Below are 120,499 nucleotides of genomic sequence, written 5' to 3' on the forward strand. Positions count from 1 at the left end.
GATTTTTAAGGTCACAAAGTGTTTACTGTGGTCAGCAACATATATCCCAAGATTACTATGTTGTTACCTATGCCCAGGAAAAGAAATATAAAACAGAATAGGCAGACAGGGACTTAAGGTCAAGTCTCAGGCTCACCTAGGCAAGCATATATTCTCACTGCCATTGTATTTAGCCACCATTGCTGCTCCTCAGGATAGAGAAGTCTCCCACATCTCACTTACCTGAGTGGAATTCTGAAGGAGAGCAAATATGGCCATGTTCCAACCAAGTGATCAGCTCAAAAAAGAGACAAGATTTTTTCTTCACTTCCTTGTCTAGTTTATAGAGGAGTCCTTCCTCCTGGCTTTGGAGACTAATTGTCTGATATAGCATCCCTCCATGGACTAGGGGACCAAACAGGAGACTCTGGTCATACATGGCTTTTAACAAGGTGCTAGGAAGTGCTCAAATTCAATTTCTTGCTACACATTTGAATCATATGATATTTTATTCAAGTCTAGCGAAGAAGAATTTTCAGGAATTCAAGCTCAATTCAATGAACAATGAACTCCTCTAACTTATGGGAATGAAGCTAGGGTAGAGACTTCTAAGTGTGGCAATCCCTGCCCATATCATACATGTGTTGATAAATAGTTTTCAAAGAACAAGAATAGCATAAAATACACTTAAAATAACAACTTATTTAACTAAATCTAATTGAAACTCCAGTCCACGAACTCATTTATCTAGTATTTTCCTCAAGCCTATTCCTCCTCTAAATTTCCCAATTTGTTGATAACCCAACCACCTCTTCAGTCATCTAGGTTCACATCCTTTGAGTCATTCTTGCTTTCCCCTTTTCCTCAAATCCCATATCCAACAGTCAAATCTTGTCTACTATACTGCTAGATTGTGAGATTGTACCCCATTTCCAGAATGTACTCCTTCCTTACCTCAGCTTTATAGAATTCCAGCTTCCTTCAAAGCATAACCCAGTTATCAATTCCCACATGAGGCCTTTCCCGATCTTAGTTCTTTCCTTTGTGAAATTATTTTGTATTACTTTAGGGTCTGAGCAATATTTAGTGCACTTCCCAAAGCTCAGGGGAGTTTGATTTTTCAGTTTTTATTTGTCCTCAGATTTAATTTTAATCAAGTGAAGATGTACTGAACTGGAAGAGACTCAGAAGACTTAACTGAAACTCAGATATGACAATTACCAGCTGTATAATCTTTTCAAATCACTTTTGTTTCTTCATCTATACAAGTAGAGGATTGGATTACACGATCTTTACAGTCCTGTAATATTCTCAGGCTTTGTTACTTGGTTACTTGGTTACCAAACCACCCATTTGTTTCACCTTGTGTTCTTTGTATAATTTTGCCTTTTTTTTTTAATCATCTTAAACTCCACGAGGACATTCATCTTTAGATATTTTCCAGATCTAGGAAAGTTCTACACTCCACCTTCCGGAGACAGATACTGCAAATTGCTCCAGGATGTTGACTAGTGTTCGTACTTTTTTGGTACTTAGTACCCAACCCCATCCCCTTCCTCGTTTCCGGAGGAAATATCTCAAAATTTGCAATTTTAATGTAAATTTAATGTTTTGATGCCAAAGTTAAAGATCACAGGAGGCGCAAATGTTTCTTCAAAGTTAGGAGAAAGTAGTACATTGTTAGATATCTAAGAAAAGACCCAATAATTCTCTAAAAATGCATTCCTCTTGAGGCTGCACCCTTCTACGAGAGCCTCTACGAGGCGGCAGGGTTTTGGAGGAGCAGGTCCTAGAGGTGGGGGTGGGTGGGGTAAAATTGTCTGCCTTCTATTGGCTGTAGCGAGAGGGGCGGTGCGGGCGGTGTTAACCAATTCGAGACTGCATCTGTGGCCACGTGTCTTGTGTCTTGTAGTGGGGTGGATCTTGTACCAGGCTGTGGGTAGGCCGGGGACCTCCCTTTCCTCGCTGTTTTGCAGCGATGTTGTCCGCCGTGAGGTCCGGTGTCCGGGTGTTGCTCCCTAGCCGTTTTGCCCCGAGTTCACGCCCCTACCATGGGGATGCAGTGGCCACGCTGGGCTCCCAACTCGACAAGGGCTCCGCGCTCTACCAGGTAGGCCGGGCGGGGCGAGGGCCGACCCGGGCTGTACAGCTGCGCCCCGGGGGCCCTGGCGGCCTCTCCTTTTCTCCCGTCTCAGGCCTACTGGGGAGCCAACTGTGAGCAGATGTGACCCGGCTCTCTGGGTTTCTCAGCCTCATTCACTGTGTGGGATTCCCAGCCTCGGTTCAGAGATCCACATCTTCAGGTCCCCTTGTGGGCTGATTTGAGATTTTATCAGTGAACCTTAGACAAATGAATGAACAATAAAAACCCAGCCCTACACTTCTAGAGATGGGATCTCAGGTCACCTACTTTCTATAGATCAGGACGACGAACACTTTGCCTCATTGCAGTCCTCCTCCCCCTTCTTAATCTGTCTCAAATACGGAATGTTACAGCTGGAAGGGTCCTTTGGAGGTTATTCTTCTCTCCCCTTTCCCTTCCCTTCTCCCTCCTCTTTCACTTGCTCTCTCTTTTTCTCTTCATTTCATATATTTTTTCTTTATATTTCTCTCAATCTCTTTAAATCAAAGAAATAGGCCAAGAAGTGAATTGCCTGTCCTCACATTGAATCCAAGACTTTCTATCCATATAGAATACCACGGATTAATTTCAGAGATAAGGTTTATATGCTCCTATAATTGTTATGTATTCATTTGCATCTTTTATAATGCTTAGTACACTGATTTGTATAGGTAATACATACTAGCTCTTATTTATAAAGTCCCTTTTTGATGGGATCTGTGATTTCACAATCAACAGGTAATAATAGTTAATATAATGATGATAATAGCCCTTATATAGCACTTTAAAGTTTGCAAAGCACTTTATAAATATCTCATTTTTTTATCCCCACAATAGTCCTGAGAAGTAGGTGCTATTGTTAAAGCAGCTGTTCTGTAACTATAGCCTCTTTTTTCCTTCCTGTTTTGATAATTATTATTTATTTCTTAAACCCTCACCTTCTGTTTTAGAATTGATACAGAGTATGGGTTCCAGAGCAGAAGAGCAGTAAGGGCTAGGCAGATGGGATTAAGTGATTTGCCCAGGGTCACAAAACTATCTGAGGTCACATTTGAAACCTCCTGCCTCTAGACCTGAGGTTCTATCCACTGAGCCACCTAGCTGCCCCTTAAATCCTCATATTCTTGACTCAGAGGCCAACTCTAATTTATTGTTGCATATTACTTCTCACATAGCACTTTAAGGTTACAAATCCAATTTGACAAACGTTTATTATTAAATACTCCCTATATGGCAAGGTGAGAGCCAGTGTGGTATCATGGATAGAAAGCCTGTCTTAGTCAGGAAAAATTAGGTTACAGTCTTGTCTCTGACATATACATGAACTTTGTGACTCCAACAAATTATGTGACTTTTGAGTGCTGCAGACAACTTTCAAAGACCAAATTATGAGCAGTTACCTGTTTGCATTGACTGAAGGAGATTTCTTCACTAGGAATTCCCTAAACCAGTGAAATCATAGGCATGGACAAAAATGGCAATGTATAGACACTAGAGGTACAAAGAGAAAAAGAAATCAGCCCCTTCCATTAGGGAGTTTACATTCTACTTGTCCTCATTTTCTTATCTTTAATATGAGAATACTAATAACCATTTGTATTGTAGGGTTTTGAGGGTCAAATTAGAATATTTATTAAATTATTGTAACTACTAAATACTATATTAATGTGAACTATTTCCTCTGCAAATTAGTGTGCCAGTTTTCATAATATATATAAAAATGAATATAATCAGTTAGAATTGTAGACTCTACCTGAAAGCAACCTGCGATGTAATGGAAAGAATCCAGGATTTAGAGTTGGAAAACATAGGCAAAGATACTCTGTCAGTAGCTGATCACTAATACAAAGTTAAGAGTCTAATAGGTGGTAGGATGTATGCATAGATAAATGCAATTTTGGTCACTGGGTTTTAGAGCTACAAGTGATCTTAAAGATCTTCTAGCACCATGATGGCAAACCTATGGCATATGCACCAAATCCAGCACACAGATCACTCTGTGGACACACATGCCACCCTTCCTCCCACTCCTCTCCCCCCCCCCCCCCCCAGAGTTTGTTACTAGAAAGGCAGAGGGACTTGGGCAGAGCTGCTCTCCTACCCCTCTCCACTCCACCTGATGATATTTTTTCACATCACCCACCCCTCTACCCAGCAGCCCAATGGGAGTGCACACTCCCATTTCCCCTCTCCATTTGCACTGAGAACTTCCCTCACTTTGTCTGCCCCTTTTCCCAGCACCCCAATAGGAGAGCTTCCTGCCTCCCCTGTCTGGGGTAAGGTGGGGGTAGTGGGAGTGCTCACAGGCTGCAGAGCTGGAAGGGAGTAGAGTGTTCAGGCCACTCCCTCCCCCTCTCTACACTCACTGAGTACATTCCTCATGTCACCCACCCCTCTGTCCAGTAGCCCAATGGGAGGAACCTGAGGGGTCAGGGGGGCATCAACACCTTCCCAAAACTTAAAAACTATTTATTTGCTTAATAGTAGGTAATAATCAACTTACTGAGAGCTGGTAATCAACTTACTTTACCTTATATTTACATGTTATATGGTTTATATGGTGGAATAGATCTTTCTCTCTTTTTTTTTTTGGTAGCCTCACTGCCCAGAATTCCTAGTCAAGGATATTTGGTAGCCCCATGAAAATAAACACATTCTCTTAGAATGAACCATTGCCCCAACTGCATTTGACTTTCTGAGATCTCTTCTACCCAGAGTTAGAGCACTAGCAACGACAGGATTAGACTTCCTTGGATTCTTTTCATGGGGCTTGCACTACTCTTGGCTGGGAATTTTGGACATTGAAGAAGCAAAAAGATTGATTCAACCTGTATTATGTAAATATACTGTGGAGTAAAAAGGAGGTTAGGTGGTGCATCCGGTAGAGCACCAGGCCTAGAATCAGGAAGGCTTGAGTTCAAATGTGACCTCAGACATTTACTAGTTATGTGTACTAGCCGTGCAACCCTGGACAAGTTGTTTAACTGTGTTAGACTCAATTTCATCATCTGTAAAATGAACTAGAGAAAGAAATGGCAAACCATTGTAGTATCTTTCCTAAGAAAACCCCCAAAGCCAGCCCATCATCAGCATGTGGAATTCACAACTCCTTAGGGTACTAATGTGTATGGTAGATAGTCTGTGTGTCCTGGGCAGTGAACACCATCTGAAAAGCAAATAAGATGTTTCTGAAAGTTGCTTTCAAAGAGTGAAATTTTAAATCTGCCTTCTAATGAAGAATAAAGAATAAAGAAAAAAATTGTACATTAGACTCAAAATGACAGAAAACAAAACCTTGACTATAGAATGAAAAGCTTCAAGTAAATTTCTTTGTAGGAACTAGGTTGCTATAAATCACAAGTCTAGATGAAGAAATATTGAGGCTTATTTTACAGGTTAAATCCTAGTACTTGTCTACTTTTTTTTAGTTTATTTTTTTATTCAAAGATATTTTATTTTCCCAATTACATGTAATAATAATTTTCAACATGCTTTCCAAAATGATAAGATCCAAACCACCTCCATTCCTCCTATTCCTCATCTTACTTGGAGATGGTATGTAATTTGATCTGGGTCATACATGCATTATCATGCAAAACACACTTCCATATTAGCTATTATTGTAAGAGACCATTCTTCAAGACCAAAATCTCAAAATAAAACTATACATAAACTGATGTGAAAACTAGTATGCTTTGATCTGCATCTGAGTCCAACAGTTCTTTCTTTGGAGGTACATAGCATGCCTCATCATAAGTCCTGTAGAATTGTCCCAAATGATTGCATTGCTGGGACTAGCTAAGTCTGTCATAGGTGATCATCATAAAATATTGCTAGTATTGTATATAATATTCTCCCAATTCTGCTTATTTACTCTGCATCAGTTCATGTAGATCTTACCAGCTTTTTCTTTTTTTTTTTAAACCCTTATCTTCCATCTTGGAATCAATATTGGTTCCAAGGCAGAGGAGTGGGTAGGGCTAGTCAATGGGGGTTAAGTGACTTGCTCAGGGTCACATACCTAGGAAGTGTCTGAGGTCAGATTTGAACCTAGAACCTCCCATCTCCAGGCCTGGCTTTTAATCCATTGAGCTATCCAGCTCTACCTACTGAGGACCACTGGAGCCATGAATGGGACTGGATCTCGGCCGATGGCCTGATGGCTCCCAGCATGGGTTGGAACAGTTTATAAGGGATTGCTGTAATACTTTTGTATCGTTGATTATCCCTGCTTCCTTGTTTTCTTTGGTGAATTTGCCTTACTGGCTAGAGTAGAATAGACAGCAAGTAGACTGTTATGACTCTTAGCCTGGGGTATTGAGAAGAGAATATTTAGGATAGCTACTATTATACTGGGCAGCAAGGTGGTACAGTGGATAGAGTGCTAGGCCCTGGAGGCAGGTAAACCTGCCTCAAATGTGATCTCAGATACTAACTTTGTGACACTGGGTAAGTAGCTTATCTATGTTTAACTGAATTTCCTCATCTGTAAAGTGAGCTGGAGAAGGAAATGGCAAACCATTCCAGTATTGTTGCCAATAAAACCCCAAATGGAGTCATGAAGAGTTGGATATGACTGGAAAGACTGAACAGCAATGTGGGGTAAGACTGAGTCCCAGTTTCTCAGTCACTTTATTTCAATCAATACTATGATTTGGTTCCAAGGCAGAAAAGTGGTAAGGGCTAGGCAATGAGGGTCAAGTGACTTGCCCAGGGTCACACAGCTGGGAAGTGTCTGAGGCCAGATTTGAACCCAGGACCTCCCGTCTCTAGGCCTGGCTCTCAGTCCATTGGGTTTCCCAGCTGCCCCCTTAGTCACTTGAAATGAAAGAATGATCTTGAGTTTTGGGTAGATCTGATTGCTCCCTGATTTAAAAGCTTCTGTTCCTAGGTAGATGATCCTTATATGCAAATTTATCAGTTTGGAATTAAGATAGTAAATTCAAGGTAGTTTGTGAATATTGGATGCTTTATCATCAAATATAGTCACTCAGTAAAAAAAACAAAACAGATGATACAGTAGAAATGTAAGCATATGTAAGTTTTGTTCTTTCTGTTCTTACTGTAGAAAACAGAAATGAATGAATGAGCATGCTTTTATTAAGTGTTTTTACTATGTGCAAAGCATATAGTAAAGGCTACATATAACTGTTAGATCCTCTGAAATATTCACAAAAAAGAACGTACTGATTCTGCAGATACAGTGGTAGCCAACAGAGACCTTTTTTGAAAACTTTTCCCAAGGAAGGCATAGTGGAAAGAGAATTGAATTTATATAAAGAGTTAAAAAATATTGACCAAGTCCCAAGCTTGCTTTTGTTTTGTTTTTTCAATTTCTCAAAGTTTTCTTGCTGGAAATTCTTCCCTTCCTCTAGCCACACGTGGATCATATGCTATTCTCTAAAATATTTGAAAATCTTTGGAAATGTGTTAACATATTCTTTACCTGTTGGGCTGTTTTGAATGTGCAAATTAGGAGTAACTTTCTAATTTTTATATGCCAGGTTTTAAAGTTAGCTGCAATTATTTCAGAATTTATTGAATTCCTATTATGTGTAAAGTACAGAAGTTCTGTCATTCAATACATGTGTCAGTGTGTGAAATATAACGTCTATCTTCAAGGAACTTACATTTCTTTCTTTTTTTAAATCCTTACTTTCTGTCTTAGTAACAACTCTAAGACAGAAAGGCAAAGGCTAGGCAAAGTTAAGTGACTTGTCTAGGGTCACACAGCTATAAAGTGTCTGACACCAGATTTGGACCCAGGTTCTCCTAACTCCAGGCCTGGACTTGTGCCATCTAGCTGCTCCTAAGGAACTTAATTTTCCAAAGAACATAACATATCAAGATTTTTTGGTATTTTTTAATAGTAAATGTTTATTTTCTAGGTATTCAGTGCTTTTATCTCAGATTAGTACCTATTTAATATGTATATTAATTTCCCCCCCAGATTATATGTAGTACAATTTCAAATAATCATTTTCTTTTTTTTTCACCTTAGGGAAATATTTTATTGTGTAGCATTGATGTCTTAACCAATAAAGAACATGAGGCTATTTCTTCTGAGAATATTGTTTCTCAGTGGGGGAAAAGAGAATTCCTATAAGCAACAAATGTGTCTAATTCATACCAGAAAAGAATGTGCCTTGCCTCTTGCTTATGAAGGGAGTTATATCCTGTTACTCTTTAGCCTGACAGGTCAACCTTAGGATATCCCCTGAGTTCCTATTAGTTGATATTTCCAGACACAAGGTGGACTTGGAGACCTCAGATTCTCCCTTATTTCTTCATCCAAGGGGTTGAACTTTGGCTCAGACCCAGGAATCAGCCAACTGCATCATGAGCTTGAGTTCTTGGATAGAATGGACTTAACATTAAGGATCAGGTCCCTTATCCTTTCCACATCTTCCCTATGCATTGTTATTTTGTTTGGTCAGATCTATATGTGCCAATAAACAAAAAAGAACAGGAAAGAAGTGAGTGCCAATTAACTGGGGAATGGCAAAAAAAACCTGTAACAGATGAATGCCTTCAGTTAGAGAGGTAGAATGAGAAGCATTCTTTATCAAAGTCTTTATCAAGACTTTATTATTATAGGGGGCAGCTGGGTGGCTCAGTGGATTGAGAGTCAGGCCTAGAGACAGAAGGTCCTAGGTTCAAATCTGGCCTCAGACACTTCCCAGCTGTGTGACCCTGGGCAAGTCACTTGACCCCCATTGCCTAGCCCTTACCACTCTTCTGCCTTGGAACCAATACACAGTATTGGCTCCAAGACAGAAGGTAAGGGTTTAAAAAAAAAGACTTTATCATTATAGCATTTTATGCACAGTATGAAATCTGGGGTGTTTAAGGTTGCTTCTCTGTGGGACAATCTAGGAAGTCTGTGCTACAGCATAAGGCCTCTCCTACTGAATTGGAGACACTGAATCTTATCTCTATGTGTCCATTGTTTAGTTAAGCATTAGCTCAAGACTGAAGCCCTTCTTGTAATCATTACTTATATGTATTATATTTATATTTATAATTAATCATTCCAGAAATTATATTGTTCTTACAACTTTTCTCCTCCATCATTTCAGTTTATTTTTTGACAAAAATTATGTATGAAAACAATATCCAATATTTAAAAAAAATTTTGAGTCTTGGATTTTCACCCCATGGCCAAAAGAAGTTAAGCTATCTTATATAGATTTTGCATATGTAACCCAGTAATACGTTTTCCTATATTGATCCTTTTGTGGAACTTAAACTCAAACAATAAAGCAAAAATTTTTAAAGTTAAAAAATTTTTCTTTGGTCTGGATTCAGACTCCATCAATTCTTTTCTCAAAACTGAATTTTTTTCTTATCAGTCCTTTGGGATTGTTTTGGATCAGCATATTATTGACAATAGTTCAATTCACATTTGTTCTACATACCATATTGTCACAATGTGCAGTGTTCTGGTTCTGCTAAATTCAGTCTGCATAAGTTCTCAAGACTTTCTGGGTTTCTTTGAGCTTCTCCCTATCTTCATTAATGATCAAACAACAGTATTCCATTACAATCCTTTGCCACAATTTACTTAGCCATTTCCCAATTGAAGAATTTTCTCTTACTTTCTAATTCTTTGGTCACCCCCAAAAGAGCAGCTTTAAGTATTTTGTTTTGTCTTTTAAATATACTTCCTTTCCTTTTTGTTTTTTTTTTTTAATGCCGTTAGGATATAGTTCAAAATTGCTCTCTCCAGAATGGTTGAATCATTTCACAACTCCACTAGAGTTCATCAATATCTCAATTTCCCCACATCTCCTTCAACTTTTGTCACTTTCTTTTTATGTACAATAGACAATCTAATATCAATGCGTTGTGTTCCCTCACATTTATTATTTGCATTTCTCTAAATAATAGTGTTCACTCTCCTCTTCAGAAAACACAAAGAAATTGAGCACATTAATTAAGTTTTTATGCACTAGGAATCCTCTCATTTCCCCATATTGAACTTATTAATGTCTTCCTTCATTTAGGACAGTAATAAGATTGCTATCCAAAAGGAAACTCCACTTGGGTATAAGACATCAAATAATCATTTTCTGACATTTTTTAAGTTTGTTTTCTCTGCCTCCCATCTGAGATGGCAGTTAATATGATATAGATTTTACATGTGTTATACAATACATATTTCCATGATCATCATGTTGTGAAAGACACATAACACACTAAAGAAAAATTCATGGAGGAAATAAAGTGAAGCATGGCATGCTTCAATCTGCATTCAGACTCTGTCAGTTCTTTCTTTAGAAGTGGGTAGCTGTTTTTGTGTGAATAAGCCTATTTAATATTGGTGTTGAAGGTTGGATAATGGTTTAAAAAAAGGCTAGACAGTCTTTGATTTGCTATTTAAATTAAAAATACAAATTGCAGATGAGTTGTAAGTGTGGGAAGCATTCCAGAATTTTTAGGAGATATTAACCAATCTCCTTCTTGCTTCTTTTACAATTTTATTGAGCCTGGCAAGAGTGAGTGGGAGATGTTTTACATCACCAATGACTAGACCTGCAGCTTTGAGAACTCACTGTACATGGAATTTTTGAAAATTTACTTCTTACCGCAAGCTTATCCTTGTTTAAAGTAGAAGAAAGAAAAGTTATTCCTAACTCAGTAATAATAATATGTTAACCCTTCTTGTCAGATTTCCTTTGACTTAAAATACCTCAGTACTGGTAAAGTAAAAACTGACTACAAAAAATTAGTAGCATACAATTTTAAAAAATAGTAGTGACAGTTTGGCATAGTGGATAGGAAGCTGACCTTGCAGTCAAGAAAACTCTGATCTATATTGAACATGTGATCCTGGGTTAAGTCCTTTAACCTCTAAGAAATTGACTTGATTTGGTGGAATGATTTTCTTTATCAGGAAATTCCCTACATCAGTGATGCTTTTAAAAAAATTCTTGACCAGTATCACACAAAGGGTATATGCTATGTCTGTAGTATATCTTGGTTCATGAAATTAAGGGAAAAAAAAACATTCTCTTCAAGTCAGAAGCATTCATCTCTGAATCAGACAAGACTTGGATAGAAGCATGTCTGTGAGCATTATTTTTGCTGGAGCTGGGATGACACCCCAAATAGTTGATATTTTGGAATCCTTTTTGAAGCAGGACCCCAGTCAACCAATCAGCTTTTATTGGACACAAGATTTTTGTCTAGAACCAGGCTAAGTAGTGCAAAATTACAAAATAAGATACAGTCACTGTCCATAAAAAATTTTATAATGTTGCACAGTATGGGCTCTGCAGTAGCTCTTGGCTTAATTTTGTAGGGATTTAAAATGGAGAGGAGCCTAAAATCATCTAGGCACAGAATAGGCAGAATCACCTGTCTAGGATTTAAAACTAGTAAGTGGTAGAGCCAGGCTTTTAATTAAAAAAAATTTTTAACTCTTCAGTGCTCTTTTCCACTTTATCTTCCTTGGAGAAAGTTTTCAAAAAAAAGGTCTCTGTTGACTACAACTCTGTCTGCAGAATCAGTACATTCTTTTTTTGTGAGTATCTCTGAGTGTCAAAAGTTATGTAGAGCCCTTACTATATATTTTGCACATTGTAAGCACTTAATAAAAGCACATTCATTCATTCATTCATTCTTGTTTTCTACAGTAGGAATTCTTTCACATGTGTGCCCAATTCACTCTGATTCAAAATGTCAGAGACGGAGAAGATGTTAAGTAGATTGCTACAGAATTTACATATTGGTTTTACATGTTGTTTTAAAAATATTTTAGCATTATTTTTATTTTTTAAGTGTAAAATATTTTATTTTTTTCAGTTACATGTAAAAACAATTTTTAGCATTTGTTTTAAAAATTTTGAGTTTCAAATTCTCTCTTTCCTGCTAGTCCCTCTCCCACCCATTGAGAAAGCAGTTAATATGATATAATTTATACAGATGCCAGGTATGTTTCTGTATTAGCCATATTACAAAAAGAAAGAAAGAAAGAAAGAAAGAAAGAAAGAAAGAAAGAAAAAAAAAGAAAGAAAGAAAGAAAGAAAAAAAAAGAAAAAAGAAAGAAAGAAAGAAAGAAATAGAAAGGAAGTGAAAGAAACATCTTCAGTCTTCACTCAGAACATTTCTTTCTCTGGAGGTAGAACTTTTTTTTTATCATGAGTCCTTTGCAACTGCTTTAGATCACTGTACTGATCAGAGTAGCTAAATCCTTGTTAAAATATTGCTGTTGTGTACAGTGTTCTTCTGGTTCTGATCACTTCACTTTATATCAGTTCAGATAGTTTTCCCATGTTTTTCTGAAAACAATCCTGCTTAATATTTCTTACAGTACTACAGTATTTTATCACATATATCACATTTATCACATATACCACAACTTGTTCAGCTAATTGATTGGCATCCTTTCAATTTCTAATTCTTTGCTATCACAAAGAAGAATTTCTATAAGTATTTTTTTTGACATATGGGTCTTTTTCCTTTTTCTTTAATCTCTTTGCAATACAGACTTGGTAATGACACAGATGAATCATAGAGTATGAACAATTTTAAAGCCCTTTGGACATAATTCCAAATTGTTCTCTGGAATGGTTTATAACTTCACCAACAGTGCATTAGTGTCCCAATTTTTCCATATTTCTTCCAGCATTTGTTGTTTTCCTTTTCTGTCATATTAGTCAAACAAATAGGTGTCAGGTAAAAACTTGAGTGGTGTAATGGAGGGGGAGAAATGGAGTTGCCCACTATTTAGTTTAGGGCTAGAGTGTGGTGGAGATGGAATGGTTTCTCTCCTCTCTTTCCCTAGTAAAACCCACACTAGTTGTCTTCAGAGTCACAAACTATATTTCTTCAGCGACTGGGTTGAAATAAAGTCCAGGACTGCACTGCTTCTCCCTCCCTGAGAAGGTATTGCTTTCGTCCCCAAGCTTTAGGTCTCTCCTAGATATTATTAAAGCAGGCACTTGATCTGATAAAACAGCTATTTATTCTAAAGGAACACACATAAGGTAGGGTAAGTAAGATTGTGGGATAAGGTAATGCAAAAGTGGGAGTAGGAAGTCCCTAAAGGCTAACAACTGAACCCCTTCTCCCCAAATCCTGTAGGGTCAGGCTGAGTGCCTGAACCCCACTGGGTCAGGTGTGAGAGCTGTTCTCACTTTTATCTGTCCTAATTATGATATGAAGTTCAAAGACTGCTTTAGAGGGATGTAGAGGAAATCTTCCTGGGGTGGATAGCTTTATGACTAAGTTCTATCCACTCCTGTTGTCTTCCACTGGATTCAGGGGGTCTGGATTCACAGAAGGATGATCAAAACTCAGAGGTTCTCTCAGACCAACCTCTCTGGAGGGCTCCCCAAAGAGAAGTGAGTTAACTGCTTGGATTTTCTCAGCTCTTCAGTTCCTTCTCTGGAATTCTCTGCCTTTCTTGCCCTTCTCCCACTTGATTTGTTCTTCTGGCTGATTGAGCCCGGGTTTCCTCTCTTACAGTGGTTTTAACTTGTATTTCTCTAATCAGTAGTCATTTAGAACATTTTTTTTCATATGACTATCGTTAGCTTTGATTTCTTCATCTGAAAATTACTTGTTCATATCCTTTGAACGTTTATTTATATTTGAGAAATGAAGCCTTTATGAGAGAAACTTTCTATAAATTTTCCCCTGAATTACATGTTGACCTCAATAATGATGTGAGGGGAAACAACTTTGAAAGACCTAACCAAAGCATGGCTTCAAAAGATTGATGATGATAAATAGTTCCCACCTCTTGGCTTTGTACATAATAGTTATTCACAGTTTTTAATGTGAGCTTCTTTCCTGATCTTTGATATTTTGAAATGTTTGTGTTTGCCAATGATTGTTAAGCATACAACAAAATAGAAATTTTAAAAAAAGTTTCCAGCTTTCCCAGATTCCTCTCAGGATTGGGAGGAATTGGTCAAGATGCTTTGTCACAGCCTACCAGGCCAAGTAGCAGATATTTTGATCAACTTGAAGAGAATAGGAGTGAGGGAAAGTTCTAAGATCAATATTCAATAATGGCTAGGTTTGACAACTCAGGTTGCAGAGGGTAAGAAATAAAGCTCAAAAAACCCCTGCAACAACCTTATCTTCTGTCTTAAGGCAGAAGAGTGGTAAGACTTAGGCAATTGAGGTTAAGTGACTGGCCTAGGTAGGAAATTCTGAGGTCAAATTTGAACCGAGGGCCTCCTGTCTCCAGGTCTGTTCACCGAATCCCTAGTTGTTCCAAACAGGGCTTCTTACTCATTGTTAGAAAAGTGATTTATGGGCCCCAGGCAAACCAATCTTCTGGTAGTTTAGGTCTGACAGTGGAACATAATTAGATGTTCACAAGTCATTCAACAGTTAATTTAGCCACATCAGGAGGAAGGATATTCAACAAAAATAAGCATTGAGAATACCACTGGAGGAGAAAAAGCAAAACCAGAAAATAGCAAAAATAAAATAAAAGACAAGTAGTATAATAGCTCCTCAAAAGATGACTAAATGTGTGAGAATAACAATAAATCTTAGACTTTGCTTTCCTTATTCAGAATGATTGAACCTTGGGTCTAAATGATTTGGTTCATGGGATGGGTAATACTAAATCTTTGTAGCTCCAAGTAGGTGTTCTGCTAAATAGAGGTTACTGTGTGTCAGAGAAAAACCAGGAATATAGAACTACAGAGAAGACAGTGGCACTTCCTGTACAATCACTGATCCTAATTAGGGATCATGCCTGTCCAATGAACATTTATTAAGTACCAGTAGTAATGTGCCAGTGCATGGTGCTAAGCATTAGGGGTATAATTAATAAAAAGAATGACCATCTTTGCCCTCAAGGAGCTTACCATCTAAAAGAGGAGAAAACACACAAAAAGATGCAGGAACATGGGTGTGGGGTAGGAAACACTAGGAGGGCTCTTATTCTGGGGAGTAAATACCAGATACAAGTGGATCAGGATCATTATATCTTTTTTTTTTTTTTAAACCCTTACCTTCCATCTTGGAATCAATACTGTATATTGGTTCCAAGGCAGAAGAGTGGTAAGGGCTAGCTAGGCAATGGGGGTTAAGTGACTTGTCCAAGGTCACACAGCTGGGAAGTGTGTGAGGCCAGATTTGAACCTAGGACCTCCTGTCTCTAGATCTGGCTCTCAATCCACTGAGCCACCCAGCTGCCCCTCATCATACCTTCTTCTATGTACCCTGTACAAATGCCAGCATCTATGGTAAGAATTGCTTCGTATTACCATCCCTACCCCACCAGAATACTTTCCTCTTTTTGGAAGCCCCATAGTTAGAAATGCCAAATATGTCCCCATTAGAGGTTTCTCTGAAGCTGCTTCCCTGGACCAAACAGCAGTATTCAAATTTGTAGCAATACTAGTTAGACCCCAGCAGCTGTAATACCTGTAGCAATGCTCTTAGTCCAGAGCCCTTGGTCCTATAAACTCTTCCTGGAGAGGAATTGTCTAGTGACTACTGGGTACTGTATTAGCAGCCATGTAGCAGGGCCAGTCAGTTGTAGATTAAACCAAAGGCTGCACTGGAATTGCTTTTGCAAACACTGCCCATGCCAGTCCCTATTTTGTTGGGGCCCATTATGTCTATACCCACTCAATTGCTGGGCTCTTGCTGAAACCCACTACCACTGCTACTGGGTCCTGTCATGCTTCCTGCCACCACTTCTGGGACTTGTGCTGAAGACCCACACCCTTCCCTGCTCTTGCTTTTGGTGTTCATATCATCCCCTACTTCTACTAGGGCGAACCCTTAAGGCACAGTGCTTGGTACATGGTAGGTACTTGTTGACTGTCTTGACTAGGGCTCTAAATGCTGCAGTGCTCTTCTTGTCAGTGTTTATTCTCTCCTTTGCATAAAATTCTTCCTGATGTCGATCAGCTGCAATTCTGGAACCCTGGAATTCATAGGCTGCTGCCAAGCTAGGAATGCCCAGCTCATGATCACTCATTTGCATTCAGGGAAAGAGACAAGAGAGATTCCTCTAGGCCAATACATTTTTTGGTCTACCATGTATAAGAAATCACTATTTCTGCCAGGGTCCAGGATTTTTTTAAAATCACGATTTTCAGGGAGTTCAATGATTCTTAAATTATCTCTTCTTGATATTTTTTCATGTTAGTAGTTATTGATATGATCTCTGAAATTTTCTCATTTTATGCTAGAATTTCTTTATATCTAACAAAATCATTGACTTATATTTGATCTCTTCTAGTTTTCAGGGATTCCATTACTTAGGAAATGCTTAACACTTTTTCTTTTAATCTATTTCTTCTTCTTTTTTTAAAACCTACCTTCTGTGTTAGAATTGATTCTAAGTATCTGTTCCAAGGCAGAAGAGTGGTATGGGCTGGGCAATTGGGATTAAGTGGCTTGCTCAGGATCAAAAAGGGGTGAGATTCAAACCCAGGGCCTCATAATAATTAGAGTTGGAATGAACCTAAGAAATCATCAAATTACAATCTTCTCATTTTATTAATATCTCCTAGAGAGTAAATGATTGGCCTGAGATCAGGTTTCTTAAGAATCAAAGTATCTCCTTGAGTGTAAGAAATTGTTTTATCATGGTAGAAGCATTATAGACAGGGTCCCAGTCTTCCCCTTTCTTGAAAAGGGTAAAATGAGCACATGTAACAAATAGGTACTTCTTCCCCAGTATTTCCCTTGCATATCAATCCTGCCTTAGTAGAAGAGCAAATTTTTTGGTTAGGTCTTATTTGGGGCTATTAAATGGATAATGGAAATATACTGTTTATCTATGCCCTTGATTCATACTTTTGACCATCTGGGCTTGTACTCAATCAAGAACAGGTTTATTTAATATGTAATTGGAACATACTTCCCACCCTTCAACCTTCTGACCTCCTGTCCACTTCAGATTGCTCTCTAGTTTCTGATGACTATTTTTTGACTCTGAATTTCACCTCTTAGGAACTGATTTTTGCCTTTTTATGCCCTTGGAAAAATACTTCTGACTTTTTCTTCCACCGCTCTACATCAGTCTTCTTACCTATCCTTTTGGAGCCTTTCAAGAGACACTGTGGTATGATGTCAAGAGTGATATCAGGAGTTCTAATTTAAGTGCTGCCTCTGATATTTATTAATTATTACTAGTTAATGACCCTGGCAAGATTGTTTAGCCTTTTAGTACCTGTTTGTTATATGTAAAGTGCGGGCAATATACTAGTTACCTCACAGTGTATATATGAGAAACATGTCTTATTAACCTTAAAGCACTATATAACTCTAAATTGTTTTGTTTTGCACACTTGGTCCTTCCAAGTCCTTGATTAAGATTCACTTCACACACACTTTCACCTTGTAAACTGCAGCATCTTTAACAAAGCCTTTTATCCATATGACTAAATGATAACTTATCTTAGTGCAGTAGTAAGAGAATGAAAGGGAATATTTCAGGGAGAAAGAAAAATGATATGGTTCTTTTGGTTTGTATTTCACCTATTATTAGTCATTTGGAGCATTCTTTCATAAGGTGGTTGTATTGTAGTTTGTAATTCTTTTAATGACTTTCTTTAGGTGTGTGGTGCAATGAAGACAGCAGCAAATTTGGAGTCAGGGAGACCTGGGTTCAAATCTTGCCTTCCTGGTTGTTTGAACTTGGTCAGATCATTTAAGCTCCAGATTCCTCATCTGTAAACTGGCATAATAATAGCACTTATCTCAGAGGGTTGTTATAAAGATCAAATGAGTTAACATGTTAAGGATTTTGTAAACTTAAAAATCATAAAGCTATATGAATGCTATGATGATGACAACTACTACTATTACTTAGAATTATATTCTTTGACCATTTTTCTATTTCCCCATAACTTTTAAATTCTTTTCCCCCCCTGTTCTAGGAAAACTATGAACGAATGAAAGCTCTAGTAACTGAACTTCATGAGCGAACAGAGCATATCAGACTAGGTAAATATAGCAATACTTATTTTATTTTAAAATTTAATTTCCTGACTTTTTAATTCATCCTCTGAAGGCTTGTCAAAGCGATGTTCCTGAAGCACAAATCTGACCATGATTCTCCCCTGCCCAAAAGTTGAAGTCACTTCCTGTTGTTCCTAGGATCAGATTTCTCTCTTTGGTATTTCAAACACTTCATAATTTCTGCTTAGACTTTATTTCCAAGTTTATTTTATCATATCCCCCTTCACATTCTTTGTGTATCAACCTAATTGGTCTCTTTGTTCTTCTACACTGAAAATGCACTGTCTTCCTTCTCTGTGCCTTTGCCCTGGCTTTGGTGTGCTCCCTCCTAACTCCTGACTCAGCTTCCTTAAAAGCTCAGATAAAGTGCTACTAGTCCTATATAAGGCCATTCTTAATTTCCCTCAGTTTCTAATATTTCTCTTCTCCCCCAAAATAGTTTATACTTTTTACATGTTTTGCATTTATTCATATGCTCATGTATTATTTCCCTCAATAGAATGTAAGCTTTTTGTGGGCAGGAACAGTTCTTGATTTTCCTTTTTTGTATATCCAAGTGTCTAGCACACTATATCTGTGAGTTAATCAACAAGCATTTAAGTGCCTACTATGGTACTATGCAAGGTGCTGGGGATACAAAAATAATTAATGAAACAATCTCTATTCAAAGAGAACTCATTTTGTAACATGTAATTGATAAATGTTCATTAAGGCTGACTTGTTCCTAGGTAGAGTCAGAGGCACCTTCATGATATAATTTGAAGAGGTATCCATCTGCCTCTTTAGTTTGCCAGATTATTGAATTAGCACCTTATAAACAATGCCTTGTCCTAGAAAGACTGCTATTGGAGTTGTAGGAACTGGAGTCAATTACTTGTGTTACCATTCCTCTGTGAGTTTCTGTTCTCTCCTATGTAAAGTGAATATTAGACCGGGTGACCTCCAAGAAGCCTTCTAGCTCAAACGCTATGCCTTTATAACCTCTTCATAGGAATAAATCATGGTCTCCAAATGAACAAACAAAAAACCCTGCTAATTTTAAATACAGTATATTTCTTAGGATGGGTTATTAACCAATTAACCTGTCCATAGTTTTGCCTTATTATTTGGTCTTTTGGACAGGAACATGAAACACTTGTGGGGAGAGCAGACCCAGACATGACAAAATTAGGTGAAGAATTCTGCAAAACTAGATATGAATGGCACTGGTTGCTTGCTAGGTGGACACCAAAAGAGGGAAGAAGGATGATCTGATATGAAGTGGGAGAGATACATTTTACCCACTTATGATTTTCCTTATTGCTGGTACAGTTAATGGCCTTTAAATAGTTGTAATTTATCAAAATTTTTTTGAGGGGGGTTGAGAGGGTTGCGAGGTTTCCATTACATTTCTAGTATTTTGTATTTTACTTTGTAAACACATTTAGAATGAGAGATGAAAGTGTAATTTATTTAGCCTTTCCTCCTTTTTTCTATCACCTCAAGACATGTGCTTTCTAATTTCAAAATAAAACTTTCCCTATTAACTTTTTTAAAAGGAATTATAAATATGAAAGTTTCAAGGTGCTACCTAAGAATAAAGAACTAAAACGTTTCTGTTGATAGGAAGTTTTGTTAAATGGAAAGTATTGTGAAGAATAGCTAACTTTTCCTCACCTTTTGTTCTCTTCTTCTTTCCCCCCCTTACTTTTCCTCCCCCAGTTTTGTCATTTTTGTCTTTCAGCTTTCCTTTTAAATTTATAGTATCTTGTGTTTCAGCCTATAGTTTTGCTTTTTGAAGATTTACTTAGGGGGAAGCTGGGTAGCTCAGTGCATTGAGAGACAGGCCTAGAGATGGGAGGTCCTAGGTTCAAATCTGGACTCAGACACTTCTCAGCTATGTGACCCTGGGCAAGTCACTTAACCCCCAATCCCTAGCCCTTACCATTCTTATGCCTTGGAACCAATACACAGTATTGATTGGTTCCAAGATGAAAGGTAAGGGTTTTTATTAAAAAAAAAAAACAACAACTTATTTGGGAAGAGTAAGGAACTATTTATAACTTTATTATTAATAAAGCCTTATTAAGCCCTAGAGCTAAGCATTTTATTTAATTTCATTTACTGAGATGCTAAATATATAATATTAATGTTTGTTGCTTGCTGAATTACCATTTTATATGTCAGCATTTTGGTTATAGGGAGACCAAAAAAATTCTGGTTATCTCTTGAAAGAATATTTTTTAGTGGACTTTATCTAAACTACTATATATTTTGACCTTTATGAAGTTCACAATTTAAGAAGGTTAGTGGTCTTTTAGATCTGCTACCTGATTCCACTGAGGAAAGCTTAGGCTTAAAAGGGGCACTTTCGTCCAGCCAATCAGTCAACAAATATTTATTAGCAGTACCTATGTACATTGTCTCATCACAATACCTTACCAAGGTATGAAGTGACCTGGGGTTCTCAGAGACTATGCCAGCAGAGTACAGATTCTGGCATTTTCTACCAAGCTACTAAGGCTTTGAGTATAATCCTAACAACAAAATGTGGCTGTTTTCTGAGGACCAGTCTAAATATGGAGTCTTTTCACTTGTAGCTTTTTTTTTTAATTAAAAATTTTCAAAATTTTAAAATATTTTTCAATGGATACATGATTCATGTTCTCTCCCTTCCCCTTTCCCTCCCCCCTCTAGGAGCTGTGTAAGGGTTAAAATTAAGGGTTTGACTAAAATATATGATTCAAAGTATTATTGCTCAAAGTCAAAGTGACCTTTAATAGTTTATTTACAAAAGAGGTGGAAAGAGTGAAAGTAGAGAAATACAAAAGGGTAGAGAAGACCTACTCAGCTGGGACTTGACCTTCAAGCAGAATTAAACTCTCTCCAGAAGACAGGAAGGAAAAGCCAGCTATCCACTCACCCAACTTCCCTCCAAGGAGGCAGATCAAGAGTATGACTTGAGTTGAAGGTGACTCCAGAGGCCAACTTTCTTCCTTGAACCAACCTTCTTCCTTAAGCTGACTTCTTGAAGCCAACTTCCTTCTTGGAAGCAACTTCCCTAGCTTCAGAAATTCAGGGCCTTTTATGGTGGCTTATTGTCCCTTCCCCCTTTTCACAAGGACCAATCACAGTTTCCAAAATTGTCTAGCACTACCCAGGGGCAGTGTCTGTGGGATTGACTTCTCACCTTATGAAGGAACCTTTCTCATCAGAAAGGTTTACAGTTTCCTGATTGAATAGTTCCTGAGGTTGTGAACTCTTGTGTGAACTTTTAAAAGAATTCCCAAGTTTCTGACTGATTGAGTGAGTTATCATCCACTTTAGCAAATGACTTGCCAACACTCCTACTTAGTGTTGAGTTCTGGAGTTATCACTCATTTTAACAAGTGACTTGCCAACTTCCTTACTTAGTGTTCACACTTCACAGCTGACAAGCAATTCCACTGGGTTATACAAATATTATCACTTGATACCTATTTCCACATTATTCATTTTTGTAATAGAGTAATCTTAAAACCAAAACCTCAAATCATATACCCACATAAACATCACTTACAGTTTGGCTCCTTAATGATGAATTCTTTGATCAAAAAGAAAATTTGTTCATACAGCAAGCATTTATTAAAAGTGTCTACTATGTGCAAGGCTTAAGGAGCTTACATTCTTTTAGAGAGAAACATTGTTTATATAGATCAATCAATACAATATGTACAAATGAATAGGGAAGTGGTTATTAGAAAATGTGAAGGAATCAGGAAAGGCACTTGTGTTGGAGGCAGCACTTGAGCTGAAAGCTTCAAGTGAATCTAAAAGTTTTTGGAGGCAGGGATGAGCAGGGAAAGGTTTCAGAAACAGAGTATAGACTTGTATTCTAATGGCATAAATATGAGAGATGAAGTGTCAAGTACTGGCAATAGAAAGTAGGCCAGGTGGACTAGAGTTGTATAGTGTGTGGCCAGTTGCACTGTGTGGAATAATGGGCAATAAACCTGAAAAGATAGGCTAGAAACCTTTTATGAAGGATCTCTAATGTTAGGCAGAGGGATTCATATTTGATTTTATAGGAACTAGAAAACCACTGAAACTTATTGAATTATAGAGTGGCATAGATCTGTGCATTAGGAATATTGCTTTGTTAGTTGAATAGAGAAGGGGAGAGATGTGAGGCAGGGAGAGATTGTAGTCCAGATGAGAGGTGATTATGAATCTGAAATGGTAATATCTGTGAGCAGAAAAAAGGGGATAAATATAAGCGATGTTATGGTGGAGGAGTCAACAAGACTTAAAAAATGATCAGATATAGAGGTGAGGGTGAAGGAAGAGTTTCTGAATTTGTGCAGCTTAGTGTTTGAAAGGATGACAGTGTCCTTTTCAGAAATAGGAAGAGGTAAAGGTTTTGAGAGAGAGATCATGAGTTACATTGACCTGGAGATATATCCAGCTGGAAACATCCAATAGGCAGTTGGTGCCGCTGAGAGACTGAGAAAATAGGGATGGATGTATAGGTGTATAGAATCATCTGCATAGAGATGATTAATGAACTCATGAAAGTTTATGAGATTTCCAAGAGGAGATATAAAGAGATAAAAGATCAAAAGTCATAGATGGAGAATTGGAGGAGATTCCTTAGATACACCTTGGCCAGTTTTCTCATTTTAGAGATGAAGTCTTTTGAGTCCTGGAGAGGTTCAGTGATTTGTCCAAGATCACACGGCCAATTAATGGCAGAGCTGAGGTTGGAACATAGGTTCTCTGACTGCAGTTCAACCTCTAGCACACTTGCTACTCTACTGCTCTACCTCTCAGGACAGAACCTTCCTGGGCATTCACTTAGTGGGGGAGATGTACATGATGAATCAGCAAAGAGATTGAAGAGGGCCAGACAGGTGAGGGGAGAACCCAGAGAGTGTAAGGTTACCAAAGCCCTGGGAGGATGAGAGGGTGGTTAGCAGTATCTGATACTACTGAGAAATCAAGGAAAATTAGACCTGAGAAAAGGCCCTTCAATTTAGCCACTATTGGTATCTTTGGAGAGAGAGATGTCAATTTGGTAGATTGTAAATCAAATATTTGAGAAGTAAGAGGAGACGAAGCAAAGGCAATAAGTATAGTCATTTTTTTTTCTAGGATTTTGACTTAAAGAGAGAAGAAATATAGGCCCATATTTTGAGAAGTTATTAGCTTCATGTGAATGTAAAATGGACCTCTGTTTGTACAGTTTCCTTTTGTTTCTGTAAGGATGTGGTAGAAAAGAGAAACATGTGCTAACAGTTGTATGATTTTTAGACCTTGCAGAAGCTTTAACTTAACTTTTAGTACTTCAAAAGTAAGATCCTTCTCAAGAGACCAGCAACTCAGCAACTAGAGGACCCGAATCATATCAATCTTTATATTCTTGGCATAAGTGAAATCAGAAGGCAAAAGGAAGTTAGAGTGGAGGGATAGCTTACAGGCTGTCCTTAGGCTGGAGAAGTTAATGCAGTTGTTTTATTATACATCCAAAAACTTAGAAGAAACATTTTTTCATGTCCTGAGTGTTCATGATAATATTGGCAAAAGAACCATCAAAAAAGTAATTGTAGATTATCTATCAACATCAGTTCTAAGAGGACAAGGAGATAAAGTAAGTCTTTGAAAAACTTACCCTCCAAATGAAATCACCATTTTACACACACACACACACACACACACACACACACACACACACACACATATTCACATATACAAATATCTCAAATATCTGTGCAAAAAACATATATATGTGAAATATTACTCTCTGATTTCAATGCAAAGGTATCACAGGGGAAGAAGGCAAAAATATGTTGGAAAATTTGGTTTTCCATGAGGTGGATAAATTATAATTAACTTCAGAAGCCAGTGGTTTATAAGCAAAAGAAGTAATTGCCAGTATAAATCATCTCCTTATGAGATATCTTAACCTTTAAACAAGAACCATTAGGTTTTTATCTAAAATATTAACCTCTTTATTTAATACTACATTACATATAGACAGTAACCTGAAGGATCTGCTCTGTTGTGGGGAGAGGCAGTATAAAAGCAGAGGGGGTACAATGCTGGACTTGACGTCAGGAAGATTTGGGTTCCTTTTCCACCTCTGACACTGGGTGCATGATCAGGTGCAAGTCACTTAAAATGTTTAAGCCTTACTTCATCTTTCTCATGTGTAAAAAAAAGAGGATTTTGCTTGTTTTACCTATTTTATAGAGGAGTCAGTTGTGAGGATAAAATGAAAATAGATTTTGAATGTTTTGCATGCAGTAAAGAACCATATAAATGGCACTTATTATAATGCTAATGACTGATTTAATTTTCATTAGGTGGTGGAGAGAAAGCTCGGAAACTTCACTTATCAAGAGGAAAACTGTTACCTAGAGAAAGAATCAACAGACTCTTAGATCCAGGGTTAGTATATTTTTAAGTGTCTCTTAAGTTATATTGTTATTAGAAATGGTTGGCTTTGTGGTATAATTGAGAACAGGGACTGATTTTTTCCATTCTTTGTATCCCTACATTTTGCACATTTCCTAGCAGGTGTTTAATACATGTTTACTAATTGCCTAATTTTAGTGGGGTTTCATTTCTATTATAATTGATTTTTTAACCAATAAATTATAAATCTTACTTTCATTTGGAAATTTTTTAAAGTTTTATTCTTATTGCTATGCAAAACATACTTCCATATTGGTCATTGTGGTAAGAACAAACTCATATATAACCAAAACCCCAAAATAAAACCATAAATACCCTGATGTCAAAAGATGAATCCAACAGTTCTTTCTCTGGTGGTGGATAGCATTCCCTGGCATAAGTCTTTCAGGACTGTCCCAGATCATTGCATTGCTGAGAATAGCCAGTTTTTCACAGATAATCATTGTCCAATGTTGCTATTATTGTGTACAATGTTCTCCCAGTTCTACTTATTTAGCTCTGCATCAGTTCCTGCAGATCTGTCCAGCTTTTTATGAAATCATCTTGCTTATTTCTTATAGCACAATGGTATTCCATCACCAACATATATTGCAATTTGTTCAGCCATTCCCCAATTGATGGACATGCCTTCAATTTCCAGTTCTTTGCCGTCACAAAAAGAACTGCCATAAATACTTTTGTACAAGTAGGTCCTTTCCTCTTTTTTTATTATCTTTTCAGGATACAGACCCAGGACTGGCATTACCAGATCAAGGGCATGCCCAGTTTTATAGCCTTTTGGGCATAGTTCCAGACCTCCAGAATGGTTGGATCAGTTCATGACTCCACCAACAATTTACCCCAATACAGCATTTACCACTTTCCTTTACTGCTATATTGGCCAATCTGCTAAGTATGAGGTGGTACCTCAGTGTTGTTTTAATTTGCATTTTTCTAATTAAGAGTAATTTAGAACATTTTTTCATATAATTAATTGATAGCTTTTATTTCTTCATCTGAAAATTGCTTATTCATATCCTTCGTCATTTGGGGAATAGCTTGTATTCTTATAAATCTGACTTATACAATCCTCTATAAATTTGAGAAATGAGACCTTTATCAGAGATATTTGTTATGTTTTTTTCCCCCCCAGTTTGTTGTTTCCCTTCTAATCTTGGTTACATTAGTGGTTTTTTTTTTTTTTAAATAAACCCTTACCTTCCATCTTGTGTATTGATTCCAAGGCAGAAGAGTGGTAAGGGCTAGGCAAAGGGGGTTAAGTGACTTGCCCAGGGTCACACAGCTGGGAAGTGTCTGAGGTCAGATTTGAACCTAGGACCTTCATCTCTAGACCTGGCTCTTAATCCACTGAGCTACCCAGCTGCCCTCAGTTACATTAGTTTTGTTTGTACAAAAGCCTTTTAATTTAAGTTCAAAATTATTCATTTTATATATTATACTCTCTCTTGATTGGTCATAAATTTCTTCCCCTCTCCAAAGATTTGCCAGGTAAGCAATTCTTTATTCCCCTAATTTACTTATGGTATTACTCTTGATATCTAAATCATATTTCCATTTTTATCTTATCTTGGTATAGGGTGTGAGATATTGGTCTATACTTAGCGTCTGCCATACTGTTTTCCAATTTTTCCAGCAGTTTTTGTTAAATAGTTCTTATTCCAAAAGCTGAGATCTATGAAATTTCTTTATAATATATTAAAGGCATATATTTGAAGAGTAGCAATTAAAAATGCCTTTTACATTAGACATTTTTTTAATATGTTACCCTTGTTTAGTGACAGTAATTGATGTTACATCTCTTTCTTCCCTACAGATCTCCATTCTTGGAATTTTCTCAGTTTGCAGGTTACCAGTTATATGGTAAAGAAGAAGTCCCAGCAGCTGGAATTATTACAGGCATTGGCCGAGTTTCAGGGTAAGGGCACTGTGGTTTCTTCTGTACAGCTCCTCATGAAAAAGAATTTTCAAGGAGCCAAGATATCTAGGACTTTGCTTTCAATAGATTTGTGGAATTTATGTCAGAGATTCTTTCAAAACAAAGGGTGTTTGTGTCTCAAAATTCCTCTTTCCTTTCTATCTAGTGTAACAAGCAAAAGATGAAATGACTGAGGAAAGAAAGGTTTGATCTTCTGAGCATATACATTTATTAAGCTTTGAATGCCAATTGCCCAACAAATTGGGACCAAAGTTCTTTCTCAAATTAGGACTGGACCCCAAATACAAAGGGAGATAGACTATTATACATTAAAACAATTAATCAAATATGACCAATTAATTAAAGGAAACAATGTAATATTAGGTAATCTGATTTCTAATTGGATGAAAGATGAGAGACTTTCCATGTTAGGAGACAGAGAGCAAGTGCAATTCCCTGAATTCAGGAAAAGAGATTTCTCACTTCTCCCCAAGTATATGTAAACAATCAAAGGTACATAGAAACAGTAACTGATTGATCAATATGGGGACAGTTTTTAGATAAGACATGGGGTTTTCTTGAGATGTACAGTTATGAGAAAGCTCCTTATATCAATCTGAGTATCTGACTGCCTTTCTGGTCAACATAACCTAGGTTCTTGGTTAAGGGTCTCTAAACAGCAGGCCTGGATGGTCCAGTTTCCTAGCCATGCATGGCTGGCTTCAAACAATGCACTAAGGTTTTCTCCCCGTTCCCACAACTGAATAAAGTTTTCTCACAGGCCAGAATTTGACTAGGCTCATAACTGAATAGAAAAGGATCTAAGCCTGAATTAAGTCACAAGACGGAGTCAGTGTGGTTCACTAAGTTTCCACTATTAACTAATCTGAATTAGCAGTGGAAGACCAGATATATGCCCTGCAATTTTTCATTCAATCTCTCCCCTCCAGTCCATCTTCCACAGCTGCCAAATTACTCTTCCTAAAAGTACAGGACTGACCAGGCAAATTTCCTACTCAGGAATCTTCAGTGGCTTCTTGTTACCTTTAGGATAAAACACAAGACACCAAACTGACTGTCTCCATCCTTTAGTTCCAGGATGATTGTACATTATTCCTGTTCAAATTTCCACATTTGAGATAAATTGGCCCGTTTGTTGTTCCCCATATATGATATTTTGTCATCTGCTACCACCATGCCTGGAATGCTCTCATTTTTTCACCTCTACTGTATGGAATCTCTGACTCTGGTAAAGTGCCACTTTATTAAAGAAGACACTCCCAAGTCCCTCTAGTTATTCATCTCTACCACAATATAATCACTCCAAATTTTGTATATATGTATTTATATAGCTGCAAATAGGTTGTACCTCTCAATAGAATGTAAACTCCTCAAGGGCATCAACTGTCTTACTTTGGAATTTGTATCCCCAGCACTTAGTACAGTGCCCTAACACATAGTAGCCATCTAATAAATGCTTGTTGATTGATTGATGCACCTTTTATCTTATCTTTTTGGCTTGTCTCTTTCTTCCTATTATCTTTATTCTCTTCTCATCTGCTGACTACTTCCCTAGTACCTACAACTACACCCCAAATTTCCTCCATCCTTAACCTCTTAGATCTCTCTTCCCTTTCATAGCCAAATTTTGGGGAAAAGCTATCTACCTTCATTGCTTTCACTTTATCTTCTCTCACTCCCTTCTCTGACTTGCAGTCTGGCTTCCAACTCCATCATTAATTAGAAACTGCTTCCTCCAATGTTACCAATAATCTCTTGATTGCTACATCTGTTGGTTGATCCGATTTTAGTTTTTCTTTACCTCACTGCAACATTTAATACTTTTCATTACTTTCTCTTCTTGGGTATTCCTCTTTAAATATTTGTGGCACTCTTCTTTCTTGATTCTCTTCCTAACTGCCTAAGGGTTCCTTCTCAAGACTTCTTTGCTATTTCATCATCCATGTTAACGCTGCATCCTCCTGACCCTAGGTGAACTCAAGTCTCTACATTTTGCTCTCTTCTCTTTATACTATTTTTACTTGGTAACCTTGTCAGCTTCTATGAATTTCATGATCATTTATATGAAGATAACTCCAAAATCTGTGTCTGTTCAGCATTAATCTCTCCTAAACTCTAATCTCATATAATAAACTACCTGTTGGACTCTAATTGAATATTCCATAAGTCTCTCAAACTCAGCATATTCACAATAAAACTCTTCTCTCAAATTCTCTCCTCTTGCATACTTAACTCTTTCTTTTTGGGGGGCAGCACCATTCTTCCAGTCACCCAAGTTTATAACCCCAGCATTTTTCTTTGGCTCCTCATTCTCCTTCACCCTACATCTATAATTGGTTGCCAATATTATCTTTCTCAACAATATCTCTCAACAATATCTCCTTTGTTCCCATCACATAGCTATCCCTCTAATATGGGCTCTATCACCTCTCACCTAGAGTGTTTCAGTAGTCTCTTAGCTGGGCTTCTAACATCAGTCCCTCCATATTCCAGTCTTTCCTCTACAATTCTATCAGAGTGATTTTTCTAATACCCAGTCTGACCTTGTTATTCCCTTACTCAATAAGCTCCATTGCTCTCCTTTTCCCCAAGGATCATGTATAAGCTCCTCTATTTGGATTTTAAATCCCTTTATAATCTAGTCCCAATCTACCATATTATTACATTTTACATTAATCTCCTACTTCTACTCTGGTTCAGCCAAAATGACTTTCTTGCCCTGTGTACTCCCTGTACCTTGGCAAGCTGTGTGACCCTGGGCATGCCTTTTTTTTTTTTTTAGTTAAAACCCTTACTTTCCATCTTGGAGTCAATACTGTGTATTGGCTCCAAGGCAGAAGAGTGGTAAGGGTAAGGCAATGGGGGTCAAGTGACTTGCCCAGGGTCACACAGCTGGGAAGTGTCTGAGGTCAGATTTGAACCTAGGACCTCCTGTCTCTAGGTCTGACTCTCAATCCACTGAGCCACCCAGCTGCCCCCCATGCCTTTTAATTATGCTTAATCTCAGTTTCCTCATCTGTAGAATGAAGATACAATAGCAGCAACCTGATGAGATTTTTGTCAGAATTAAATGGGATTACTTATGTAAAAGTCTTTACAAATCTAAAATGTTATATAGATATGAAATATTATTGCTGTTTTAATTATATTGTTGTCCTCTCCTTCCAGTAAGTTCCTTTGAGAGCATGGACTTTAAAATTTTTTTCTTTTTAACCTTTACTCTTATCATATCTTGCATATAATAGGCACATTTTTCAGTTAGTCAACAAACATTAATTAAGTACTTATACTATGCTAGGTACTGGTGATACACTTATAGAGAAGGATGAAGTCTCTTTTGTCAAGGAGGTTCTCTTCTCCAGGGGAAGACAGAATAGAAGAGAATACATTTGCTGTTCCAGGTCTAAGGGAGGGTCTGGGCAGAGGCCCTTAATACAAAGTTGTTGAATTGAAATGGATAGCAGTGATGGGATAACTTGTGATGATAAAGTGAAATTGGCATTTAATTTTACAGAAATCTTTCATGTTCTGTTGACATTGTGCCTTTCAGAGTGGAGTGCCTAATTGTTGCCAATGATGCCACTGTCAAAGGTGGAACCTACTATCCGGTGACAGTGAAAAAACACTTACGTGCCCAAGAAATTGCCTTGGAAAATAAGCTTCCCTGCTTGTACTTAGGTAAGTCAGGAACAGTAAGATCACTTAAATAATATTTAGAAATGTAAATGAAAGAAAAATTCAGATTAAAGAGTCCACATACCTAGGTTAATGTCAATGGGGATTTCTGAAACAGTGGCCCCTGTCAGTGTGGGACATTCTGAATCTGCTCCTCCACAAAGACTTTTCTGATTCCTTCTTTCTTTCATACCCAACTTTACTCTATCATAGCACTGGTACTTCCCTTTAGTTCACTTTCATATTATTTTACAGTTATTTGTGAGCATTTCTTATTTTCTATCTGAGACTTTTAGCTCCATGAAGGCAGAGAATTTGGGCCATATTTTTCATGTTATTTCCAACAACATCCAGCACAGTGCCATGCACATAGTAGATACTCAGTCAATGATTGTTGAGTGAATGAATGAAGTCATTAACTCTCAAATTGCTGATAGTCTTAAAGCCTGATGAGACTTAAAAAAAAATTTATTTTTAAAATATTTTTCCATGGTTACATGATTCATGTTCTCTCCCTCCCCTTTTCCCTCCCCCTTCCTGGAGGCAGTTCCACTGGGTTATATATGTATTATTACTCAATGCCCATTTCCATATTATTCATTTTTGTAATAGAATAATCTTTTAAAACCAAAGTAATAGATCATATGTTTTTCTTCAGCATTTCTACTCCCACAGTTATTTCTCTAGAAGTGGATAGCATTCTTTCTCAGAAGTCCCTTGGGATTATCCTGGATCAATGACTATTAGTAGTAAATTTTAATCATCCCACAATGTTTCAGTTACTGTGTATATTGTTCTTCTGGTTCTGCTCATTTTACTCTGTATCAGTGTATGGAGGTCCTAGTTCTTATAGAAATCAAGTGATTCACCATTCATTATGGCCCAACAGTATTCATTTGTCATCATATACCACCATGTGTTCAGTCATTCCCCAATCAAGGGCCATCCCCTCATTTTCCAATCTGATGAGACTTGTTCCTCAGATTATTGAATATGTACACTGTTAAGCTCCAAATCAGGGATTCGGTGGATTTCTTTTCAGAATATTATTTTTAAATAAATAAAATAAAATACAAAAGACTACAAAGGAAACCAATTATACTAAAATATGATATTTCTGTTGTGTCTAACTCTTCATGACCCCATTTGGGGTTTTCTTGGAAAAGATACTGGAGTGGTTCACCATTTCCTACTCCAACTCATTTGACAAATTAGGAAACTGAGGGTTTAAGTGACTTGCCTATGGTCATACATCTAGTAAGTTTCTGAGGTTGGATTCAAATTCATGAAGATGAATCTTCCTGACTCCAGGTCTGGCACTCTATCCAGATTAAAAAACTCCTCATCTGAATGCTTGACCAACCCAAGATTTTAGTATTAAAAACCGATTAAGAAATATGTTTAGTTTGGCCATATCATTTATTTCATCACTAGCAAGTATTTGTATAATACTCTTATTCCTTTTATTTTAATTGTTTTTTTTTCAAACAAAGATCTGCCTTCTTTTCCTCTCACTTCCTTCCTCATATCTTTTCATCTCTCCTCATTGAATAAGCAAGAAAAATCAAAATCTCTGTTATAAATATATCACCAAACAAAACAAATTTCTGTATTGGCCATGTCCTAGAAAAATTTGCCTTAATCTGCACTCTGTGTCCATCACCTATCTTTGATAATCCCATTTTTGAATATTGATTTTTAATAAGGTACTAGAAAGAACTTTGGAAATAAGAATTTCAATGGTAGGCAATAAATGTTTTAAGGAAACTACATTTGCTGATGGGAAGAAGGAAAAGAAGCATTTATTTATTGTCTGCTATATGTCAAGTCCTTTACAAATATGACATCATTTGATCTTCACAATAGCCCTGGGAGGTAGTTGCTACTTTTTCTGTTGTTTTTTTTCAGTTGTGTCTGACTCTTCTTGTTCCCATTTGGAGTTTTCTTGGCAAAGATACTAGATGGTTTGCCATTTCCTTCTTTAGCTTATTTTGCAGTTGAGAAAACTGCAGCAAACAGAATTAAAATGCTGAAAGAAGCCATTTATTAAACATTATCTCTCTTCAATAAAGCACAAATTTGAAATTCCATTCCTTTTCTCTGCTATAGATTTTGTTTCCACATCAGTATTTTTGTAAATAGTCTAGTTTTTTTATATCTTAAAATCAACATGTTTGTTTGAGTAAGTAAATATACATTGAGCAGATTTGTGGGTCAGAAATCATTCTGTAAACCTCTCAGTGTCCATTACCTGTCTTGTAAACATTTTATAAATAACTTTCTAAAAATATAGTTTATTGAAAATTTTTATTTTTTGTCATAGTCATTTTCTTCAACAAAACTTCTTCCAATATCTAAAGTGAACCCTTCCTTGTGAAAGAAAAAACAAAGCAAAATATCTGCTACAGTGACTGCATCTGACATCTTATACATAATTCTATTCTAGAAGTTCCCCACTTTTTTGCTATGAGGAGAGAGTTGTATCATTTTACCTGTACTCAGGCAACTTTTTTAGTGGTCGGTCTCTTTACATTGTGGTTGTTATTATTGTATATTAAACTTATTTCTTTGTATATTAAACTTATTTCTTAAATAAGGAACTTGTCTGTTACTTGCTCTTGTAGATGTAAAGAACTTTTAAAAATGACTGCCATGTTACTGTAGCCTTTGTAAATTCTGGTAACTTAGTCAAGGGATCTTTTCCTTCTACTCCTCATCCTCATGCTGGCAAACATAGTACTGATACTATTTTGAGTAGACTTTCTCAGTTTTTTAATGACTGGCATCTTCTTTCTTTCTTTTTTTTCCCTTTTAAACATTATTTTATTTGGTCATTTTCAAACATTATTCATCAGAAAAAAAGGATAATTTTCTTTTCCTTCCCCCCCCCCCCCACTCCTTCCATATCTGACGCGCAATTCCACTGGGTATCACATGTGTCCTTGATCCGAATCCATTTCCATGTTGTTGGTATTTGCATTAGGGTGTTCATTTAGAGTCTCTCCTCAATCATATCCCCTCAACCCTGTAGTCAAGCAGTTGCCTTTCCTCCGTGTTTTTACTCCCACAGTTTGTCCTCTGTTTGTGGATAGTGTTTTTTTCTCCTAGATCCCTGCAGATTGTTCAGGGACATTGCATTGATACTAATGGAGAAGTCCATTACGTACGATTGTACCACAGTGTATCAGTATCTGTGTACAATGTTTTCCTGGTTCTGCTCCTCTCACTCTGCATCAATTCCTGGAGGTTGTTCTAGTCCCCATGGAATTCCTCCACTTTATTATTCCTTTGAGCACAATAGTATTCCATCACCAACATATACCACAATTTGTTCAGACATTCCCCAATTGAAGGGCATCCCCTCATTTTCCAATTTTTTGCTACCACAAAGAACGCAGCTATGAATATTCTTGTACAAGCCTTTTTCATTATTATCTCTTTGGGGTATAAGCCCAGCAGTGCTATGGCTGGATCAAAGGGCAGACAGTCTTTTATCGCCCTTTGGGCATAGTTCCAAATTGCCCTCCAGAATGGTTGGATCACAGCTCCACCAGCAATGAATTATTGTCCCTACTTTGCCACATCCCCTCCAGCATTCATCACTTTCCTTTGCTGTCATGTTAGCCAATCTGTTAGGTGTGAGGTGATACCTCAGAGTTGTTTTGATTTGCATCTCTCTGATTATAAGAGATTTAGAACACTTTTTCTTGTGCTTATTAATAGTTTTGATTTCTTTAACTGAAAACTGCCTATTCATGTACGTAGCCCATTTATCAATTGGAGAATGGCTTGATTTTTTTTGTACAATTGATTTAGCTCTTTGGAAATTTGAGTAATTAAACCTTTATCAGAGGTTTTTGTTATGAAGATTGTTTCCCAATTTGTTGCTTCCCTTCTGATTTTAGTTACATTGGTTTTGTTTGTACAAAAACTTTTTAATTTGATGTAGTCAAAATTATTTATTTTACATTTTGTGACTCTTTCTAAGTCTTGCTTGGTTTTAAAATCTTTCCCTTCTCAAAAGTCTGACATGTATACTCTTCTGTGTTCACCTAATTTACTTATAGTTTCCTTCTTTATGTTCAAGTCATTCACCCATTCTGAGTTTGTAGGGTGTGAGGTATTGATCCAAACCTAATCTCTCCCACATTGTCTTCCAATTTTCCCAGCAGTTTTTATCAAATAGTGGATTTTTGTCCCCAAAGCTGGGGTCTTTGGGTTTGTCATAGACTGTCTTGCTGAGGTCACTTACCCCAAGTCTATTCCACTGATCCTCCTTTCTGTCTCTTAGCCAATACCAAATTGTTTTGATGACCACTGCTTTATAATAAAGTTTGAGATCTGTGACTGCAAGGCCACCTTCCTTTGTATTTTTTTTTTCATTATTTCCCTGGATATCCTTGATCCTTTGTCCTTCCAAATGAACTTTGTTATGGTTTTTTCTAATTAAGTAAAAAGTTTTTTGGGAGTTCAATGGGTATGGCACTAAATAGATAGATAAGTTTGGGTAGAATGGTCATTTTTATTATATTAGCTCATCCTACCCTTGAGCAGTTAATGTTTTTCCAATTGCTCAAGTCTAGTTTTAGTTGTGTGGAGAGTGTTTTGTAGTTGTGTTCATATAGTTCCTGTATTTGTCTCGGGAGATAGATTCCTAGATATTTTATTTTGTCTAAGGTGATTTTGAATGGGATTTCTCTTTCTAATTCTTGCTGCTGAGATGTGTTGGAGATATATAGAAATGCTGATGACTTATGTGGGTTTATTTTGTATCCTGCTACTTTGCTAAAGTTGTGGATTATTTCCACTAGCTTTTTTGTTGATTCTCTAGGATTTTTTAATTAGACCATCATATCATCTGCAAAGAGTGACAGCTTGGTCTCCTTATTGCCAATTTTAATACCTTCAATTTCTTTTTCTTTTCTAATTGCTACTGCTAGTGTTTCTAGTACAATTTTAGATAATAGAGGTGATAATGGTCATACTTGTTTCACTCCTGATCTTATTGGGAATGCATCTATTTTATCCCCATTGCAGATGTGGCATCTTATTTCTTGAAAAGAATTAATTTGCCTTTAGTAGGTATGCATTTACTCACAGATATTGCTCATTATCATAAAGCTAAGTGATCATCTTGTAGGCAAGAACATTTTAATTTTCCCCATTGAGAAGCTTTTGGTGAGTACCTGTGTATATGTATAAACAAAAATAAACATATACACACATAAAAAAAAAAAGACTAGTCTAGATCCTTGGCATTTGGGTTATCTTCTAGGATAATGACTCAATTGGGTAAAATTCATTGTCTAATTATTTCCATACTTCAACACCCTGAAGTTTCTTCCAGTGTGAACAAAGGTAGAGAGGTGGGAGATAGCAGGGCAGTCAGGCCATTGGACCATAGATTTTAGTGCTGAAAGAGCCTCTAGGAACTATTTGGTCCAGCCAGATTATGTGTTCTGTATATTATCCACAAACGGGAGCATTACCTATAGAGAATCCCTTTATAATTTGGATTCTGCTGGATATCTTTCACTTCTCTGCTCTGCTTAGGGCAATCTCTGGCATTATACTTGGTTTGGCAGACCACAGTTTAGGAAGGCATTGATAAACTAGAGAAGGTACAGTTAGGCAGCCAAGGTGGCAAAAGACCTCTAGTCTGGGCCATTTGAAGGTCAGTTGATAGAACTGGGATTGTTTAGCCTGGAAGAGAGGAGCCTTGGGAATATCTTCAAGTTTTTGAAGAATTATAATGCAGAAGAGGGATTAGATTTGTTTTGTTTGGCCTTTAAGAGCAGGATGAGGCATAACTGGCAGCAATGAGAAGTTGAAAAGTAGAAGATTTAGACTGGATGTCAAAGAAATTTCTTCATTTAGGGTTATCTCAAAATAGAATAAGGGCAGCTAGGTAGCACAGTGCATAGAATGCCAGGCCTGAAGTCAGGAAGACTCATCTTCCTGAGTTCAAATCTGGCCTCAGACGTATGCTTACTAGCTAGCTGACTGTAGGCAAGTCACTTAACCCTGTTTGCCCGTTTCCTCAGGTAAAATGACCTAGAGAAGGAAATGGCAAACTACTCCAGTATCTCTGCCAAGAAAATCCCAAATGGGGTCAAAGAATTGGATATGACTGAAATGACTTTTCAGCAAAGAAAAAATGTAAAATGAGCAGGTTTGAAAGTAGTGAATTCTTTCTCAACAGAAATCTAGAAACAGAAGGATGAGGACGGCTATCTTGTAGTAAAGATTTTGTTTTGTACATGACTAAATGGCCACTATGTTTTTTTTTCTGATTCTGAAATTCTCTGCTTCTTTGTAATATCTTGGTTGAGCACACATCTCCCTGTTTTATGCCTTATGCCAACTTGAACATGTTGAACAAAGTTAACTTTATTATATCTTTACTCATTTACATAGGTGGTTTGTATGTATAGTTACATAGATATTAATTTGAAATTTTTCCTCTATAAAATGTAATTTATTATTATCCTGTTCCCATTAATTTTTTTCTCCCTACAAATTGAAACACCAAAATAAATCAATCAATACTAAGCCCCTATGTGCTGGATAATATAGGAAACTACAAAGACTTGTAAACTATAGACTCAGCCTTCTTAGAACTTTCAGTGAAACTGGACAAAGATATAGATTCATAAAAAGTAAAATAAAAACTACTTAGTAATTTATAACATAGTTAAAGAGGTCACAAATCAAACAATTATCAAACAATTAGCTTAGAAGAGGAAGAGATCACTTTGATATGGAGTGTTTAGGATAATGTAGCAATTGTGATTTGTGCTGGAATATGAAGGATGGATGTGTAATAGTGAAGGAAATGCATTCTAGGTGGGACTGGTATGAGCAAAAATCCAGTGGTGTGAACAAGCAGTAGGGAGGAGAGTTTGGGAAGATCAATAGTTGCAGTTTGTTGAAAGGTAGAGTAGGTCCAAACTTGAGTGCCAGTGACAAATAGTGTTAATGTCTTAAACAGTTTCCTGTATATATAATTATTTTCTTGATGGAGGGGCACTTCTCTCATTTCTTTTGCTCTTTAGGGGGCAGCTGGGTAGCTCAGTGGATTGAGAGCCAGGCCTAGAGACAGGAGGTCCTAGGCTCAACTCTGGCCTCAGACACTTCCCAGCTGTGTGACCCTGGGCAAGTCACTTGACCCCCATTGCCTTACCCTTACCACTCTTCTGCCTTGGAGCCAATACACTGTATTGACTCCAAGATGGAAGGTAAGGGTTTAAAAAAAAAATTAAAAAATTTCTTTTGCTCTTTACTATCTTTAGTTGATTCTGGAGGTGCAAACTTACCTCGACAAGCAGAAGTTTTTCCAGATCGAGATCACTTTGGTCGTATATTCTATAATCAAGCAATGATGTCTTCTAAAAATATTTCACAGGTAATTTTCTTGTTTTTATTATGAGCTTAGTCATCACAAAAATAAACTTTTCAATATGCAATGGAGAGTGAGGAAGGGTAGAAATTTTCAACATAAGTGCTTATTGGATATAATTGGCATTAATAAATATTTGTTGAATTGAATAAATCATTGTGGGTTTTTTTCCTCCTCCTGTATTCCTGGTCTAGTATAAAACCCCATTGTGATTTAGATAAATATGTGATTAACATATTGGTGAATATGTAATATAATTTCATCTTTTGAATGTGTAAATAGTTATAACATTATAGATATACTTAGAATTTTTTCTTGAAATGTTTCTAAACAGAGCTTGTTCCTTGTCCTCTCTAAGAGCATTTGGGTATACATTTTTATTAAGTTGTTTAGTTTACATCAGTTATGCAGTGACATTTCATTTCTCTTGTCTCCGTTTGAGCAATGGAGTATTTTTGTTTTGTCTGGTGTCAAAACAAAAGAAATTCCTTTGACTTTATAGACATAAACACTTTAGGATTATGGGGATTAGAGAAGAAAATGTATCTTGCAGGCATTTGATGTAGCCTTAGGTCTGTGGTTTAATATATGTTGAAATATATATTCTAGTAATCTGTTCATGTTTCATTTGTGTGACTTTTCTATTATATGGCAGATCTTACAAGTTTTTCTCTGAGAAAGCATTTAGCTTCTTCTTTTTCCTTTTCAGTCTTATTCTTCTTTGTTAAATTATTCCACTCTTGTTTTTCTCTTACTTTTGAAAATCTGCTGACAGTTTTTTTCCTTCTTGCCATTTGTCACTTAGCTGTGCTTTGTGTGCTTAGTTCTGTTCCTTGTTTTTTCATACATCATTCCCTTTTAACCTCTTGCTGCATTAGGGTAACTCTTCTCCAAATTTATCAAATTTTCCTTCTTTTGAGTAATGGGATGTTTTGAACTGAACCTGGTGTTCTGGTATGGAGAACAGGTTAATTGCATGAAATTTTGTACTTTAATTCTACTGACTTTTATTTTTTTCCTTAACTGAAGTATCTTGACAGGTAGTAAGGTACATTTCAACATGAAATTTTCTTTTGTACACATTAGAATAAATTGGAGAGGTCTCTTTACTCTCATTTATGATAACTTTTCTCATGTGGGGTTAAAAAAGCTTCCTGTTGACTTTTTCCACTTAAAATAAATAATGCTAATTTTTTACTTTTCCTGTCTGGAATAATATCACCATTGTGGTTTTCCTTTTGTGATCTTTCTTCAGCAGATATTTGCATGCCCCTAAGGAAAAATAATGGGCATAATAACAAAAAATTCTTTATCATTTTTTTATAACCGTGGTTAGGTGATTCATTGTATTATTAATTTCTCCCTCTTGCTTATCAGTTAGTCAACCATTAATTTATTCTTTATACTATACTATATGAAATAAGAAGTTTTATATAGTAACAGGTTTTATTTATATAATAACAATTTTGTATTCAGAGAAATATGAAACTTTTTTTTTTAAACTCTTACCTTCCGTCTTGGAGTCAATACTGTGTATTGGCTCCAAGGCAGAAGAGTGGTAAGGGCTAGGCAATGGGGGTCAAGTGACTTGCCCAGGGTCACATAGCTGGGAAGTATCTGCAGTCAGATTTGAACCTAGGACCTCCCATCTCTAGGCCTGGCTCTCAATCCACTGAGCACCCAGCTGCCCCCTGGAATATGAAACTTTTGCAAACCTCATTTTGTTAGTCTGTCCAGTAAACCTGCTTTGCTACCAGAACTTCTGCCACCAGTTTTAATTTGCTTTTAAGATAACTAGACTATTTGAGACATAGTTGAGGGATGTTTATTCATATGAGAGAAATTCCTCAAGGGGAAAATAGCATCTTTAGAAAAACTGTTCTTTAAAAAAATAACAACTGACAATCCCCCACCCCAAACATTCAAACTAGACCCCTTTGAAAATATATTCCCTAAAAAAACAACTAGTTTGTTAGAAGCAGGGTCATTTTTAAAAATTTTGACAATATGGTACAGTCAACTATAGTTTGCCAAATGTTTGTTGCCCTCCATGTTGACTTTACTGATATTTTGTTTATTATTATTTTGGCTCTATTTTCTTCACTCTATAATAATCCACTCACATTTTAACATATTTCTCAGAAATCTTCATATTTATTATTAACTAGTCAAAGCATTTGGCCCCAAAGAACTTCTTTGAATGGACAGTTTAATTTAAATATTGCCCATCCCAAGCCTTTCATTAACATACATGCTCATTAGCATGTCATACCTTTTTCTCCAGCCCAGAACCATCTCTTCTGCATAGTATATAACTTACTTGCTGCAGAATGGGGACCTACATTTCAGATTTCCTTCCTCCTCAGCCCTCTCAGTCCTCCCTATGGATTACTTTAGTTAAATATGTATCTTAGTTCTTTATGAGAAAAGTTCCTAGCACCTATCCTAGATTACTATCTTTCCTTTAATAATATCACTTCAAGGTGATCACATCTCTTTGCTACTATCATATCCTCATAGGTAAGTAATGAAAATACCTACATTTTAAAATTGAGGTATAGACCCTAATCAGCTTGTTTTGGTTGTAGCAACAAATGTGGGATTAGAATTAGGGCCTTTATATTATCAATCCTGATGACACCATTCTGCCTTTTGATTTACCTTTCAGGCTTATTATTTTGATTCTACAACTTGTCTTTTGTGTGTGTTTGGATTTCAGATAGCAGTAGTAATGGGATCCTGTACAGCAGGAGGAGCCTATGTCCCTGCAATGGCTGATGAAAGTATTATTGTTAAGAAGCAGGGTACCATTTTCCTGGGAGGACCTCCCTTGGTAAGTGAACAGTTATTTGTAATCACCTGATTAAGAGAGTCCCACATTTTTGTGTCAGAGGAAAAAACCACAGAGTCTGCTAGATTGAAAGCTTTCAAGTGTAATTACCTAGCACCATATTGGCGAACTAAATGGAACATGTGCTGGAAGGGATTGCTCCCCTCCCCTTCTCCACTGTGGCTGAGAACATTTCTCCCATCACCCACCCCTCTGCCCAGCAGCCCAATGGGAGTGCTTCCTCCCTCCCCTATCTGGAGTTAGGGAGTGGCTCACAATGCAGGTAAGGGTGCAGTTTGGGCATTTGTTCTCTAAAATGGTCATCATCACTGAGTCCTAGCACTATACTCTGTATTTTGTTGAATTGAAGACTTGGAAGCTTTGTGTTTGTTTAGTACAAATACATTTGTAACACTTTCTTCAAGGAAATAGGATTCCTGGTTTTTAGAAGAGTTGGTGGGAGATAAAAATAATAGTGGCTTACATTTTCATTAGCCATCTCTCTTTGTGAAAAGATAAAAGAAAAGGAATTCATTAATTCTTGGCTTTTGTATGAAGTAGAAACTCATTATCCAGAACTAGGAAAGTTCAGTTATGATTGAAATCCAATACCCAATTTACCTCATAGGACTGAAATAATTGTGAGTTCTTAAGGCATTTGAAACTGTGTTATTTGGCATTGTGAAAGTAAATATGTGGACTCAGTGGGTAGAGAGCCAGGACTAGAGTCAGGAGGACATGGGTCCAGATTTGGCCTCAGATACTTCCCAGCTGTGTGACCCTGGACAAATCCCTTAATCTCAGTTACCTAGTTCTTACTGCTGTTTTTCTACCTTGGAACTGATACTTAAAAGAAAGAAAGTAAATATGACCCAAATGCACCAGGGCAGATATTTCTTGTTGATTTGTTCTTAAGACTGATAAGGAAGTTTTACAGCAGTTTTTATTTATCTTTTACATATTATTAATTTATTTCTTTTTGCTTATTTAACATTCTAGAATCTTCCCAGAGTGTTGGTTTATTTTCATTTGAAATGTAGTTAATTAAAATAAAATTCATTGTCATTGTGCTTACATTTGTTTATGTGAAGTGTGTGTGGGTCTTTATGACAATAAGTCTGGAAAATTGATGAACATACTTTGGTAACATACTTTGGCCTTATGCGAGGCCAAAGAGCAGCCCTGTAAAAGGATATAGATTTAGTTATATGAAAAAATGACACAAATCACTATTAATTAGAAAAATGCAAATTAAAACAACTCTGAGGTATTTCCTCATACCTAATTAGAAATATTAATGTGACAACAAAGGAAAATGATAAATGTTGGATGGGATATGGGAAAATTTGAAAACTAATATACTGTTGGTGGAGTTGTGAACTGAGGTAATCATTCTGGAGCACAATTGGGAACCCTACCCAAAGGGCCATAACACTGTGCATACCTTTCGACTCAGAAATACCACTACAAGGTCTATATCCAAAAGAGATCAGAGATAGGGGAAAAGGACCTATTTGTACAAAGATATTCATAGCAGTTCTTTTTGTGATGGCAAAGAATTGGAAACTAAAAGGATGTCCATCAATTAGGGACTGGCTGATCAAGTTGTGGTTTATGGTTATAATGGAATACAGTTGTGCCATAAGAAATGCTAAATAAGATGATCACACAACACCTGGAAATACTTATATGAAGTGATGCAAAGTGAAGTAAGCAGAACCAGGAGAATGTTATACACAGTAACTGTAATAATGTATAATGATCAACTGTGAATGGCTTAACTGTTAAGCAGCATTGGGAGGATCCAAGATAACTCCAAGTAACTCATGAAAAAAGCTGTCCACTGCTATAGAAGGAACAGATGGAGTCTGAATGCCAATTGAAGCATACCATTTTTCACTTCAGTTCCTTCATGAATTTTTTTCTTAAGTGATGTGTCTTCTTTTACAACATGACTGACATAGAAATATGTATTGTGTGATAGCATATGTGTAACTTTTATTACATGCCACCTCAAGGAGGAAGAAGGAAAGGGTGGGAGAGAGAGAGCATGGATTGCAAAATATCAGAAAATTATTATTAAAGTTTGTACCAACAGGTAATCTGAAAAAAAATTAAAAAAGGCATAAAGTGAAAATTTGCAAGAAATTTATTGAAGTTAAAGAGAAAGGGGCCATGTATGAGAATTTAGATGTGTGAGGGGACAGATGGATTAGAGAGATCTCCTTTGAAGTTTTGTAAAGGTGAGAAGCATCATATACTAGTGACAAGAGTCCTACAGTTCTAGTCTGTGCTTGTCACCAACTAGCTGGGTACCTTTATATGGAAGATCCTTAATCATTCTATGCCCGTCTTTTCTTATCTCTAAAATGAATGGAATTAGATTGAAAAATTCTTTTAAGATGCTGCATGCTGCATCTTAACATGCTGCAATGTTTACAGACAACAAACATTTAATGAGGGCCTACTACATGTTAAGTAATATGGTTGGGGCTGGGGATACAAAGCCAAAAGTATAACAGTCCCTATCCTCAAGTAGCTTACATTCTCTCTGGGATATACAAAATAAAGGCAAGGTATTTGGGAGGAGGGGATGGAGTCTTTTGAAAAAGTCTTTTGTCAACTTCAAGAACCCTCACTATTCCTTATGCTAGGCTTTCTTTGTAAGGGGCTTAGTAGCTGACAGCTCAGGGAAGATTTGGATTGATTGTCTGGGCTTTACAGCTCCCTAGTGAAGTGTGTCCTTTGCAACTTTCTTTTAGTATAATCTGAGACTTTCATTTGGCAGTGTGTAAAAGTTCCTAGCTGAAAAGTCTTTGGGGAAAAAGAGACAGAGAATTAAGAAGTAGGAGGAAGAAAAATGCTGTGGCTTGCCATAACCTGCTAGGTTTGGGGGTTTGGAGATTTCCTCTTGCCTCATGCTGGTATTGATGCACTGCCAGAAGGTTTCATCATTCTTGCTAATGCCTGGCTTGGAGTCTGTGCTTTTCTATACCCTGGGATGACTGCCACTCCTGTGATAGAGGCAACATTTCTTGGCAAGATGCAGTGTCCTCTACATCCTGAGGACACAGTGCTCCTTTGAGAATGGGCAAGTTATTATCTCAGTGGTTCCAGATTCTCTAGATAGGCCTGGAAACCTGGGACAGGCCTGTTCTGGATTTTCCACCTTCAATCATCACTGGCAAGGTAAGAGGAGGCTGCAAAATAATTTGTTTGATGTGGCACAGGTGTTAGGAATGCTTGCTAATAGATATTCTTGTTATCACATTAAATTGTTCTTGTTTTCATGCAATTGATAGTGAAGTAGTTTGGTCTTTTAAAGTAAAAGTCTTTGGGATTGGAGGGTCTTGACAATTAAAGGAGTTTGGCCTACATTTTTATAGCATGGTGTAAGAGGAAGCAAAAAAAACTTGAAGTCAAGGAAGGCCTCTGACATATGTGACCCCCAGCAAATCATTTAACTGTTCAGTACCCCAGGTAGCTCTTGAGTTTCTTAAATTGCATAACATTTGCCATTCTGTATTGGTAGAAGTTTCTTCACTGGAAGTAAGATTAGGCTAAAGCAGTAATCGGAGAAATATTACCTGAAGTCCTTTCAGGGGTGGATCTTGGTGGCAGTTAAAAGAAAGACTCAAACAAACTTAAAAGCTGTTGGTTTAAAAAAAATGTTATATGTCATCCCTACCCTGATGAATCACAGTTCTGGACAAAAAAAAAACAAAATAAAACTGCGAATAGTCATTGGGGAAGGTGGGAAAAATAGAGACAAATGCACGTTTACAGCACAAACTTGATAATTTTTAGTATGTCTAATTGATTTCCATTTAATGACATGTTAGAACTTGGAAACATCTAGGATAAAAGTCATATGATATTTTAATATGTTAAAATAACTCTACTAATCAAGGTTAATAAAAAAAGAAGTTGGTTGTACTAGTATGATAGTTATTTGATATGCATTTTAATGGATTTGCCTTTAGCAATTTACATTAGAGGGAGGTGTCAGGGAGATGGGACAACTTGAGTAATTTATATCTGTAGGAGACAATTTTAAGAAAAACCTTTGTATGTTTTACTTTGATCTTCCTGAGAGTTGGTTGAGAAGAAACCTAGCCCATCTCTGCAATTGTGTCAGCAGGTGTCAAAAGGCCAGCAAGGTACAGGATAATCCAAACAGAAGCTAGGATGTGGAGAAAAAGCAGTCAAACGCCACAGGGAAAAAGCTAATCTCCTCAGGTCCATCCAGAGAAAGAAAAGCCACAGCCCAGTTCTTTGCCACCACAAAGAGGGCAGCTATAATATTTTGGAATATATAGGTTCTTTTCATATACACTTTGATTTTTTAATTCATAAACTGTTCGTATATTTTGCTCATTTATCAGTTGGTGGATGGCTCTTATTCCCATAAATTTGACAAAGTGTTTTTACTTAAAAAAAAGATCTGCATTAAGTTTATTAAGGTAGTCACAAAATTGTTCAACTTATATCCCCTTTTGTGATTTTTTTCTAATGTGCATTCACTACCCTGAACCTTTCATTTAGTATGATGAATTATTTGATTTGAATTTTTTTAGCTTTCTTCCACTTAGCACACAGCAATCTAGCACATGTTCAATTAAAACTAATGCTTGATGATAAAATCGTATGATTTTTAGTTTTAAATATTCACTGTAATCAGATCTTCCTAAATAAAAAATCCTCATAAAACCCCAATATTACAGTGTATCTGATTGTGTTTATTCCTTTATGTAGCCTTAAAAAAATTCAAAATTAGCATGTGGACTGAATGTTGCTTAACAGAGAAAAACATTGTTTCTAATTTCCTTGGAAAAAGATGACTAAGAACACACTTCTGGAAGTACATAATTACATCTTTCCAATTGAATTAATGCTTCATTAAAAAGCTTTTGATGTAGGGATTATTGGGAAGTAATTTCTGTGCGAGTATTTAGATTAATGCTACATTATAATAAAAGCTTCCCCTGTTTAAAGAGAAAAGCAGAGTATTCAACTGAAAGAAGGACTAATCAATACCAGTTCCTAAATGACAGAATTTAGCATTTAGAACTAAATGACTTTTCTGTCTCATTCCTATCAGGATTTCTCAGACACTAATTAAGTCACTTTAAATTTGTCAATCAAACTTTATTTTTTTTATTGCTTTGTTCCAATTGTCAGAGGAATGGAGAGTTGGATTGGTGAAAGTTCATTGATTTCTGTGTAAACTTGGGCATTTTCTTAAACTGAGAGTATTGCACAGTTTGGTTCTCTTTGAATATGTCAATGTAAAGGAAAGTGGTGTTTTGCTTTGTTTGTTTTGTTTTGTTTTTAATTTAATGAGGAGATGAAAAGCAGTCAGCATTATGACCCTATGTAGAAATTTAGTGTGGTTAAATTTAAGTTTGTTTAATCTTCCAATTTTTTCATCTGCAGAAAAAGTTTTATTCAAATAAAGGGAATTGAGATTGTGGTTTTAGATTAATTTGTTTGTTTTTCAGGTAAATCTTAGATTAAATGAAGTATTTCACATTGGTTAACAGTTTTAGGATCATATAAGAATGGATCTTGGGTCAAAAAAAAAACCCAGCCAAATGTTATTTGTGGGACATTTTTAGTTCAGAGAACTTGGGATACCTCTTTATTCTTTTTACTTTTCCCTAAAAGGATGTGATGAACATAAAGAAACAACACAGATATGTGGTAGACCATGTCAAGGTATATACCTCTTTTTCAGTATAAACATCTGAAACTGATTATGTGGATTTCTGAACCTGATTCATGTTGAGAGAGAACTACTACAGTCTTATAGGCAGAATTGTCTTTAAATGCCTTTGATTAGCTAGGTGTTTATTCTATGTTAGCACCTCTTCAGAGGAGAAAATCTACAACTTCTACCACCTTATAACCTTTTCCATTTTCCAAAGATTCATCTTTTTTCAGAATTGACATATATAATTTGGGATTCTTGAGCCCAGTAGGAAGGAGGTTAATAGCTGTATTTAGGTTAGAATACAGTCATCTTGGGGGAACATTGTATATACTCTTTTATGGGCAAAATCTTCCATTGAAGATGAAATCTCATGTACTAATAATATACTAATCCTTTGCTCTCTTAGGTTAAAGCAGCAACTGGTGAAGAGGTATCAGCTGAGGACCTTGGAGGTGCTGACTTGCATTGCAGGTGAAACTTAGAACTTGTTAAAAAAATGATTCCAACTAAGTGCCAGCCATTCTTCCATAACAGATGGGTGTACATCTGCCTTCTGATTGTGTTTAAAGCCAAATTCTGATGCTATTAGATCTGCATCCTCAAGGAGATCAACCTGCCTATTGTATGTAGCCAGAGGGGAAAGAATTCTCTTACCATTGATCGAGCATAACATCAGGCTCTCTGACAGGTCCACTAAACCCTCTTCTTTCCCTAATATACTTGTTCTGTAGGACTTGCAGCTCTTTTAAGAGGAAAGGGAATAAAAGATGTAGCAAAAAAAAACCAAACAAGTGATAGCTTTATCTAGATGATAGCATTTGGATAGTCTCATTCTACTCTGGACTGTTCTCCACTCAGGTGTCAAATAAATATTCCCAAAATGCTGATCTGATGTTATGCCCCTATTCAGTAATTTCCATTGGTTCCCTATCATTTCTAGATCAAATATAAAATCCTGTGGTTGGTGTTCAAGGCCCTTTATAACTTGGCCCCATCTTGCCTTTCTAGTTTTCTTATACCTGACATACCCTCCATGTATTCTTAGATCCAATATCATGGGCCTCCTTTCTGTTTCTTATACAAAGTCAATCTCCTTTCTTCAGATATTTTTATTAACTTCATGCCTGCAATTCTCTTCTTCCTTATATCTGCATCCTTATTTCCCTGACATCTTGAATGTCCCAGCTAAGATCTCACTTTCTGTAAGAAGCCTTTCCTGATCCCCTGTAATGCTAGTGCCTTTTCTCTATTGATTATTTCCAATTTAACACACACACACACACATCTTTCTGTATATATATTCTGTTTGCACATAGTTGTTTGCTCTCTCCATTATTAGACTGTGAGCTCCTTGAGAAGGTTTGACATTTGCAAATATAATAGGGAATAATGGTGAGGTGATTTTTTTCAGTGGAGTATTTAATGAGACTGCTTAGAGGAAGTGGTGGTGAACTTGAGTCTAGAAGAAAAGTTTGGAATAGATGCTTAGTTAGAGTCATTTATAAGTGTGAAAGGATTGGCATAAAGCAGTGAGGGCCAAATTGAGATTATGTAACATCAATTTTTAGTGAACTCAATTAGCACAAATATATGAATCCCTCCATTGGTGGATGGAAGGAGCAATCTAGAGTTGAGATTTGGCAAGAGATGAGGGGCAATAGGATGGAAAGGGCCAGAAATTCAAAGGGTAAAGTGACAAGACAAATGGCAAAGTTTAGGAGTCCTCAGGGTACATCAGCAAGACATCTGACAGTTATCCAGTGTTTGGAGGGCACTGAGGGAGATGACATGATAAAGCTCATGTGCATTAGTGCAGTGGCAGAGAGATGGTATTTCCTAGTGGCCCTTTCTCTCATTGTATGAACTAGAATTGGTGACTCCCAAGCTCATCCAAATGGTGAGAGCATCTATTCTTCTGCTTGGCTGCCTCATGGAGTTTGGGCTGCCTGTGGTTTGGAAAGAGGGTAGAAGAAAGAGAAAGGGAAAGAATGTTCCACTGGTCACCTAGTTTGTTGGACCAGGTTACTTTTCTGAGTCATAGAGATTTTAAAAAATTATTTTATTTTTATTTAGAATATTTTTCCATGGTTATTTGATTCATGTTCTCTCTCCTCTTCTCTCCCGCCTCCTGGAGCTGACAAGCAATTCCACTGGTTTATACATGTATTACTGTCTAAAACCCATTTCCATATTATTCATATTTATAAAAGTTATCTTTTAGAATCCATAACCCCAAATCATATAAGTGATAACCAAGTGATGAATCATATGTTTTTCTTCTGCATTTCTACTCCCACAGTTCTTTCTCTAGCTCTGGATATCATTTTTTTTTTCATAAGTTCCACAGGATTGCTCTTGATCATTGCATTGCTATTAGTAGCAGAGTCTATTACATTTGATCATCCCACAGTGTTTCACTTTCTGTGTACAATGGTTCTGCTCATTTTACTCCACATCAGTTTATGGAGGTCTTTCTAGTTCATATAGAAATCAAGCAGTTCATCATTCCTTATAGCACAATAGTATTCCATCACCATCATATACCACAATTTGTTCAGCCATTCCACAATTGAGGGACATCCCCTTGTTTTCCAATCTTTTGCCATGTAAGGGATGAATGGGGTTATTTTTTAAAGGGTTAGACTTGATTATTTAAGAGTTTGGTCACCAGGAATCTAATTAATTCCAAAGAGATTTTATTTACAATTTTATTACAAAATGTAGAGTGAAGTAAGAAATCAGAGAGAGGATAAGGTAAGATATTTAGCTGTTAAAAACTGTAAATGCCAAACTGTAAAGGTTTGGGCCAAACTGTAAAGATAATTTTTAGTGTTTTGACTTAAAATCCAAAAAGAGTGGTCGCCATGGGAAATTCCCAAAATATGAAAAATATCCAAGTCAGCTGGGGATTTATGGAGATTTTAATTAATATAAATGAAGGAATTAAGGGAAGGAGAGAAAGAGAAAGAGAGGAGAGAGAGAGAGAGAGAGAGAGAGAGAGAGAGAGAGAAAGAAAGAGAGAGTTAGTTAGTTAGTTAGTTAATTAATTGCTCTGGCTCAGGCTGAGCCAAGCAGTAGAAAAACAGCCTAGGCCAAATTGGCCTAGGCCTGAGCCTAAGGGAGAGCAAGTCAGTCTTTATCACTCACCACAAGATCATCTCCAAGCTGGGTTCTTTCCCTCCGAACTGAAATCCTCTCCAAACTGAATTCAATTGCCAACTCCATTCAAATGTCCCTCACTTCAACTCTGAACTCCAACTACTAAATTACCTTTTACCCCTTCCTTTTAAAGAAATTTTCTCTTATGTCACCTCCCTTAAAATTTCACATCTACCAATCACAGTAGACACTTTTTCCCAGGACTGCCCATTCTTAGTTCTCATCTTCTTTGGTTCTCACCTTTTCTGGTTAGATTAAATTCTCTGAGTACTTCACACTTCTTTTGTTAAGCTTGCCTTTTGTAAGTTGCTTGACCTTTTAGGTACTAATTTAACCTTTATAGGTACTTAGCACTCGTTTGTATTAAATTTAAAAATAGACCTAGCTTAAGGTTTTGGCTTTACTATAAGGTGTGAGTTGGGGACTTTCATTGTTCAATCAGGAGTTTATAACTTTATCTTCCCCTAAGGCACTGTCTGAGTAGGGTGGAGTAATTTTAAAAGTTCCCAATACATTCCTGATCAAGTATCTTCATTGTTAAAAATGGGGAATAGCTTAATCAAATCTTCTAAAGTAGAATCTGAGTAGTTTTAAGATTCACATAGCCTAAACACTAAGTAATTTATTTCCAGCCCCTGGCTCAAAACCAGGACAAGGAGAGTTGATTCTTAGCTGGCCTCAGCAAAGCCTAGGACCTGGGGAAGTCTCTCCTGAGGCTAGTCTCTTCATAAAATATTCAGGAAAGAGCCAGCTTTTTTACTCACCACGTGTCAGTCTAGTCAGCAGATCTTTCTGCCCTTCTTCACCAGCCTCAATTCAAAGCATGAAGAATTCCTCTTGTCTCCACTTCCAAAAATGAAGAATTGTCTCTCACAGGAAGTGACAGCCCTTTTAAAGACATTTTCTCTTGTGTCACTTCCTGTGTCTTCCCCTAATTTTATATCTACCAATCACAACTGATGCTCTGCGCTTGGACTGCCCAGAAAGCAGTTAGTCATCTGATTCATTACCCACTATCGCACACGTGAGTCACAGACCTCCTACTTCATGATTAAGTGGGATATTTGCACTTTTGGTGATTAGATCTAAATAGGCAGATTTTCATACTTAACTTTTAAGTATCATATTTGTACTTTTTGTGATTGAATCTAAAAATAGGCAGGTCTCCATACTTAACTTTTTAAGTAGGGTGTTTACACTTATGGGAATTAAAATCTAAAAATAGACATGAGTTACAATTTAAATCTTCACACTCAGGGAAGAGCTAAGTACCTTCATTGTTACAATCAGGGGAGAGCCAAATCCAATAGTCACACAAAGCACAGCTATAAATATTTTTGTAATTTTTTTTTATCTCTTTGGGGTACAAACTAGATCAAAGGGCATGTAATCTTTTAAAGCCCATTGGGCATAATTCCATATTGGCCTCCATAATGGTTGGAATCAGTTCCTTTACTGTCATATTGGCCAATCTGCTAGGTGTGAGTTGTTTTGATTTGTATTTCTCTCATCAGGAGGGATTTAGAACACTTTTTCATGTGATTACTTATAGTTTGATTTCTTCATCTGAAATGAATCATAGAGATTTTTAGTGGAGTAGGACTCCGTTGTCACATCCTTTGCAGTAGAAATAATACTGCTGATTTGTCATTCTGTGAACAAGAGATGCAAGAATGGTACCAGGGTAGACGCAAAGGCATATACTATTCACTAGTTCTGCCTGATAGTCAAAGATGCATTAATCAAATAAAAGGAGTTCTTGTGGTCTCAGTACTCATCCTCTTGTCATCATTCAAGTTAGCAACTTTAGGGTCCAATGGAATATGGAGTATGTTATCCCAGGTCCCATAATACCTCTTCTGTTCTCCACAGTTTTCATAAGATCATTGATGATGCCTCAGCAATTTCATTTGCCTGCTTTTCCCCTGCAATATTCTGTGATAAAATTTGTCTGAGTCTGGTGACTTGAATTCTTCAAGAGTAACTAGGTATTATCTTTCATTTTCTGCACGTTTTGGGTTTTGGTTCTAAATTTGCTGTTTTTGTCTTTCTAGTCCAAATTTTTTTTATTGGCAGATAAAATAGGACCAAAATAACATTTGAGTAGTTTTTCCTTCCTTCTCTCATTTCTCTCTTATGATCATCTTATCTACTTTGAGCAGTGTTCCTGTTTTTTTTTATCCTCCCATTCCAAGTATAGTTGAAATAACATTTTGCTGTTTTCAAAGAATCAGTGAAAAAGCATTAGCTCATTTACTCTGTGCCCTATGCTAGGAATAGAGACAAAAGTGAAATAATCTGCTCATGGAACTTACAGTTTAGCCAGGAAAGGCAAGTGCATACATAGATATCCAAAATAGGTCCAAGATCATTTTTAGGGGGAGGAAGGCACTAGCAGCTGGAGGATCAGGAAGAGCTTCATGTGGTAATTGAGCTAAACCTTGAAGGAAACTAGAGCTTCCAGATGGAGGTGAGGAAAGAAGTTCATTCCAAGCATTGGGGAGCAGCTAATCCAAGGCATGAAAATGATGGAGGAAGTGCTATGTGTGAGCCAGAGTAAGAAGGCCAGTTTGGCTTCTCACACATAAGGGGAATAATGTGTAATAAGGTTGGAAACATAGGAAAGGTAGGTTGCCAGGGGATATAATAAATGCTAAATGCAATAGTTTATATTTAATACTAGAGTAATAGGAAACTACTGGAATTTACTGAGTAAAGGTGAGTAATATAGTCAGCTCAGCCTTTAAGGGAAATTATCTTGCCAAATGTGTGGAGTTTGTACTGGAGTTGGGAGACCATTTAGAAGACCATTGAAATAGTTGAGATTGTGAAAGCCTGAATGAGGGTGATAGCTGTTTGAGTAGCAGGAAGCAAATGTTGGTGAGAGAGAGAGAGAGGCAGAAATGACAGTATTTAGTGACTGATTGGATATATGGGTTAGTGAGAGTGAGGAGTGAAGGATGCCATTAAGGTTGAACCTAGATGATTGGAAGGATGATGGGACTTTGACAGGGAATAGGAAAGTATAATTCCTCAGCAATCTCAGCTCATTTTGAGCTTTAATGATCCTAACACTGTTCTTATAGGACCATGCCATCCTTAGTTACTTGCCCTTTCCTCCATCTTCTGTACTTGTCTCTTTTTTTTGGTATTGTATTCTTGTTTATTTTAATAAGCATTTTCTGAACATTTTAATCCGAATGGGGAAGCCCTTTAGGAGTTTTGCAAACTACTCTTGGCAAGTTTAGTATATCTGCTGTTGGACTTCCTATTTTAGATACTCTCTCTCCTCTAGCTTTCCTGACACTTTCCTCTCCTGATTTTCTGAATCCTATGTTTCCTTTCAGGCCCCTTTTGTTGGACCACCATCCATGTCCTATCTGCTTTGCACAGGTTTCTTTCTTGAACCCTCCTCTCTCTCCCTTATGAGCTCATCAGTTTCTTTTTTTTTATTGCAAAGACATTTTATTTTCCCAGTTACATATAATAATAATGTTCAACATAGATTTTCTAAAATTATAAAATACAAACTGTCTCCTTCCCTCTTTTCCCTCCCCCTACTCAGAGATGGTAAGCAATTTGATCTGGGCCCTGTACGTGTCTTAAAAATCTAAATTGATCATTGAATTCCCTGTTTATCCACATTGGTCTCTAAATAATTCTTCCCTTTGAGTATAAATGTAGAAGAAAAACATATGACATCACTTATCACATGTATTTATGAGTATATGATTTGACTTTAAAAGATTACTCTATACCCAAAACAAATAATATGGAAATAGGTATCAAGTGATAACATTTGTACAACCCAGTGGAATTGCTTGTCGGTTCTGGGAGGGGAGAAAAAAGAGGGGAAGGAAAGAAAATGAATCATGTAAACATGGAAAAATATTTAAAAATAAAAATTAATTAAAAAAAGAATGTAGATACACTAGGAAGAAAGTTTTGTTTTTAAGAGTGGTGTCAGTACAGTTAAATAAATATAGGAGGAATTTTAAAAAAATTCTTCCCTTTCCTCCTCATTGAAATTATTTTTATCTTTAAAATCTCATTCTTGAGTCTGGTTTTGGTGGTCCTTGCTGGTGGGGTGGTGGGGGCTGGTGGATCACTTGGACTGAGTTGCATTAGGACTTAAAGCCCATCAGGTGTCTAGCACCAGTATGGCAAGTACCTTGGAGTGGAGGGGCACTAGGTTCCCCTAAGGTGGTCTGAAACAGTCCAGGTTGGAAAAGTGGAGCAACTTAGCATTGGAATGAAGCCCATGAGTAGCTGCTGTACTTCCAGCTTGTATAAAATACAGAGAGACCCATTCTCTTTCTTCTCTCTCACTCCCCCCAGAAACAAAATCATTTCTGAGAACTTTCAAGCTATCTAGGAGTAACTTTCTCTATGGAATTTTAGGTCATGAGATCTGAACCTGTCTTGTCTTTAATCCCTTAGTATCTATTCTCCAGAAATATAGGGTGTTTGCCAGACTATGTCTCAGTTTTTTCTCCTTTGATAATTATTTAAATGAATTAATAATTTCTCTTTCAAGATTCATATAATTTGTGTATCTACATAATAAACAAAATAAAAATTTAAAAAGCAGAGTTCTTTGGTGAGAAAGATCCTAAATAGCAATTTCCCTTGTTAATTCCTTCACTTTTTGAAAGATAATAAAAGTTAGATATGGTAGCTAGTTTAGATATGAGAGGCTTAGATTCTTCTTTACTAGTCTAGCCTTCATATAGATGCCAAAGTGACATTCATTCCTCATGTTCAAATATTTCCAGGTCATTTTCTTGCTTAAGGAGTTCAGTGGCTCTCATTTGCCTCCAGGAAAAATGTCGACTTGTCATTTTTTTGACATTTAGATAAACCATTTAGAACCTGGCCCAAACCTATCTTTCCTGCCTTCTTGTATATTTCTTTCTTTTACACAGTGTTTGATTTAAAGGGAAAAATAGATGGTAAAACTGCAATAGTTGGAGCATTCCATGTTCTTCTTTCAGACTTAGACAAATTAAAAAAAATAAGGAAAGCATTGAAGACCTTTATAAAATGTTACAAAATTTTATTTGATAGATTTCTGGTGATCACATGTACAGCATCTTTACAAAAGATCATATATTAGGGCATAATAGCTTTACAAACAAATGCAGAAAAGAAGTATTAAAATGGGTTGTTTATTGACCATAATGCAATAAAAATAGTATTAAGTAAAGGATTTTTGAAGACAAAATTTCTCACTTTATTAACCCATTTACTATCCTCATACTGGAAAATTCATCTCCTGGTTCCATACCTTTGCACCGGTGTCCCCAATACTTGGAATGTACTTCTTCATCTCTAATTACTAGAATCCTTGACTATCTTGAAAACTCAACTTTGTATCATTTGTATCAGCTTGTGTGAGGCCTATTTTGATTCTCCAGTTATACTTTTCTCTCCATGAAAAGTGTTTGCCTTTATTTTGTATATCAATTTGTCTTTACTTACCTTTCTTCATATTGTTTTCTTCAGTGGAATTTTTCATACTGTTTTTCTTCAATGCTCCTTCAGAGCTGAGACTGTTTTTGTATTTTCTATGCTTATCATAGTGGTAGGTGCTTACTAAATGTTTATGGAATGAATGTATTTGATCTGAGAGGCAACATGGGTATTATTTTAGGTTCTTGAGCAGGGAAGAGATAGTATGAAAATGATGTTGGGATTCTGGCTGTGTTCTCTATTTTCCTCATCTGTATGGTGTGATAGTGCTTGTTACTTCAATGTTTTTTTGAGATAATAATTGAGATTTTGGGAAAGCTTTTTATAAGTGTTACTATTTTTTTAACATAAAATAATAAACTATGACTACTACAGTCCCCATCACCTCTTCTATTGCTCTTACTCCCTTCTGTTAAAGGGGTTCCAGATCCTAGGGAGATGGGCATTTTGGTACGTTTGAGTGAGATGCTTCTGAATTGGAGAAGGGTTATCTTTTAAAAATGACAAACTGATTTTGGCAGACTTCAACACTTTGAGCATTGTGTTGTTTATATTTCTGCTTTTGAGCTACATATTTCTGCTTGCCTGTCAGTCACCACCCACAAAAAGGGTGACTGAATGGCTTGGGTGAAAATTCAGAATAGAATATTTCAGTCTTTCCAAGTCTTTCTTCCTCCATAAAGCACTGATAAATAGTAAGGAAACTTTGCAAACATGTATTTGACACTTTGATTTGAAAGTGATTTCTTTGTACATCTGTAGTGATTCAATAATCATAGGCTATTTGTGTAACAGTTTTGCAGGCATGTGTTGTAAAAAAGCATGTTAGAGCAGCCTACTTACGGATTAATTGTTATCAGGATTTAAACTTCTGATAATATGATGGTGCTCATAGTATGCAAAAAAGAATTAAGTATGCCTTTTTGATATATTTTTTTCAACTACACAGAGAGAATCTTTTTTTTGGGGGGGGAGACTTTACTACATCAGTCTTGAGGATGGATGAGGTACCAATGAGTCTGAAATTACAAACTATTAAAACAGGAACTTAAATAAATAGTCTGAAAATACTACAGTTTCTGTAGCATACCAGGCATGTTAGCATCTGGGAAGTATGATTGATATATTGCATATATATTCATTTACCAAACACATGGTCAGATTATGTGATGTTCATTGTATGGAAAGGGACAGTCCGAAGCACTAGCATAGGACGGGCAAATTCATGGGCTGGGCCTTGACAGCCACCTGCCTTGGCTTGGAGTACATTCATTTGCAAAGCAGGGGTTGGATTAATCTCCACCTCTTTGATCTCCTCATTGTCAATTCAATCAATGTTAAGACCTATGCCATGTTACTGTATTGGTTGATCTCCTCCCAATCCACATTCCTAAAACCTCCAATAAATACTGGGGAACAAGTGCTAATCTCTCTCTTACTTCCCTGGATCTTCAGAATCTCACCGTCTTAACCTTTTTCCTGCTGATATTTAGCTTTCCTTGCGATGCTCTCGCCCCATGCCTCCTATTAATGCTCAGACTCTCTCATCTATAGGAGGCATCAAGGAGTTCTTACTCCCCACATGTTTTCTTATTTCTCAGGTTTCCCTTTAATTAATAATCCAAGGGAAAACATTAAGGAGATAGTGCCTCTCCCCATTCTTTTTAACCTTTTGTCTTGGAGTCATTATTATTCACCTATTTCCTTCAGTCTCCCTTCTCCTTCTCAAGTTATCACCCACAGGTTAAAATTATATAACAACCGCAGGACAGATTGTTATAGTTTCCCATTGATGTTGACTCTTTCAGCTATTCTTTTAAGGCAAAAAAGATATCTTAATTGCAATGGAATATCTTAGGAAGGGTTCTCCTATAGTCTCTTGGAAGGCACAGATTCCTCTTGGTATATTTTACTAGAATTTTTCTTAGTCCCAAATATATTTTATTGTTATTTCCTAAATAATGGTGATATATCTTCTGTAACTGGAATTTTAAACAATAAGCCTCAGTAAAGCAAATCCAGATTTATGTTTGAGGCACCTAGGATGATTAGGTTTTTTAAGGAAACAAATAAAATCTTGTTACCTTTTGTTGTTATATCAAATTTGTCTCTTAATGTATTCATTCATTCCTAATCTATTCATCCCCTCCCCTAATAAGCAAGCCATGGGTTGATCAGTTTTTAAAGGCCCCTAAATGTAAAGCTGTATATCATATTGCACAAGATCCTACAGAGAAAACTTGGATGCTACTCCCTAATCTGTCATTTCCTATATAATCTTAAATAACTTTTGTCTTAGTTTTCCCATTGGTTAAGAGGGGATCTGCTACTGTGTCTACTTCATAAGAATATTAGAGTAATAACATAACACTTTTACTTTCATATACATTATTCTATGTAAATTAGAGAAGGTAGTATTTTTAAGGTAAGATAGCCCTCCAACCAGTATTCCAATTATCTGTCACTTCAACCAGTTAACCAACAAGTATTTATTAAGCATTTAATATATGCCATGCACTTTGCTAGGTGCTGTATAATAGACAAAAATGAAACAATCCCCTTTCCCCATGTAACTTACATTCTATCTCTTAAATAGTTTGAGTCATGAGAAAGGTACTACAGTCAATCTTCAACTTTTGCTGGGGAAACATTCCTAGAAAACAGTGCAAAAGTAAAAAAATACGTGAATATGGATTCACTGAACCTATGGGAAATAGGGGTTAGGTTCCCATGACCACCAAAAATTGTAATCTTTTGCTAGAGTTCACTGAAAATACACATGAAATTAGAGTAATTATGTAACAGTGTTTCTGCATACAATACATTGTAACAAAACATTACTTTTGATAATATGTACCATTCCAAACACAATACAACCACAAAATAACCCATAAAATGCAGTACACAAAATAAATTTTTTTCTTACTAGCAACTTTTTAGAATTCTCTGATCTTTTGGGCTAATGTAACAATTGAAAAACCAGTGACTTCATATAACATTCACTTTTCATAACACAAGAAATTTATAGTACCACATATATGGCATAGCAAATAAAATTCTTTTTTTTTACTTTCCATTTTTACCTTATTTTAATAACAAATTTCCACCCCTCCCTTCTTCTTTCTCTCTTCCTGGAGCTGGCAAGCAATTCAATCTGGGTTATACATGTATTATCACGCAAAACATGAGCAAATAAAATTCTTAAAATGAAAACTTTTTAACTGAATCTTACCTTTCACTTTCAGATGGCAGTGTGAGAGTGTTATACTGCATAATATATTGCTGTAAGCCTTTCTGCATTTGCCAACCTCCAAAAATCAAGGGAGAGGTTTCTGGGACTTTAGTCACTGCTATTGGAAGATGCCCCAATTTTAACATCACCAGAGAGTCCAAATGACTTATACTATGCTGTGGGGGCATAATTACAACACAAAAAGTTGAGTTTTAAAACAATGAAAATATGCGATGAATTCACAGGGAGCTCTTTACAAGAGTAGGGTGAACAAAAGCAGTAAAGTATTTAATAAGATGCCAGTTACTCCATAGATTTCAATCTTCTAATCTTTTTCTCTAATGTGTAAAGCTGTGAATGTGCTTGGTTACCAATGTGAAAGTGAAAATGAGGATATTAATAAAATTGCAAAAATGCCCTTGAAGTTGTAAAAGTTAGATGTATGAATATTAATTGTATATTGTATGCCAAAGTTATGTATTCTTTTCTTTTTTTAATAAAAACCCTTACCTTCCATCTTGGAATCAATACTGTGTGTTGGTTCCAAGGCAGAAGAGTGGTAAGGGCTTGGCCATGGGGGTCAAGTGACTTGCCCAGGATCACAGAGCTGGGAAGTGTCTGAGGTCAGATTTGAATTTAGGACCTCTCATCTCTAGGCCTGGCTCTCAATCCACTGAGCTACTCAGTTGCCCCCTCTTATGTATTCTTTATTGCTCATGTGGGCACCACAGCTACAGGAATCAGAACTGTCTCACTAACACAACCTGATCCAACACAATTGACTTTTTATTCCAACTAACTGCCCCTCTCATTACTCATTCTCTACCCAAAAGATCCAAGGTAACCCTAACCCATAATAGTATTATCTCATTACATACATTCCATTATGTATTTCAGTATCAGTCCATGATAATTCACTTTTGTTTTGGTGGGGTAGCTGTAATAGGAGCTGAACAAGTTTGGGCAAATGTAGTAGACCAGGGTTCCTTAAGGACCCAGACTTGGCAATTTTGACCAAATTGGCTGGCTTTGATTCTGAGTACAATGACTGGAGTTTAGCTTCTTAGAGCCAGACTTGCATTACAGATCTCTAGCTCAGGGAGTCATCATTCTATACCTTTCAAGTATTCCAGTTCCTCCAGGAACTCTAAACACATTATAAAATTAGTCATATCTAAAAAATCCCTCTAATAACTCTTATTTCATTTATTCCTATTCAAGTATTCATTATCCTTAATTTTGACACTTTACTTTAGATGGGGAAAGATGTGCCATGGTAAAATGTTTAATTCTTTTTTTCTTTCCTATTGTCATTTTATTCTGTAGGAAATCTGGAGTAACTGATCACTATGCTTTGGATGATAGTCATGCACTTCACTTGGCAAGGAAAATTGTGAGGAGTCTAAACTATAATAAGAAATTAGAAGTGAGTATATGATTTTTTATTTTAAAAATGAGTTTTATTGATGCCTTTTGTTTCTACAGTCATCCCATCTGGATATTATCCCTGAATTTCCACTCTCAAACAGTGAACTTTCCCTTGTTACAAAAGGTAGGAAATTCAGATGATACAGTGGCTGTATCTGAAAGTATATGTAACATTTTGCTATCATAGTCTTCCTCTCTACTGAAAGGAAATTTGGACCAACATTGTTTATTACATTGATTCAAAGTTTGACTTTCTTTTGTTATTCCTTTCATTTACATTGTTGTAGTATGTGGGTACAGCTACCTTAAGCTTTCTGAATACAAACTACATTTTAACCAGAAAATATTTTATTGTCCTCTTTAGGCTGTTAGGTTGATGGCAACATCAATCAAAAGTGTCTGTTTTCCTTATGTTCTTTCAAAGTATAGTTCAGGTATCACTTACTAAGGAAACCTCTCTTCATCCTTCCATTTAGCACTCTCTCCTCCTTAAAATTATTTTGTATTACTCTATATTTCATTACTTGTGTACATATTGCATTCTCCTAGTAGAATATAAGCTTCTTGTAGGCAGGGATTTAAAAATTTTTTGTCTTTGTATCTCTAGAACCTAGCATGATTCCTTGTACTCTTGGTATGGTATGGTATAATATAGTGGTTATGTCCTGTTAGTGCCTAACAGATATTTGTTGAATTTAATTAAATTGAGTTTTAGTTAATACAACTCTACTAAATTATTGTAGGTGACAGTAGAACCTTCTGAAGAGCCTTTATTTCCTATAGATGAGTTATATGGAATAGTTGGAGATAACCTCAAGAGGAACTTTGATATCCGAGAGGTATGGCTTTTTCTTTTTGATCACCTTATCTTGCTTGGGCTAGAAGCACTCATAGATACAAACCCACAATTGATTGTCATGGAATGATCTACTCCATTTATAATATGCTCTCTGATTCTCCCCTCCTTAAGGAGGCTGACATCCTCCTCCCTCTGAAGAACTCATCTTCTTGGTGCTTGGACTTAGTGTGGGCACCCAGTAGACTTGAGCCTGACTGCAGCTCAGAACTCCTGGATTTGTGTCCCATTAGCCTTAGGCATCACAGGCATCTGCATTCCTGACTTAGATATGGGTTTAGATTGAAGCATAAACTATAATATAACCTATCTAAATGAACAAAAAAAAGTAAATTCTTGTAAGAGAAATAATAGCATTTTAAAATATAGTTATACATCTGAAGGCAGAAAAGAAGGAAAATGTTTTTAAACTTTTGGGCTATTGTTTGGCAGGTACTTGGGAGGCTGGGGCTGGGGACAAGAATAGCTTGGTGTATTCCTACGTAGATCTTTAGTTTTCAATTGTTATTAGAGATAATACAACAGTTATAGTTTTCAAAAGTTTGTTTTTTCTTTCCTTGAGTGTTGCTGTTTTGGCAAATGGTAGGAAATGTCTCTGTGTCATTAAAAGAGGTTATATTTTAAACTATATTTCAGATGTTGCCAAAGCTACAGGTCAGTATCTAAATTTTCTGTAATATAGATCGACTTTTTCAATCTGTACATATATCATATAATATTTAGTGTCATACTTTATTTTTATAACTAATTTCTCTCATAACAACATTATTACAAAGATTCAAGATAGATTCATCTTAAAAATAAATAGAAGTAGGATTTTCTATAATCTATCCTAAGGACTTTTATGGACTTTAAATGAGAACAATAGCTGATAGCACTTATATTCCCATAAATTTAGGAAGAGCTGAGTTTAGGTCCTAGTGTAGTTACCCCCAAAATGTATATTCCTTAAAATAGGAACCTGCCAGTTTCCTTTCCTTGACAAAGGAATCTCTTCCTACACCTTCTCCTCTCTGCTCCAAATTCCTTCTCATTACAATCCCCAGGGACTAGTGTCCTATGGTCTGTGGCTTGGTCCTGCTAGGCCTTGCATTTCAAGTTGTCTCCTCCTTCCTTCTCAATTTGTCTTAAAAAGTCAGTTTGAGGGAGCATTTTTCCTATGACTCAGGTCTGTTTATAGAGTGCTTTATCCTGTGCCCCTGAGTAGCAAATTGCCATTTTGATTAAACCTTGGATTTCCCACTCCTCTGATTTTTTTCTCACATTGTTCTCTATGGCTGGAGTGCTCTCCTTTTGCCCATTCTCCATCTAGTGCATTGCTGTCTGTGCTTCATGGTCTAGTCCAAAAGGCCACCTCCTTATTGCTGGCAACCAAAAATCATCTCTTTCTCCATTTTCATCTTGTTCATGAACTCATATTTCATGTTTTGTAGTCCTTTGTATACATTTTACTAGATGATATGTTCCTTAGGAACAAGTTCAGTTATCTTTCTTTTATTAAATGAGGCCATGAAGCTTGGGCAAGGTTGCATTAAATGGAGAATGGGCACAGGGATAGTACTTCAGTCATAGAGAATGATGTGAGCAAAAGGTTGGGAGTGAAAGAAATTCTGGGTGATGTGAATCCTATTTTACTGGAGCAGAGATTATGTAATGGGTTTGGAGTGTGGATTAGTTCCATAAAAGTTGGTTGAGGCTAGTGCATCCAGGAACTGATATTGCCTGAGGATCTCTGATAAATTTTTAAATGCAGGCAGGTGGGCCCAGATACAGGAAGTTCTGGGTTTAAATCTGACTTCAGAGATTTCCTATATGTTGAAAGTCATGTAACTCCTATTGCTTAGCCTTTACTGCCATGCACAGTATTGATTCTAAGACAGAAGGTAAGGGTTTTAAAAAAATGGTTGGAGTACCTTGAATGTGCAAGATGAAGCTCTAGTCATAGGGCAACTAGACTATGGAAGGTGCAACGAATCTGGGAAAATGATGATTTCATTGTGACTCTTTTTTCCTTTCTCACTTAAAAATAATCTGAATACAATTTAAGAAAATTTTAGTATCATAAAAGTTTTGTCTTTTCTTTTTATAGGTAATTGCTAGGATTGTGGATGGAAGCAGATTTGATGAATTTAAAGCCCTCTATGGAGATACTTTAGTCACAGGTATACATGAGGGGCAAATATATAGAAATTTCCCTGTTTTGGAGATGAGAAGTAAAACTAAATCTTTATATTTTCTTCAAAGTATCTGGAGTATAAAGTGGATTCCAAAATCACTCTGATAGCATCCTGGGTGTGTTTGCCTTTCATTTTATTGAAATATTCGAATCCATAGAGTCAATGGATATAGGAACCATCTGCGGTTGGATGACTTTCTTGAGCAAGAGTTAGGAAGGAGGGGAAGAAAGAGGCTGGGGCTACCTGCCCATCAGATCTCCTTAGGGTGTCGATGTGTATGGTAGATAAGCTGTATACCCTGGGCAAAGAACACAATCTGAAAAGTAAATATGATATTTCTGAGAGAGAGAGACAAACACAGTGTGTGTTTTGTGTTTGTTTTTTAGTTTAATTTTGCTTAAGTTTGGTTTTTAGCCTGAAGCAATGCTTCATAATAACCTCTGAGCAAGATTTTCCCTTCAGTGAATCACCTCTCTGCTAGATTCCTTTTCTTGGGGTAAATTTGTTTCTTACCAAGCTTGACTTTCCACTAACTTTTTCAGGCCAACCTCCTGAGTAGGCCCTTTGGATAGGAAAAATACTTTAATGATGTCATTGATTAAACTGCTTTCCAGGCAAGTACTGAAATGAAGAGGATGAATGTAGATTGCCTTTTCAAGAACCATATTTATTTTAATATCAAACCAGCATGGTTTATCTAAATCAGCTAGTTAAGAGTTTTCATATTATATTATATTATATTATATTATATTATATTATATTATATTATATTATATTATATTATATTATATTATATTATATTATATTATATTATATTATATTATATTATATTATATTATATTATATTATATTACAAATGGATTATCCCCCCCAAGTAACATGGTTATTAAAAAAAGCCCCATAAAACTAAAACTGAGAAAAACTTTAAAAATATGGGTAATAAAAATGTGACATTGACTTTTGCTGGGGACTAGTCCTGTGATTACATTAATACAGGGAGTTCTGGTGAGGAAATTGCAGGGGCTGCAGATTTTCACCTTCTTTGCAATTTCTAGTCTTAGAGAAAATAGCCTGAGAGAATTACAATGAAACCTTATATAGTAAGTATGTAGCAGAGATGAGGCTTGAACCTGGTCTTTCTGACTTGGAATCTATGGCTCTGTTTACTATTTCTCAGACATTTGGTAGCTGTGTGACCTTGGACAAGTCACTTAATCTGCCTTGGAGGCAGCAAGGTGGCTCAATAGATAGGGCCTTGACTCTGGAGTCAGGAAGTTCTGAGTTCAAATCTAGCGTCAGATATTACCTATATGACTCAGGCAAGTTGCTTAACCTTTGTTTGCCTAATTCCCCTGGAGAAAGGAATGGGTAAATACTCTACTACTTTTGCCAAGAAAACCCCCTGCACAGCATTGGTGTGCTGTGGTCCTCAGCGTCAGGACCATATGTTGAACAACAATAACTATGCCATGCTGCCCCTTCCACATCAACTGTACCATTGAGCAATGCCTTTTAAATTATAAACTTTTTTTCATTTAGAAATGTGTACATATTTCAGTATGTTATCAAAAAATAAATACCATCCATTTTTTTTTTAGGATTTGCTAGAATATTCGGCTATCCAGTGGGAATTATTGGAAATAATGGAGTTCTTTTCTCAGAATCGGCAAAGAAGGTAAGTAATATGTAGAAGATTATTGAGATTTTATTTTAATTTTGATATATTATTTACTTTGGTTTCTTTTCTTAATCAATTTTTTATTCTGAACTGAGCATATATTAGAGCTCTTCTTTAGGCACACAGAACAGAAAAAAGATTGTATATGAACCTGGAAATCTTTTATGTATGTTTTAAAAAATATTTAATAAATTTAAAAAGTATTTAATAAATCAATATGTAACTTTCAAAGTTCTGTTTGTTTTTTTTTATTGCTTATTTTGAAAGTCAAATGTGGAAGTAAAACAAACTGAAAGAAAAGACTTTAATACATTCAGCTTTTTTATCTGGTTTAGTATCTACTATACCCATGAAAGGACTTAACATGTATGCTGGCAGGCAGGATTATTTGGTTGTGTGTATATATTCAGGGTCACTTTTGAACATGATTACCATCATATGAAATAATCAAATCTGCATGCAACACTGTCTGAAAGAAAATAAATCAGTACACCTGCTAGTTTTTGGAAAGTCCTTACGGAACACTTGAGATCACAATTGTTATTGCAATTTCAACTAGCATGCAGACAACTTGTCTTGCATCACAGCCTTACTCTTTAGTGCTTGATGTAGATCAGCTCTTATACAAGACCTTGTTTTTGATGGAAATTAATTTCATGTTCTGGCCTGTGACTTTGTGTATTCAAACATAGGTTTTCTGATTCCAAAGCCCACTTAAAATCTAAGTTGGACTATGTTAAGTACATAAGAGAGATATAAATACATGTACAGAAGGGAGCAAGATTACTTTTGGTTATTTGAATCAGGGAAAGTACCATAGAGGAGTACCATTTGAAGGATATGTTGGAGTTCAATTGGTAGAAATTGCCAGAAAAATGAAAGTCACATAAATAAAGTTAGATCTAAACAATTGATTTTATTTATTTAAAAATATTTTATTTTCCTAATTGCATATAATATAAATTATAAGATTCAAGTTGTCTCCCTTCCTTCTTTCCCTCCCCTCTTTTGGGGATGGTAAGCAATTATCATACAAGACATACTTCCATATTGGTCATTGTTTTAAGAGAATACTCATAAAAAACCAAAACCCGCAAATAAAACCATAAATAAACTAAAGTAAAAGATAGTATGCTTTGATTTGCATCTGACTCCTACAGTTCTTTCTCTGGAGTGGATGGCATTCTTTGTCATAAATCCCTCAGAGTTGTCCTGGATCATTCATTATTTTGCTGAAAGTAGCTAAGCCACAGTTGATCATCATACAACATTGCTGTTATTGTATACAGTGTTCTCCCAGTTCTGCTTATTTCACTCTGCATCAGTTCATGTAGATCTTTCCAGCTTTTTCTGAAATCATTCTGCTTATTATTCCTTATAGCACAATAGGATTTCATCACCAACATATACCCCAGTTCGTTCAGCCATTCCCCATTTGATGGACAGTCATTCGGTTTCCAATTCTTTGCCACCACAAAAAAGGCTGTTATAAATATTTTTGTAAAAGTAGGTCATTCTCCTTTTTTATGATCTCTTTGGTATACAGGTATGCACAATTTTGTAGCCCTTTGGCCATAGTCTTCTAGAATGGCTGGATCAGTTCACAACTACACCAACAATGCATTGGTGTCCTAATTTTGCCACATCCCTTCCAACATTTATCACTTTCCTTTACTGTCATATTGGCCAATCTGATAAGTGTGAGGAGATACCTCAGAGTTGTTTTAATTTGCATTTCTTTAGTCAAGAGTATTTTAGAACATTTTTTCATATAATTTTTCATATAATTGTTGATAGCCTTGATTTCTTCCTTTGACTGTTTGATAACAGATCTAAAAAATTATAAAAACATTAATCACTCATAGGTTTGCTAAGCCAATATAACAAAAATTATAATTCTACCTTAGTTCATTAATCTGGTTATTCAGGGCTGTACTGATTGAATTGCCCAAAGATTATTTTATGAATCTAGAAAAATTCTTCTGGAAGAACAAAAGATCAAGAATATCAAGGGAATTAATGAAAATAAGATGTGAGAAGTTGGCCTAGCAGTACCAGATCTCAAACTTATCATAGAGTCAATCACCAAAACAATTGTATTGGCTAAGAAACAGAGCAGTAGATCAGTGGAATAAATTAGCTACACAATGTATAGTAGCAAACAACCACAGTAACAGTGTTTTGCTTTGTTTTTGTAAACCATTCTTCATATCTTATAATCAATACTGTGTATTGGTTCTAAGCCAGAAAAGCAGTAAGGACTAGGCAGTGGGGAGTTAAGTAACTTTTGCAGGGTCACACAGCTGGGAAGTATCTGAGATTTGAGCCCAGAACCTTCCATCTCTTGGCCTGACTCTCAGTCCACTGTTCATCTGTTCCCTAATTTAGTGCCAAACTTTGCAATAAGAAATCACTATTTGGTAAAACCTATTTGGAAAACTGGAAAAAGGAATGGCAGAAAATAGGTATGGACAAACATCTCACACTGAATACCAAGATAAGGTTTAGACATAAAGGGTGCTACTATAAGCAAATTAGGGGAGCACAGAATGATTTGCCTATCAAATCTATGGATAAGCATAGAATTTATGTATAAACAAGAGATAGAGAGCATTATAATATATAAAATAGATAATTTTGATAATGTTAAATTAAAAGTTTTTGAAACCAATGCAACTAAGACTAGAATAGAAGCAGAAAGCTGTTTTTTTTTTTTTACAGCAAGCATCTCTAATAAAATCCTTACTTCTCAGTTATGTAGAAAACTGAGCAAAAATTATAATACAAGTTATTCTCCAACTGATAAATGATGAAGGGATATAAATGAGCAGTTTTCAGATGAAGAAATCAAGGCTATCTATAGTCATATGAAAAAATGCTCTAAATCACTCTTTAAAATTTTTAAATATTTTTCCATGTTTACATGATTCATCTTCTTTCCCTCCCCTAGTCCTTCTCCACTCCCAGAGCTGACAAGCAATTCTACTGGGTTATACAAATGTTATCACTATTTCCATATTATTCATTTTTGCTACAGAATGATCTTTTAAAGCCTAAACTCCAAATCACATACTCCAAATCACATGCTCCAATATACATGTGATAAGTGATGTCATATGTTTTTCTTTTGCATTTCTACTCCCATAGTTCTTTCTCACAATGTGGTTAGCATTCTTTCCCATAAATCCTTCAGGAGTATTCTGGCTTGTTGCATTAGCAAAGCCTATTACATTGGATTGTTCCACAGTGTTTTACTTTCTGGGTACAATGTTCTCCCAATTCTTTCTGAAATCATCCTGTTCATCATTCCTTACAGCACAATAGTATTTCATCACCATCATATACCACAGTTTGTTTAGTCATTCCCCAATCGAGGGACAACCCTTTGTTTTCTAATTTTTTTGCCACCCAGAAAGAGTGCATCTATGAATATTTTTGTACAAGTATTTTTCCTTATTATCTCTTTTGGGTCTAAATCACTATTGATTAGGGAATTACAAATTAAAACAACCCTAAGGTAAGCACCTCATACCTATCAGATTGACTAATATGACAGAAAAGAAAAATTATAAATGTTGGAGAGAGTGTAGAATAATTGGGACATTAATGCACAGTTTTCAAAATTATGAATTGCTCAAATCATTCTGGAAACAATTTGGAACTGTGCCCAAAGGTTTTTTTTTTTAAAACTCATACCTTCTGTCTTGTAGTCAATACTGTGTATTGGTTCCAAAGCAGAAGAGTGGTAAGGGCTAGGCAATGGGGGTCAAGTGACTTGCCCAGGGTCACACAGCTGGGAAGTGTCTGAGGCCAGATTTGAACCTAGGACCTCCTGTCTCTAGGCCTGGCTCTCAATCCACTGAGCTACCCAGCACAAAGGATTTTAAAACTATGCATACCTTTTGATCCAACAATGCCACTAGTAGGTCCATCAGTTAGGGAATGGTTAAATATGTTCTGGTATATGTTTGTAATGGAATACTATTGTGCAATGAGAAATGATAAGCAAGATAATTCCAGAAAAACCTGGAAAATCTTACATGAACTGATTCAGAGTGAAGTGAACTGAACCAGGAGAGCATTTCCCACAATAACAGTAATATTGTATGATGAACAATTGTGAATAACTTAGCTATTCTTTTTTTTTAAAACCTTTTGTCTTGGAGCCAATACACAGTATTGGTTCCAAGGCAGAAGAGTGGTAAGGGCTAGGCAATGGGGGTAAAGTGACTTGTTCAGGGTCACACAACTGAGAAGTGTCCAAGGGCAGATTTGAACCTAGGACCTCCTGTCTCTAGGCCTAGCTCTCAATCCACTGAGCTAACCAGCTGTCCCCAGCTATTCTTAATAGAATAGTGATCCAAAACAATTCTGAAGGACTCATGATGAAAAATGCTATCCACCTCCAGAGGAAGAACCAATAGAGTCCAAATGCAGGCTTAAATATACTGTAGTTCACATTCTTTCTTCATTTTTTTTCTTGCATTCTTTTCCACAAAATAACTGATACAGAAAAAATCTTTTACATTATTGTCTGTGTAAAATTGTTATCATATTTTTTGCCATTTCAGGGAGGTAGGAAGGAAGGGAGGTGGAGAATTGGACTCAAAAATTTTAAAATGATTAAAATTGCTTTTACATGTAAAGAAAAAATTATTAAGAAAATAGAAATTGGGGAAGAAAACATTTCATGAAGTTTGAGAAGTTTAAAATGTGTTTACATATCATTAAATAGTCCGAGTCATCTAGAATGTACATGGCATGAAATAGAATATTATGAGATGGGACTAGAAAGGTAGATTTAATGTTAGGCTGAAGGTTTTGGATTTTATTTGTAGGGAGGATAAAAGTATTGGAAGCTTTTGAGCAGAAGAGTTATGTGATGAAGTGTATATTAAGAAGATTATTTAGGAATTATTAATGTAGCATGACTTCTGAGGACTATTGGTATAGCCCTCCCGCCTCTCAGTAACAATGTGGTTAACCATGGGCATTCATTGTCAGATATAACCAATGTGTTATAGAGGTAGGGGAGGAATCATTAGGAAGTGGCATTGGTGTTTTAAAAAACTATTGATAAAACACAGGAAAGAAAGAAAGATTAATCTCCCATTGGCATGTTGAATGCATTAGTGGAAAGAAAGATAGGAGACAGGAAAATCAATTTGGAAACCCTTGCAATTGCACAGTCCAGTGGAAAGAAGTCCAGCACTAGGATGGGAGAGGGAGGGGTTTGTTGTAAAAGATGTTACTGAAATAGAATCATTGTGACTTGGCAACTAATTCGAAATGGGAGGGGAGGGAGATGGAGGAGTCAGAGGTGATTGAAGTTTCAGACCAGAGTTAACTGGGAGAATGTTGGCATTTTTAACAGAAATATTGGAGTTAGAAGGAGAAACTGATTTGTGGGGGAGGAGCAAATGTGATTTTGGATACGTGACTAATTTTTCCATATTACTTTAAAATATTTTGATACACCATTAAAGTCATCAAATTTTGTGCATCATGATTCAGAAGTTTTTACTAGGGAGGTCTTTGCATATTAGTTGAGATACAAGGTTACCTGTGTTTAGGCACCGTGTGTAGAAATGTTCTGTAGATGAAGAAATTGTTATGTATATGAAAAAGCTGGTGTTGGTTGGTTTTGTCTAGATTGGTAGCTTGGATTGGTTAGTTATGGAGTTGGGAAAGTACCTCGATCTGTTTTCATATGGTCCGTAGCTAAGAATGGGTTTTACATTTTATTTTTATTTATTTATTTTTAAACCCTTGCCTTCCGTCATGGAATCAATACTGTATATTGGTTCCAAGGCAGAAAGGGCAGTAAGGGCTAGGCAAGGGGGGATAAGTGACTTGCCCAGGGTCACACAGCTGGGAAGTGTCTGAGGTCAGATTTAAACTTAAGGCCTTCCATCTCTAGGCCTGGCACTCAATCCATTGAGCTACCCAGCTGTCCCCTGGTTTTTACATTTTAACTGAAGTTTTATCCTATCTTCAAATATAAAAACCATTCTTAGCTTGTGGCCAGTTACAGTATAAATTATTTTTACACAAAAACACCCATCTGGATCTCAAAAAAAGGAAAAAAATTCTATCTTCTATAACTATAGATTTTATCCCCTGTAGGCCTTATAGATGTGTACTGTTTATTAAAAAGGTGGTTACAAAACGATAGATAACTCAGGTCAATTTTATTAGCAACATCATAAAGGAGCACAGAGCATATATCCTATTGCCAATAGATGAGTAGCTTTTGGTAGAAACATTGTTGTTGGCAAGCTATTAAACTTGAAAAGCAAAGTGAAGTTATATTTTCTTTTTTTTTCTAGGTTGTCCTATTTTGTTTTGAAGGAAGCATAGTAATACATTTGTAATTGTGATTTAATTGTAATTATAATTATTTGTTATGTTTAAAAAAATAATTTTTCTCTTTCTTACAGGGAACTCACTTTATTCAGTTATGCTGCCAAAGAAAAATTCCCCTTGTATTCCTTCAGAATATTACTGGTAAGAAAATACCATGATTGGTTTTGAGGATTTGTATGAAATCTTTATTTAAGGATTTTTCAATCTTAACTGAATCTTAACTACCTGAAGAAAGCAAACTATGTGGTCTTTCTTGTCCATTGTGAATGCCTAATTTGGAAATCATTCAGCAAGCATTTAGAAAGCTCCTTCTATGTGTCAGGAATTATACTAGACCCTCAAATTCAAAGACAAAAATGAAATAATCCCTTTCCTCCAGGAACTTACATTCTATTGAAGGAGACAACATATACTTAAATAAATATATGCAAAATATTTAAATGTGCATATCTTTTTGCAAATATACTTTTAATACATAATAATCGTGTATTGTATGCATATATATATAATTTGTATGTTTGTGCATATATAGTTTTTATATGTAAATTTGGAGGGACAGGGAAGAAGGCACTAACAACCAAGAAGGTGAGGAAAGACTTCATGTACACAACATGCATGAATGTCAAACAACCATGCCCCTCTCTCTCCATTCTTACTGATGCTGTTTTTCTGTCTCCTACATTTTATGAATAGCACACCTGCTTTCTTGAACTGGAAACCTCTATTGGTGTGTGTGTGTGTGTGTGTGTGTGTGTGTGTAGGGGTTCTTTGTCTCAGTCATGTGACCTTACCCATAATTTCAGTGGAGCATGAGAAACCTGATGAGGAAACCCCTCCTACCAGAGCAGATACTACATCTCTGCAAACTGTAACTCTGAGCCATGACCCAAGGCCTGTGAGTCGTACATGCTTGAGGGCAGGCGGTGTAGGGTCATAGAAAGAGTTCTGTAGTGAGAATTGGGAGACCAAAATTGTAGACTTCAGTCCTTCTACTAAATCGATATGATTGTAGACAGGTCACTTCTTACTTATTTAGACTTCAGTTTTCTTATTGTAAGAAAGTGATCGTACCAGATCATTTTTAAGGCCCCTGTAGTTATTTCAATACACTTTATATCCCAGCTTCAAAAGACAACATGCCATAAGGGCTAGAGAACTGAACTTGAAGCCAGGAAGACCTGTGTTCAAAGCCCACTTTTAATACAGACTGACCCTGTACAGTTCACTTAACTTCTTAGTGTTCAAGTCAACTCTCTAAGACCTTAAGTTGTAGAGAAACTGGTGGTGTCTATGGGTAGTTGGAATTTCCTCCCTGGGAATTGCTTATATTATTGAAATCCCAGGTCCAATCTTTTATTTGTTATCTCACAGAACCGAGAATAAAATTAAACTCTTTTAGGAACTTCACTTACAAAATTCAGGAAACATTCATTAAGTAAATGCTTTATGTAAATTCCCTATGATATTTAATTTCAGTGCAAAGATGAAAAACAACCTAGTTCCTGTCCCCAAAGAACATATAACAGAGATTATAAGACATATCTGCAGATGTGACAGGATAAAATATGATAAAGAGAGTTCCAGGTAGACTGATGTAAGAAATGGTGGGGGGCGCAGGGAAGAGATGGCTGGTCTTGGGCTCAGAGTGATCTGGCTTCTGCAGTTAGACCCATGGAAGTTGATGAAGTCAGTGAGGGAGAAGAGAAGAAGACCCAGGGCAGAGCCATTGAAGTTTTCATCAGAAGAATGAAATGATCAGACCTGGGCATTAAGAAGGTTCTCTTGGAGGACTCTTCTTTTAGTGTCCATAGGCTTCTGGCTCTCTTTTTATGTTGTTCTGGTTTTGATGAAAGAACTTATTGTTGCCTGCCTTTAGATTTCTTGATTGTGGGGCAAGTAGGTGGTATAGGTTTGGAGTTGAGAGGACCTGGGTTCAGATCTCTCCTCAGACACTTTTCTTAGCTGTGAGATCCTGGGCAAGTCATTTAACCATGTTTGCATTGCCCTTGCCTTTCTGTCTCAGTATTGTTATTAGGACACAAAGTAAGGGTTTAAAAAGAAAAAAAAAAGATTTCTTGATTGTTATTTGAACTGGTTTATTCTAAAAATCTTTGCTGGACTGTGTGACCCAGGACAAGTCACTTACCACAGTTGCCTAGCCCTTACCACTCTTCTGCTCTTCTGCCTTGAAACTGATGCTTGGTATTGATTCTAAGACAAAAGATAAGGATTTAAAAAAAAATCTTTGCTCTGGTAATGGGGAAAACTGGGCTCTTCTGTGACTTTTCCCATCACCACCTTGACTGAAAATGTTCCCTTTTGCTTTTTTAGTCCTATAGAATCTGACTTCTCTCAGAACTTCACTGGAGCTGCTCTCTACAATTTCCAGTGATCTCTTTAATTGTTAAATTGAGTAGTTATTTTCTGAAGCTACTGTCTGCAGTCACTTGTTAATGTATTCATGGGTAGATTCCTGAAAAGGAGAGTTCGAAACTGAGGGAGAATGAGTGAAGGGGATAGAGAGAGAGAGAAAGAGAGAACATAATAAAGGAACAAAGACTCAAAGATAAAGAGTTGAACAACATGGGTTCCAGCATGCATGCTCTTCTGAGAGAGAGAGAGAGAAAGAGAGAGAGAGAGAGAGAGAGAGAGAGAGAGAGAGAGAGAGAGAGAGAGAGAGAGAGAGAGAGAGAGAGAGAGAGAGAGAGAGAGAGAGAGAGAGAGAGAGAGAGAGAGAGAGAGAGAGAGAGAGAGAGAGAGAGAGAGAGAGCTACATGTGTTTCCAATCTTTTATTGGAGAATCCAGGAATGTGGAGTGGGCGGTAGCTAATGACCATGTGACATGGCATAAGATTTAACATTGGCTCAATTGACAACCACATGATCATAGAGAAGGAGGTTAATCAAACATCTGGCTTGGTATGGAGGTAGCTAGGACCCTATGGCAGCTAATGTCCTGCCCGGGAATTCTTTTGTCCTTTGGACAAGATTTGGAAATATAATAATCGAGAAGTAACATGACCATGCGTCTGGTACATGAGCACATAGGTTACAATATCAATATATCAATAATACTTTCAAGATGATAATATACCTGGGATGCTACATTTTCTGAGTCCTCATTCTTCTGCTTGATATTTCTGTAGCTTTTGACCCTGCTAAATATGGCCTTCTGTATTCTTTTTTCTTTTTGGCTTTTATGACATTGTTCTCCTGGTTTTCCTAGCAATTTGACAGATAGCACCCCCTTAGTCTTTTTTCCTTGCTCATCCTTCTCACACAAACAAACACGTACACAAAGGCGTGTGTATATATACATTTTTTATATTATCTTAATGTCACTATTAATTTCAACCCTGTACTACCATCTATCTGTGGAATATGACTGTCCTGATATATCTTCAACTCAACACATCCAAAATATTTTTTATTTTTTCTCCTAAAGCTATTTCTTCTCAAGACTTTTCCAGTAACCCAGGTTCTCAGCCTGGGAGTCATCCTTAATTAACTCTTCTTTTTTTTTTCTTCCCCTTAATGAATTAGTTGCTGTTTTCTTAATCTTCCATTATAATATCTCTTAAATACACATCCTTCTCTTTACTCATAAATTGTCTACTTTAGTGCAGGTTCATTTTACATCTTGTGCTGATTGTTCATTTAAGTTTTGAATTTTTCTCTCTACCTAAAATCTTTCCCTTCTCCATTCCATCCTCTATACAACTACTAAATTGATATTTCTACAAAATAGATCTGATCATACAATTAATCTGCTCAAAAAGTCTTCAGTGGCTCCCTCTTGCCTACAGGATAAAATAGTTAGCATCCGACCCTCTGTGCCTTCTCACTGGTTGTCTCCCATGTGGAATGCTCTCACTCCTAATCTTTGCAGAGCCCTTTTCATCCTCCTGAAATAACTTTTTATTAATCAGCTCAAGCTATGACTTCTTTGGGAGGCCTTTCCTGATTCCTTCTGGTGCTGAAAATACCTTCCTTCCTAAAGTTGCCTTTTATCTACTTTGTATTTATATGTACTAATTTATATCTGCGAATCTCTCATAGTAATAATAGCTAACTCTCATATAGTGCTTTCAGATATCTGAAGCACTTTACATATATTATTTCATGTGATTCTCACAATAGCCTTGTGAGATAGGTGCTGTTTTTGCAGATAAGGACCCCAAGGTTGAAGTGACTTGCTTCGGGTCACACTCTAATAAATCACTGAAGTAGGATTTGAACTAATGTTGTCTTAACACTATAACTACTTTGCTGCCCCATTAGCACATAAGTTCTGTTAAGCTTCAGAATATTCTAACTTTTTCTTTGTGGCTTTAGCATTTAGTTATTGGTGAGATGGTAGAACTATTTTTTATTTTCTTTTTTTCTTTCTTTTTCTTTTTCTTTAGAATATTTTTCCATGGTTACATGATTCATAATCCCTCCTCTCCCCCTATTTCTCCTACCCCCCCAAAGCCAACAAGCAGTTCCATTGGTTTACACATGTATCATTCTTCAAAACATATTTCTATGTTATTTGTATTTGCAGTAGAGTGATCCATTAACATCAAAACCCTAATCACATCCCTATCGAGCTCTGTGATTGAACACATATTTTTCTAATGCATTTCTGGTTCCACAGTTCTTTCTCTGGATGTGGAGAGATGGTAAACTATTGAAAAATGGAAATACCTGTCTCCTGGAGGTAGCTAGGTGGCACAGTGTGAACTTGGAGTCAGGAAGACTTGAATTCATATCCTGTTTCAGACACTTACTAGCTATGTGATCCTTAGCAAATCAGTTAAGCTCTGTTTACTTCAGTTTTCTCATCTGTAAGATGATCTTGAGAAAGAAGTTTGGAACGCCTGGGGAGAAGAACATGGTAGGAAGTCAGAGAAGAATAGAGGATTCCGATGAAGGGGCCAGATGAAGTTCTGCAGAGTGAAACTATAGCAGACTTAATCAGTATGGTATGGTGACTTCCAGAATTTAGTGCTTTTGAATAAATATAGGATTAATATATATATTAATTATTGATAATAATAGCATCTATCTGTCAGGGTTGTTGTGAGGATCAAATGAGATAATAATAGTAAAGCTATTAGCATAGTGCCTGACACATACTGACACTTAATAAATGTTCATTTCCTTTTCTCTAGGAGTAATTTTTAAGCTTCATTCCACTTGTGAACTATAAAATTAACCTAATCATATTGATAAGCTTATTAAGTAGGGCTATGGAGGAGGAGTAGATATGTGTCAAAGAATGAGAATGTGATTAATTTTTAATTTTGTGATTCATAATTAAAAAGAACTACCACTATCAGTCTTTAAGGATCTAAAATGTACCCAGAAGTTCCCATAAGAATATCTGTGTAAGTTTCTATCTCTTTTGTCATCTTCTAGTTCAATTTGATTTTCCTCAATATTAGCATTCCAAGTAAACTTCATTTAGTTTTGTTTTATATTGACTATTTTTGTTTTCAAACAAAAACATTATTGTAAGATTGTAATTTTTCATTGGACATATGCCATAGTCAGCTACATTGGTATTTAAAAAAAGGTTTATCTTTATTTAATCAATTTTTAAAATTGTCATTTAAAAATTTTTAGCTCAAAATCCTTGCTTTCTCTTTAGCTTCTCCTTTACTCACTGATAAAGCGAGCAATATGATTCCAATTATATATGTGAAATCCTGCAAAATATATTTCTGTATTAACCATGCTCCAAAAAAACCCCCAAGAAAAATAAAATGGAAAAATTTGCTTAAATCTGCATTGATTGCTCATCAGTTCTCTCTCTGGAGGTGGATAGCATTTTTCATCATGAATCCTTTGGAACTGTCTTGAATTGTATTGATCAGAGTAGCTAAATCATTCACAGCTGTAATATTCTCCTGATTCTGCTCACTGCAATTTGCATCACTTCTTATAATTTCCCCCAGGTTTTTCTGAAACCATCCTCATTGCCATTTCTTAAAGCACAATGGTATTCCATCACACTCATATACTACAACTTGTTCAGCCATTCTTCAATTGATGGACATCCCCTCAGTCTCCATTTCTTTGCTACACCAAAAAAAGCTGTTATACATATTTTTGTACATATAAATATTTTCCTTTTTTCTTTGATCTCTTGGGGAATCAATTTTAAAAAGAGGCCTTTATCAAGGGACCTTATTGCCATTGGAAATGGAATTCCATGTATTGAATTGGTGAGTTAACTCATGAGCTTTTAGAATACAGCCTTTTTGTCCAATGGGAACTCTCTAAATATATGATGAAAATAATTATTCTTTCCTGACCTACTAGCTAGGTACGTATCTGTTGTGTTGTAGTGATTAATACTTGTGTTGTAGGTATTCCATAAATTCTAATAATAAAAGAATGATTTAGAAGGTGTCTCTTATGTTACCAGATTTTTTCCTTGAGTTATATATATATAGGAATAAAAAGTGGATTGTTTTCAGTTTGACTTTGAGCCACTCACTGAAAATGTTGACTTTGTATGTCTCTATAAAACATTCATTTTTATTTCATCAAAGTTTTAAGAAGCCATATTTGAAGGTACAGCCTGTATTTTTAAACTCTGCTAGTGAATACTAAAAACCTCAGACTGACTTGACATGGTATTTTTCCTCAGACAGCTTTATTGTTATTGTCATCATCAAGATGAAAACATATGATTGTCCTGACAACTTTAAAAAAAAGGAAATTACTTTCCCAGGTTGTTTGAATATCACTATGTATACTATATGAATGATCTGCTTTAAGTTTATTACAAAAGAAATTAGAGATAAATCTATTTCACTCTTTCATAAGGATCATAATTTTTGAATATGAAGTTCAGTAATATTATATTGGCATGAAAGAATATAATAGTGTTCCATTTGGTATTTAAAACTAGAAGATTTAGCTCTTTTTACTAAATTTCTGTAATAAACGAGGACAGACATTCATAGTCTCTTTAAATGATTGTGTACTTGGCCTCCAGGCCTTTCACTATTATGATTACCCTCTTGTTGGAAAATGTACTTTAAATGAATGCTCTTTAAATTGTCTCCCAACAGTGCTCCAGGTATTGTTTGTTCAAGGCAAAATCCAGCAGGACTCTTTCCTCCCTTGTTCCAGACGTGATACCTCTGTTAGAGCAGTACAAAGAAGCATTTGCTTTTGTGGCTCACTTGGTAGTCCACCTGAACTCTTGTCTCTTTAACCCAAAATGAGACTTTACATTCATCCCTATTAAATTTGATCTTATGAGATTCATCTCTTATTTATAAACTTCCTATATCTTTCTGGATCCCTACTCTTTTGTCCAACACAATAACTGTCCCTTGCAGCTATATGATGTCTACAAGTTTGATAAATGTCTTCAACTCTGATTTAATCCAAGTCAGTACTAAAACATTTTGAAAAACATAGGGCCACACATGCAAGGGGGCAAGAGTTGGCTCCTAGCTTAAGTCTGCTCTGTCACCTAGATTTGTCGTATAAGAGTGCCACATGAGTGCCAGTAAATTAAAGTGTTGATGTATTTATATTTTTGATATGTTTGCTTGCATTTTGATAATTTGGCTGTAGGAAACCCTGTTTAGGTAATCAGTAAACCTCAACCGTACAAGAATATGGGGATTTATTCTTAATTTTTTCCTCTTCCCTTAAAAAAGACAAATTCCAGGGGAAATTCAGACAAATGTGGAACTAAGAAATTTTTGTATAAATTTAGATAAAATAATTTTTTCATTGGAGTACTGAGAAGAAAAAATATCTTAATTGCTTTATTGCCATCAAAAAATCATTCAGAATCAGGTGGTGTAGATTATACTTAGATGGGGCTATCCTGTAGTATCCTAACAAATGAATAGAGTAATAAATTCCCTCTCACTAGAGAAAAAAAGCTTTCAGTAAAAACCTGGATGACCAGTTGCAGGGATGCCCTAGAAAGGATTCTTACTTTGTTATGGCTTTGATCTAGATAACCCTGAGGGTCTGTGAAATATGGGGAGAAAAATGAACATGTTGAGAATTTGGCTTTTCCATCTCTCTTTTTTCCCCTCTTGGTGTATCAGACAATAGAAGAAATGTTCCAAGCTAGACTCTCTAGCTCAGTTAAGAAGATTAGACTAAAGTTAGCAGCTGCTACTCGCATCTTGCTGATAAGGTGTTACGAATGATGGACCAATTATATTATCATGAGGGATATCTACATTTTTAAAGCAAATTATTACCCAGATTGAATCTATAGTTGGTCAGATATAGGGGAAGGTGTCTGTGAAGCTAATGGTCTTTTCATCCTTCTTCCATGGTCTCCTTACCTTTGCTATGGTGACTATGTATTTCCTATAGAGCTCAGCAACAAGAAATCATTGCCTAGGGTACAAGTTGGACCATGCCACTACCATGCTCAAACATCTTCATTGTTTCCTCCAAGATAAAATATAAATTGCTGAGCCTGATATTTAAAACCCTTCACAATCTGACTGCGGGCTCTCTCTGGATTTAATACATATTACTGCCCTTGATGTGATATGTATGCCAGCCAAACTGGCCTGCTGCCTACTTCTATACTCAGTATCTCTCTTTCTCTTCATGTGTTTGCATAGACTGTCTCATACCTGGAAGGCACCCTCTGCTTATCTTTGTATAGTTTATTCCCTGTCACTTTCTGTGCTCCATGCTCTGCACACTTTTCCTCTACCCTGTTAGTGTATCCTTAGTTCCTAGCTCAGTGCCTGTCACATTGTAGGTGCTTGATTAATGCTTATTGGATTTAATTATGTGGTACTATATTGTACATTAATTCCATCATCCAGAAGTTCGTTTCTGTCCTTTCACTTAAGGATTTATGGTTGGTAAAGAATATGAAGCTGGAGGAATAGCAAAGGATGGAGCCAAGATGGTGACTGCTGTAGCTTGTGCCAATGTACCTAAAATTACCATCATCCTTGGAGGATCTTATGGTGCTGGAAATTATGGGATGTGTGGCAGAGCATATTCGTAAGTGTCCATATACAGAAGCTGACTACTTTTTCCCATTTGCCTTCAATGTACCCTTTTATTCAGGATAGTTTTTAACATTGACTGGTCCTGACATGACCTTTGATCAGCCAAGCCTGTAGTCTATATTATCATATATCAGGGGTGGAACTGAATATTATAGGGAAGAATTTCTTGAGACATATTGTAGGCTTTATTTTTAATTAATCACTTTTTATGCTTCTTAGAAAGTATCACTGTGTTAATAGTAATTTTTGCTATTTTCAGACATGGTAATGAAACTTGGATTGTTATGTTTGATTTATTAATCAGAATATAATGTCTCTTTCCTTTTAGTTGAAAGTAATTAGCTTTTTGGGAAGGAAATAAGAGAATCACTTTAAGATTTCAAAATTGGTTTCACATACAACTATTTATAGGATTGGTAAGCAACAACAACAAAAAAGCCAACTAAAACAGCTATATTTGATGAAAAAAATAAATGAGCCTAAATTTTTAGGTAGAAAGGTATCTTTTTGCTCTACATTGTTTATATTTGACTACCTTTCTTCTTTAAGTCCAAGATTTCTCTACATTTGGCCAAATGCTCGAATCTCAGTGATGGGAGGAGAACAAGCTGCAAATGTTTTAGCCACAATAGCAAGAGACCAAAAAACAAGAGAAGGGAAAGAGGTAAAGATGCCTTTTATTTTTCACTTGTTCTAGGCCACAACCATTGGCACTGTTCAGGTGCAAAATTTTTAGTTTCAAAGAAAATGTCATAAAGTTACAGCATAAAATGTAGTAGAGTCTAACTGCATCTGAAAATTTGCAGTTAGTGAGATTTAAATAAATTTAACTGGTATTGTTCCATTTTGCTTTAAAATATTTTCAAGGGTGTGATGAGTAGAAGGGTTCTGCAGTTAATGATGAAAACAGAAGATCTCTTTTTTCTTCCAATTTTAGAAAGCCAAACGAAACAAGCATTTCTGTACACAAAGAAAAAGAAGTACATAAATGAAATCACAAATATTCTATATATTTAACTTACTTTTCTTCACATCTACATAATAAATCCTGTCCACTAGTGTCTCAGTTCCTTCCTACCCTCCCCACATCACAAAAATATCCTCAAGACCATCAACATGTACATATAAATCAAGTCTTTCATACTTCACCTTTCTGTTCACTTTCTGGAGGTAACACTCAGAGTTTATTTTTCCAAGATTAGTTCTGTGGCTGTGTATAATGTTCGCCTGGTTCTATTCATTATACTGTTCATTATCTGGTGCTCAGGGAGGGGTAGTATCTCTGGTATGGAGGGCTTATCATGCCCTCCTAGGGCATCTCTCCAGCCTCTGACCCCCACCTGACACCCAGCTCTCACTTGTGGCTCCCAGTAGCTGCTAGCATGTGGCAGCAGCCACACCACAGGCAACGGCTTCGACAGGCCGGCCAAACCTTGTGAGGGTAGCCATCGGGTCATAGACCCCTGGTGAACCAGGGCTTTGCTCACCCAGCATGTGAAGACTGCTTCGACTAAACAGACTGAAGAAACCAATAAGAAGGTTCAACGGCTGAGAGGGTGACGCAGCAAAGCACTGTGGAGTGCTTAGGGCGTGTTGGAGCACAAAGGACAACACAGCCATCCAATGCAGCTGAGGAAGTCTCCAGATGTAATAATTTTTCGTGCCACTGGACCCAGGCTTCCAACGCTGAGAAAGTGGGACTGTCTCTGTGCATCAGCTTTTCCACTTAAATCTCTTTCACGCACAAGTATCTTTGTGCACACTCATCTATCTTAACCCTGCCCACCCTCTTCAAGACCTGTGGCAATGGGGGAGTGGCGATGCAACAGGTGGAGGTGACCACTGGCAGTTGTAGTCACGATCCTGCACGTAGGCGGCCCACGGACCAGTGGTCACTCGGCCCTGTGGGCAGCAGGGACGTTTGGCAGCATCCTGGGCGACTGAGCAGCCCTCTCTAGGACAGCACTGCTCACCCTAATCAAGGGAGGGGACTAGAAAAAGTGTCCCAAACATTGCCTGCCCTACCAACACCCGGTCAGCACACCGCAGCTGGCGGGTCATCCCCTTTAAGAGGTCGAAATCAAAGGAAAAATACAAAGAAACTCTTACTAGGAGCATGGAACATCAGGACATTATTGATAGAGAGAATACCCCAAGACCTGAGAGAAGAACAGCTCTAATGGGTAAAGAACTAGCGCGATATAACATCCACATCGCAGCCCTAAGCGAAACACGCTTACCAGAAGAGGGATCACTCAGCGAACCCACCACTGGATACACCTTCTTCTGGAAAGATAGAGCTTCAAATGAAGACAGAATCCACGGTGTTGGCCTGGCCATCAAGACCAGTTTGCTCAAACAGCTTCCAGACTTGCCTGTAGGCATCAGCGAGAGGCTCATGAAGATCTGTTTACCTCTCAGCAAAGACCGGTATGCCACAATAATCAGCGCATATGCCCCAACACTGACCAGCACAGAGGAGACCATCGAGCAGTTCTACTCTGACCTGAGTGCTGTCCTGCACTCAGTGCCCACAAATGACAAGCTGATACTACTGGGAGACTTCAACGCCCGTGTTGGCCAGGACCATGAAAGATGGAAAGGAGTGCTCGGCAAACACGGCATGGGCAAAATAAACAACAACGGCCTACTGCTACTTAGCAAATGCTCAGACTTCGAACTCACCATCATGAACACTGTGTTCAGAATGGCGAACAAATATAAAACAACGTGGATGCACCCACGATCAAAACAGTGGCATCTCACTGACTACATCATTGTACGCCAGCGAGACACCCAGGATGTAAAGATCACCAGAGCCATGAGAGGAGCTGAATGCTGGACAGACCACTGATTGGTTAGAATGACTCTTAAAATGTACATTGTGCCTTGCCATCCAAAACGCGCCCAGACAGTTCACGCATTTTACAACGTGATTCGTCTTAGAGATCCATCTTATTTGCGAAAATTCCAGTCCTGCCTGGACAACAAGCTGTCTGCCAAGGGACTACTCACTGGAAGCTCAACCAAGAAATGGAACCAGTTCAGAGACGCAGTGAAGGAAACATCAAAGACAGTCCTAGGCCCAAAACAATGCAACCACCAGGACTGGTTCGAGGAGAACAACACTGCTATTGAAGACCTATTGAGCAAAAAGAACAAAGCCTTTATGGAGTGGCAAAATAACCCAAACTCTGCTCCTAAAAAGGACAGATTCAAGTCTCTCCAAGCCACAGCGCAGCGTGAGATCAGGAAAATGCAAGACTGATGGTGGGAAAAAAAAGGCAGAAGAAATCCAGCGGTTTGCTGATATGAAAAACTACAAACAATTTTTCAGTGCCCTCAAGACTGTCTATGGGCCATTAAAACCCACCACCACTCCCTTGCTATCCTCTGACGGTGACACTCTCATAAAAGATAAAAAAGGCATCAGCAACAGGTGGAAAGAACACTTCAGTCAGCTTCTCAAACGACCCTCTTAAGTCGACCAAAGCACCCTTGACCAGATCCCCCAAAACTGCTCCATTGAACAACTTGACGTCCCTCCTTCAATAGAGGAAGTCCAAAAAGCCATTAAACAAAATGAGTGCAGGCAAGGCATCCTGTAAAGATGGGATCCCAACCGAGGTGTACAAGGCCTTAAATGGAACAGGCGCTCCAGGCATTCCACATAGTGCTGACCAGCATATGGGAAGAGGAAGACATGCCCCCAGAACTCAGAGATGCCTCCATCGTAGCCCTATACAAGAACAAAGGTGCACGAGCAGCCTGTGACAACTACAGAGGCATCTCACTACTCTCCACTGCTGGAAAGATCCTCGCCCGTGTTATACTCAACAGACTCCTGTCATCTGTTTCAGAGCAGAACCTATCTGAATCACAATGTGGCTTCTGACCAGATTGCAGCACCATCGACATGGTCTTCACAGTGAGGCAAATGCAGGAAAAATGCCTTGAGCAGAACCTGAGTCTCTACGTTGTCTTCATAGACCTGACGAAGGCGTTCAACACAGTGAACAGGGATGCATTGTGGGTGATCCTCAGCAAGCTCGGTTGCCCAGCAAAATTCGTCAAACTGATCCAGCTCTTTCATGTCGACATGACAGGGGAAGTCCTATCTGGTGGAGAGACTTCTGATCGCTTTAACATCTCCAATGGCGTGAAACAAGGCTGTGTCCTCGCTCCAGTACTATTCAACTTATTTTTCACCCAAGTATTACGGCATGCTGTGATGGATCTAGACCTGGGCATCTACATCAAATACCGACTGGATGGCTCACTATTCGACCTTCACCGCCTGACTGCAAAAACAAAGACAACAGAGACTCATCCTGGAAGCTCTCTTTGCAGATGACTGTGCTCTCATGGCCCACCAAGAAAATCATCTCCAAACCATTGTGGACAGGTTCTCCACTGCAACAAAACTGTTTGGCCTGACTATCAGCCTCAACAAAACAGAGGTGCTGTTCCAATCTGCACCAGGGAGGCCAACGAACCAGCTGTGCATTACAATTGATGGCACGCAGCTTTCTAACGTCAACACTTTCAAGTACCTGGGCAGCACCATCGCCAACGATGGGTCCCTAGACCACGAGATTAATGCCAGGATCCAAAAGGCCAGCCAGGCACTTGGGCAGCTGCGCTGCAAAGTCCTCCAACACAGCGGTGTAAGCACTGCGACGAGGCTCAAAGTGTACAACGCAGTGGTCCTCAGATCGCTCCTGTACAGTTGCGAGACATGGACATTGTACCGGAAGCACATGAAACAGCTGGAGCAATTCCACCAACGCTCTCTCCGGTCAATCAGGAGGATCCAATGGCAGGACCGAATCACCAATCAGGAATTCCTCGACAGAGCCAACTCCACCAGCATCGAAGTCATGGTCCTTAAAACCCAGCTACGATGGTCTGGACACGTCATCCGCATGGACCCACAGCGAATACCAAGACAGGTATTCTATGGTGAACTGTCAGCCGGACTCAGGAAACAAGGCCGACCAAAGAAAAGATTCAAGGATCAGCTAAAGTCCAACTTGAAGTGGACTGGCATTACACCAAAGCAACTAGAACTCGCTGCCTCTGACAGAAGCAGCTGGCAAACCCACATTCACCATGCCGCCACCACCTTTGAAGATGAGTGATGTCAACGTCTTGCCGCTGCATGTGAATGCCGACACCAGGCCACAACCGCACCTCCCATAACAACTGGCGTCCCATGCCCCATGTGCCACAAACTCTGCGCCTCAGTCTTTGGACTCCAAAGCCACATGAGGGTACACTGTAGATGAAACTGCACAAAGACAATAGTCATTCTCGGTCACCGAGAGACTACCACTATACTATACTATAGTTCTTTCTACCTTAAAAAAAATCAATCTGTTCATCATTTCTTAGGGTGCATTAGTATTCCATCACAATCATATACCACAATTTGTTCAGCCATTCCCCAGTTGATGGGCATCCTCTCAGTTTCCAGTTCTTCACTACTACAAAGAGAACTGTTATAAATATTTTGGAATGTATGGGCACCTTTCTTCTTTTCTTGATCTCCTTGGGAAATAGATCCAGCATTGCTAGGTCTAAGTGTATAGACAGCTTTATAACTCGGGATGTAATTCCAAATTTCTCTTTAAAATGGTTGGATCAGTTCACAGTTCTACCGACAGTGCCTTAGTATCCCCATTTTTCTATATTCCCTCCAACATTTGTCACTTTGCACTTTTGTCATTTTGGCCAGTCTGATGGATGTAGGTGATATCTCAGAATTGTTTTGTTTTTTATGCCCTAATCAATAGTGATTTAGAGCATTTTTCATATACATATATATGACATTGGTTTCTTCATTGTATCTTTTGCCCCCTTATCTGTTGGGGGATGAGCATTATTCTTATAAACTTGACAAAGTTCTCCATATATTTTAGATATGAGATCTCTATCTAAGAGACTATCTATAAAACCCCCCTCACAATTTTCTGCTTTGATTTCACTAAGCTTTTAAAGTATAAGAAATGGCAATGGAAACTTGCTGATAAACCAAGTCAAAAAAGGTAGACATTTCAAAATTGTTTTTTTCTTTTTATATTTTTATTAGATTTGACGGAAATTTTTGTTAATTTATTATGTATGACTTTAGTATTAGTAATAAGATTTAACATGATTAACTGATGTATGTTCCTGGAACTACTCAATTATGTTTTTTTTTTCCCCAGTGAGTGACTGCCAGAATTGATTTAGCTCCTCTTGTATCTCTTCTTCCTCTTCTCCTTCCCACTGTGAACACATTCATCACTCACTTTTATGATCACCTTATCTAAGAAGGAAAAAGCCTTAAGGAGATTTAAATCCAAGATTCTGTGGCTTCAAATTCAGTTTCTCTGGCTTCAAATTCATTTTAATGATGAATTCATTGTTCACTAATGTTAAAGAAAATATCTTTTTGAAGACTGATCCAAGAGCTTACTATTTTTTCTAACTTATAATCTGTGGCAAATTTTTATTGATCCTCAAAAATTTAAAAACCAAAGGGCCTTTATGTCCAAATATCTTTAAAGCAAAACAAAACAAAAAAGAAAAACCCTCTTTTTAAAAAATATTTTTTATTCTGAACTTTAAAAATACAAAAAAAGAACATTTCAGTGGCAGCTAGGTAGCTCAGTGGATTGAGAGCCAGGCCTAGAGATGGGAGGTCCTAGGTTCAAATCTGGTCTTAGACACATCCTAACTGTATGACCTTGGGCAAGTCACTTGTCCTCCATTGCCTAGCCCTTATCACTCTTCTGGCTTGGAACCAATACACAGTATTGATTCTAGAACAGAAGGTAAGAGTTTTAAAAAAAAGAAACATTTCATCATATTAAGTAGAATAAAGTTTTCATACGACTTTTTTTTAGAAAGTAAAATCAACATGTTACTTTCAAAATTGTCCTGATTGAATTTTCTTTGAATGTCTCATGGTCTTGTATACACTTAAATGGTTCAGCAACTTTCTTTTCTTCCTTTTTATGGGGTGGAGAAGGTGGCAACACCATCAGTAGTTCCTCTTTCTTCTCCAAGTCCCATTCCTTTAGAAAAAAAAGGAAAAACAATTTTTCTAACAAAGATGCATGGTCAAATACTGGGAGGAAAATCTGGAGCATCTATGGAGTCCCGAAAGAATCATTTGACACTATTTAAATCATTGATTACAATTATTACTTTTTTGATATGTTTTGGCATCTCAAATAAAACAAGTTAATGATTAAAAATTTTTCTGAATAAAATTCATTTTTTTCATTACCAATAAAAAAAATCACATTGATCTCAAAACTAGCAAAAGAACTTGTAATTATTAAAATGGGTAGAGTCCTGGGACCAATATGAGTGGCATGTATTTTATGAGCTACTGCTGCTGTATGACATGCATATGTGACATTATTTATGAATTTTTCTTGTTCTGCTGATTATTCTGGTTTGGAAAAGAGATTAGGTAACAATTTTTTTGCAAGACTTTGCTTTAGTGATTATATTCTTGAAGATTTTCATTACTTTAAACCACTTTACAGTTAAGATCAACTCACATTCAGAATGTGCAAAAATTTATCAGACATATTATAAGAGCTTTGGAAAATTTAAAGACTGGTACTGGAGAGTGTGCATCTCAGGTTGAAGATTTGATTAAATCAGATAAATGTAAAGACATTCCATTTAGTAAAGGGAATACATTTAAAGCTCCTTCTAGGAATAGAATTCAATATATTGAACTTATGTCTTTTATTAGATTAAAGTGATAAAAGCATTTTACATTATTTTGATTTACGAGAACCATCTTCTTTGACTTCTGAAGAACTAATTTCACCATGTATAGCTGGTGAAAAAAATTATCATTTAAATGGAATTTTAAAGCATGAAATTGATTCAGATGATTTGTAGGATTTATAAGTAATAATGTGGAATCAAACAATATTTTAATTTATGCAATCATACAAAAATTTCAAAGAATAATGAGCATAATTGCATTTAGGAGTACTGAAGAGGTTTCTGTTTAATGAATGTAATTTGTACGAGGATGAGAAATAGTTTAATAGTAGGTCACCTAACAGTTTTGATGACAGTTAATTTATTGGAATAAATTGGCAGGATGGGATGTAACTCCATTTGTTAAATTGTGATTGAATTGCAACCATAGGTTGTGTATATATATATATATACAAGGGTTTGATAAAAATCATTGAAAGAATTCTATGAGAATCCATTAACCATATGTAATTTATAATAAATAGTAGTGAACAGTTTATTGTTATTTGTAGATTGTGTGCTAATCATCCTTTATAGATATAAAATTAATAGAAAATCTATGTACAAATATATGTGCCTGTATACATCTATGTGTGCATACACAGACATACACATTTGGAGTTATAGTATACCACTTCCTTTAGGATAAAATACAAATTCTGCAGCTTGGCTTTTAAAGCCTTTCACTATTTGGCTCTAGCCTACCTTTCCAGACTTATTCCATGTTATTTCCTTCCCACACACTTTGATCCAGGCAGACCAGCCCCCTCGTTGTTCCTCAAACTTGGCTTCCCATCCCTTCCTCTCTTCCTTTTGCACAGATTGTCCGCCATGTCTGGAATGCACTGTTGCCTAACTCCCACCTCTGAGACTTCTTAGCTTTTTTTCAGGTCCTTCCCCTCTTCAGAGTGTTTATTATTTTTTTTTAATTTTCAAATTATATTATATTTATTTACCTATTATTTGTTTTCTGCCTTGCCCAGTAAAATGAAAGCTCTTTGAGGACAAGAAGTTTTTTTTTCTCTGTGTTCCCAGGCTCAAGCACAAACCCATGTAACAGTTACAGGTAACACTTAGAGAAAGTTTTGAGGTTTGCCAAGAGCTTTACAAATATTTTCTCATCTGTTCCTCACAGGAACCTTGGGAGATAGGTTCTGTTATTATTCCAATTTTACATATGAGGAAAGTGAGGCAGAAAGAATTTAAACAACTTGTCAAGGGTCACACAGATAGTAAGTATGTGAGGCCAGATTTTTACTCAGTTTTTTTCTGCTCCAGTCTAGTCGTCCATCTATTGTGCCCTCTGCCTGACATATATAGTATTCTTGTTCATTCATTTTTCAGTCATGTCTGACTCCTTGTGACCCCATTTTTGGATTTTCCTGCCAAAGATATTGAAGTGGTTGCCATTTCCTTCAGCTCATTTTTACAGATGAGGAAATCAAGGCACATAGGTTAAGTGACTTACCCAGGGTCATATAGCTAGTGTCTGATGTCATATTTGAAATCATGAAGATGAGTCTTCTTGACTCCAGACCCAACACTCTATCCATGGGACCACTTAGCTGCCCTTTCCTTCTTTTGATTTTCAGGAAGTCATGTAGTTAGTTTAAAAATTATTGTAGCAATTTTAGCATGTGAAACATAAATGCGAAAATCCTTTATTAAAGAAATGAGTGAAAAAAGAAATTTTTATCATTTTCATTACATAACTTAGTAAATCTGTGAGCTCATGGGTTCACATGAGATTATATTTAGTTCATTTTTACAGCTTTTTAAGCTTGCATCATTATTGTGAACCTCTTAGGCACTTGGAGGTACTTCTTAGCTCCTGGTCATGTTCCAAACAGATGAGGTTGTCAAATTGCTGTTTTAAATAGTGTTTTCCAAAAATGGATATTTGATTTCATTAGTTTGAGAAGTTAAATGGTATGAAGGGTTAATGTATAAGAACTTGTTTTACTCCTTAAGGTTGTTTAAACAGAGAACTCATACACTCCAGTATCATTGATTGAATGTCCTGAATTCCTTTTTCTTTCAGTTTTCCAGTGAGGAAGAAGCTGCTCTAAAGGACCCTATCATTAAAAGGTTTGAAGAAGAAGGAAATCCTTACTACTCTAGTGCAAGGTATTTGCCTATAAATGGCTATTTTGAAAGCAGCTTCATAGATCCTAGCAATAATGGAAATTATAACTCGGCCACAGGTGTCTAAAGACTGTCTTTGCACAACTACCCCCTTTCAATCTCCCATCCTGTTTTCAGCCTTTTACCTGCAATGCATCTGTATTCTTGCGGTTCAAGGGTAGTTGATTTGGAAGTCAGGGAACCTGTGCTCCATTCCCAGTCCTGCTACTTACTATTTATATGACCTTTGCCCAGTTACATGAGCTTTCTAATCTGTAAAATGAGATCCCTCCTGAGTACCTTTCCAGTCTATGATCTTCTTTACAGTGGGGATGGATTACTGCAGAAATGTCTCCATTATGTTTTAAAGCCTCTTGTTCCTTCTCAGTGATCTCTGGGTTGCTCAGTACCCATCTCTTCCCTTTGTCATAGCTGAGGTTTGATCATGGCCAGTGGTGCAGGAGGACACTGGCTGTTAATGACCTGACTCTGCTAAGAATCAAGAAATTTGAAATTCTAGTTCTTGACTCTGTTGCTCTGGGACATAAAGGGTAGAGCAAGTTATTTGAATTTTTTTTATCCTTAAAATTTGCAATTCATATTACATAACTATCAATTTCATTTTCAGTGTGTCACACTTTTTGTGATGGCTTGGTCAAATACTTATTGAAATTTGTTAACAAGTATGCACGTAATTATTGGTCACAGTCAATGTCCACTTGTCATCATCATTTAATTACCTCATGGAATTGCAGCAGTGTTCTCTATTTGTTTCTTATCACTCTTAATGAGGCAATAAATTATCCTTGTCTTTTCTGATGTAAAGTCAAGGATTTTGTTATTTTAGGCCTCCTCTTAGTTGCCGAAGGGCTTTGGGAAAGTTGATTCTGAATATTATGAAGAATACCTTAAGCTCAGTCTTATGTTTATCCCTCAGGCAGATGGAAAAATAGAAATAACTTTTTGGGTCTTTTAAAATTAGATTAGTTTTTGAACACTTGTGAAGACTTAAAAAGCTTTTTTTAAGGGGTAAATGGAAAATAAAAAATTAATGTAGAAATTAGATGAGAATACTTAGGATGAGAAATCTCTAGTTTTTCTTCTTGATTTATTATTGATAAAGAAACAGATTGTAAGTCCCTTTAAGAAAAGAGTATTGTCTTGAATTTAAGAAATACACAAATTCCTCTTTTTTATTTTTAAATAAATAAGCCACCTCATTCTCCCATATGTTAGTCATTGAAGCAGAGAAGGAATATGGGATCATGAGGTAATAGAGACTCCCCATAAAATGTATATTGTATAGGCACCTCCAGTAATTAACAGAAATGATTGTGGTTGGATTGACAGGTACAATTAAGAATGTGAGGAAGTAGTGCCTAGTTTGCATTTTTCTTGCTTGTGTGTCTGTGAGTCATTCCCTTTGAAACAAGCAATTCTTTAGCTTAGAACCTAAAAAAATTGCCTCAAAAGATTTTGAGCATGACTGTAATTACTTTTTTATATTTAATTTTTGTTTTTCTTAATTACACATAAATATTTTTAACATTTATTTTTAAAAATTTTGAGTTCCATATTCTCTCCCTTCCTGCTCCCTTCTTTGAGAAGGCAAGCATTTGATATAGATTATACATGTGCAGTCATGAAAATGATTTCCTTGTTACCACATTGTAAAATAAAATGCAAACCAAAAAAACAAGAATCACAAAGTGAAAAAGATATGTTTCCGTCTGCATTCATAATCGACTTTTTTTGGAAGTGGATTGCATTTTTCCTCATAAATCCTTTGAAATTACATGACTAATTCTTAAAGACAGAAAACTCTTGGTTTAAAATTTTTTTAAAAATGTTATTTTAAAACTATTTTTCCATGTTTACATAGTTCATTTTCTTTCCCTTCTCTCTTCCCTTCCCACTCCCAGATCCAATAAACATTTTCACTGGGTTATAAAAATGTTATCACTTATACTCATTTCCATATTTTTCATTTTTGCACTAGAGCAATCTTTTTTTAATATTAATTTGTTTGTTTTATTTGAGCATTTCCAAACATTATTCACTGAAGACAAAGATCATTTTCTTCCCCCCCCCTCCCATAGCTGACATGCGATTCCACTGGGTATCACATGTGTTCTTGATTCAAACCCATTTCCACGTTGTTGGTATTTGCATTAGAGTGTTCATTCATAGTCTCTCCTCAGTCATATCCCCTCAACCCCTGTAGTCAAGCAGTTGCTTTTCCTCGGTGTTTTTACTCCCACAGTTTGTCCTCTGCTTGTGGATAGTGTTTTTCTCCTAGATCCCTGCAGATTGTTCAGGAACATTACATTGCCACTAATGGAGAAGTCCATTATATTCGATTGTACCACAGTGTATCAGTCTCTGTGTACAATGTTTTCCTGGTTCTGCTCCTCTCACTCTGCATCAATTCCTGGAGGTCATTCCAGTTCACATGGAATTCCTCCACTTTATTATTTCTTTGAGCACAATAGTATTCCATCACCAACAGATACCACAATTTGTTCAGCCATTCCCCAATTGAAGGAGATCCCCTCATTTTCCAATTTTTGGCCACCACAAAGAGCGCAGGTATGAATATTCTTGTACAAGTCTTTTTCCTTATTATCTTTTTGGGATACAAACCCAGCAGTGCTATGGCTGGATCAAAGGGCAGACAGTCTTTTATCGCCCTTTGGGCATAGTTCCAAATTGCCCTCGAGAATGGTTGGATCAATTCACTAGAGCAGTCTTTTAAAATCCCAAACCCCCAATCATATAGTCATATAAACAAATGATATGATTCTTGATTTTTAAAGAAATCTAGAGGAGGAGAATTTAAAAGCCTCAGCTAGAGATTTCTCTGGAAATGAACACCCAAAAGATAGAAAGGTCAATCTATCATGTTGATTATCACTAGGTGCTCATAGCTTCCTGGTAAATTAACATGTAAGAGGGAACCATAGTGCTTTAATAGTTTTCTTTTTCCTGCAGAAACTAAGATTAAAAATGTTCTTCTATCTCAATTCTTCTGAGGCCTGAGCTGTCTTTTGTTAGTGATATGGTAGTTTCCTGTCTGTCTAGATTTCAATTTTACCAGGAACCTGGTCCTGATTAGTTGGTCCTTTTCTTTCAGAAAACCTCTTGCTCCTCTATTGTTGTAGGGTACTTAGTTCTTCTCAATTCTGATATGCTATTCAAGTGAGATGCTAGTTGTCCTAAGTGTTTTTTCCTAATCAAACTTTAATCAAATATCTTATTAGAAATTCTTACCTGTAACAATGTTTATTAATGAATATCCTTAACCAGCTCTGTTCTCTTTTTGCTATTTTAATTTGCTTATTTCAAAGGGGGAGTTTAATCAATTTACATTATAACTAATTATATAGGAACTTTTCTACTATTTGCTGTTACTACTTCAGAACCCCCACTTATGAATGTTTTATGTGCCTGGATTTGATTCATGTTCTGTTGATAGAAATGTAATGGGTGAATTAATAATTGATGCTGTGGTCTGATACCGAAGGCAGTTTTGTTTAAACAAGAGGCAAAATACCACCCACTAATAACCTTTAAAAAGCAATATTTCTTTTGTTAGTGCTAGACCTTAGAGGGTGGTAATAAGCAAATAGTCTCTTTTAAAAAAGATCTTTAAAATAGTGTCAAATGTTATGAAAAGCTTTCTCTACAAGAAATTCATAAAAGGCCAAGATTTTAAATTATTTCATAACCAATATATACATTAACCTTATGTTATGTGCAAGGTAGCATGAAAATAGGTTTAGCCATAGGTGTATAGTTCATGCTTCAGTTCTTATGAAAACAGTCCTATTGAATGAATGAATGAATGAATGAACAAGTGATTATTTTTCTGGTCATAGTGCCTATATTCTTTAGTTTTATTCCAATAAAATGAAGGGAATGGAACCTAAAGTGCTAAGATTATGCTCTGACAAAGAATCTAAAGATTAATTTGAAAAGAATTGAAGGACACGTCCAGTCACAAGATCTTTAATAGGTAAAACAGAGATCATCTTCCAGGAATTCACCACAGTGATAGATCTTCACTTTCACCCTCCTGTTTCAGTTACAAGTCAGCAAGCATTTATTAAGCTGAGAGCTTGTAACTTTATTTCAATCAATACTATGTATTGGTTCCAAGGCAGAAGAGTGGTAAGGGCTAAGCAATGGGGGTTAAGTAATCTGCCCAGGGTCACACAGGTGGGAAGTACCTGAGGCCAGATTTGAACCCAGGACCTCTTCAGTTTTAGGTACCAAGCCCTAACCTGGTGGAGTGACCTTTGGTTTTAGCCTTGTTGAACTGTAGTCACCTTTTAGATTAGTATGAGATTTTAGTAAATAACTCATAAAAAAGTCAGTTTTATTTTTGTCTAGAGACATTTATGCTTTAGGATTGATAAATAGGCTAAGTTCACTAAGACTTGTGAGAATAATCAACTTTTAAAAAGAAGATGTTTTCATTTTTTGGGGAAAAAGTCTGGCCTATTTAAACTCTATTTATTTCTGTCAGTTGCCACTTACATAGAAAATGTTGGATGTTTTTTCCACCTGTGAATCCGTTAAAGAACTTCCACTCCAGACAATTCTAGCCTAGTATTTGATGATAGACAACTTTTCAGACTAACATTTGGCTTAATGTATTTGCCAAGCTTGTTTGTCTGTGTCCCCAGCAATATTATGTGAGCTGGTAATATTATTAATTTATATTACCTGAAGATAGCTGCCTTTTTGAAAATGAGTGCTTTAGCAGAATATTTTGAGAATATTCTGGGGATTGCTTCCTTTTCCCCCCTCCAATTACATATTAATGCTGTAGGAAAGATTTTGAACAGAGGGATTTAAAAAAAAATATTCCTAATAAAGGAATTATTGGGTCAAAACATAAGACTAATTTTGTGGTTAAAGAAATTGTGGCTCTTTAATCTTATGGAATATAGGAAAGCAACTACAATTACAATTACAAAGAATTCTAGAAAAATCTTTCTGAAATAATGCAGATTAAAAACAACAACAACAACAACACAAAAAAGGGCAGCTAGGTGGTACGGTGGATAAAATGTCAAATTTGGTCCCAGACACTTCCTATTTGTGTGATCCTGGGCACTTAACCCAAATTGCCTAACCCATGCCATTATTTTGCCTTAGAATCAATAATTAGTATCAGTTTTTAAGACAAAAGGTAAAGGTTTAAAAAAACATAATACACAGAATATGCTGACTACAATTATATGAGTAAAAGTGAATGAAAATGAATGGATTGAGAATCCTCATGCAGACATAGGAGAACAAACTGAAAAAAATATCATGATACTTTAAACATGGGAATGAACTTAAGTGTAAGTTGCTATTAATCAAGGATAGTTGGTTTATATTTATTTTAAACAGAATATTTAATTATTAAAAAGGAAATGTTCTTCTAGGAATGTGGTATAGATTTTTTGATGTTTTACTTAGTTAGGGGGTATGTAACAAATACTGACCAGTGAAATGATATTGGGGAAGTTGGGGAAAGAAAATCATCCCCTTAGTATTACATATCAACAGTAGCTTTGGTGATGTTCTCATTTATGATATATAATTTCTTCTCTTTCAGGCTGTGGGATGATGGAATTATTGACCCAGCTGATACCAGACTGGTCCTGGGCCTCAGTATTAGTGCAGCACTCAATGCCCCAATTAAGAAGACCAATTTTGGAATTTTCAAGATGTAATGGGATTGATTGTAGGGATTTTTCCTGTGGACTTTTACTAAAAGATACAAATTAGGGACCTTGAAAGGTCAAACATTTTTTAATGTACTGGTGCAATAAAAAATTCAATGCCCAATTCAATTGGGTTATTTGAAAGAATATACATACTGGCTTTTATTTTCAGCCAGATATTCAAAAATAAATTGGTGAGTATTTTAATTCAATGAATCTAAATTTATTTTGTGTTTTCTTTGAGTGGCCTAGAGCGACCACTCAAAAATAATATGTGAATCTTCCTCTGATAGGTATGTTGTGAGTATGAATGAATTCATGTTGTAACTTCATAAATCATTCATCTGCCACTTAAAAAACTGCAGCTTTGGTCAGGTAACTTGATTTCTTTGGGCCTTAGTTTTCTTATTAAGATGTTGGACTATATAACCATTAAGATTTCTTCCAAGAATAAATCAGTGATGTAGAAATTTTATGTTATAAATTCTATAAGAAAGGATTATCTATGTAAATCAGACATTCTGGAGAGCATTATTTAAGACTTTATTTTTACAGAAATGAATGGTTTCTCAGTTTTGTATGATAATATTTTAAAACTAATAATGAAAACCACAGGCCATGAAATTTAGATTTTTCTTGATCACTATAACCTCTAAAGTTAAATGATTTACCTAACAACTACAGAATGTTTTACATAATGAAGTCAATGATATTAAAATGTTGTTATGTGGTACATATCAAATTTGGATGAATAAGATTTATTAGGAAGTTTCAATTAAATAAAAACTTTCCCTATAAAAGTATGTAATTATTATGGAGTATACTTTAATACAAGGGCAATTAGGTGGCACAGTGGCTAAAGTGCAAGGGCCTGGAGCCAGGAAGACTAATCTTTGTGATTTCAAATCTGACCTCAGACGCTTACTCATTGTGTGACCCTGGGAAAGTTGCTCAATTCTGTTTGCCTTAGTTTCCTCATCTGTAAAATGCACTAGAGAAGGAAATGACAAACCACTCCAAATATCTCTGCCAAAAAAAAACAAAAACAAAAACAACCTAAATGGAGTCATGAAGAGTTGGATGCAACAAAAATGAGTGAGCAACAACGAACACCTTGAGGCATCTTCATAATTTAGAGGAAGTTTTCATTATCAGAAAGTTGTTATAAAATTTAAAGCAATAATTTATTTTGAGAATTATGTATGTACCCAGTTTCCTCATCTGTAAAACTTTTCAGGATTATTATTAGGATCAAATGACATGGTGTATGTAAGTCACTTTCTAAACCTTAAAGCACCAAACAAATGTACTTGCTATTGCTGTTATTACATAGTGGACTGGGAGCTGGCCCCAGACTCAGGAGTTCCTGGATTCAAGTCTGACTTTGATCCATAATGGCTGTGACACTAGGCAAGGTGCCCTATTGATGATCTAAGGCTATAGTTTGCAGAGAAAGTGTCTACTTGCATTGGCAGAGAGTGTATTCTTACTTTAGAGTTCCCTATATCAGAAAAATCTATCTAATTTCTGTCCCTCCAAAATAATCAGGATAAGGATAGAACCCATGATTTCAGTGGCATAAAGAAAGAGAAAATGACTCTACAAATGTAGACAAACAACTTCTCTGTAGTCTGTAGGTTTAGAGAGTTGTCTGTGGTTCTGAGAGGTCACATCCTCCATGTGGGAGCTGTAGGAATTGAGCCTACGTCTTCCTGGATACCTGTGTTTGGGCGTATAAGAGAACATATGATCAATTTTACAGTTGCATCAGAAAATGAATTTATGATTTGGTGATTTTATCTAAAAACAATGGATACTGGGTCTTCTACAGACACTGGGAGATTTGAGTGATGCTTTTGCCATGTATTTATAGTTTCATTATCCAAAGCATTGAGATCTATTCTGGATTTTTTCTTCCAATAGTAAACATATTTAACAATTTTAACAAAATATTTATTTTGAGTTTTAAACTTTTTATTATGAATATGCATTTTCAAAAATGTATACACATTTCAGACAGTTTAGTGTATGAAATTTGAAATATTAGATTACCAAGTTAATTTGTACCTTCTTCCTATTTACTTTTAGATTAGACAGGAAAGACAAGCTGATTTCCCCCCTGATTTCCCATGTAGTTTCTCAATTTAGAATCCATTTTTCCAAAAAATAAAATTTTCTGGATCAGTAGAAGCCATTGGCTATTACAAATGGGGTGATCACTGTGCTCATTTTTTTCCCAAATGAGCAAATATTTACCAAGTAAACACTATATCAATATATATATATATATGTAAAACTATATAACAAGTAATTCAACCTTTAATATCCTTATGCCCAAGATGAAAATTATGGACTGGATAATAGGTGAATTCAGAGAACTGAATGAATAACATCATCCAAAAAATGATTATGACAATTTAGAAGGAAGTCTCTTAATGGTGCTCTACAATGTTCTGCCTTTGGCACTGTCTTGTTTAATATCTCAATTACTGACATATAAAGTTATGGAAAAGGCTTGCTTGCCGAATCTAGATGACAAAAAGCTGGGAAGAATAGCTCATCTATTAGATAACCATTGGAAGTTAAACAGATCTCAATAAACCAAAACAAACATAAATTTAATAGAGACAAATGTAATGTCCTTGAGTTCAAAATTTCAAGTGCGAACTCTCTTCAGAAAGCTCTTGATATGAAAAAAGATTTAGGTTTCTAGTGTTTGTAATACTGTCAGTCAAGAGCTAATTCAGTTGTTAAGCTTAGTTAATATAAGCTAAGTGTCTAGAAGAGGGAGATGAAAGGCTTGAAGTGTTTTTTAGTCTTTGTCAGACTATGTCTGGCATATTCTGGGAAACTCATTTTAGAAGGGATGTTGACAAGCTGGAACAGGTCTTGGGCAGGGTGACCCTGGATAATGAAGGAACTTTGAACCATGCCAAAATAAAATCAGTGGAAGCACTTTAGCTTGGAGAAAAGAAGACAGTAGGATGTGATAGAAATCTTCAACTATAAAGCTGAAATTATGTAAAAGTGATTGATCTTACTCTGCTTTGCCTCAGAAGGCAGAATTTGGACTGATTATATCTAGGCTTTATAATACATTTTAAGAGTTTCAATGTACTTCACAAATATCTCACTTAATCTTCACCACAACCTTTTTGGTGCTAGTTTAATCATATTTTTACAGATGAAGAAATTGAGGCTGAGAAATTAAGGGACTTGTGCTATGCCACATAGAAAAGCAATGGGAAGCCAAATTTTGGCACAGTATGAGTTGACCAGAATATTAAAAGTATTTTTCCAAGGCAGCTAAGTGGCTCAGTGGATAGGAGCCATGTTTGGAGTCCAGAAAACTTGAGTTCAAATGTGACTTCAGACACTTTCTAGCTGTGTGACCTTGGGCAAGCCACTTTGCCAGCCCTCACTGCTCTTCTGCCTTAGATTCAATACTTAGTATGAATTCTGAAAGTAAGAGTTTTTTTTAAAGGGGAAAAAAGTTTACTCTGCACCAAACACTATGTTAAGTGTGGGGGTACATAAAAGGAAACAATAAAAATTCCAAGGTCCCTGCTCTCAAGAAGCTCACATTCTCAAGGGAAAACTTTTTAGTAATTAGAATGATCAACAGGAAATTTTTTTTAAGTGAAAAGGCTTAGAAAATAGAAAATTTGAGGTATCTCATCATAAAACCAGTTGACCTGGGAAGCAGATCAGGCAGAGAAAATGTAAAAATCATTGTACTGCTCAGTAGTTAGAGAGCCAGGCCTGGAGTCGGAAGGACCTGGGTTCAAATTTGACCTCAGACACTTCCTAGTTTTGTGACCCTGGGCAACTCACTTAGCCCCTATTTCCTAACCCTTACTACTTTTGCCTTGGAACCAATACTAAGACAGAAGGATTAAAAGAAAAAGAATCAATGAACTAATTGAAAGCCATCACCCTAAAAACTCTAGACATATTTCAGCAAAGTAGAAATAGAATCCATTCATCCCCTGAAAGAAGCCCCAGAATGAAAACTCCCAAAGAGTATTATATTCAAAATGTAAGTCAAAGAAAAATAGTGCAAGCAGCAGTAAGAATTCAAGTATTGAAGAGCCAGTTAGGATCACACACGTATTAGAAGCCACTGTTATAAAAGACTGAAGAGTTCCGAATACTTTCCAAAAGGAGATAAGTTTACAACAAAGAAGTTACCCAGCAAAACTGTGTATAATAATCTTATAGCAGAAAAAATGAATCTTTAATGAAACAAAACTTCCAAGCATTCCTGATGAACAGAGCTGCGTAAAAATATAAAAGAGTAAACTACAGGCACAATCATGAGACCAAACACAGATAATCAACTTATAGTCTAACATAAGAGAATATGTCGTCTTTGAATCCTATCATCAGGAGTAATCAAATTAGAAATTCAGGGAGTATTTCTTCCCAGAACCTATGGTAAATTATCTCACATAATTGGGAGTATGAAAATAGTAGTCTATACCAAACAGGAGAACGGGGTCAGAGGGACCTAGTGACCTCTCTTTGAACTGGCCAAAGGATAGAAAGGATAGAAAAATACATACAGAGTGTATTTCACTCTGGGAAATATGTGTAACAGGGGACAAGGGAGAATTACAGGGAGGATAGATTAAGAGAGGCATTAGTCCTGGGCAAAGCAAATGCTAAAGATATACAAAAATAACTCTTGCAGCTGACAAAGAATTGGAATCTGAAGAGGATGCCTATTGATTGAATGAACAAATTTTGGATGGTAAATGTTATTGATTAAATGTTATTATATTGTAATGTTATTGTATTGTACTGTAAGAGAATGGTTTCAGAGGAACCTGGGAAAGCTTTTATGAACTGGTACAGAATAAAATGAGCAGAATCAGGAAAACAGTTTATACAATGAGAACAAAATTTTAATGACAAACATCTTTGAAAGACTTGGGAACTTTGATCCACATAATAACACCAACCACAGTTCCAGAACACTTGCTAAAACATATTTTTCACCTCCAGATAGAAATGGGATATTTAGTATGTAGACTGAAACCTTTTTTGGACATACCAATGCAGAAATTGGTTTGCTTGGCAATACATGTTTGTTACGGGGATTTTGTTTTTCTTTTATTCTCAATCGGGGGAAAGAGCAGATTTTTAGTGATTGAAAAGAAATTAAAGTTGTCAAAAAAAAGTAGAATGGCTATTTGGGGAGGAAAGGAGTAGTAAATTTTCTCTCAGTGACAGTGTTGAAGGGAAGGCTGAGTAATCACTTTTGAATATATTGCAGATTGGATTAATGATTTGGGTTCAACTAACTTCTGAAGTTCCTTAAAAAATTAAGATCCAGTGATTTTGAGATTCATGCTTGTTCAAGGAACCTGTAACCCTAACTCTCTAAGGCATAGTTACCAAGAACCTGAGACTGAATTAACTTGCTCCCCAGATATTTTATGTACTATATAGTTCTTGGAATGGGATTTCCATTTCTATTTTTTCTTCTTGGGTTTTGCCATTATTACATAGGAAAGCCATAGATTTCTGAGGCTTTATTTTGTAGTTTGCAACTTTGCTAAAGCTATTGCCCCAATTACTTTATTGTATCACTTATATTTTTGCTGATTCTGTTGAATTTTCCAAGTATCCCATTGTATCATCAGCAAATAGGGATAGTTTTAACTATTTTTATTTTTATGTCTTTTCTTTCTCATTTTATTGTTGCTAGCATTTCCACTACCATGCCAGTTAATGGGGGGGGGGGGAGTGGTCATCCTTGCTTTACTCCAGGACTTGTTAGGAAAGATTCTTCTGTATCTGCCTTGCATATGATGCTTGCTTTTGGTTTTAGGTATATGCATGTTTTAGTAATTCAGAATTTATAATTTACCTTATGTGTTTTATCTTCCATTTGTTTAGGTATTAGGGCAATTTTTGTTTTAGAAAACGATTCTGGAAGAATGCTTTTTTAATTTTTTTGATAACAATTTGTGAGATATTAGTACTATTACTTAAAAATTTGATAAATTTTCTTGTGAATACATCATGACTAGGAGGTTTCCCCCCCCCCCCCATTGGTAGTTCCTTTGAAGTTAGTTCTATTACCTTTTCTGAGATTGGAGAATGTAAGATCATATTTTTCAAGAAAAACCTCTTATTTCTTTTGTGTTCTGTTGTCTTTTTTTAAAATAACACTTTCTGTCTGCCTTGGAATCAATAATAAGTATCACTTCTAAGACAGAAGAGCAGTAAGGACTAGCCAACTTGGGTTAAGTGACTTACCCAGAGTCACATGGCTAGGAAGTGTCTGAAGCCACATTTGAAACCAGGTCCTTCCATCTCTCTGGCTGGCTCTCTCTTCATTGAACAACCTAGCTGCCCCCGTTCTCAGTTTTGCTAGCATAAAACTGTGCATCATGTTCTTTTCATTTCTTTTATTCGTGTTTTTTATTTATTGTTTATTGATTTGACTTTCTGCCCTTTTCTTTATAATCGAGTTAACTAAAGGCTTGTGAAGTTTATTAGCCTTTTCAAAGAACCAGATTTTAGTTTTACTTGTAATAGTTTCAGTTGTCTTAATCTAGGTGAGGTAATGAGGCTCTGGACTAGGGTGAAATGTGAAAGAGGGATGAGATAACTCAAAATTAGAATCATTCTTGGGACAATTCTTCAGATGTCAGTAGTGAAAGAGGGAGGCATTAAAGATTTCCAAGTCCTGGTCACTGGGAATATATTGCACTTAAAGAGAATAGTGAAAAGAGAAAGATTAACATGGGCTTTATGGTAAAGTTGCTGAGTTCAGTTTTGGACATACTGTGTTTGTGGCATCCATTTTGAGGGAGAATCAGGGCTTAGGCAGTGGGTGATCTCATAGGAAGCATTTCTACATGGCTTGTTCCAAGAAATTTATAGAAATGGTCATCATTGAATAGAGTATAATTGGATCATGATCATTGTTGGAACACATAAACTGGATGAGCTAATCAGAATTAAGTTCAAAATATATTGCCTTATTTTTCAACACAACATTCTAAAAATCTAAAGTTGATAAAATGGACAATTTTTAGTCAATCTGATCATTCGGGTTTTGTTTGTTTGTTTGTTTGTTTTGCTGGTAGCTCCCCTTACCTTATGCTGTTATTGAGTATGGGTGTTCCCTTCACAAGTCCAGATCTGACTTAGCAGCTGGCCTTGTAGAATAGATATAGGTGAAAAATTCTTCTTCTGGGGCCAGTCCAGTAACAAACCTTTCAAATTAGTCAGATCGGTCCTTGGACAACAGACATATAATGAATTTGTCACCAGGCCTGTGTCCAAAGCGTTTCCAGCACATTAGGTCCTTTTACTTTTTTTTTTAAACCCTTACCTTCCATCTCAGAGTAAATACTGTGTATTAGTTCCAAGACAGCAGAGTGGTAAGAGTTAGGCAATGAGGGTTAAGGGACTTGCCCAGGGTAACCCTGCTAGGAAGTGTCTGAAGCCAGATTTGAACCCAGGACCTCCCATCTCTAGGCCTGGTGAGCTACTCAGCTTCCCCCAAGACCTCATTATTATATTTTTATGCTGGTGTCTAGAAATACAAATCCAACTTTTGAGTGAGATGAAAAAGATCAGGGCCAAGTCTAGAGATGAGTGGTCCTGGGTTCAAATTTGGCCTCAGATACGTCTCAGGTATGTGACCCTGAGCAAGTCACTTAACTCCCATTGCCTAGGCCTTAGGCACTTAACCATTCTTCTGCCTTGGAACCAATACACAGTATTGATTCTAAGCTGAAAGGTAAGAATTTAAAAAAAAATAGCATTGCTTACATGAATAAGGAAGTGTTAGTCCAGTTGTTGTCTGCCCTAGTCAGACCACATCTTCAATACTGTATTTATTAATAATAAATAGCATTTACATAGAGCTTGAGGTTTTCATAGTGTGTTATGTTAACTCATTTAATCCTCACAACCTTGGGAGGTAGGTGCTATGATTATACTCATTTTACAGGTGAGAAAACTGAGGCAAATAGAAGTTGAATGACTTGAAAGACTTGAATGACACAGAGAGAGTATTGAAGCAGAATGATCTGATGTTTTATCTACTGACTATGCTACCTAGCTACCTCCAATGCTATTTGACCATTGGTTGGGCATGTTACAGTAGAGATTACTTTTGCTTATATGGTAGACATGGCTGCTGAAGTTCTTTCCAACTCTGAGTTTTGGGGATTTTATGACATTATTGTCTTAACTAGCTATTCTTTTCCTGGAGAGGTAGCTTGGCATAATGGAGAGTCAGGCTGGAGTCAGGAAAAGCTGGATTCGTTTCCTGCATCTGTCACTTTTCATCTGTGTAGCCCCGGACATGTGTCACCTCTCCGTCACCAGGGTGGCTATGACTCTGGGGTGCCGGGCAGGTGCCAGTCTCCAAAGGGAGAGAGATACTGAAAAGGTCCCCCTCCCTGCTCTCCACTCCCTAGACAAACATCACACACACATCCAGCCAAATTGGATGTCATCATTCCCTAAACACATCTTGTTCATTACTCCCACCATATTTCTGTTTGATGAGAAGCTAAATTGCATATTATTAAAGGGTATTTAGAAATGATTTAAATAACTCCAACAAAAAAGTTGCAGCTATTTCAATTCTGGTGGCAGTGGCTCCTCTTTTCTAGAGGAGAGGAAAATGAGAAGTGACAACCTTCAAGCCTACGAAGGAATATCATAGCTAGAAAAGTTATATTAAATAATTATCGTTTGCTACTTACATTCAAGAGGAAATGGATTTAAAGAGTGATTGATTTGTTCTGAAAGTCCCTAACTTCTTTAGTCTGGCTATCAAGACTCTATGATCTAGCCTCAAGATGAGACTAAATAGTGAGTGGATAGAGAGCTAGACCCAGAGGCAGGAAGGCTCATCTTCCTGAGTTCACATTTGACCTCAGACAGTTACTAGCTGTGTGATCCTGGGCAAGCCAATTCTTAATTCTGTTTTCCTCAGTTTTCTCATATGTAAAATGAACTGAAGATGAAAATAGCACGTATTAGCTAGGTGGCTCTGGGCAAGTCATTTAACCTTGTTTGCCTCAGTTTCCTCATCTGTAAGATGAGCTAAAGAAGGAAATAGCACTTATTAGCTAGGTGACTCTGGGCAAGTCATTTAACCTTGTTTCCTCAGTTTTCTCATCTGTAAAATGACCTGAAGAAGGAAATGGGAAACCACTCCAGTGTCTTCGCCAAGAAAGCCACAAATGGGGTCACAAAGAGTTGAACAGAATTGAAAAACAACTGAACAAGAACACACTCCTTTCTTTTGTGTATCCCCTACTGCAGCCAAACTGGACAGCTTATTGCTTCCCAAACACATCCAGCATTTTTCCACCTCTCTTCTGCCCTTGTCATACTGTATCTTGTTTCACAGTTGCTTAAATACATTTCTGAACTCCTCTGCTCCCATCCTCCTTTAGATAATAAGTTTCTTGAGGGCAGAAACTGTATCCCATTCAACTAGTCTAGGGGCACTCTGAGGCTCAAATGAATAATGGATATAAATAAAGCACTTTGTGAATCTTAAAGCTCTGCGCAAATACTTAGTAGTATTAGTAGTAGTAGTTTTAGTCTACAGTCACCAGGCTTCCAGTCTGAGAATGATTTCTTTCTCTGAACCTTCTACTACAGTCCTGCTGAGCTCAGGCAATGTTTCTAGAGCAGCACTGGAGTGTGCTGGTAAATGTTTCATAACTAGGCTCTCCACACCCACAAAAGAAGTATGCAAGTATACTGCTAAGTTTAACTATTCGACAAAACAATAAGTCACATCCTGGTTTGTAATGACCGCCAGTTCCTGAAAATTTAACAATCAGCCGGACAGCTTCCTCCAGCATATTCCTGACCTTGTATGCCCCGCAGCATGAGAACAGTGCTTTGCACACGGTAGGGACTGAATACATATCTGTCAATAGGAAAAAGGGCAAGAAAAGGAATGAGAGACACATTTCAGAAGGGGCCAGCGATCCTTCTTTGGAAATGTATTTTGATAGAATAGTCTGCTGTTTATCATGCCAAGAGGCAAGAGGTTGAATTGGATGACCTCTTGAATATCCTTAAGATTATGTGGTTCTATGAGACTGAGTGTGCTTGCTCACAAGGTCAACAGGCAAAGACATTGAAAATGTCAGTATTGTATGGAGTTAGTTCTCAGATGCTTGCAGGATCCTGTTTTTCATTTGGGAAGGAAATTCATAATCAGACGCTTGTTCAACTAGGTTTTAGATCTAGTGATGCTGTTTTCTTTACTCTATCTTGATTTTTCCATTTTCTGCCTTTTCAACTTCCTATCCTTATAGGGGAAGAAATGGAAAACACACCCACTTTGTGAGGTTCAAGGAAACTTGAGAGCTGAAAATGACTAAGGATTCTTAATGGATTTTCCTACCTTTGGGTAATATTCAGTCTACTCCGAAGTGTTAACAACTGCTTGGCACTCTGCACAAATTAATTTTCCTCTCTTTTTACTGTAGTAGCAGTTAGGTGGTACAGTGAATACGATGCTGGGCCTGGAGTCAGGAAGACCCAAATTCAAAGCCAGCCTCAGACACTTAGTAGATGGCTAATTCTGGCCAAGTCACTCACCCTCTACCTTCCTGGGTCTCCCCATCTACAAAATGGCATCTGTTTCCTAGGGTGGTTGTGAGGATTAAAAAAATGAAAGTATTTGAAAAGTCTTTTTACAATTCTTAAAGTGCCATATTTATTAATTTATTTATATTATATATAAAGTATATTAATATAAGTAATAAATATATTTATTATAGAATATGTATTTATTATTATTGTTATCATCATCATCCTTATGGCTGTGGCAAAGTAGAAAAACCCTGAAATGGGAGTCAGGAAATGTAATACCTATAAACAACAATTTGCCAAGAACAAGGGAGACCTGCAAAGGTTGAAGAAAATGTGTCTGGAAGGGCAATATAATATTCAGGAGCCAGCGGGGGAAGGGACAATTCCATAGAAGATTCAAAAAAGAAGAAACTGTTGGCCAGAGGAGTTTCTGGTCAGTCTCTTACCTAAGACTCTGGAAAGAGCTGGTTAGGACATTATCTCTTCTAATACCCCTTTTGCCTGGGTGCCTTAAAGGAAAGTGTTTTGCCCTAAACTGAAGATCACCCTGGATCACAATTTCCTCGAGGGAAACTATATCCCTTGAAAGACAGTTTTGATCCCTCCATCAAAAGTAGCCATAGGGAATGGTTGGCAGGGTCTCCTTGGTCCATCTGCCCTCTGCCCTCTACCCTCTCTCTTCAAGAAATAAATTAGATAATTTAGATTATAGAATAATTGTCTCAAAGTTTGTGTAATAGGAGGGAGGATTTTCAAATCCAAGAAGAAGGCTTGGAGGGATTGACTCACCCTCTGGTCAGGTCAGGACTCCATTAAAGTTGTCCAGCCTAGCAGAGGAAGAGGAAAGGTGCTACCCAGAAATTGGTCCCCAACAGCAGCTGGTTTTCTGGTCCCAGCATCTTTCAAGCCCCCTCTCCTTTTCTCTCTCTATGACAATTTTGGCACCCCAAGAAAAGCCAGAATCCACCCCTAGCTATTGAGAGGGGGTCATCAGTTGGAACCCTTACACTAGGGTATCCATATCTTGAAAAGCTAATACAGTGGTGTTTGAAAGAAAACAAAGGAAGACATGGTACTTCAACTAGTATTTTGGGCATCTGTGCTAGCAGCAATTGGAATTTATTGGGCTTGCTGCATAATTTATAATATGGTGACCAGTGTCATGATGGATATAGTGCAATTCATAGCTAACTCAACATCATTTATAACTATGATACTGTTTTCAAACATGGTGCTTTGGCAAGAGGTGACACAGGTGTATTTGATTCTCATGGTCACAATTCAGACCCTTTCATATTGATAATAATAACACCTAGGAAGGCTGCACAAGTACTGGTACTGGATAATAAGCTTGAAGAATTGGTTCAGAGGATGTGCAATGAATATTTAACCAGAAGAGACAGGGAAAATGATAAGGAAGGGGCTGAAATACCGGAAGAAATGGTTGGGGACACAGTTACTTTGGGGAAAGATAATAACAAGGCAAATAACACTAGAACAAAGGACAAGGTTTCTGACAAAACAGAGAATAACACCAGTCAAGATAACACATCTACTGAGGTCACAGGGACTCAGAAAATCTTGCCTCTTTGTGACATAACTAAAATAACTGATGGAGCTGGTGTGCTATACTCTAAAGTACACAAGTCTTTTACTACTCAAGACTTGGACTCCCTAAAATTATGTTTTCCAAAAATTTTAAACAAACCCTATAATTGTGTAAAGGAGCTGAAACATGCCTTCAAAATTTTCTAACCTGATTTTGATGACACAGATCTGATTTTGGGAGAAGTATTTAGCCTCCATGAACACCGGCAGTTTGTTGAGAAAACTAGACAAGATGCCACCTTAACAGACTGGCCCAGGGCACATGAAAGGGAGGACTTTGACTTTGTCAGACCATCTAATTTTGCATATTTAAGGAAATGCAGAGAAGACCTTCTGCAAGCGATTAAATCTTTCTGCTCAAAACCTAATGCATGCAAAGTTGGGACATTAATGCATTGCTGGTGGAGTTGTGTATTGATCCAACCATTCTGGAGGGCAATCTGGAACTATGCCCAAAGGGTGTTAAAAGATTGTCTGCACTTTGATCCAGCCATAGCATTGCTGGGTTTGTACCCCAAAGAGATAATAAGGCAAAATACATGTACAAAAATATTCATAGCTGCGCTCTTTGTGGTGGCCAAAAATTGGAAAATGAGGGGCTGCCCTTCAGTTGGGGAATGGCTGAACAAATTGTGGTATATGTTGGTGATGGAATACTATTGTGCTCAGGAATAATAAAGTGGAGGAATTCCATTGGGAACTGGAACAACCTCCAGGAATTGATGCAGAGTGAGAGGAGCAGAACCAGGAAAACATTTTACACAGAGACTGACACACTGTGGTACAATTGAATGTAATGGACTTCTCCATTAGTGGCAATGCAGGGACTCTGAACAACTTGGAGGAATATGTGAGAAAAACCACTATCCACATTCAGAGGAAAGACTGTGGGAGTAGAAACTCTCAAGAAAAACAATTGCTTGAATACATGGATCGAAGGGATAGGGTTGGTGATGTAAACTCTAAATGAACATCCTAGTGCAAACATCAACAACATGGAAATATGTTCTGATCAAGGACACAAGTAATACCCAATGAAATTGCGCATTGGCTGTGTGAAGAGTGGGTGGAGGGGAGGGAGGGAAATAATGTGATTATTGTAACCAAGGAATAATGTTCTAAATTGACTAAATAAACTAATTCAAATGGGGAAAAATACCTAATGCATGGAGAAAATTTGATAAAATGATGCAGGAGAAAAATGAACATCCTGCAACTTACATTCATAGATTAGCAGAAAATATTGAGTCTCTTATGGGGATCAATCAGGACTCACATATTAGGAGACAGTTCTTGAGGGAATGTAAGATGCAGTTGAGAAACTTTTTTAGAAATTTCTTCCCCAAATATGATTCAATCTCGATTTCAGAACTTAGGGACATAGCAACTTATCTGTATGAGAATCAGAGCGAACAGGAGAGAGAGAAAGATGAACTCAAAACAAAAATTACAGAATTCAGAAGAACCCTTGAAGGAAAAGGAAATTGAAGAAAATAAAAGTTTAAATACAATCAAAACATATTCTAGACCTTCTTATCAAAATCAAAGGGGTCAGAGAGAAACAAGGAAGTGCTTCTTATGTAATAGGGTTGGTCACATTGTTAAGGATTGCTAGCTTAAGAAAAAATATGAACAGGGCAATAATAAGACCACAAGAAATCAGGCCAAAACTCATTATCGAACCACCAACACTTGTAACTCTATTACATACCTATCTTGGGCATCATTGCCACTAATTGTGGTGATGTCCAGCAAGTCATATCACCACTTATTTATAAAATGAGAACTTGGATTGGATGGTCTCTAACTTTTAATAGAACCTATAGCTCTGGATAGAGTTATGTCTTGATGATGTTGGCATCCTATTCTATCATTATAGTCTTTTCAAGGAAGAATGAATATGCCAAAAATTCTCAGTAAAAACAAAATGTATTGAGTGAAGGCAAATTTACAGTTGTTTTTCTTGAAAATAAACAGACAAAAGGGTGCCACACTATACATTAAAAAAAAAAAAACCAATCCTAATCTTCTGTGTAAGAATCTATACTGAGTATCAGTTCCAACACAGAAGAGCATCAAGGGCTAGGCAATGGAGGTTAAATGACTTGCCCAAGGTCACACAGTTATGAAGTGTCTGAGACCAGATTTGAACTGAGAATCTCCCATGTCCATGGAGCTACCTGGCTGCCCTTCACAGTATACATTTGAAAGAAATTTCAGGATTTTTCTAAACTCATATTTTGAGCCATATGCAGATTTTCATTTTGCAGATGTGGTTCATAGGACAAAGAAAAAAAATTAGCCTTATGCAGAATCGAGAGTTTTAAAACTGAAAGGGTCCCTTAAATATTCTGTATCTCATTATATCCATTTTGTAGATGAGAAAGTTGAGTAAGGTCCAGAGACAAGAAATTACTTGGTCAAAGTTATAAATAATAAGGGGCATCAAAGTGGCACTATATTGCTTAGAGCACTGGCCTGAAGTCAGTAAGACTCTCATCTTACTGAGTTCAAATCTGGTCTTGGATGATAACTAGCTGTGTGACCCTGGGCAAGTCACTTAACCTTGCCTGGCTTAGTTTCCTCATCTGTCAAATGAACTGGAAAAATTTGCATCTATTATTTCTGCTTTTCTGCATTTGATTGTGAAGTTTTTATGCCCTAGTACATGTTCAATTTTTTTGTGTCATGTGCTGTTGTAAAGATAATATATATTTTTTTATATCCCCATTCAATTTTCTCCAGATATTTGTCAAACTTTTATTCTAAAATTTCATTCACTTCCTTTACTTCTTTCTTTTTCATTTTTGGTTAGATTTATCTAGTTCTGATAGGGGAAGATTGAGGTCCTCCACTAGAAAAGTTTTACTATATCCTCAATAAATTCCTTTAGTTTCTCCTTTAAAAATCTGGAGGATATATCATTTGGTGTATATATGTTAAACATTGATATTCCTTCACTGTCTATATTAGCTTTTGTCAAGGTATAATTTCCTTCCTTATCTCTTTTAAGAAGATCTATTTTTGCTTTAGCTTTTTCTGAGATCATGATTGCTACTCCCGCTTTTTTATTTTTATTTATTATTATTATTTTTTTAAACTCTTACCTTCTGTCTTCGAATCAATACTGTGTATTGGTTCCAAGGCAGAAGAGAGATAAGGGCTAGGCAAAGGGGGTTAAATGCCTTGCCCAGGGTCACACAACTGGTAAGTGTCTGAGGCCAGATTTGAAACTAGGACCTCCCATCTCTAGATCTGACTCTCAATCCACTGAGCTACCCAACTGCCCCCTACTACTGATTTTTAAAAATTATCTCAATTGAAGTCCAACATATTCTGCTCCATCCCCTTACCTTTACTCTGTGTGTGTCTACCTGTCTTCAAATATGTTTCTTGTAAACAACAAATAGAATTTGGGTTTTTAATCCACTCTATCTGCTTCTGTTTAATGGGTGAATTATCCCCATTTACATTCACAATTATGATTACCTCCTCCATCTTATTTTCCCCTTTTAATACTGCACTTTATCCTTTCACTCTGAGCTCTACCCAAGTGTTTTGCTTTTAATCACACCCCCCGCATTCCCCAATTCTGTCTCCCTTATATTACTCTCTTTCCCACCATTGCCCTTTTTCTTCCCCTCCTACTTCTCTATAGGGTAAGATAGGATTTTATACTCCAAAGAAACTGGCTGTTAAGACCTAACTGAACCAATTTTCCAATGATAGTAAAGTTTTAGTATTACCCATCACCACTCTCATCCTCCCCTCCATTTTAATAGTTATTTTCTCCTCCTCATGCCTCTTTTTTTAAAACATTATTTTATTTAGTCATTTCTGAACATTATTCATTGGAGACAAAGATCATTTTCTTATCCTACCCCAGCCCTCACCGATCCCATAGCTGATGCGTGATTCCACTGGGTATCACATGTGTTCTTGATTCAAACCCATTTCCATGTTGTTGGTATTTGCATTAGAGTGTTCATTTAGAGTCTCTCCTCAGACATGTCCCCTCAACCCCTGTAGTCAAGCAGTTGCTTTTCCTTGGTGTTTTTACTCCCACAGTTTGCCCTCTGTTTGTGGATAGTGTTTTTTCTCCTAGATCCCTGCAGATTGTTCAGGGACATTGCATTGACACTAATGGAGAAGCCCATTATGTTTGATTGTACCACAGTGTATCAGTCTCTGTGTACAATGTTTTCCTGGTTCTGCTCCTCTTGCTCTGCATCAATTCCTGGAGGTCGTTCCAGTCCCCATGGAATTCCTCCACTTTATTATTCCTTTTAGCACAATAGTATTCCATCACCAACATATACCATAATTTGTTCAGCCATTCTCCAATTGGAGGGCATCCCCTCATTTTCTAATTTTTGGCCACCACAAAGAGCGCAGCTATGAATATTCTTGTACAAGTCTTTTTCCTTATTATCTCTTTGGGGTACAAACCCAGCAGTGCTATGGCTGGATCAAAGGGCAGACAGTCTTTTATCGCCCTTTGGGCATAGTTCCAAATTACCCTCCAGAATGGTTGGATCAGTTCACAACCCCACCAGCAGTGAATTAATGTCCCTACTTTGCCACATCCCCTCCAGCATTCATTACTTTCCTTTGCTGTCATGTTGAACAATCTGCTATGGTTTTACTGTCTATTTCCTCCTTCAATTCTCCTAGTTTCTCCATTAGAAATTTGGGTGCTATACTATTTGGTGCATGCATGTTGATTAGTGATATTTCCTCATTATCTATAGTCCCTTTTAACAAAATATATTTACCTTCCCTATTCCTTTTAATCAGGTCTGTTTTTGCTTTGGCTTTGTCAGATATCATGATTGCAACTCCTGCCTTCTTTCTATCAATTGAGGCCCAGAAGGTCTTACTCCATCCTTTAATTCTGATCTTGTGAGTGTCTATCTGCCTCATGTGTGTTTCTTGAAGACAACATATGGTAGGGTTTTGGATTCTAATCCATTCTGCTATTAGTCTATGTTTTATGGGTGAGTTCATCCCATTCACATTCAAAGTTATGATTGTCACTTGTGGACTCCCTGGCATTTTATTATCCTCCCCTAATTCTGACCTTTCTTCTTTAGCTATAACCTTTTAAGGCAGTGATTTACTTTAAATAAGTCCCCCTAGTCCCCTCCCTTGATATGTTTCCCTTTCTAGCCCCTCCCTTTTTGTTCCCTTCCCCTCCCCCCTCTCCTTTCCTCCCTTTTTGTTTTCCCTCTCCCTCTACCCCCTTGGTTTTCCCTTCTCCCTTACCCTGTTGGATAAGATAAAATTCAAGATCCCAAGGGATCTGGATGCTCTTCCCTCTCAGAGTTGATTTCACTGAGAGTAAGGTTTAAGTAAAAACTCTCTTCCTCTCCTTATTATAGGAGAATTCTTCTCCTTCCCTTCCCATGTGTACCTTTGTGTGAGAAATATTATTCTATTTAGTTTTTTTCTATTTCTTGGAGTATATCTTAGTACTATCAACGATTACCCCCTCCCTTTTTCTTTCTATCCCCCCTATTTCTCCATATCATCTTGATGCCCCCAACTTTCCCTATTTGTGATTCTTTTTACTGCTGTAATGATGCATACAATTTTTGAGAGTTACACATTACATTTCCCCCACATGTTAATATATATAATTTGATATAAATGTAGTCCTTATAGAAGAGAGTTTGAATAAAAGAAAAAGATAACATTTTTCTCCTTTTCCCTTTCCTTTATATTTCCCTTTTCATGTTTCTTTTGCTCTTTGTGTTTGGATGTCAAACTTTCCACAGAGCTCTGGTCTTTTCTTTAGAAACACTTGGAAATCTTGTATTTTGTTGAATGCCCATACTTTCCCCTGGAAGTATATAGTCAGTTTTGATGGATAGCTGATTCTTGGTTGAAGACCCAGCTCTCTTGCTTTTCTGAATATCATGTTTCATGCCTTACAGTCATTCAGAGTGGAACTTTCTAGGTCCTGTGAGATCCTTATTGATGTTCCTTTATATCTAAATTGTCTTTTTCTGGCTTCTTGTAAGATTTTTTCTTTTGCTTGGAAGCTTTGGAATTTGGCAATTATATTCCTGGGAGTTGTCTTTTGGGGATTTAGTGTAGAGGGTGTTCTGTGGACTCTTTCAATGCATATTTTTTCCCCTTGTTCTAGAATCTCTGGGCAGTTTTCCTTGCTGATATCATGTATTAAGATATCAAGATTACCATTTATTTCTGGCTTTTCTGGTAGACCGATGATTCTCAGATTGTCTCTCCTTCCTCTGTTTTCCAGGTCTGTCACCTTGTCAGTAAGATATTTTATGTTATCTTCTAATTCTTTAGTCTTTTGACTTTGCTTTATTAATTCTTGCTCTTTTGCAAGATCATTGTCTTCCAGTTGCCTGATTCTGACCTTTAAAGACTGGTTTTCCTTTTCATTTTGGCCTGACCTGTTTTTTTGAGGCTTCTAGCTATTTCTGCATTTGCATATTTTGGTCTCTCAGATTGCTGAGTTCCTTTTGCATTGTTTCCCATTTTTCCTGCCAGAAGGCTTCCATCTTCTTGATAATTTCCGATTTGAATTCTTCAAGAGTTTGTGGAGAATTTCCATTTCCTTTGGAAGGTTTTGGAGCATTTGTTTGTGTTTTCTCTTCTATCTCCTCTGTATTTTGTATTTTTGCTCCATAAAATGTGTCCAAAGTCACCCCTTTTCTTATTGCTTTTCTTGGTGTTTTGAGGCTTTTGCACTTCTGTACCATTTGCCATCTCTATGGTTTTTCTTCCCCTTTCCAGTCAGAAATCTGAGTGAGGAGGACTGGCTCTTGGTGTATCTGTCTGATGGTCCAAGGCTTTAGCCCCAGGCAAATTGTCCATTCTCCTCAGCTGTGCTGTCTTCCCAGGGAAACCCAGGGTCTGCCCTCCGATGCCTGCCAGCGTTTTGGGTGTTACTGCTCTCAGTTCCCTCCAGTTGCTTCTCCACTGCATTACTTCCATGCCCCGTGCCTGGCACAGCACAACACACAAGGTACCTCAGTGCCTTTGCTGGCCCTGAGTTTCCTGTCCTTTCAGAGGGCCCTTTACTCCAAGGGGGGAGGGGTCCTGGCTTTCTTGAGCTCTGAGGGCTCCTGATGGCATTAGGTTCAGCTGGGTTGGTCTGGATGTGCCCCAAGGCAAAAACCTCCAGTGAGACTCTGATGGAAGGACCCAGCCTGGGGGCTATAGGCTCCCCAACGTCTCTCTCAGGCTGTTTCCCTGACGTCTGTATTGGATGCCCAGAGACTGGTCCAGGTTGCTTTCAAGGTACACCCTTCAAAACAACACCTTTGCAGGCCCTGAGGTTCCTGCTGCTGCTGCTGCAGGCTCAGTGCTCTGGGTTGGGGGGAGGGGTCCTGGGACCTTCCTTCTGTCTTCCCCTTAGACCCGAGTGTTCTAAGATTCTGGCTTTGGGGGGGGTACCTTTTGATCTGAGTCCAGAAGGAGAGTTCCCAGGCTCTGTCCTGTTGTTAAGTTTGAATTTCAGTCCCCTAGGAGCATTCAGTTTGTGATCGGTATGGAAGGTCTGAACTTTTGCTGCTTCTAAGCTGCCATCTTGACTGGAAATCCCCCCATGCCTCTTTATGTGATATAATTTACTCCATTTTACCTCTTTTCTCAATTCTCTCAGTGCAATCCTCTTTTTCATCCCTCAATTTTTTTGGCTTATCATCCTAAACAGCTTACTACCACATCCTCTGTCTATATATACTTCTAACTACTATTATAATGATAGAAAATTTAAAAGTTTTAAATATTATCTTTCAATGGAGGAATATAAACAATTTGACCTTACTGAGTCCCTGAAATTTTTTTTTTGCTTTCTTATTTACCTTTTTATGTTTCTTTTCAATTTTAATTTGTGTATCAAATTTTCTGTTTAGGTCTGGTGTTTTCTTCAGAAATGCTTGGAAATCTTCTGTTTTATTAAATGACTATATTTTCTCCTGAAAGAATATAGTCAGTTTTGATGGACAGGTTTCCTTGTCTTCTGGAATATTGTATTTCAAGCCTTCCAGTCCTCCAATGTATAAGTTGCCAGATCATGTGTAATCTTGACTGGGGCTTCATGATATTACAATTGTTTCTTTTTGGCTACTTGCAGTATTTTCTCCTTGATGTGGGAGTTCTTGAACTTGTTTATAACATTCCTGGGAGTTGTCATTTGGGCATTTATTATGGGAGATGATCTGTGAATTCTTTCAATTTCTATTTTACCCTCTTGTTCAAGAATATCAGGGAAATTTTCTTTGATAATTTCTTGTAATATGATGTCTAGGATTTTTCTTTGATCACAACTTTCAGATAGTTTAGTAATTCTTAGATTGTCTTCCTTGGGTCTATTTTCAAGGTCAGTTCTTTTTTAAAGTAAGGTAGTTCATATTTTCTTCTACTTTTTCATCATTTTGATTCTGTCTTAATATTTCTTTATGTCTCATGAAGTAATTGACTTTATTTGTTAAATTCTAATTTTTATGGACAATTTTTTCTTTCATGACCTTTTGATCCTCTTCTTTTGTTTTGGTCTATCCTACTTTTTATGGAGCTCTTTTCTTCATTGTATTTTTTAAAATCTCTTTTTCCAGTTGGTCAATTCTACTTTTCATGGAAGGCTTTTCTGATTGGATTTTAAAAACTCTATTTCCAGAAGGTCAGTTCTGTTTTTTTTTTGGAAACTCTTTTCTTCATTGTATTTTTGTGCCTCTTTCTACTTGACCAATTTTGCCTTTTAAGCTATTATTTCTTTTAGCATTACTCCCCACTTTTCATATATCTCTATTTGATTTTTGAATTCTTTTTAAAAAACTCTTCCAGTGCCTAAGACCAATTTCCATTTTTCTTTGATGTTTTGTATATGGTTTCTTTGCTCTCACTTTCCCCTACTGAATCAGTGCCTTGTTCTTCTTTGTTTCTATAAAAATTTTTCCTGTGATTAGGTGTTTCTTTTGCTATTTGCTCATTTTCCCAGCTTAGCCTGTACAGTGGAAATTCTGAAAACTGCGGATTCTGTCTCTTCTGCTAATGCTTGCAGGATTCAGTATTGTGAGCTATTTTGGCCTGGAGCTAGAATCTTTACCAAGGGTCAAGCACTACGGACTTTGGGACCTCACTGTATGCTAGTGCCGGGGCTTGGAAATCAAGGGGTGTGTGAGGGGTGCTCTACTGTTAGCTTAGTCAGGGTCCTAGGATCCCAAAATTGGTCTATGCCCAGGCTTGGAACCTGGCATAGTAGGTGGGGAGTTGGTCGGCCAGTACTCCCTTGTGTGTAGTTTTATCTCCAGTTCCCTCTTATCCTGTGAAAATCAGTTCTTTCTGCCTACCTTTCAAGTTGTTTTCCACAGGAGAGTCCCCCTCATTCTGTCTGCTTTTTGGTTCTGTGACTTCAGTTGTTTTCAGGCGCTATTTTAAGTTTGGTTTGGGAGGATTCTCATAGTGGTTCCAGCTTTTGCTGCTAATAGGCCACCATCTTGGCTCTGCCCCTCAAATAAACTAGAGAAGGAACTCTTTAGTATATCTTTGCCAAGAAAACCCCAAATGGGATCACGAAGAGTTGGGCATGACTAAAATGATGAATAGCATAGAAAGGAAAGTTGAGACCTAGAGAAGTTAACTGAATTGGCCAGTCACAGCCTAATAGGTAATTATAATAATAGCTTATATTAATATAGTACTTTAAAGCTCACTTTACTTTCAGTATCTCATTTGATCCTGATAACAGTTTTGTGAAGAAAATCAAACAGATAAAATTTCATTTTATAGATGAAGAACCCAAGGCTGAGAGCAGTTAAATAGCAGAGGCAGAATCTGAACTTTATCCCTAATGTCATTGCTTTTATCACTACACATACATTCCTTACCATTTCAGGATTGGGATTCAAACATAAGTCTTTTGACAACGAGGACAGTGCTCTTTCCACTCTTCCTCTGGACATCACTACAAAGCCCATCTTCAGTTGTAGATAATCTTTTCGAGGTGAAGATAATGACCAGAATTTGTCCTCCCCAAAGAGTTTGCTCTTTAGCCTTAGCTCCACTTTCCACTCACTGCCAGGTGACTTGAGGGTGCCCTTTACATCTAGAGAGAGGGCACACTAGCAAAGCAGGGACTAAAAGCAGGCTTCTCTTTTAGGTAAAAAAAAACAACACAAATTCATAAAAGGTGATGGAAAAAAGACAAGAAGAGATGGAGGGGAAAAAAATCACAACCAAGGAAGACTATTTTTAAGTTGTTGAAAATAACTGAAAGCAAGGGATATTTCAATTCCCCAGGACTTTGTTTCAAGATGTTTCTTTATGCATAGATGCTTTTGCTGTGGTTGTGTAACTGGACTGAACTGAGGACTGACGTCCCTGAAGGCTCCCCTCAATTCGTCACTTTCAACAGACTATGAATAGCACAGTGAAGGAAGAGGTAAGTTGAGGATTGCTCCCCTGCCATGAAAGGTTAATGACTCAAGTCTAAACCTGAATAAATACCTCATTGTAGCAATAATAGGAGCTATAGCAGATATACAAACATATCACTTTGTATGCAACTCATTGTACAGACCACCACTATAGGCTTCAGGACTTTCCTCAGCTTTGAAGAAATGCTCTGGGAAGTTAAACAAATGCCCAAGGCAGAGAATTGTTTTTGTGTTTCAGTCCTGTCTGACACTTTGTGACCTCATTTGGGGTTTTCTTGGCAAAGATACTGGAGTATTTTGCCATTTCCTTCTCCAGTTCATTAAATGACTTGCTCAGGGTCACACAGCTAGGAAGTGTCTGATGTGGGATCTGTACTGAAGTCCTCCTGATTCAGGCCCCATGTTCTATTCACTGGGATACCTAGGAGAGTAAGTTTGAGAGTACTGTTTATGTGATTAATAGAACAATTGAAGTGACCAGTTCTTATTCTTATTGGAAATACTGAGGATAGAAGAGGGCTAAAGCACTTGATTTGGATTCAAAAGTCCTGGGTTCAAATCTGGACTGTGTCAGGTAAACAAACTTCTCTTGGTCCGAGATCATCTATAAAATGAGAGGATTCAAATAGATAATCATTGAATTCTAAAATCAAATGTTTTGGAGAAACTGAAAGAACACTGGGCAAGATTCCTGAGTAATTGTTTTTAGCCAAGTATTTGGCAAAATCTCCCATGTTGCTCTTGTGGAAAGATATTTCCTTGTTGGCCATGTCCCAAAATGAATATCTCATTCTGCATTTTGAGTCCCTCACCCCCTTGACAGGAGATGGGGAGCAAGCTTCATCACTGGACTTCTACAGTCATGGATGGTCATTGAGTCATTCAGAGTTGCATAATAATACCATTTTAATAGTAGTATCATAGAATAACACATGCATTTGCTATGTTTTCTTTTTCTTTCTTTTCTTTTCTAGTGAGGTGGGGAAAATTGCATTTGAAGTCACCGACAAATATTTGTAGAACAGATAAGATAGATTCTTTGTTTTTTTTTTTATAGCACTAAGCAAAACTCTCTCAAAACTCATTATGGCCTGGCCCAGTTTATAATTGCTTTCATTTGTCTAATGTTGCTTCAAAACTAGCACTGAAGGATCCTAGTTGGGACCTACTTTTTCATCCATTTACATTCAGATCAGTTGAGCATTAATTTTGTGATCTAAACATGATTCCCTATTCTTGTGTACTGCAGATTTTGTGACACAATGTTTGTCACTTTGTTGCTGTCATTGTCAAAGCAGAAAGGGGACAAAGAGGATTGGAGCCTATTTAAGATTTCAACAGCTAGAGAATTTGATGCAATGTGGCCAGACCAATGGTGCTGAGTCTTTCTAGACATTGTTAAACTGGCCCTAATAAAGCAGACATAATCTGCTGGAAACTGTTCTTAGTGTTTTTTCATCAGAAGATAACTTACTAGGCTTCTATGTTGCTAGGATAGACCTTAAACCCTAAATCATTTCCTTTACAAAATGAGGGATCAGAGGAAGACAAAAAAGGATAAATAATAATACAGACACTAGGGGTAGGTAGGTGACTTAGTGGATAGAATGCTAGGCTTGGAGAGAGGAGTTCCTGGGTTCAAATCCAGCCTCAGACACTGCCTAGCTATGTGATCTTGGTCAAGTCACTTAACCCTAATTGCTTAGCCCTTACCACTCTTAACTTGGAACCGATTCTTAGTACCTATTCTAAGACAGAAACTGTTTTTTTTTTTTAAATAAAAAACAAAACAAAACAACAATTCACATAGTAACCCTTTAGACCCACAGTAAGAAAGTCACTAAAATCCAAAGTTGAATGTTTCAAGTCTCTAGGAGTAGCTTAATAGAAGAAAAAGGGTTCCTGTGGGTATTTGGTTCAATATGAATGGATTAATTGCCTCATCATTACATCACAGACTGAGTCCTCGAAGGGACATTTGGGGTCATGTAGTCTACTCCCCTCATTTTACCTCATAATGGTAAAATGACTTACTCAGGATCATACTGCTAGTAAGTATCAGGTATAGGATTTGGATCAGGACTTCCCTCCTTCAAGTTCAAGGCTGTCCATTATGCATATTGCTCCTGAGTTTGAAAAAAAATGTTTTAAATCTCAGGCACTTGTGCAGAGCTGCAATGATCCATGGAAGCCTGGCCTGTTGTAGCAGTTATTTCTCTGGTTGTTATGACACGATGAATCTTAATGCTGTGCCAAAGACTATTTAATTGCCTATTCAACTTATTTATATCAGATTCTAGATAACTAACTTATATCAGATTCACATTGACCCTATCCTCCGGAGAGCTCAAGTTAGTGGAAACATGTGATACTTTTTAAAAAGCTAATTGGGATACAGTTTTAAAATGTTGAAATGATGAAAAACTATAGGGAGGAGGGAGAGGAGAGGATAGACTGGGGAAAAGCACTGTTCACATAAGAGAAGGGTGCAATATAATTAAGACTTAGAAGGACTATCGAGATCATGTGGTCCAGTCCCCTGCTTGCTGATAGATAAGTATATGAGCCATCTAGGAGAAAAACAGTCATTTACTTTTGAATACATCTAGGAACATGGACAAATTTCCCCTTATTTGTCTATTCTCATTCTTCCTCTCCTTCCCTCCTTCTCTCAGTATATTCCTTTTTCTTAGCCTTCTGTTTTTCCTTTGGGATCATTTCCCTATAATAGATTTGTACCTATGTTCTCTAAGTTTTGTTGTTTAGTTGTTATTGTTGTGTCTGATTTTTCTGGATCCCTTTTGTTTGTTTTTTTGTTTGTTTTGGGCAAGGATACTGGAGTGGTTTGCTTTTCTT

At 36.8% G+C, this 120,499-nt stretch overlaps 1 protein-coding gene across 1 annotated transcript; it reads left to right on the plus strand.

The window, feature by feature from the left end:
• The first annotated feature begins 1,872 nt into the window (after positions 1-1,872).
• Positions 1,873-95,827, plus strand: MCCC2 (methylcrotonyl-CoA carboxylase subunit 2). Its single transcript, XM_007486501.3, has 17 exons — positions 1,873-2,089; positions 17,968-18,034; positions 24,370-24,454; positions 26,295-26,396; positions 29,968-30,095; positions 37,385-37,497; positions 40,211-40,324; positions 46,441-46,505; positions 59,224-59,323; positions 60,069-60,164; positions 62,271-62,343; positions 63,957-64,033; positions 70,477-70,543; positions 79,243-79,399; positions 79,957-80,071; positions 89,222-89,307; positions 94,916-95,827. The coding sequence occupies exons 1-17, from the start codon at positions 1,958-1,960 to the stop codon at positions 95,031-95,033; spliced, it is 1,695 nt and encodes a 564-aa protein (XP_007486563.1). The 5' UTR covers positions 1,873-1,957; the 3' UTR covers positions 95,034-95,827.
• The last annotated feature ends 24,672 nt before the right edge of the window (positions 95,828-120,499 follow it).

Source organism: Monodelphis domestica, chromosome 3 (assembly GCF_027887165.1).
Source record: "Monodelphis domestica isolate mMonDom1 chromosome 3, mMonDom1.pri, whole genome shotgun sequence".
NCBI classification, from domain to species: Eukaryota; Metazoa; Chordata; class Mammalia; order Didelphimorphia; family Didelphidae; genus Monodelphis; species Monodelphis domestica.

What these genes read in the sequence shown, in the direction of transcription:
- MCCC2 (XM_007486501.3), top strand. Translation starts at nt 1,958, where the DNA reads ATGTTGTCCGCCGTGAGGTCCGGTGTCCGGGTGTTGCTCCCTAGCCGT. An exon ending in TCCTGGGAGGACCTCCCTTG is followed by an intron (nt 40,325 to 46,440) that starts GTAAGTGAACAG and finishes TTGCTCTCTTAG; the next exon opens with GTTAAAGCAGCAACTGGTGA. An exon ending in ATGTGTGGCAGAGCATATTC is followed by an intron (nt 79,400 to 79,956) that starts GTAAGTGTCCAT and finishes TTCTTCTTTAAG; the next exon opens with TCCAAGATTTCTCTACATTT.